We start from the raw sequence: 131,479 nt of genomic DNA, 5'->3' as shown, positions 1-131,479 counted from the left end.
TTAATATATATAGGTGAAAGAAATATGTGAAATATATTTTTGAGATGATTTACAAATGTGATTACAGTCTCTATTTATAGACGGTTTATAACTTAATTAAGAAAAAAAATAATAGGTAATGAAAGTTAGAAATAATGGATGATTAAAACTATACAAATTAAATCAAATTACTAACAAATTTGTCCTAATAAATTGAGAATGAAATCTGTACTTAATTACGGAATAATTTCTCTGATTCTGCAACACTCCCCCTCAAGCTGGTGCATGTATATTATCATTCCCAACTTGCAAGTAAGATCTTCAAAATGTTTTGTGGGAAGTCCCTTAGTAAATATATCTGTCAATTGGAGTCTTGAAGGGATGTACTCAGTGGCTATAAGACCATTATCCAATTTCTCCTTAATAAAGTGTCGGTCTATCTCCACATGCTTTATTCGATCAGGTTAAACTGGATTGTGTGCAATATTGCAGACTTATTATCACACACCAAACCCATAGGAGCTTCATATTTTATTTTGAGGTCATCAAGTATGATCTGTAAGTCAAAACATGAATAAACGTAAATTGAACACATACAATTTATGTTCACAAATAGATCTTATCATATCATGATTCTCACACAATCATATAATCAAGAAGGAATAGGCACTTACCTTGATCCATGAGTGATCCTAATTGAGCAGTTACTTTATCTCCTTTATCCCAATCTATCTCTTGCAATTCCGTTCTTGTCTCACACTTTCGTGATGGTTAACAGTGAGACAACTATTATTTGCAGAGACAGAACCTTATAGCCTTTAGTACCCAATCTCCATCAGATGTAGGTTTTCATTAGGTATATCATCATATTTGGGCCCAAAACCCAAACTCTAAGTCATGTGAGTCACTTTATAGAAATTAATTTACATAATTTCTTACATTCTCCCACTTGACTCATATGAGTTATAATACTTTCATGATTTAATAATTACATAAATACGCATTTAAAAGGCCTTACATAAATTGGTTCTATCATTATTCATAATCAAGAATACAGAAATAATAAGAGTCATGGCGGTTACATGTCATTTGAATCAACACATTTCCTTCCATGTACTACTATATCATTCTTTCTCCTTAATATGACTTTATAGTGAGAAATCTATAATAGGTTCAAACATAATGTCATTGTCATCAATAACGACATAATTTGTTTTCCACACCATAATAACATAATTTGCATGCATATTCATAAAGTAGAAAACAACATAAATTTCAGAAACTTTATTTATCAATGAGCTCAGAGTGTCAAATAAACATTAACAACATTCATAATTCACTAGTAAACATAATGCCCATATTTACAACATGACCAGTAAATGTTTTGGGCGGTAACCTTTTTGTTAAAGGGTCAGCAATCATAAGATCAGTGCTAATATGTTCTATTGACACTTTATGTTTCTGAACTTCTTCTTTAACGACAAAATATTTCAATTCCATATGTTTAGCACTTTTGGAATACTTGTCGTTTTAGAAAAGAAGACTGCTGCGGAGTTATCACAATAAATTTTCAGCGGCTTAGCAATACTGTCAACAATTCCAAGTCCTGAAATAAAATTCCGCAACCAATTAGCCTGAACTGTGGCCTCAAAGCATGCCACAAACTCAGCCTCCATAGTGGACGCAGCAATGACTGACTGCTTCGCACTTTTCCATGAAATCGCTCCTCCGGCTAAAAGATACACATAACCAAATGTAGACTTTCGTGTATCCACACAGCCAACAAAATCTGAATCTGTATATCCAATCACCTCAAGATGATCATATCTTTTATAAGTAAGCATGTGATCCTTCGTTCCTTGCAAGTATCTTAAAACTTTCTTTGCAGCTTTCCAATGATCCAATCCTGGATTACTCTGGTATCTACCAAGCATACCAACTGCAAAACTAATATCTGGTCGTGTACAAGTTTGAGCATACATTAAACTCCCAACAATAGATGCATAAGGTATATTCTCCATCTGTTTCCGTTCCAAGTCATTCTTTGGACATTGCATGAGACTAAATTTGTCTCCTTTCTGTATTGGAACAGAAGATGTCGAACATTTATCCATTCTGAATCTCTCTAAAACTTTATTAATATATGCTTTCTGAGACAAACCTAACAGTCCTTGTGATCTGTCACGGAATATTTCAATTCCTATTACATAGTATGCCTCACCCATATCTTTCATCTCAAAGTTATTAGAGAGAAACTTCTTAGTCTCACTTAATAGACCAAGATCATTAGTTGTAAGCAAGATATCATCAACATACAGAATCAGGAATATAAACTTGCTCCCACTGATCTTCAGGTATATACACCGATCAACAATGTTTTCCTTAAACCCAAAGGACACAATAGTATTATTAAACTTAAGATACCATTGCCTAGAAGCCTGTTTAAGCCCGTATATTGATTTCTTAAGTTTACACACCATGTGTTCCTTTCCTTTTTCAATAAACCCCACTGGTTGGTCCATATAAACATCCTCTTCTAAATCCCCATTCAGAAAAGCAGTTTTGACATCCATCTGATGCAACTCAAGATCATAATGAGCTACTAATGCCATGATAATTCTAAAGGAATCTTTCTTAGAAACAGGTGAAAATGTTTCTTTATAATCAATGCCATCCTTTTGAGTAAAACCTTTGGCAACAAGTCGGGCCTTGTAACGTTCGATATTGCCATGAGAGTCACGTTTAGTCTTAAAGACCCATTACACCCGACTCTTTTGCATCCTTCTGGCAATTCTATAAGGTCCCATACATCATTTTGTGCCATTGATTTAAGCTCATCTTTCATGGCTTCTAACCACTTATCAGAATTATCATCATTGACGGCGTCTGAAAATGAAACTGGATCATTATCAATACTTAAGTCATTTTCTGACTCTTGCAGATAAACCACATAATCATTCGAAACAGCAGACTTTCTTTCTCTTTGAGATCTTCTTAATACTATTTCTTGTGCTTGTTCTACTACAGGTTCATTGTTCTCTTCATGATCATTAACTTGTTGTTCTTCTTCATTGTTGAGTGACTCAACTACATTAGGAACAACAATACTTGAAGTAAAGGTACTAGTTAAAGGAACTTGTACTCTAACTTCCTTAATCTCCACATTTTGTGAAATATTACTCCCACTGATTTCACCATTTTCAATGAACCGTGCATTTCCAGATTCAACAATTCTTGTGCTATGGGTAGGACAGTAAAACATATACCCTTTTGACTTTGCTGGATAACCAATGAAATATCCACTGATTGTTCTTGCATCCAATTTCTTCTCTTGTGGATTGTATATTCTAACTTCTGCCTAACATCCCCAAACATGCAGGTGTCTCAAACTGGGTTTCCTTCCTGTCCACAATTCAAAAGGTGTCTTTTGAACAGCCTTACTAGGAACCCTGTTCAACAGATACATGACAGTTTTTAAAACATACATCCACAATGAAACAGGTACAGTTGACTTACTTAACATGCTCCTAACCATATCCATTAAGGTTCGATTACGCCTTTCTGAAATACCATTTTGTTGTGGTGTACCTGGCATTGTGTATTGAGCACAAATACCACGTCTCTTAAGGAACTTAGCAAACAGACCAGGGTGTTGTCCACTTTCATCATACTTTCCATAATATTCACCACCTCTATCTGACCTGATAATTTTCACCTTTCTATCTAATTGCCTTTCCACTTCATTTATATAAACTTCCAAGGCATTCACCGCTTGCGATTTTTTGTGCAGTAAATAGACATAACCATAACGTGAAAAATCATCAATGAAGGTGATAAAATACCTTTCTTTATTGAAAGAACTTGCATCAAAAGGTCCACATATATCAGTGTGTATAATTTCAAGAAGCTGAGTACTTCTTGTGGCTCCCTTCTTTGTGTGTTTTGTTTGTTTGCCTTTAATACAATCCACACATACATTCAGATCAGTAAAATCCAAACTTGGAAGTATTTCATACTTTACCAATCTCTCCATTCTTTTCTTGGAAATATGTCCCAAACGTTTGTGCCACAAGAAAACAGAACATTCATTCACCAAACTTCGTTTAGTGCCAACATTATGATGCGAGGTCATAAGAGTTTCAGCATATAGTTTATCGAGATTCAATCTATATAATCCATCATAAAGAGTACCAGATCCAATAGGCTTAAGTCTTGCCGCAATATTAGTCATTTCAATGACATGTTCGTGCATAGTACGAGAACCATCAAATTCCATGGTGGTTAATATACTCATTAATGTCCCAACAAGAGACTTATCAGTAGTTTGGGAGCGCTCTTCCACAAATTTCATAAATTCTTTTGCACCATCAGTTTTGGGAAGCGCAAACTTAATATTACTTGCTATGCTCATTCGCATAAAGATACAGGAACAATACTTGATCACACATGCTTAACATTAATACTTTGAGTCATAAATTAAACATATTATACAGATTCAGAAAACATTCTATGTATACTAACGTTCTCCTTTGGGAGATCCATTAATACACAAAACATAATGATGCTAATAGTATTAACTTTATTTGGTAAGATATATGCATTAACTAGAAACACTTGTTATCTTTGGATATACAAGCAAAAACTAATAACACATACTCACTACCAACAATCATATCCATTAATTATAAGGACAACTAATCAATCTTTGGGTGATCCATAATGCCCTATAATAATGAATTTCCATTTACCCATATACTTCATAATTTAGCATCCATTCTATAGGTAATTGGAATAAAATTTATCAGTAATCTGGAATTAAATAAAACTTAAAGATTTGATCACTTTGGTGATTAACAAATCTATCATACAAATAATTCCAGAAATTATATCATTAATTGAAATAAAATTCATCCATAATTTGGAATTAAATAAAACTTAAAGATTTGATCACTTTGGTGATTACAAATCTATCATACAAATAATTCCATAAATAATATCATTAATTGAAATAAAATTTCATCATCCATAATTTGAAATTAAATAAAACTTAAAGATTTGATCACTTTGGTGATTACAAATCCATCATACAAGTAATTCCAAAATTTCAATTTAAAATTAAATACATAAAGCGGAAATATAATTTTTCATTCCTCACTTTCAATCAATTAATTAAACTTTAATTTAAATGCAAATTAAATTACATTATGACATAATAAAATTTCATTAAAACTTTAATTAAACTTTAATTTAATGCAAATAAAATTACATTAAAATATAATAAAATTTCATTAAAACTTTAATTAAACTTTAATTTAATGAACATAATCATTAAAACTTTAATTTAATGCAAATTAAATTACATTAAAAAAAAAAAAAAAAAATACATAAACAGAAAAATTAATTTTTCGCTACTCACTTTTAATTAATTAATTAAACTTTAATTTAAATGTAAATTGCATTACATTATAACATAACGTAAATTTGAATTAAAAACTTTAATTAAACATTAATCAAAATAAAATAAAATTATGACGTAAAGTGAATTAAAAAAAAAAACTGGGATAAAAAAAAACTACCCACATAATTCAGAATCAAAAGACAGCCAATATATTTTATTTCATTCCTAAACTTTAATGTGCACGTAAAGTGCAAATAATTCATTCACGGATTTCATTATATTATATTTCTAATATAATAATAATAAAATTGATAATCTAAGGCACAGTAAATCAAATTTGCTTCTTTTTCATGAAGCAAAATTGCTTAGGTTGCAGGGATGCCGTTAATCACCCCTCTCACAATGAGTCACCATGCCGCAGCAGCAGCCACTCTCTTGCGTTTGGGTTCAAAAGGTTTTTACGCCGTTAATGGCGTTGATCCATAAACCCTAATTTTAAAAATTAGGGTTCTTCAATTGGGATTAATTAAAATTAGGGTTCTTTAATTTGGGATTAATTAAAATTAGGGTTCTTTAATTTTGATGGTTTAAGACAATTAAGGATCTATTATAGAGGAATGAAAACCTTAATCTATAAATCCTGATTTTAAAATTAGAGTTCTTAAATTGAAAATATTTTAAAATTAGGGTTCTTTGATTTTGGAAAAGTATGGAGAATCACAACATGAGCAACAAGGCTCTGATACCACATGTAAGTCAAAACATGAATAAACGTAAATTGAACACATACAATTTATGTTCACAAATAGATCTTATCATATCATGATTCTCACACAATCATATAATCAAGAAGGAATAGGCACTTACCTTGATCCATGAGTGATCCTAATTGAGCAGTTACTTTATCTCCTTTATCCCAATCTATCTCTTGCAATTCCGTTCTTGTCTCACACTTTCGTGATGGTTAACAGTGAGACAACTATTATTTGCAGAGACAGAACCTTATAGCCTTTAGTACCCAATCTCCATCAGATGTAGGTTTTCATTAGGTATATCATCAGATATATATATTTCTCACATTAACCAATGGGCCTTTATTCTATTATTATTATTATTAAATCATATTTGGGCCCAAAGCCCAAACTCTAAGTCATGTGAGTCACTTTATAGAAATTAATTTACATAATTTCTTACATGATCTTCATCCATAATAGTTCACACACCCCCTTGAGCCATGACTCTAAATTCTATTCTGCCTATACACTTGATGTTGCAACTATATTTTTCTTCTTGCTCTTCCATGTCACCAAATTTCCATCCAAGAACATGCAGTAGCCTGTGGTGGATCTCCTATCAACAATCGATCTTGCATAGTCGGCATCATTATATACTTTCAAGGATAAATTTTCCCATTTTTTGAATAGCAAACCTTTTCTTGGAGAGGCTTTTAAGTACTGAATAGTTCTATTTACTGCCTGCAAGTGTCTTTCTCTTGGATCATGCATAAATTGGCTAACCACCACTAACTGCATAGGCTATGTTTGGCCTAGTGTGTGATAGATAAATGAGTTTTCCCACAAGTCCTTGATATTGTGTCTTTTCCACTTTTGGATTTTCCTCATCATTCCCAATCCTATGATTTTGCTCTATTGGCACTCCAATGGTCTTACAACCCAACTTACCAGTCTCTTTGAGGAGATCAAGGATGTATTTCCTTTGAGAAATAAAGATGTCCTGTCTCGAGTAAGCAATCTCTATCCCAAGGAAGTACTTTAGCTTCCCAAGATCCTTAATCTCAAATTGAGCAGTCAGTCTCTCCCTCAATTTTTGTTTTTCAATCTCATCATCACCTGTAATAATCATATAATCTACATAGACCAAAAGTAGAGTGATTTTACCATTATGAGAATGTTTTATAAACAGAGTATGGTCACCTTGGCTTTGTCGGTACCCCAAAGATACCATAGCTTGAGTAAACCTTCCAAACCAAGCACGAGGTGATTGTTTAAGACCATATAGGGTCTTCTTAAGTTTGCATGCCTTATTCCCTTCATTAATAGCACCATAACCAGGTGGAATCTCCATGTATACTTCTTCCTCCAAACTTCCATGCAAGAAGGTCTTTTTAACATCAAATTGATGCATCGTCCAACCAAATTGTGTTGTCAAGGAGAGAATAATCCTGACTGTATTCATTTTTGCCACTGGAGCAAAAGTCTCTTCATAATCGATCTCATAGGTTTGAGTACCCTTTTGCTACCAACCTTACTTTATATCGATCTAGTGTGCCATCAGATTTATAGTTAATTGTGTATATCCACCGACAACCCACTGCCTTCTTACACTAGTGCAAAAAGATTAAAAGAATACTCCTTATTAAGTGCGGGTTCACGTTTAAACGCATTTGTAAAAAACGCGGTGACATTTTTGAAATTAATTTGATTTACAAGTGCGGTTTTACTGTACAGCCGCACTTGTAAATGCTTTTTACCCTAAAAATTTGAAGCGCGCCACTCCAGTTTCACATTTTCACTTTCTTCTCCACTCTGGTCTTCATTTTCACTGTTCTTGCGCTCGCGTTTGAGTTCAGCTCTTCTCTGCATCTTCGTTCCTTTTTGCCATTGTAAGTTTCACGAATCCCTTCTTTGGCATTGGCATGTTTTTCGTTTTCCTTACGAGCGTTTTCGTTGGCATTGACATTTTAGGTTATTGTTCCATTGGAATTGCTCCTTCATATTTGCTCTTCGCTGGTCTGTCGCTGCTCCGCCATCGCTTCCGCCGTCGCCGTTTTCGTTGTAAATGTGATTTACAAGTTCGGTTGTGACCAAAACCGCACTTGTAAATCATTACATGCTAGCACCATTCTGTGATTTACAAGTGCACCTTTAAAAGAAACTATGACATATACAAGTGCGTTTCCAGATAATAACCGCATTTGTAAATCGAATTATAAAGGCGGTTGTATAACCGCACTTGTAAATCATGATTTACAAGTGTGTGCTGATCAAGTGCGGTTGTACATCCGCACTCATAAATTCAAAATAACCGCACTTATTTTGTGTTTCCGCACTAGTGTTATTTTTTGGTCTCTCTACAATCTCCCAAGTCTCATTTCTTTCAAATGCGCTTATTTCTTCATTCATGGCTCGAATCCAGTTCTCATCTTTTAAGGCTTCTTGTACTGATGTAGGGATTTTGATAGAATCAATAGCTGAAAGAAAACTCTGGTGTTGCATAGAAAGTTTTTTTGTAGACACAAATTGGGATATAGGATATTTGGCACAAGATCTTTTTTCTTTTCTCAAGGCAATAGGTAAATCATTTAGGTTAGGTTCAAAAGCAGTATTTAAGGTGTCCTCAAGATTCTCATGGGTATGAGTTCTTACCTCCGGTTCGGATAATTGAAGTTGTTGTTCGACCAAGATGAGTTCTTGTTGTCTTTGCTGATATTGCTTTCCAAAATATGTGTCCTCATTATTATTATCTGGTAATGATGTTGGTGCAGAGTCTCTGCCATCCTCCCTAAGAATGAAATCTTGCAACAAAGGAAAATGTGGCAACTCAAGAACCTCAGTTTCTTGAATACTCTCCCCCTGAAGTTGAGAACTAGGAAGGAAAGACTCTGTTTCATGAAAGGTGACATCATTGGAAACATAGACTTTACGACTTTGAGGGTGATAACATTTGTACCCGTTTTTGTTGGGGGCATAACCAATGAAGACACATTTGATGGCGCGAGGATCTAACTTTACCCCGATAAGGACTATGAACATGGACAAAAGAAAGACAACCAAAGACATGAGTCTGAAGACTAGTCAACATGGGAATAGAAGGATAGAATGTGGTCATAAGGTAAATAAGAGTAACATCCTTTAGAACCTGGGAGGGTAATCTATTAATCAAATAAGTGGCAGTCAGGATCACACAAGTTAATTCATGAACTTTGCATTACATTATGATCCAATTTACTTGAATATTAATCTCTTTAAAATGTTTTGTTTTCTATTTTTTCTTTTTGGTTATGTGAAATCAATCAGTTATTTTGATAAGAGAACCGATTTAAAATCTAATGATTTTTTTTGTTAAAGAAAACAATATGTTATTTTCATAAATCAATTAAATGTTTTTTAACAAAATTTTGTTATGTTAATCAAACTGCTTTTTAATTGGTATAACTGTTTTTATTAAATTATCAAAAAAAAAAAATTACAATGTTATGAGTTTAAATCAATTAGTTGAATTCTCAAAACAACTTATTTATATTTTAATTAAATGTTTTTTTTTGCTTTTTATAATTAGTTGAACAGATAAATCAATTAGTTGATTTTACTGAGTTTTCAATCTGACACCAGTATTTACGAAAATATTTTGAAAACAATTCACCCTCTATTGTTTCGAACCATATATTCTAACAAAATTTTGGGACTAAAAAGGTTTGGGACATCACATAAGTTAGTCCCAAAACTAACGCCCCAAATTACACTATTTTTGGCATATTCTAAGTGATGTGGGACTTCATGCTTCAAGCCTTTTTCTCCCTTCAAGCCTTTTTGGCTGACTTTTCAAGACTAAATCAAGGCCCAACGGAATTCCACTTATTTCTTTATGATATCCTAAAAAGAATACAAAATAAACTACACCTATACAATTTCTACAAGAGTAAGAAAAAAGAAAAAAAATCTAGTATTTTGTAGAGTCTTCTTCCATGAGGATTCATCGTCTTCTATCCTCTTAACCGATGGTTTTGAGGCTGGATGGTTTCCACCATTTCCTTCCTCTTGAGAATGATCTGTCCTTAAATCCTAATGATGTTCAGTGACAATAACCTTTGTTTATTTGTTATTTTCTTCTTGTGTCAAATATTAATCTAAAGAAAGCATCAAACAAAAGTGGAATAAATTCTTTTACTAAAAGAAAACTAAAAATAAATGTTTCTAATGAGTCATTGTTTTAAAAAAAAAAATTCTACTTTGTTTTATTAATTGCTTTGTGCTATGCGACAATAAAATAAAGTGATTTTTTGTACAATTTTGAGAAAATCATGATTTAAGTAAAAAAAAAAAGAGTTCAAAGTATTACAAACCCCCTTTAAGAATTCTTTCTTAATTATGTTTGTAGGAGGTATTATAAGAGACTCTTCTTTTTTTGAAAATTTTTAACATCTCTTCTTCTTCTTTTTCTTTCTTCCTCTTCTTTTATTATAATAAAAGCTTGATTTTTTATTTAAACTCTTTCTCTCTTCTTATAGACCATTTTTCTCTTGCTATAATTTTTCTTCCTTTTTCTACAAGCTCTTTCATTTCTTTTATAAGATTTTTATTCTTCTAATAAGAAGGTAAGACAAAGTTTCTTCTCTTGCACACCTTTAACTCAACCCAATTCAATATCTTTAATTTTTCTTCTAATTGTAACATCATATTGCCTTTGTTTCCACCAAGACATTGCATATTCTTGAAAATTTAAAGTAGTCATGGACATTTTTCTCTCTTCACCTACTTGATGGCGTTTAAAAAGTTTCTCAACCTTCATATATCTAAACATTCTTCAATATTTTATTTCCATATAAGAGAGGAATGTCTACCTTAAGTTCTTTATAATGTTCTTTTCTTCCATATGATCTCTTATCATGTTTGCTCCTATCCTTTTCTCCCTTTTGTTGCATGATTTGAGCAAACATGTCTCTAATCTCATTCATAACTTTATCTCCTTTTTCAAATTTTCTTTTAAGATTTTCTCTCAAGTTTCTAATTTGATCTCTTCAATTCAATTCTTCATTATGATCCCCGTAGCTTCCATGCAAACTATAATGTCTAGAATGAGAATAAACACTCATTTTTTATTAAAATATTTTCTTAAAGTTTGAAAGGTTTTCACATAAATGTATTGATAACTTTTAACAAAAAAACATTCCAATGTGTGTGCATGTACCCCTATTTGGACCAAATGAATGTCAACTAAGGTTTTTTATGAGTCCTAGTTTCGTCACGGATTAAGACTACTAACGAAGACTTAAAAGGAAATAAACTCAAACTAAACTACATGAATTTCTAACATGAAAGTCCAAGTGACACTTGTGAGTCCATTGGAACACTTCCACAAGTCTAAGCGTTTTTATTACAATGTTTAACATGAAAGATGGAATTGTACCCGAGACCTTTTTCAAAGATGCCAAAGAAATGAGAGAAAGTTCAGAAATAATAAAATTACAAAAAAAAAAAAATTGTGACAAAATAAGTTACAACACAAAGGCATGATTCACTATGGATTTAATGACGAATTTAGGTGTTTGTGATGGAAATTTTGTCATTAATATGCTTTATTGCTTCGTTTGTTTTTCTTTATGTGTTTTTGATCCAACTTTCAATTATGATTTTCTCTCAAGTGTTTCGTGGTTCCACTCTTCAATATGTCCTTTTTCCTTTTATAGTGACGATAAAAGTAGCTTCAACTATTCTTCTCCAACACCTAAAATACTACCTTAAGGAGAGGTCAACTCTCAAGAAGAAAAGAAAGAGTTAAGCATTTTTACTTCCACTTAAGAACAAGAAATTAAAATAAATAAATAAATCAATTAAGAATGACCAATTTTCAAATGAAAACATATGGATAACAAAACTCAAAGAAAGAAAAGACAAGCAAAAGTTAAGACATTTTTAGAAGAAGACAGTAAAAAAAAATCTAGGAAATATGTATAGAATATGAGTACTAAAACAAAATAAAAAAAATGCAAGTTGAACCAAGAACATATTAAACACATACCTGCAGTTTCAATATGGAATTAAAAAGAATTGTACACTGAAAGATAACAAGCAAATGCACAAAGGGTGTATTGTGTGGCATCATTTGCTATATTTCTTTACTTTTGTGTTGTATATGGTTCGACATTTCACTTTTATTTTCAGTTTTTAAAATTTTTTATTTTCCTTTTCAAATTATGAGGCTATTTTTTTTTGTACCATACAACATCGAGGACCCTTGAGACGGTATTATTGACTAAACACCCCATGGGTGACGTGGTAGACATGACTTTTATAAATCCAACAAATGTTTTTAACATAATGTGATTAACTTAATCATGGTACGAAATAACACCTATTTTTCAAGGTTAACGCAATAATCTACCATAATCTAGACCCAATGTTAGAGGTTCATCATGACTTCATAAATAGACACACCAACCAAGATAAATGTACACATTAAACAATATTTATTATTCTCATACTGAGTTTTAACTTAGACATTAGAATATTTTTTGCAAATATCTCACCCTTACTGCTCAAATACCGAAGATATAGTGGTGTACCAACTAGAATCAGTAGCAGAAGAAGTAAATAAAAGAAGAATGAGACCTAATGAACTTTTTTTTTAAGAATATTTTTTTTTCTCCACTCAATTTGGCAATCAACTCACAACTTAGACTTAATTTCATTTCCAAATCAACTAGCAAAAGTATAACATGATCAAGACAATGATTCAACTTAAAAACTCAAGAAATGGGACTAATAACCTTGCGGTCTGCACCTGTATTTATGAGGGGAAAAAATTCAGCACTTTGCTCATGAACTAAAAGGAAAAAAGAACTCAAATTAAGAATAACAAAGCACATAATTTGATTTTCATGTTGTAGACTTAGAAAATTATGAACAAATAAATAAACTAAACAAAAATCTAAACAACTTCAAATAAGAAAATTAAACTAACTAAAATATGAAAAACCAAATCAAACTATGACACAGGAACCTAACAAAAAACATGCAGTAAGATTTTCTAGACACATGCAATTAATGCAAAAAAATTAAATCAAGTAATTGAATCAATTAAAAATAAAATTATGCATAAAACATAACAAGAAAATACTAACCTAAACTAAAAAAAAATATGAATAAGATAAAAAAAAAATTAAGAAAAAAAAAACTTATTTCTTAAAGACTTCTAACTTAATTCTAGTGAAAGTGATGGAAAAGCACATTTTCTTCCCCAAAACTTAACTTTCTTTATACAAATTAGTTATAATAAAATATTATAAAAAGTAATAAATTATAAATTTTAATACAAATTAATAAAAAAATATGAAAATTAAAAACATATAATTACTTTATGCATATATTTTATCATTTTAATATGAATTTATTAATATTTTTATTTAACAATTATCATAATAATAATAATAAATTATAATTGCATATGTTTTCTAGTTAAAAAAAGTTAAGATGCATTTATGTGCACGTTTCTACTAATAGAAACTATATATAACTAGATATTACATATAATTAATTATTTTGTTATATTATAAATAAATGTTATATATAATTCGATATTCTGTTTGGTTTATTGTTTAAACTGATTTAATTAGTTATTATTTGTCTTTTCTATATATCATATAACTGTTTATTTGCTTTTAATAAATTTTGAGAAAACAAATTCAACGGTACTGTGTATGGATGGAACACACACAACAAAACACACTAAGACCTAATTAAAAATTAAATAAAATTCCATGGACTTTATTAAAATAATAATTGAAGTATGCATTTAAAATTTAAAAAAAAAGTTAAAGACCTACCAATTAATTACATTTAATAAATTTTCACATATTTCTTAATCATGATTATTTTAATAATCTATATTTTAAATTTCATACTGTTATAAGGGAAGAAACATGAATATGGATGGATCCAGGAAATCGTCCTGTATAAAACGTAGAAAACAAAGAATTACAAACTAAGAAGGAAGCTAGATAGAGGTATGATTCTGAATTATGAACACAACCCTCTGCTTCACCCTCACCATTTTGATCTCCACTTCCTTGCTCTTTGTAACACATATCATGCAATTTTGTGCATTTTAATTTCTCTTCTTCTTCTTCTCTTTCTTTTTCTTCTTCTTATTATTGTTTTGCTTTGATGATTTTATGATGCCCTTTTTTCTTGAACACCCTCTACTGGGAATTTCAGTTTTATCGCTTTTCAATTTGATTTTCAAAACCCAAATAAACCTCTTCCCTTCTTAATTCGCGACTTTTTTTTAATATGTTTTCGTCAATTTTTGCTTCTTGTTGAAGGTTTTATATTTTTCAATATTGAATATTTTTTATTACGGGGTATGTGCAGGCAGGCGAGACCAAGTGAAGTTTGTTGCTGGAAAGAGTTGGAATTTACTGTCTTTGGTGGTCAGAGTTGCTTCAGTGATTGCTTCCCTGATATTCTCTTGTGTCCAATCACAATTCTACCCTTACATGCAAGAATGCCAAGATGTAAAAGTGGAGGCATTTGATTGATGAGCACTTACAATAAGCATTTTTGGTTGAGCAATTACAGGTTAACTGGTTTCTTTCAAAACCTGTAGCATCATAAAATTATGATAAGAAATAAATCTGCTATCAGCTTATGATTAGTTATTTGAATTTTGATCCCTGAGTTGTATGAACATTTTGGTTGTTAGGTAAACTTGATAAATTGCCTTAAAAATGTTTTTTACTGATTAGTCTGTTTGAACTTTGAAGGGTCATCAAAATCTTGGACGTAGTTGGGACTAGGTGGTGAAATAGAGACCCAAGTAATCGGGTTAACTGTGCTGCATTAAAAATCTGATTCTCGTTTAGGGTTTAGATGCTGAATATATGTGATATTATCAAGAAAATGAGATCGGAAAGGACTAAACTGTAAAAGTGTGTTTGTTTCTTGTCTCTAAAAGCATACGTTTAGGAAAAACTCAGTTTTTTGTTAACTTATTTATCAAGACATTCACATCATTAACACACTCAGTCATTGTAGAACATGTATGAAGACAACTACAATTTATTTTTTTGCATCTGCTAGTATGAGTTCAATTTCCTCCCACTACTTTCATTTTCCAGTTTTTAACTTGTAAGCATTCCAGAATGTGATTAAATATTCATTTAAAGTAATATCAATGAATTTTTCTTGTCTGTTTCAACAGAAATCACTTTGTGGCACTTCACTTTCTCTACCTTGGTTAACTGAAGTTATCGAATGCAGCAAAGGATGGAAGGTTCACCGTTATCTCGTATGAGTTCATCTGGTTCAATATATCAAGGAATATTTCCAAATTCAAGGATTGGAAATAGTGCATCCCCCAATGGTGGGGCCTCTCCTTCTTTTACCCTGCCTATTGGAGACATGAATGAAAATGATGACACAGACTTGCTCTCAATAACATGGAATCAGGACTATCGTTGCTTTGCTGCTGGAACAAGTCATGGTTTTCGAATTTATAATTGTAAACCTTGCAAAGAAACTTTCAGACGTGATATGAAAAGTGGTGGTTTTAAAATTGTAGAGATGCTATTCCACTGCAATCTTCTAGCACTTGTTGGTTCCGTAGCTAATTCACACTACCCACCAAATAAAGTCTTGATATGGGATGATTATCAGAGCAGGTGCATGGGTGTATTTACATTTAGATCTGAAGTTCGAGGAGTGAAATTAAGAAGGGATCGAATTGTAATTGTTCTTGAGCACAAGATATATGTTTATAACTTTACAGATTTGAAGCTTCTTCATCAGATTGAAACTCTGGCAAATCCTAGAGGGCTGTGCTGTCTTTCACACCATTCAAATACATTTGTTTTGGCTTGTCCAGGTTTAAACAAAGGACAAGTTCGAGTTGAACACTTTGGACTGAACGTGACAAAATTAATCAGTGCTCATGATTCTCAAATTGCATGTTTAACTCTGACATTGGATGGACTCCTTCTTGCAACTGCTAGTATAACGGGCACTTTAATTAGAATCTTCAATACAATGGACGGAACTCAATTGCAAGAAGTAGGTGTACAGAGTGGATTTATTATTCATAAATATGATTAGGATATACCAGTTTCCTTGGCAGCCTTGGATGTCTAGTTACAATAATAATGTTTTAGCATGGTTTATAGTTAAACCTTTTACTGTCCTTACAAAAAGCTTTAACACATCTTTTTTTGGGTAGGAATTGATTTGATACTTTATTAGCAAATTTCCTCCTTTGTTTTCATACTCGATGATGCATTTACTCTTGCATGTAGGTAAGAAGAGGGGCAGATAGAGCTGAAATCAACAGTATAGCCTTTTCTCCAAATGTTCAGTGGTTGGCAGCATCAAGTGACAAATGCACTGTTCATGTATTCAGTTTGAGAGTGAGAGTGTCTGGGGAGGATAGTTTGAATCAGCCAAATGTTGCTCAAGGGCCTGCACTGTTTCATCAGAATTCTTCTACTTCTATGGATCCCTTGATTTCTCCAAATACTGGCGCCAACCCCAATTCAGCGTTTTCTTTCATGAGAGGTAACATAAATTTTCTTAAGTATAATGCTGTGAGCGGTTGGACTCATCATAATTTAGTGATTCAGTCATTTTATTCAGTTTACCCATTTGAATAGTTATCTAGGGAGTTGCATTGTGTGTTTGATTTTTAAATGGTAATTTGTATAGATTGGAGATCTTGACTGAATTATTCAATTCAGTTCAAATCATCTATCTGAAGTCTACTATTTCTGTAGAAGTGCAGGTATAAAACGTGATCATGATAACACATTGATTAAAAAGAATCATCATTCTCTCTACCCCCAGGAGTTGTGTGTGCATTCTTGCTTTGTTCTGATTGTTTATTCCTATATAAGAAAAAATGCCAATTTCTTTGTCTCCTTTCAATTTTCCTTTGGATTTGTTCAGGGATATATTTTCTGCACACTAAATGTAATCAATGGCTCAGCACATTAGTTGTGCTTTTTTTTATTCATGTATAACCGTTGTTGACGAGGCATTACCCTTTTAAGAATCAAAGTCTTTTCAAATCATTATCGTATTAACATAATCTTTTCTACAGGAACCCATAGATATGGGATCTCGGTTCAGTAAATCTGCTCATGGTTCTGAAACGTTTCTTTTATGTCGGGATATTTTGCACAATATTCATTCTGCATGATTTTTTTGTATGCTTATGATTTTTCCTTCATATGTTGTAGGACTTTTACCAAAATATTTTAGCTCAGAGTGGTCATTTGCGCAGTTCCGCTTGCCCCAAAGCACCAATTTAATTGTGGCATTTGGATCTGAGAACGATGTCATAATTGTTGGCATGAATGGGAGGTATGTGTACTATTATTGTGAGCCTACCAGTTGTGTATGCTCCACCACCGCCCTTTTTTTCTGAAACTGAGTCGTTGATATTTAATTATCATTTTCAAATAAAATTAAGATAAACACAATACCTTAGTGATGTGTGCTGTTGAGATTAATGGCTAATTTAGGTAATATATAGTGGTGATCCAGGTAAGCTATGCAATTTTATCACTGAATAACCTTCTGTAGAAAGCAAACTTATCATGGATCGTCTGAACTTATTATTTTGGTGTTTGTGCATATTAGATGAAAGATAAAGTAGACATTTAAGTTCTACTTTAATAGTTGATATTTACTATTTTGAAAGTATATTGTTTGTTAAAAGGGTGAGCCTTGGCACACAACCTAAGGTTGCTGCCTGGTAACAGGATTGGATCTTAGAAACAAATCTCTTCACTAGGAGGGGTAAGCTTGCATACTTGTTACATCTACCCTTCCTATTGACGCCACCAGGTTGGAAATATCAAGCATGATTATAAAATTCTATGAAATTCTACAATAAAATATTTAATGGAGTTCATGGAGGAAGCTTTATTGTTTATGTATAAATTGTTTCCACATACTGCTCCTTTTCATGCTGAAGTTGATTTCATTTTGCCTCAAAAAGAGAGATATAGATGTATAACTCTATATTCAGTGTATGTCACTTGTCTATCACTCCCTTATAGCTTGGTCAAATCACTTAAAGGAACTTAGTTCTCATCATTGTTGTCAACCTTACAACCCTTGATCCCTCCCTTGTTTTTATTTTATATCAGCTTTATTTAGTTCTCTTAATTCTTGTTGACTTCACTCACAACCTTTTCTCTCTTGTGTTCTTTGATATCAGTTTCTACAGATGCAGCTTTGATATAGTACATGGGGGAGAGATGGTGCAACAGGAGTATGTTCGTTTCCTAAAAATTGAAAATAGGCCATAAACAATTTCCAGTTTGTCAACATCTTTGTCAAACAACAGCTCTCGTCAAGCCCTGTAAATATGTGTTCCAGCACCAGACAATAAACTGTTCCATGTGTAAAAATGTTTTCCCGGTATTGGAGGATCTGGAGATACATTGTTGAATACCTTGTATATTTTGGGGAACAAATTAAACTGAAAAGGAGAAAGCAGCAGCTGCATCACAAATAAATCACTTACTGGATATCTCTTTTATACCACAGTCGCGTGGATGTTTTGTTGAAGTACATTGTCATGTTACATGGGTACATTACATTCATGTCACGTGTATCAGCTCAGTTGTGTTTGGAACTCCTCAATGATATTCCATCAACTTGGACTAGGTCTGAGACTATCATTCCTTTTGTACAGAGTCAAAGTAACATGAATAGGTTAAATTTTTCACTTGGTTCTATAGTTAACATACTTCACTTTTTAGTTTTTATACTTAAAATCATCCAATTTAATTTTCGCATATATATTTCTGATTTCTTGTCGATATAAAGTTTAATCTTTAGGGGACTAAAAGAGATTACAAATAGTTATAGGGATTAAAATGGATAATTTCAGTATAGGGAATAAAAGGTAAAGTTGAACAATATTATACCGGATTAAATGTATAAATTATTTAAATTGATAGTCCTGCTCTCAACATAGAAAATTGAAAATAAAAGAAAGTATGGTGGAGGAAAAAATAGTTGTTTTATTGGTCTTTTGAAAATGAAGTTGTAGAAGAATCAACCAATCGGTAAAACTTGAGAAAACAATTTCATAATCTAGGAGCACCATCCCTAATTATGCAATTCATTAGAGTTATAATTTTATTTGGTTTTCACTGTGGTAGGTTAATTTTTTGAATTCTTTATATAACATATCATCACTAACCAAACAGCTTCTTTCTTGGTTAAAGAACCGCTTGCTTAGTAATTATTTCTTGTATATATAATCTTCAATTCAACTATAACCAAGTAATTTGGTGGGTAAAAGTACAAGGAAGAAAGGAATAGACTGTACGTTTAAATTCCAGCAATAAAAAATTAAGTAACATTTACGGACCAAAAATCTTAAATTGTTTTAGTAAATCAACTTGTTGAAGATGTTCTAAATCAGTTGTCACCATCACTTGTAATCTCTAAAAGGGAATCTTCAGGATTTTGATCAGTTTACTACAGTATTACTGTCACCATGTTATTATATGGTAGATACAAAGTTTACCATGTTAATAGTAGGATATGGCAGCTGTCACAAGATAATGAGAAGCATAAGGAGTGATTACTACACAAATTTTGCAAGACACGCCAGATATAGCATAAAATGAATCCAAGAACAGGTAATACCAAAGTTTCTGTATCGTAAAAGTAAAATTAAATCTCTATTTATCAATAAGTAAACAGTTTTGAAACATGGTACAGAAATGATCATTTAAGCAATGTGAGGGCTTCAAGGGTAACATTTTTTGTGCACAATTTTGGCAATTACTTCTCCCTTTTGTTTGTTTCGGTATACTAGCATCTCTTGGTTGCTTTAAACCTTCAAACCTTGCGTGCCAACAACAAATTATTCAACAATATAGCATAATTTTGGCAAGGTCACAGCTTAGATCTCGAATGTTTCTCATCGAAAACAACCATCACCTTCCCAATAACTTTCCTATCTTTGATGGCAGAAAAGGCAAGGTTGACCTGCAAAGATAAGCAATTGTTTACAAATATTGTATTGAAAATCTATGAAGCACAGAGATGAACGATGAGGAAAATGATACAGATTTCTAAACATATAAACCAATTTCTCATGAAAACATATAACTGATCAATTCAACCAATGTATGAAAATTATTTAATTGTGATGTATGACAGCATAATTTTTATTTTTCATTATCACCCAATTATGAAGTTAATCAAATTTAAACTAAAAAATAGTGAATAATACAGAAAAAGTACCAAACTTAATTACTAGTTATGAAAAATTAAAAAGATTGATAACAAAGCTATCATATTTACAGATGACTATTAATGGCCTTACACCAAGTATATCAGGTAATTTGATAAATGTTTTATCTTCAAGACTATATTGCAGAGACAAACCTTACTTGTTCTCCCACAATTAACAACTCACTAATTTTAACCTCATGAAACAGAACCACGAGAAAATGGCTATCTAATTTTCCAGAATAAAAAAGGAATCTAATTGTCTAGACTTACTTACTTTTCTTTTTTTATTTTCGGTGAATCATTTCCTAAAATCTTTTGTCCATTCTATTGATATCATAAATACTTTTCCAATATTCATTGCATAGATGTGCTGCTGATTTCCTTAAAGAAGGACCTTTGTAATTGTCAATTTGGTCCATAACAGGTAATGAAGAAAAGGTTCGTAACTAAAAAAATTCATATATTCTGAAATCAAACAAATCCTCTATTTCACCTCTTCTCTTGATTTTAGCCTAGCTCAATGCTTTTTATAGACTTAACCTTAAACTAAATGACCCCAGTGACTAAGTCTCTTTTTGAATAATTATACAATAATCTCTGATGGTGTCTTAGTATATCACCGAGGCAAAATGACGATACAACAACTTCAGTGAGAAAGGGTAGAGCATTAAGCCTGCGCTCAAATCACAATAGCGATGGACAGTTGACAACCATTGCCACTCCATGAGGAGGAAGGTTAAACTGAATTCACCTTTGACTAAAAATGGCCAATAAACATGCTGATTTAGGTATGGTAAAAGTGAAATATCTAAAAAAAACACTTCCCTCGTTACAACAGTAGTAAAATCTCTTTCAAAATAAAGTCTCAGAATGTTTATAGAATTAGAGAAAAGAGAGAGACACACACACAAATTAGTAGAAATGTTTTAACAGAAATTCCTGACCTCTGACGGGGGGTATGAGTGAGATATATGGATTGAAATCAAGCCTCTTGCCAACCAAGACAGTAGCTCCTTGACAGAATCTTCAAGAACACCTGGGCGGTGTATTTTATAGCTACCCCAGTAAAGACCATGCACTGTCCAATTCTGGTATAATAATTTTATGTAAAAGCAATCATAACCCAGAAATGATAACCAACAATTTATACCATCTATGGCAAAATTAATGTAAATATGTAATCTAGGAAGCAAAACCCAAGAAATAAGTATAAAAGATCCAAAGTTTGATATGTAGTATTTTCAGGCATAAAGATTGTGGTAGTGATTTAATCAACTTTAGTAAAGTACAACTGTACATTAACTGTGTCTTTATTTATCTTAAAGATATTATAGATTATATTTTAAAAATTACAAAAAACTGTCTTGAAATTACAAGTTCAAACTGGTTTTGGGCCAGTTTAACTGATTATGAAAATTTTCAATCTTTTAGTGTTAACGAACCAGCCACCAGGTCAATTCCTAGTCAAGTCAGAGTGGTCAATCTAGTTAAGTTTCAAAATTATGATAATAGATATATCATATAATATATATCTACAGCACACCTTTTTGTAGGGTTATAGTATAATAGCCAATTTCTTGAATTTCATAGAAATAATTTGCCCCATCAAAAGGGTGGTAGAGAGACTCAATCCGTGCCCAATATTGTGCATCATACAAGCCAGATGAGCATTCTCATTAATATATATATGTACAATTAGGAAAACTAAGATTTCTGTCTACATGATGATAGGTTACAGATCAAGGTATTTGGAAGCTAATTAAAAGATTATTAAATCATAAGGAAGCAGAGAATTGTGAGTAATGCACAAATTGTATTTATGCAATGGCCTGGGTGCATGTAATTGGGGACATTTATTTGAGAACCCAAGTTGGGATGCCTTTGGTTTGCTAAAAACAGAAGCAGCTTTTGTAACAGCAACAAAGAGTGGAAATAAAAGATTGAATTTAAATCAATGTGGCAGCCAATTGTCAGGCACAATGGGAATTTGTGTATTGCACAATGTGAATACAAATTTAAAGTTTATGTGAATAAAGCATGATCAGATCAAGCAACAAAGCATAACACAATTTAGTGATCAAGCAAATTAGGTTAGACAAGATAAATTCATGGTCTGAAACTTAATTTTCACCGTACCTTAACAAGAGCTATGTTAACAGGGATGACAGGAATTTCACCACTGGCAAACCCAATTATGAGAATGTTAGCTCCCCATTTTAAAAGCCGCAAAGATTCTTTAGTGAGTTTACCTCCAACCGGGTCATAAAGGACATCAACCCCCTTAAGCCTTCTAGTCTGAAGGAACTTCTTCACACTCTCAGTAACATTTTCATTACCCAAGTCCACCACATGATCAACTCCGAGAGATTTCAAAAGTTGCACCTTTTCAGCTCCCCTGATACCAGACCACATAACAAAAAAGACTCAACTCACAAGTAGATGGGGATAACTGTTAAATGTTAGAAAATCCAAAATCACAATAAAATATCAGCCAATGTGATTTTAGATAAATGTTAATATGTTTGATCCCTGCATGAAAAAATTGATTCTAAATCCAAAATTGATCTTGATTTTAAGGCTCTTGCTTTGGATAAAGCATTTTTACACTGAATTTACAACTGACATCTTTTTAGATTAGACACATCCAGACATAAACTCCTTTCACCTCAAAATCAATTTTAACCAACTAGTGTGTTTGGATTCCCCATCAAGCATGTTCGGATGTGGTTCACTTCCCATGTATTTGGCTCTGCGCCTTTCCTCTAAACTTGAGTTTTTGACGTAAATTTTGGGACAAATGTGGATCTCCAATGATTAACCCGAAAAGGAACAAAATCAATTTTATTCTGAATTAGTTATGCAAAGATTCATTCAAACACACACTCAAGGTGCATTTTGTAGGTGAGAAGGGGAAAGGTGATTAGAAATAAGCTGGACGATATGGAGGAAGAAAAATAAAGTGAAAATAATTTTAAAAATAATGGAATTCATTGTACAAACTGTCATCTATTTCTACTAACATTTTGTCTCTCTTCATCTCTTCTTTGTTTTTCTTTAACTAAATACCTTTTGTTGAGAAGAGAGAAACCAAGAACAGAGCTATTCAATTTACTCCATAGTTCAATATTCTGCCTATGTACTCGACCTTACTACAACATTTTACTTCTTTCTTTTCCCAAGAAACAAGGTTATCTTTGACAAATATGCAAAAACTAAAGGTTGATCTTCCATCAATAGGGAAGTCCCCCAATCTTCATTAGAATACTCCACAACTCAAGTGTATCCTTTGTCTTCATAAAAAAGACAGAGCTCATTAGAGTCACCACATATATGAGAGAGGCATAGGTTGTGAGAAAGAGGCATAAGTTGATCCCTTGTGTATATATAGAACATAGGGTTTATGCATTTATAAATAAGAAAATACAAAGATATGGGCCTAAGCCGTTACCTTTAACACTCCCCTTCAAGCTGGTGCATATAAATCATATGTACCAAGATTGTTACAAATATAATTAAATTTAGGTCCCATAAAGCTTTAGTGAAAATATCATTCGAATTAACAAACTCAGTCTTGATATCTCCAGAAACAATCTTTTCTCAGATAAATTGGCAATCAATTTCAATGTTTGGTCCTTTCATGAAAGACGAGATTTGAGTTAATATGAAGAGCAACCTAATTGTCAAATATAAGTGTCATTTGAGTGATTTCTCTAAATTGCAATTCTTTAAGTGACTGTTTAACCCAAATAATCCCCAAGATCTGAGTTTGCCAAGGTCTTTGATTTGAAAGTGGTGACAAAGGTGTTGCTTTACCTATGAGATGCCATGGATCACTACCTGTAAGTACAATATCATCAACATATACTACAAGATAGATACACTCAGCACTCGAGTGACAATAAAAAACTAAATGATTTGCCTCATTGCGAGACATACCAAATTGTTAAACAAGAGTGCTAACTTTTCCAAACCAAGCCCTAAGGTCATATAAAGATTTATGAGACGACATATCAATCCAAAAGACTCCCCCTAAGCAACAAAACCTGGAGGTTGCTCCATATAAATTTCTTCTTGCAAATCCCCATTAAGAAAAGCATTTTTTACACCCTTTGTCTGGCTTGCAAGGGCGATTGTGATCATCACTGAGTTACCAAAGCAGAAGAGTCATCAGAGGTAATGGAAGCAAGTATTTCAGTGTTTGACTTACCCGACAAACACAAAAGGGTGGAACAAGTGGAAGTAAAGGTAGGCATAACTGGGGATTCCAAAATCTGATCATGAACATGTGAGGAATCATCGGAAAGTCCATGTAAGGCTAACAACATGAACAACTTTGATCGTTACTCTAGTTCTTGAGGAGTGGAGGCAAGAAGCAATAATTCATTGAAGTCGTGAATAGCATGAACTTTACCCAAATATTCAGTCATTGTACTATTAAGACGTTTGGGAGAAACAATATTGAGGAGATTTTAACAAACACCGTAAAGACGTTGAGTATAATTGGTGTACAATAGTTTGGCATGTTCCCAAACTGCTGAACATGGCTCATAGGCACGAAATATTTGTTTCAATGATGAGTGAATAGTAGACTTGAGTACAATGCATAATTGAGCGTCAATTTTCAACCAACGAGAAATCTCATTTTCAGTAATAGTGACCACACTCTGAGTAAGATGATCAACGTAACTCTGACTCTTAAGCCAAAGTTTAATGTTTGATGTCCGAGTATCATTAGTTCCATCTAATTTGTCAATGAATACATGCACATTGACATAATTGGTATAGATAGAAGGATAGACATAATGGCAGTAGAAGAGGTCATAGACGAAGAAGAGAAAAAAAAACCCTAAAAATTGATAAACAAACCAACAAACTCCAAACAAGACGAAAGTGATAGATCTTGAAAGAGGATGACAAGGCGATTATGACACCGGTGGTCACCAGAGAGGAGGTAGGACGCGCTGCCATGCGGCGGAAAGCAACGGTAGTGGCGAGGTTGGAGCGCCGCGTGCAAGCGCATCAGAGCTCTAATCGCTGCGATTGTTGCAGCGTGGTGATCACATGGCTAGATGATCTCAACCATGGTGTTGCTGAACCAAACAATGACAGCAGGGCAGCGGCTGCAGAGTGGTAACAGAAGAAACTTAACAACAAATGTTCTGCCTACGTACTCACCTTACTACAGCAGTTTGCTTCTTTATTTTCCAAGAAACAAGGTTATCTTTGACAAATATGCAAAAACCAAAGGTGGATCTTCCATCAATGGGGAAGTACCCTAAATCTTCACTAGAATACCCCACCACTCAAGTGTATCCTTTTGTTTTCATACTCATTAGATGTATCGAACAATAAGAGTCACCACGTTATAATGTTCCTTAAATGGAGGGTTAAGGAACTCACTACACTAACGAATTAAATGAGATATCTATATGGATAACAGTAAGGGAGCTCAAATTCTCTACTTACCTTTCAGATAGATGCAAAGTGCTTAGAAGTAGTGAACCCACAAGCACGGCTTAGGGTCCCTTCTCTATAGGATATACCATGTTAAGAAAAAGAAAGGGAGAAGACATATGATGAATTTGGTGTTCAGACAATGGCAAAGCTATTCAATTTATTGGGGAGAAAACATAATTACAAAATATTCAGTATCCTATTTTAGGTTAATAACTCAAATTATGTGATCCTATATCACCATTTACTATATCTATAGAATTCTAACACGCTTAATTTCCACTTCATTTCTTGCGAACTTTTACTCGCCCTTTCTATTTCTTTCCACCCTAATTCTCTCCTCGATGTTAATAAGGACCTGCCCATTATGTTATACTACCATGTGTGTAATCCATGTATCAAAATGTAGAAAACAAAACTCACTACCTAGCAACAGCAATGACAGTGGCCCCACAAACTTTTCCAATTTGCACAGCAGCAAGGCCCACACCTCCAGCTGCACCCAAAACCAACAACACCTGCAACACAGTCCCACAACTCATTTAACCACACAGGACTGAAAAATAAGCATTATACATACCCGACAAAAAGTGAATCAGATTCAAAGCACAGCATACATACTTGACCAGAGGTTAATTGGGCCCTGTGGACGAGTGCTACATGAGAAGTGCCAAACGCCACAGCAAGTGCTCCAGCAGCAACAAGATCACAACCTGGGGGCACCCGAAACCTTCAAAGCCAACAACTTTACACTAAGAAACTCCAAAACCCAACATTAAAAGTTAGCAGGCGCGGAATCTCACAATTGGGACTCGTCAACGACTATGAACTGAGCGAATGAGCCGAGGCCGGCGAAGGAACAAACGCAGTCCCCGACTCGGAAGTTCGAAACTTTGGGGCCAACAGCGTCGACGTAGCCGGAAAAATCGGAGCCTGGTATGAAGGGCAAAGAGGGTTTCTCTTGATACGTGCCCAATATCTGCAAGTAATTGGCGAAGTTCAAGCTTGTGGCTTTGATTCTGACTCTTACAGCGGTGGGAGAATCGAGTTGGGGAATTGGGTGATTCTTTGACAAAACTATTGGGCTATCGTTGTCTTCCAAACACACCGTTGGATCACCCAGTTTTCTGCACAATAGTGCCTCCATTTCTCTCTGTTGTCTTGGATTTGCCGGAGAAATATTTCAGGTAAATGCTACGAACATAAACAAAGGGAAAAAAAATATGTCGAAGAAGTATACAGATACAAACTTTCCCTTTTATTTCATAATTGAAGTAAATAAAAAAAATAGTTTTTTATTATTTTAATTTTATACTATAATTTTAATCAGAGATCAACATTTCAGAAACACATGTAATCAACCCAAAAATCAGAAACCAAGGGGATTGCTATTATAAAAAGCTGATAAAGTTATCACATCTAGCCATTTATTAGTGCAGATATTGACTCCAAAAAAAAGAACTAAATTAGATATGATAAAAAAGTCATATATCTAGAACATTTTCCCTAAAAAAACTGTAATTTAAGAATGTTTGTGGTTAAAACCTTAGTAAGTGTCAGGTTTACGTGGCACTGTTGTTTACTTATTTCAGTGTTGATGGTAGTTGTATTCCATCCGTTTGAAAACGATAAAGCTGAAGCTCGATCGAATTCGAAGAAAGGCTGATAGAAAGTTGAAGATATTGGAGTGAGATGATGAGGGTACGGGTGTTTAGTGGGGAACTGAGATTTCTTACCCCTCCTCCTACTCTCTATTTATCTCATGGCTGCAAAAATTCTACACTTTCATATACACACAAACATCCTTCTTCTCTAATATCTCCAAACTATGCTACTCACAACAAACGATTCGTTGTTTCTGCTTCTTCAGCTCCATCACTGAGCGGTTCAGGAGCTGAATATTCCGGTATAGTTATCTTCAACTTCACCATGTCCTCATTTCTATTTTCCTTTTTTTCTTTTACGTTATTTTATGCTCGTTTGTAGTCCGTGAATTGTTGTTGCTTCCATTTCTTTTCTTTTTATTTGATGGGAGGAAATATCAATGAATTATTGGAGAAAAAACCTACATAAGTTCTCTCGTTTTCTATATTTTCACTCTGGTTTGGTTCCAACGACATACTAGGGGGGAGAGAGAGAGAAGATGAAATTCTTCATTTGGGATTTTTATTTTTTTTAATTGGGGAAAGTCGTTAATTGTTGCTAGGTTACTTACATGTGTGATTAATGTTGAACCCCATATCTGCAGAGCAGTTGGTGGACGTGGGAGCAAACAAGAAAAAGAAAGGGATAGCAGGCATAGATCAGGGGGAATTAGTGGATCCAAAGCTTTTAGCTGATCTAGACAGTTGTTTTTGTGAGTTCAATGGAGTGCATATACACCACAAGATTTGTGATGCTGAATCCCAAACACAAAGCATGTTCCAGAGTCAGACTGTTTCTCATCAAATCAAGAAGCTAGGTTATCCAATGATCCTATTACATGGGTTTGGAGCTTCAGTTTTTTCATGGAAACAAGTTATGAAGCCTTTGGCAGAGGTTGCTGGTTCAAAAGTTCTTGCATTTGATAGGCCAGCCTTTGGATTGACATCAAGGGTAAATTTGTCTAAGCATCCTTCTTCAGAAACGGAAGACACAAAACCTCTGAATGCATACTCAATGGCATTTTCCGTGCTTGCTACCCTGCACTTCATTAAATTGTTAAATGCTGAGAAGGTGATTTTGATGGGGTATGTGAATATTCTTTCTTCTGTTTTACTAAGGGGCTTTGTTTTTCTGAGGCATCAAGCTGTTTCCAGAACGCAAGTAAAACATACTTCCACTCTATTTATAACAGGACACATAAAGGGGTGATTATAGGTTGTATCCCTATGTATGGATATGCATCTGATTATCTTACATTTATGAATTGCTGCATTAATCTAATTTCGTTTTTCAAATCATGTATTTTAAATTGATCTACTTTTCTTTTTCACCATTCTGAAGTAGTGGTCAGAGTGTACAGAGTCAAGAATTAATACATGAATGCCCCCAGTAGGAAAAATAAAATTACATATATTTCTCCTGATGTTTTATTTCCTGTTCTTCATCTTTACCTATCTGTCCGTTTAAGTCATATCTTAATGCTGTATAGCTGGCAATGGATTAATAACAATGTAAAGAAATATATTCTCATATGCATATGCACATTAGTCCTTTCTAGAAGATGAGATGTCTCCAAAATGATGCCAGGCACTCAGCTGGGTCACTTGTAGCAGTTAATACATATTTTGAAGCTCCTGAGCGTGTTGCTGCTCTAATCCTAGTTGCCCCTGCAATTTTTGCCCCACTTACTACACCAAAAACTGTTAAAGAAAATCAATCAAGGCATGATAGCCAAATGAAAGAAGACAGTTCTATCAGAAGAAATCCAATTTTGAGGCTTTACAAGGTGATGTCCAAGATTACCAAGTACATTGCAGAGGCAATAACACAAATGATGAAGTGGACAATAGATATCCTCAACTCGTTGTATAGGAAATTGTTATCAGCTATCCTTCGTTCTTCCCTAGCAATAATGCTGGTAATAAACTTGTTCATTGTAATGCAGTACCAATATTCAATTGTGTCATCTCAACTTTGTCGGTTCAATTATTTTTGGAGTTATATTAACAAGGAATTGTTGGCTCAAATACAACTACACTGAACTAATGAAAAACATTCAATTACATATAATTCCTTTTCTCCAATTTTGATTTTAATAATTCGTAGGTTGAAATGGAAATTTGATGAACAGATACTAAGCTACACAAGGATAATCTGGTTAGATTGTTTCTTGTTTTATGACTCTTTTTGCATATTTTGGCTTCTGTATTTGGTTAGACTGTAATTCTTAAACTGGCATGGTCAATAACTTGTGATGAGTTTTACTTGTTGGACTGATGGTCCTTTTCTTCACATGAATCTCAGGTAAGAATGGCAATTCATAAGTTTGGTACTGCTGCAGTTCGAAATGCATGGTATGACCCGAAGCAGGTCTCTGAGCATGTACTTAGTGGTTATACAAGGGTAATTTCATGTGATTTCTCATTTTCTTATTTTTTTCTTTTTTGTTCTGTCATACTCGAATGGTTAGTTCTCACCTGGTTGTTAGCAATAAATACAGCCTTTAAGGACTAAGGATTGGGATAGGGCACTGGTGGAATACACTGCAGCAATGCTTCTAGATGAGGACTACAAAACAAAGACACCGCTTTCTAAAAGACTTCACGAAATATCATGTCCTGGTAATGTCACTAATCCTACATATACCCACTTTCATTTGCTTTTTTCCTGCACTTGTTAGCTTTTGTCTTTGAATACCTGATTACTAATAGGCAGTAAACAATGAGAGATGGAAGACATCCTAGAATGGCAATATGCAGTATTTTAGTGGCGATGAATAGGATAGCTGGTTTATTATGTGAAGCACAAACACTGCTCTTCAATGATGTGTCCTAGTATTTGACACCGTGTGACACATGTCAGACACTTAGAGGAATTGTCAAATTTAAAGAACATTTTTTTTGGGACTCCCACACAGAGTGTTAATGAGGGCAGACAGAGTGATTTTGTTTTTAGTAAGTTGGAAAGTTAGAAATTTATTGTATAAGTGTTTGTTATAATTATAGAAATAAGGAACAAATCTATAATATTTATATATTATATGAATTATATATTATTAGGAACTTTTTATTTATTCTCATTTCATACCTTCTATTTCACATTATTTTTGTAGTAGGCAACAATGGGGTCATATTGTTATATATGACTAACTTTTTCATGGATGATTTTAAATATATAAATGTTGATTGTAAATTTAAATAATTCATAATGATTTTCAATATAGTGTTGCCAAGTCCTACATTTTGGATATTATAGGTTTAGTCTTTTCATTTACCAACACACCACCTCTTGAGTAAATGTGAACACTTTCTCTAGGTCTACACAAACAACTCTTGGGGTTCATTTGTATGGTGTAATTTTGTTGTGATTGTGAAGCATCTCTTGTGACAATACAATTGTTAACACTAACATAATCTCACCTTATTTATTATCTGTTCAATCCACTGGGCGCGTTTGTGTTAATATCAAATCTTATCACGAAAATGTTAAAATGGCAGAATGTAGCTGCTAAATGTGAATCATTGTCACTAGAGATTTTCAATAAACTGGGAAAATCAATCAGCACATAGTTTTGATTTATTGATTTGTTTTATAGATACTTTTTATTTCCTTAGATTTCTGTGTTCTGTTCCTGAGTTCATGTCAAATGATGCAACTCTTTCCAGTAGCAATTTGAACCTCCTGCATCATGGATTACTTGAATCTTGAGCATAATTGGTGATGGTTGTTTGAATAAACAGTTCTGATTGTAACTGGCGATACTGACCGACTAGTCCCTTCATGGAATGCTGAGAGACTTTCACGAGTCATACCAGGAGCATCATTCAATGTAATTAAGCAATGTGGCCATCTTCCCCATGAAGAAAAAGTAGAGGAATTCATTTCAATTGTTGAAAACTTCGTAAGAAGTTTAGTCAGTGATTCAAACGAACAATGTCTACAACAAGCCGTTTGAAATTCCTACTACTCAAGCATCCCCGTTTTTTTCTGCATAGAAGATTCATATTATATAGGCTGGTGCAAATGCAGTTTGATTAGATGGACAAAGATCCACTGAAGGCGTATGGATGCAAATTCATCATGCTCGATTATCTCTTCCTAGAAGTTGGGAAAATGCTGATAAGCAATAACCTTTAACTCAATGTTATTATCTCACTACTAGATTGCTATAGTGCATTAGTACTTGTACTTGTAGAAATCCTCTCTGTGTTTACCAGCCAGAATAATCTGTCTCTGTTCAAATTATTGGCGATTCAACACATTATAAATGTCTCTGGGATGTATAAAGACTTACCCCTAACTATTGATATTTAAATTATGTATTTGATTTTGAGATGTGGCTAACTTCACGCAGTGCAGTTCATGATCTAGCCGTTAAATTTATTGAATTGCGCTCATTTCTTTTAATTTAATAGTTATTTTTATATACAATAAAATAGGATCTTTCCAAGTTCGTGATCCATGATTTTGATACAAAGATACCATTTTCTTGTGTCAAAAACATTAGCATGAAGTTATTAGAGAGAACAAGTTGTCACTAAAAGAAAATATTGCTAGTTACAAAGTGACAAATAACTTGATCTTTCTGCCCTGTCAATGAAACACGGCATTTCTCTAACAGAAGTACACTTAAGAATGTGAAAGCGGAACACGTATGCAATGACAATAAAGGGTTTACTGGGAGGCTGTGTGCAGCCAAATATAATTTACTTAAAGCTAATCAATGTATGTTGAGAAAGGAGGATCCATTTCTAGGTTGAAACTAGAATCTCCTAGGTCAGGAGGAACATCAAATCCTGACATGAAGTCATCACCGAATATTACAGCACCAGCAGCTAGTGCTCCAGCACCTAACCCCAGTGCACCTCCTGCAGATACCCTCTGACCAGGGGCTGCCCTGGTTGTTGACATGTCTGTGTAGCTTGGAGACAAGCCATTCTTTATTGGGAGAAAGGTGGGAATATAGCCAACATTTGATGGTGGGGCCGGTGGAGGAGGAGTTATTGTTCTTGGCAGTAGATAGCTTGGTCCAGCTGCCTCGTGGTAGCTTGCTTCCCCCACCTCTTGGTAACTTGTTTTTCCTGTCTCATGGTAGCTTGGTTCACCCATCTCATGGTAGCTCGGTTCACCCATCTCATGGCAGCTTGCTTCACCCAAATATGGATTATAATAGTTTGTAGTGGTGAATGGTACTGAATGGTAGTCTGGGACGTTTGTTTGTACATGATCTTCTGGCTGATGGATTGAAGCCTGAGGCTTCCGACGGTATGCTTGCCTTACTCCTCCCTCTATGTTGAATTGGGTACTACCTCCATTATCTAAGAGCAGAATTTCATCCTTGTTTCCTACGGAACAAATTTACAGCACCAGATCATGCCAAGAATTTTAGGCTAGGGATAAACTGAAAAACCACTCTCATCTTCCTCTCAAACTAGGCAACTTTTTGTAAGTAAATTGAAATAAGAGATCGCTGAAGATGTTAAACAAAATAAGATGGTTAATGTAGAAGAGCAGCTACTATGTTAGGTTGTGAAATATGAAATTATCATATACCTGACTGAGGATTTGGCTCTTTCTTTTCGTTAGAAATACAAATTAAAATATCGATGAAGCCTCTTGGTTTGCTAGATTTCTTCTTTCGTAATTGGTATCTTACAACTCCCTGCTGCTTGGGATTGGATACCTCTGAGTTCTTTTCCTGCTTAACAAGAAACTCTCTGAGAAAAACTGTTGCTGAGCCATGAAGCTTTTCCGTGAAGAATATGGGGTCTGTACTGTAAACATCCACGTTCAGTGCCAAATCTAGGAGATTTGGTGCTGAGTCCTCAACAGGAATGGCAAACTTGGTTCTCCATACAGGATTTGCACTCCCTGAATCAACAACCTTGGTGCAATATTTGCTGTCAAGATCAATCCACCCAACAGCAAACCATTGACGCTTCCAAAGTGAGGTTGAATGCTGGAGTCCATGTGCAGATATCAAGCATACCTCCACCCATGTTATCCCCATAGAAAGTCCAGGAATGAAAAGAAGGGATGTTGTCTCCAGTAAGCCTCCTTAGATAAGGGCTTCGCAGGAAAAAGAAGTGAACGTGTTTTGCGGTATTTCAAAGGATGCTTTACTTCGATATCAGAATTTTTTTTATACCAAAACTCTGTTTGGGGGATACCCTCATGCCTAGTTGCTAACATTTCTCCTCATTGTTAAGTATAATACAGGCATACAGGAATCTGCTACAATCAGAGATAGGTTTATGCAAAGGGAAAAGGTAAAACTTAGCACGACAGAAAAATTGGCCATAGAGTACAAACACCTCGACAATAGCTCTCTACGGATTTATTTTATTAATTTAGTCTCTCAAGTTTATCTTTATTTCTCACACCATTTTAGTCTTTTACAAAGATAATTTTGTTATTAAAGAAAAGTTTTAATGGATTGAAGTGAAGACACAGATTTAAATTAGGATAAATTTTTTACAGTTTACTATAAATTAGGATGTGCTCTGTACATAAATGTGTTATTTCCAAAACCCAGAACTTTTCCCACGTTTACACTGAGAAGATAGGGGAGGGAGATTCTTGCAATTACAAATTTGACCTATCTATGAGTTGAATTTGCGTGTACAATGAATGACATAAGGAATGGTAATGTCAAGCTTCTTCTCTAGCTGATCAGACAGCAATCTTTTATTTGCTGACTGTTTTATATACAATGTAGTTTGGCTTTTTATACTATACTTTTTGAAGTGCCATTGGCTCCCTCAAGAAGAGGTGGAATTAACAATAGCTTTCGGCCTGCCTATTCACCTTCCTGGGTTATGGAACAGTTCTTCTGTACATCATGGTAGTAGAGTGCAAAATGTCATCCCCAAATCCACACGCCTTAAAAAATAACCTAAAACAAGTTGAAAGTTCATGTGCTATCCACAGATGAATAACATTACAAACTCTAAAGAACAATGAATAACCTTTCATTCTCTGAGCAAAGGGCTGCTATGTCGTATATGTCTCTATTTGTAAGCAGTCTGCAAAAGGAGGAAGCCATTTTCAGACATTTGATGATTTATGTATCTATCTACATTGAAAAAGAAAAATAGAAAGTACCATTGTGCTACACGTCTATGACCAAGGACAAGGATAACAACTTATGCTTTCACCCCTCTTTTGATCTTTTTTCAATCACAAGCAGAATTTGATCTAATAATAACTTGTGCTAAACAAAATTCTGAATCACAGAATAAATAAAAATATGTTTCTATCTCAGTATTAAAGTAAATGTTGTAAAAAGGTTTTCAAATGATTTAAAAATGATGCAGCACTGTGGAACCTACAAAAATTAAATCAAGACATCTTATGACTTTTTGGAACGAAGATATAGATAAGTTTCAACTAATTCAACCGCGTTAAACGAAATTATTCCAAATATTTCCTTTTAAGTTATTTCAAAGATGAGTACTGTGATACTCTTTTACATAAAATTAAGAAAATTGAATGAAGATAACAACATTAAGTTTGTTTATATTTAATTGTGAATAAACTTAACTAACTAGCAAAATTCTATACTACCAACAACTAAAACATGACAAAAACTTTATGGTCAACTATCAGGTCTCATTCACAAGTGCCTAGCTGCATACCTCGCAATTTTTTTAACTATCATCTGACCAATTCCCATTCTCTGCAGGGAAGGACTAACCTGCAACAGACTGAACCACGTTCATAAACGCACGTCAACCAACTTCACTAACTAAGAACAAGCGTTTATTCACTTTTTTTTATTACCACCACATCGTAAATTGAAGCGGTGAGGCCATAATCGGAAACGGCGCGGCCAAACCCGACCAACTGATCGCGTGAAGGAGAAACCGGCGTGAAGAAATCCGCGACTAAAGACGATGAATTGTCGTGATATGGAACGACGGCGTTTACATGGCGTAGGTTGCAGAAGACGGAGACAACCACGGCGCTGTGAGACAGGGCAATGCGGAGCTTGTGGATGTCCACGGGTTCAGGTCCGGGTCGGGTGGGAAATCTTTGGGTAGAGTAGTTGCAATCGGCGAAGAGGTCTCGGAGACGGTGAGGATCGACGTGGAGTGGGTCGGTGGAAATGTAAATTGGGAAAAGCGGTCTCAACGGCTTCTTCGTCTTCTCAAGATGTGAGCTTTTGCTGATTCTTGGACTCACCCATTTCAATTCCATGGATTTCGAACTGAAACCCTCTGACACGCGCTTCTCTAACTGTAACTGCGTTTGTGCTGCAACTCCCATTGCCGCCATTTTTGTTCTCTGTTTTGCGCAGTGCAAGAAGTTTGGAATGGATAATGAAACTGAATCTGCTACTTCAATTCCCACCACACCAATCTTTAATTTATTCTCTATTTAATTAATTCTTTTATTTTGTTTTAAATCAATTTCTTGTATTAGGCATTTCACACTTGCGTGCTGAGTTTTATGACAAAACATTATATAACTTTTACTTTGTTTTTTTTATAAAAAAAAATTCAACTCAATTTTTATATAGATAACTTCTTGCTTTTTATGTTTAAGTAAAATTGTTTTAAATTGTAATATGATCAAGTTAATATGTTAAAATTTGAAGATAAATTAAGCTGCTAAAAACGTTCATAACATTTTAATGTTAAATATGAGAATATTATATATATTGAGTATATAGGAAATATATAAGATTAAGATGCATGACCTGCATTTATTGGTTTAACTGTTTATGGGAATGGTGAAATACCAATTATTGTTTTATGAAGTGTTTGGATAGTGTAGAAAGGTGGAAATACATGTAAAGGTAGAGGGAAATTGGAAAAATAACTTTATCCAATATATAAGAAAAAAAATAAAAAATAATAAAAATAAATAAATACTTCAGTGACTCTGTGTGTAGTTTTGACATGAAAGTGAAGTTATCATACTTTTACTTATTTATGGAATATGTTATAAGAACTTTCTATATTGTCTTGTTCTTAGATAAATGTAAAGCATTAGCATTTTTTTATGAATTGAAGATCAGAATTCTTATGTTAATTATAAAGAAATTTTGATATCGATGTAAGAGTTAGAGAGTCATTTAAGATATAAATTTAAACAAAATAAATATTTTTTTTAATAATTAAGAGAATATAGGACTATAGTGTATAATTGAAGTTCCAAATTAATATGAATTTAGAAAGTAAAAAATCAAGATCTTAAGATAATCAATATATAAAGAAGAGTTATAACACCCAGAGAAATCGACAAAAAAAAAAACATTCTAGGTTAAGATCTCTATACATATCTTGGTGTTAGTAAACATAATTTATAAATTTAAAAGTTGCTAAGAATTGATTGATTATGAGTATAATTTATCCTGACTAACTCTGATCAAATAACTTTTCAGGTATGAAGTTCAAACTGTGTTTTAAATGTTTTATTTGAGACTTCTTTTGTCTTATGCATGAATGTTATTGTTATAATTTGCTTAGTCAAAAGATATTCAGTACAGGACCCAAAGTTAATTTAAAATTTGAGTTTTATAAAAATATTTATTAATTTAGGTTGATGTACATAAAAAAAATCTGGGTTTTAAATAAGAGTTTAAATCACAAAATAAAACATTTTTTTATGGTACAAAGACTATATTTGAATTAAGGTATAAATAAAAATATTATAAAAGTTTGAGTTTTTTAAGAAGAAAAGCTTGCAAAAGAATCTTAAAAATTATGAGACATAATAGCACAAAATAAAATAAAACATCACACTTGAAATTAGTAACAAATGCATGTTGAGTGATATAATGACAATAGTCCCCGGATAATAGTGTTTTCAATGAAAGATAAATTTCTTAAAATGAAAAAATCATGAGATAAAAGTCAGGGTTAATTTTGGCTCAATTCCCTATCTAGCACCATTTACATCTTTATTTCCCTATCTAGCACCCTTTTGTTTTTATTTCCCTATCTAACACCCTTTTGTTTTTATTTTCCTATCTAGCACTTTTTTATTTTTTATTTCCCTATCTAGCACCATTTTAAAAATAAATAAATAAATAATAATTTTTTTTTATATAATTTTAATTTTGAATGCATTAAAAAATAAATATTTTTAATGTTTAAAATAATTAGAAATATAATTAATGAATAAATAAATGAGTTTTTACAAAATAAAAATAAAAAAGTAATAAATTAAAAAAATTTAGTTTAAATTTTTTTTTTTTTAAATGAAGAAAATAAAAAATTAAACTCTACAACAACATAAAAGTTGAATCTATAAACATAAATTAGTATTTATTTTTATTATTATTGATTATGTAATCATGTTAATTTCAAGTAAAAAATACATAACATATTTATAAAAAAAACCAAAGTCAATTAGTATTAATTAATAGTGGACACATAAATAATATTGAAGTGTTTACCTAAATGCAAAATTCTAAACAAAACTAATATAAACGTTACACTTAATGCTTAAAAATGAGAAGAAAAAAATGCAAAAATAAATAAGTCTAGAAAATAAAAACAACAACAATAAAATAAAAACAAAAACCATAAATAAATAAAGATTGACAGAAAAAATAATAATAACTAAAAACATAAAATGTATAAAATAAAGGAAAAACAAAATAAGATAAAGATAAAAGATATAAAAAAAATTAAATAAATCAAAACAAGATAAATATAAGAGATATAAGGCGATACTAAATAAGTATATGTTGATCATAAAAAGGAAAATAAATTAGAGATGATCATTAATTTAATATGTTCTTCAATGGTACATTAAATAGTTTGTGCGAAATGAAACATAATTAATGACGAAAAGTAGACGGTCCTAGTAATGTTGGGACACGTTCTTTTTGTGTGTCCTGGTGTTTGACAATATTATTATTTTTTCTGCTATTCTTTATTTATTTCTATGTATGTTTTTATTCATTAATTATATTTCTAACTATTTTAAATACTAAAAATATATTTTTTTAATGCATTCAAAATTAAAATTATAAAAAAAATTACTGGATTGTGCAATTCTCGTCATTATTTATGTTTCATTTTGCACAAACTATTTAATGTACCACTGAAGAAAATATCAAATGAATGATCATCTTTTATTTATTTTCCTTTTTATGATCAACATATACTTATTTAATATCGCCTTATATCTCTTATCTTTATCTTGTTTGAATTTTTTTATATCTTTTATCTTTATCTTATTTTGTTTTGCCTTTATTTTATATCTTTTATGTTTTTAGTTGTTATTTTTTTTTCTGTCATTCTTTATTTATATCTATTTTTTGTTTTTATTTTATTGTTGCTGTTTTTATTTTCTATACTTATTTAGTTTTGCATTTTTTTGGTCTCATTTTTAAGTATTAAGTGTAGCATTTGCATTAGCTTTTTTTTAAAATTTTGCATTTAGGGTAGACACTTCAATATTATTTATGTGTTCACTATTAATTAATACTAATTGACTTTGGTTTTTTTATAATTATGTCCTGTATTTTTTACTTGAAATTAACATGATTATATCATCAATAATAATAAAAATAAATGCTAATTTATGTTTATAGATTCAACTTTTATGTTGTTGTATAGTTTAATTTTTTATTTTCTTCATTTTAAAAAAAATAATTTTAAACTAAACATTTGTAATTTATTACTTTTTATTTTTATTTTATAAAAACTCATTTATTTATTCATTAATTATATTTCTAATTATTTTAAACATTAAAAATATTTATTTTTTAATGCATTCAAAATTAAAATTATAAAAAAAATAAATTATTATTTATTTATTTATTTTTAAAATGGTGCTAGATAGGGAAATAAAAAATAAAAGAGTGCTAGATAGGGAAATAAAAAAAAAGGGTGCTAGATAGGGAAATAAAAACAAAAGGGTGCTAGATAGGGAAATAAAGATGTAAATGGTGTTAGATAGGGAATTGAGCCGGTTAATTTTACCACTTTATTTTTCTAATATTTTATTGCGTGTACAATGAAGATGATACAATTTTAAGTATGTAGAGAACAATTATAGTTTGTAAAAATATGGATATTTTTTGCTTGACATTTTTGTATTTTGTAGAAACTTGTAATGTTTTTTTATGAAAAAATTATATTTTGTAGAAGCTTGTGTAATACTTTTTATGAAAAAAATTGTATTTTTTAGAAGGTTGTAATACTTTTTATGAAAATATTTTCCCCAACCAGAATAATTGGATCTCCAGAAGTGTATGCATGATCACAATCCATAACGAAGCAAATGCATTAACATCTAAAAGAGTAGTTTTGTGTCTACAGAAAGCACACTTATGTGAAAAAGAACCACACGTTCAGCAGAGTTGATTTATTGGTGTCATCATCAGCTAGGAGCAAGTCAAATCTTCTCAATGACAATATCAACACCAAATCCAGGTTCCACAATCATTATATATGCTGGAGAATGCTTATAATTAGGAGACAGAGTGAAGTTGAACTTGGAGATGATAAGGGCTAGAACAACCTTCAATTGAACCATTGCAAAGTTCTTTCCCAAGCACAACCGAGTACCCAACCCAAATGGACAATAAGTATGTGGATACTTGCAGGCCTTGGACACTCCCTCACTGAACCTTTCTGGTTTAAACTCATTAGAATCTGGTCCCCAAATATCAGGATCTCTGTGCATGGTAGGGATCAGAGACCACATACAAACACCCTTAGGAACAGTGAGGCTTCCAAATTGCAGATCTTCGTATGCCTCCCTTGACACAAAGGCTGCTGGAGGGTATAAACGTAGCACTTCTTGAATCACCATAGTCAGCTGTTAACAGCCATCAACCACAAAGAAAATGGTTCATAAATTGTCAAAATATTGTGAACTCAAATGGGATTTGAGGTAAGGTCACTCCTTCCTTTAAGGATAGAGTATGCATACAGGGAAGAAGAAAATGGTTATTTTTATTTCACCAAATGGGCAATGGAAGTTCAAAACTTTAACATATCATAAAGGTTATGTTCAAATGTTGTGTTGTTTTTATCGATTTCTTGTTAGACAATAAATAGGTGCATAGCAAAAAATCAGGTAACAACTTGACTTAACTTTTGTCAATGGTCTTTGTCTGATAGAAGTTAAAACTATCTGTATAAAATATCACCAACACAAGAAAACTAATAACCAATTTAGTGAAAACTATTCAATCCTTGATGATATAGAGATAAGTATAAAATTTTAGCATGACATGTATATGAAAAAGCTCAATCTCGTAGCAGAGTAATATAAGTGCATATATGAGATGGTGTAGTTGATAGACAATCATGCCTCTTAAATATGTGATTAAGATTTTGACCCTGGTTTATGTAAAAGAACAGACATCTAATGAGACAAAATCAACCCCTTATAGTTTCAATACTTCTTAAAGTTAATCTTTGATTTTTAGATAAAATATACCCCATGTTCACTCAACTCAAAGAAATTACAAGTATGTACAAATAAGGAGAGTAGTTTCAAAAGATAATGGCATGCAAGACTGATTATATGATTTCTGAAAACCAAACACAGCATACCGTTTTCATCAGAGCGACAGAATCTGTATCTGGTATACCATTGGGGCAAAGTTCAGCCACCTCAGCCCTTATACGAGTCTGCCATTCTGGGTGCAAACCAAGAAGCATCAAACACCAGGAAGCAGCTACAGCAGTGGTTTCATGACCAGCAAAGTAAATGTTTTTGCAGTTATCCACAATGAACCGCTTGGAAAAGTCCTTCCCCAGACTCTGATCATTCATGGCTGCTTCCAACAGTAACTGCATCAGGTCCTTCTCTGATGAGGATCCCTCTGAGAATTCCCTCTTGCGTTTCTCCACTAAATCCCATATCAGTGTCTCTACCTCTTTCTCCAATCTAGCTGTATCGTTTTGCTTCTTTGATGAGAAATTCAGTTTGTCACTGCCATGAATTAATAATCAATAAGCTTTTAGGCCACAATTATACTCACGATTCATAGTTACTTTGTGATGTGCATGTATAAGGCTTTTAAGACACACTCAAGGTTATGTATAGATTTTAGATAAAAATAATTAGCAATTTAATATTTGTATCCAACATTATACTATGCTTTTTGAATCACACTTACAATTCTGCAGATATACGTGTAAGAAGAGTTGTACTTGTACTATAAGATAGTAGAATTTTAAAGGGTAAATGCATTTTAGTTCTCAAGTTTTTGGTTAAAATTGATTTTCGTTCTAACATTATAAAAATAGTGGTTTTGGTAGATTTCCTATGTTAGAAATGTGTAACCTTGTATACTTCCTTTTGACATGACAAAAGAACAATATCTGCCACATTTTAGAAGTACAAGAACCAAAGTCACTGTTTTTAAAAGTAAGAACTAGAACTAGTTTCCACCAAAACATTGAGTGACTTAAAACAGCTTTTATCCATTTTAGAATAATACAAGATTGACATACCGAAAACTGCTGAGGCCAAAAAGGAAGCCACCATCCTTGGACATGGCCTTCTGTATGCTTCTTATCTTGGAGAAGACCTCCTTTCCCTTGGAATAAGAATGGCCAAAACAAACCCTTGAAATAACATCAGCTGATAAACCTCTCAAATCTACATCCACTTTGACTTCAGCTCTGCCACCTCCTTGGCTCTCAATAGTTTGCTCCCACTTCAGTAGTAATGGCTGCGTTGACTCTACCATTAAGTCCACCAAAACCTGCAATGCATAGTCATGAATTTCACTGTCTTTACCAAGAATCATTTACTAAACTATAAATATAAGAAGTGTTACATGCTCTCTCTTGTTCATTCATCATTTCACTATTAAAGCTAACATAATCTCTAGGGCGTTTCAGGTGGAGAACTTTCCTATAAAGCAAACAGGTAGGGAGGGACATCACTTTCATTTCCCTCAAAACATTGAATTAAGAATTAATTTCATCTTCTATGTGGGGCAGGCACTACATATGAATGGAAGTTACTGCACAATGCAGATGTGATTGTGCATAGTGCAAATAATGTATCACCAAATGATAAAAAATAATAATGTATTAATGTATCCTTCTAAACATGTTTCAAAGCAGGGTAGCTACTACTATATATAGGCCAAATTACCTAAAGAAAGACTGCATGATAAAAGAAAACAAGATAATTCGTCTTAAAGGGGTTGAAAAGTTTATCTTTATTTTAGACTAGTGCTAACTAGAGAAATGTACTTGAGAAAATATGGACAACATGAATATATATATATATATATCAAATTTTAAAAAATATAAGACACAGAATGAATATAAAACCAATACAAAATAAAATCTTAAATTAAAAGATAACATTAATATTTAAATAAAAATTGATATATAATAAAAGCAAATCTATTCAATTATTGTGGCATTGTTCTAAAACAATTTATATAGTTGGAAGTATTTAACGTGTTCTTAAAATGTATAATACAAATAAATATACATATACAGATCCGAGACAAATAAAACTGTCAGTTGCTAGAATCTCCTCTGACTTGGTTTAAAAAATGCAGCAGACACTTAATTTCCAAGAGAAAAAAGTTAATTCATTTTGCAGGAATTGATATATCATATTTTTATAAGGACCAAGTTGGACATTTATTATATCTTTTAAAAATATAAACTGAAAATGGGTTGTGCAAGGTATTGACAGATAGTTACAAATTTATATATACCTTAACTTTGTCCATGAAGAATTCAGCTGCAACAAGTTTCCTCTGCTGTGCCCAACTGACACCGTTGGATCTCAGAATGCCATTGCCAAGCAAAGGTGCAAGTTTGCTTGTTAAGTAAGTAGGCTTACCTAAATCCAAAGTCATGCACTTATTGATTTCTTTTACTATATCCGGTTGGTTCACATACAGGTGATGCTTCAACCCTGTGGAGTAAGTGTAAAGTAGACCTGCAAGACCAATATTCATGTCTCTTAATCATAACTGTTAGATTAGATGCATAATGCAAACCATTTTATACAAACTTTGATCATATATACTATAATAAGGATAGAGACTTTATGTTATGGTCCCCATTTAGTTAATATCACATTTTTTAGTGTATCATTATTTAAATTTGTTGGAAACTATATAACTATCTGAGTTATACCTTTTATAAAAATCTAACCTATTATAGATAATATATTGAAAAGAAATATGATAAAGGATGTGATGCCAAAACTAAGCATATATGTTAGTATAACTTTTTGTTAAATAAAAAAAAAGGAAGAGAAGAGGAAAATATGAGATAAAATAATCCATAGGATACATTAATCTTAGAGTTGCTATGCTATATAGCCTACAGCATAGGCCCATGAGTACCCAAAGTGAAACACAACAGTTGTAAAGTTGATAACTCCAAATGTATTTGTCACAGTGGTTTGCACTAGATGCTATATGAAATTTAACATTTAGTAGTACAGTTAAGACATTATATGAATCCCTTTTCATCAAAAAAAAAATAATGATATGGCATGAATCCATAGAGGGTGACAGTGCTTGACTTTTGCCTGGAGTGGACAACTTGTTGGCTATATCATGCATGATTTAGATAATAAGAATTTTGCAGAACAGTCTTAGTTTTCGGTAGAAGATAAGATACCCATGTATCTTGTAGAGCCCACCCTGATCAAACTTTTTATATATGTTTAGTTGTTAAGTCCTTTATTATCCTTTTTCTTTTGCATTAATTGCATTTACCTTAGGAATAATTTCAAAGAGAGTAGCTATGTATACAGAGAAATTTAAACTATTGGTACTATTGTTTTTTAAGTCAATAGTTAAACAGAAAGGAGAGAGATTCCCTATAGCAATTCCATAACCTTTTCAAAGTTTTCATGGAATTTTCTTAAATTTCAATTCAATTTTAGTTATGGATCTCTCAACTAACAACAAGTGAAGAAACCTTTTGTTTTCTGCAAGACAATAGTGCAAGTGGTCAAATAAGGAAGAATATATTCTTTTTCTGCTTTATTTCTTCATCTAACAAATCTAACAAACGGTCAAATAACTGAAATCAGTTAAACATTCCAAATGAAAGATTATACTAAAATGATATGTAGATTAATTCAGAACAATTGTAATCATAAAACTTAAAAGAAGATTGCAAAGGATATGTTCCTTCTTTTCGTGCCATCATGTATTGTTAACTTTTTAAAGTGTCAAGATCATGCTTGTTTACAAAAATATCTGCTTTTTTCTATCCAATCCCACCTCAATCCCAATTTGCTAAGTATCAACACAATAAAGACGAAAGAAGAATGTTCAAAAAGACTGATGTCATGTCAAAAACTCATCCAACTCAGAACCATCAAATGTATAAACACAGGGCTTTTGGCCCTCTAGGACCTTGGTTCACCACTAATGAAGATAACATGGCAAAAACTACAGAAACGTGGTACCACCAAATCGTCATAAAATTAGTGCTCCAGCAGAAGTGCACAGCTAGGGGCCAAAGCACTTAGCTAGACTTTCGGCAAAAAGTTACTGACCTGTCTCTAAATTCATGATTGCAAAATGTTGAAACTACTGGCAGGCAATAGTTCTATACAAACCCTTTTAGAATATTAAAACAGTGAATACATTTGTTTTTGAATACTTGTTACAAGAAAGAGTAAGAAGATAAAATGAATTGAGAGAAAGTGTAACAGTTTTTAAAGAAGTTAGATGAAAAAAACTCCATGAAAGTGCAAATCCATAAGCTAGTATAAGGAAAAAAAACACAATTACGTTTTTCTTTTATTTTCTCTTTTAATGAATACATTTTTTGAAAGGGGTCTAAATCTAACACCATGCAGAAATTAGAAGAAGATTTGCAACCAACCAACATCCTCAGCAGCAGCAGATTTGTTTACATATTTCTTAGGAAAAATGGTTAAGACTAATGAGACCAAAAGTAGGAGAAGCAGAAGAGAAGAGTACCATATTGTTTCCTCCAGTGTTCAAAATAGGGGAAGAGGGTTGCAGTGCAGTCATGAGCCAGAAACTGCTCAGAATGGTTGGAGTTGGAAATGGAAGCTTTGGCTAGGCTAGCCGCCTGAGCTTGAATTCTCTGCATATCAGACAGATTCCCACGTAGAAAAGAAGGTGGAGGCCCTTTTATTCCTTGCATTTGTATCCTCTTTCTCACCCTTTGAGACTCAAGCCACAAACTACCATACGCATAGAGTATCCAGCTTAGAACCCCCACAACAGCAACTGGAAAAGCCAGTTTAATTGCAAGAAGAACCTCCATCTCTACCACCCTCTCTGCTACTTCTTCCTTTCACTCTTGTGATTTAAATAGTACACAGCAAAGCTTGCTCAGCACCTAAAAAACTCTATATTATATAGTAGTATGTCAGTAGCAAAAGCTGGTTATTTTGGTCTATTGTGGAGTGTTGTTATATATATTTAAGCATGAAGAGGAGGGTGGGAAAGAAGAGAGAGAAGTGGTTTCCGTTCAGTAAAGGGTGATGACAGATTCTACAACTGTGATTGGGGGTTATGCACCACTAGGAAAGTATACAGAAGCAGAAAGAAGGACTAGGATTGGAGGAGCCTGTGACATATGCAAAAGATTTTTATAAGCAAAATACTTATATATATAATATATGCATGAATGAATGTAATATGATGATATAATATTATATGTTCACATGCTTTCTGAGTGGAAAATTCTGTGTTAATGGACCACAAGTCATATGATTAAAAAGGATAAGCATTTGTTTGTTTATTAAATTATTAGTGTGTAACAAGGAGGACTTGCAACTTCTGTCATTTTGTAGAGTGATCAATACTTATCAAACAATACAAAATTATAGTTTACATAACTTTCAAAAATAACAATTGCAAATCATCAAGCTTATTATGATAACTATTTATGAATGATTGCTAGGATTATTATGGTATACTAAGAAGACCAATAGTTTATAATCTCTTTTCACTTAACTCCAAATGCATGATTGAGCAATTAATTATAGTATATGTGGTGAGCTTCTTCTTTCTTCTTTTTTAATAAGAAGTTTGAAAGGAGATGCATAACAAATGATAGTTTAAAGTTGTACTATGTTACATACATTTTATGGTATGTTAATTTTAATAGCTTTTATCTGCCATATAACACTGAGGTAGCATATTCCTTTCAGCTTTAAAGCTAAAGTGAAAGTGACGTAGCTGATGTAGAGAGATCATTCCAATTCACCTTTATCAAATCTAATTTTTTTTTCTCTATTATGAGGTTTTGTACATTATTTTGGTGAAGAATAAAGAATGATGTGCCTTGGAAGAAGGCAAAATTATTTAATGATCTCAACCAGAAAAAATAATTAATGAAGTTGTTGCTGTGCTTGGTGCAGATACCCTGTCATCTGACGATTTTTGGTGTGCCCTGAAAAGGAAGTTCATAGCCCCTACACCTGTGAACTCTTTCTCAATTGGTCACTTTGACTTTCTTCAAATCAATTTATTGTTTAGAGTTCTCCTAGGTATTAATTTTTCTGAGCCTAATATTTTTCAGAGCCCAGTTGTTCAAAGTTTCTGCACCAAAACAATATTCATTTTTTATTTTATTTTTTACAATTATATTTTAAATTCTTACAATATTTTACATCAACTAAAGGCAAATATTTTTTATAATATATAATTGTATGTAAATTTTATTTTATCAACTAGTTTTATAAAAAGGTTAAATTATATTTAAAATTTATTTTTTTAATATAATATTAGAAATATTTATTATCTATTTTAATGGGAATTTTTAAATATATCAAATTATTCACTATTAAATCATTATTAAATTATAAATTATATATAATCTTACTTACAGTTGATAGGTTTTTAATGTTGGAAGAAAGTTTAATTCATAATTTTTTTTATTTTTATTTTTTTGATAATTTTTTTCCCTTGTTTAAAGCAGATTCAATACATAATTTCAGAAGTAGCTTTCATATTAGTTATGGTCCGTGATTTGCATATTGAAAGGTCGTTTTCAGACATAGATTAGTGTAAAATCCTTTGAGCTTTTCAAGGTTTTTAGCTTAAGAATTGGAGTCTTCTGGTAACATTTATAGCCTTTTTCACCCTTTAAATGTTATTGGTCTTAAACTTCTATCTGCATATTAATTGCTTGTAGCATTTCAATGAATTTGCAGTTGAATTAAACATGCATATTTGCATGTTATATGTTTTTTATTATGGTATAAAATTCATGTAGGTCGCAACAATAAGAAGTCAAATTGTCAGCATTTATTGAATCTCTTATCAACTTTACTTAGTAAACAAAGGATAAGAAAGAAAGCCTATTGAAAGAAAGGATGAAAACTTATTCACTTTAAGGTTTTAAGTATATGCAAATTATGTAATAAGTATTTAAGGTGAAAGAAAAATTATATTGTTAAGATTTCAATATGTTTAGCAGAGATGCTTTCAAACTAATAAACGTTCAAAAGTTATGTTTAATATATAAATTAAAATTTTATTTATTCATACTCTTTTATAAAAAAAAATCTTTTTTTCTTTTTCATTCTTTTTTCTTTAAAAATCTTAGATTATTTATTATCCTTTCTGTGATCAGACGACACAATTTGAAAGAAAGTAGAGTTTAGAACAATTTAACTTAATTATATTATATTTTTTAAAATTTTAAGTTTTTTTTCTTTTTAACGTATTTGTATGTATTTTGTGTCTATATATGAGACATGAGTTAAATAAATTAACTTTTACTTTTGCATTGATATATTTTGTTTATGAATCAAAGTTATCTGAACTAACTTTTGTATCATTTCTTAAATAAACATAAAAAGTTTGAGGTATAGAGAATTAACTGATTGTATTTAATCAATTAAGTTTATTAAGATTTATGAACTAAATTGATTTTGAATGTGTTTTCTTTCTTGGATTCTTGTTCCTTGAAGAATTTATGAATTGTAAGAAAGAAACAAAAATGTTTTAATCGAAGCCAATGGTGAAAGTTTGTTTTGTGTGTATATAATGTTTTGCAGTCTTCAAGAGCATTCATCTTGAATACATTGAGTGGTCATTTTCAATGATCCATTACAGAGTTATGAAGATTCCATCACTCACATAACAATGGATACCTCGTTCAGGGTTTTGTATTGATTCTCTACAAAAGTACCAAAAAACTTCAAACTTACGTTTACGAGATAACTTATAATAATCAGTTTAAATATAATCTTCCACTTTTATTCTAATTATGAATTTTAACTTACCATCTAAAGGATAGTTATACAAGTCTTATCCGAATATTATTGAATTCTAATTTTTTTTTTCTCAAAATAACTTATAACTAAATAAATTATTTCCTTCAAATTAAAATTTCTTTCTTTTTAATATAATATAAAATCTCCAAATATACAAATCATTATAACATTTAATCCACACATTTTAGTTTTTTCTTAATCTATATTTCTAGAATTGTTAAATGGAATGCATAATAAATTAAGATTTAAAATTTAGAATTTGTTTTTATAAAGTAAATACAATATGGAATACTACTTTTATACTTAGTTCAACCTTAAATTGAGTCCATCTATATTTTGCTTGAGTTTACAAATTTAAGTTTATATTTATAAAATTCAAAACAAAATTAATTTATTTTAGTTTGCACTTTTTGCATGTACAAAATTTAAACATATTTTACCAACCATATATTCATAAGTCTCTTCATAACACAGAACACATTTTAAAGTTTCAAATTTAATTAAAACTCAAATAGATCATTAGGGTATTTATGTATTAATGTAATGTTTTAAACTTAGATTAGTTAACAATTGCATCAACTTGACATTTTTACACACAACATCATATGTAATTAAATAAACTATTTATTATTTAATTGAAATTTACAACATAACTAGTTTTATTTACTTTAAATTCTTTAATGTAACTATCTTTTCCTCTTTTTTTTCTCTTTTCTCTTTTCCCCTATCTCTTATTTCACTTTTATTTTTCTTCTCTCTAATTTTCTTCTCCCCTACCTTGTCTTTTTATAAATTGATCACATCCTGCATTAGCTAAGAGTCAGAAGTCATTTCTACCCGATCATATTTTTAAATCGATTAAGTTTTTCTACCTTAAAGATTATCTATTATCTTCATTTCCTTGTGATTTTGTCATCAATCTTAGTGGGGTATGTTGATAAAAATCTCAACTTGGTTAACCTCGTACTGAAATTTGGTTATGTTTAGATATATTACTTTAGGTCTCTAAATTTTGAGTATTCTCACTTGAGCTAAAACTCCCCCCAAAATAAGAAATTACAAGTAAATGAAGTTATTATGTTTTTTTTATAGAACCTTAGGATATGTGGCATATGGATGTGAATGTGATGTGATCACAATATTTTGAGTTCTATGAAAGGTCGATGTTTGTCTGAAAACTATTTGAATGGTTAAGATTGAATTGAAATAAGTAATAAATGATGTTTAAACAAATCTTTATATGGATTAATAATTCTGAAATGTTTATAAGTTGTATTATTATAATATTTTAAAATAGATATTTGAAAATTATTTTGATTATGTTGTTGACCTAGTTTTCACTCAAGTGATTTTTCTTTCTCAAGTGAAAAATGCACTGAAAATCAACCATCTTTGTTTATACTTGATTATACTTCTTGGATTGTTGGTACATGTACTTTTATTAATTTATGAAATGATAAATGGTGTTCTACTACTTCTTTAGCAAATATTGTTGGGTTATTTGATGGTGCTAGCATTCTGGATACAATCTCTTAGTTTTGGACTGGTTGTGATTGGAATATTCTTTTGTCTTTACAATAGATATCTCATATTTTTAATCATATCATGGTTAAGGAGGAACAAGATATTCCTAATTGGATTCTATACGAGTCTGGTCGTTTCACTCTTAAATCGGCTAGGACTTTTTTCTTGGAACCAGGAGTTCCTTGTGATTGAGGTAAATTCATTTGGTCTTCATATATTTTGCCTTCCAAAACTCTAGTACTCTGGAAATTTTTTCATGGGCGGTTTCCTACAAATCAGCATATTCAGAATAAAGGTTTGCATATATGTTCTATGTGTACGCTTTGTGAAAAGCACAAGGAATTTATTCAACATTTTTTTTTAATGTTTTGATGCTTTGCATATTTGGAGTTGGGTTTGACAGATTTTTCTTACTTCTCATTTTTCTAATAAGGATGATTTTCTTTCTTTTCTTAAAAGTGATGACAGTCCTTTGGATAAATTGATTAATCTTGTTGTGATAACTTTTTCTATTTGGATTATATGACGTATGAGGAGTTATGTTAGATTTTCAAGTTAAGATTGATGTTTCTAGGGTTATTTCGGTAAATAAAAATTTAACTTGTCTAATGGGAAATTCGTCTAAAGCTTCAATAAAGAATGATATGTTGGATTTCAAGATGATTAAGTTTTTTTTGTATTAATACTCTTTCTGATAAATTTTCCATCATCTTCCTGTTAGATGGGAGTTCCCTTCGCCAGACTGGGTTAAAATTAACACTAATGAGATTGTTATGAGATATCCTGGTCTTGTTACTTGTGGAGGTATTTATCGTGGGAGTATGGAAGAGTTTATTGGTGTTTTCTCTGCGTTTCTTAAATTTTAGACAGTTATGCTTCCTGAGTTTTATGAATTTATACATGCTATGGAGGAAGTTCAAAAGATGAGACTTACTAGTGTATGGCTTGAATGTGATTATGCCTTGGTTTGTATTGCGTTTACTGTTAGGACTAATGTTCCATGGTTCTTTCGTAATCGATGAAATATTTGTCTTAATTACTGTGGAAAAATCAAGTTTTGGGTTATTCATATTTTTCGTGAAGGGAATGTATGTGCTGATAAGTTGGCTAGTTTAAGATTTATTCATAGATAATCATTTTATTAGTATAATAGACTTTTATCTAGTATGTTCTTATAATTTGTTATTAATAGGTGTAGTCTACCTATGTATCGTTTTTGTTAATATATGGGTTTTGGTCTAGTTTTCTATATATTTTTTTGTATTTTCTTTCTTTTTTTAATAATATTTTTTTCATGTGATGATAAATGATTATTATTACTTAACCTAGTTGAGATGTTAAGTTGCATAATGATGTCTAACATAAAAAAAAATTTAAAAAAATTATATCAATAAGTTATTTTTGCATTGGTCATTGTAGTAATTATATTATCTACACGAATAGACACAGTACATGTAAACGACTAACATTTGAAAAAGAATAAAAAAAATAAATATATATATATATATATATTATGATATGATATGATGTATTCGTTTAAATTTACAATTTTGAATTACTATATAAGCTTTGTAAAAATTCTCTAATGAGATTATAGTATATTAGATAATTAATTTTTGGATGTCATACTTATACTATATGATATTTATAATTTAAAGAAGATAATGAAACAAAAGTACTAACTACTTTGTTTTCATAACTAGTCAAATCTAGCCATCAACATCAAATGTCAAGTTAAAAAAACTCTAATTTCTTCCACTAATTCCAAAATGCGTGTCATCCTTGCATAAAAAAATAAAAGAAATAGGACAATTTCTTCCTCCTCCACCATATCGATTTTGACCTCCATCTATCATTTTTTTTCAAAATTTCAAAAATTACCCTTATTTTAGATTTAAAAATCCAAAATAGTAAATAAAATTAAAAAAAAATACATTATGGACAAAAAAATCTGGAACACAAAACTAAAAATGCATTCCAAATAAAAATTTCCAGAATTCAAAAATGTGTTATGAAAATCAAAATTCATAATATTTTTGGATAAAAGGTTCTAATTTTTATTTACACCCTCCTTTTGTGTAAAGTTATTTTCATCATTTAAGAAGAATATTTTTGTCATTTTAAATAATAGATTGAGTGCATGTTGAAATTGATATGGTGTAGGGAGAAATTGTCAAAGTAAAGTGTCAATATGTGATGATGTTCACTTTTTCTAACCAGCAGGTGTAAAGAAAATCACAAATGGACTAGGAAGAGAGTTTGAGTGTTTCTTTCTGCACTCCTAATTTTTTCTTCTTGCAGTTCTCTATTATTTGAAATAACCAAATTATTTTTAACAGTTCTGAAATAGAGAATATTCTATAAGCAAAAAGTGTTTTTAATAAGAAATTTAGAAGATAAAAAAGCATTCAAGAATATCTATTTGGTAAAACATTTTTTTTTACTTCCGAATGATAAATATGAAAGTCATAAAATATGTTTCAAAAAGTAAATATTTCGAAAAGAATAATCTGAAAATCATTTAAAAAATAAGTAAAATAGTATTTTTTAAAAATGATGGATGAAGGGAGAAAATTGTTGGAGTCAAGGAAGAAACAACTAGAAAGTTTTGGTTTTTCTTTAAGGCCCTGTTTGGATGAGGAGGTGGCCCTGTAGCGCGGATAGCTTATTGGGTGGCCACTCCGTTTGGTTCTATGAGAGGGTGAGAGTGAGGGTGAGAAAGTGAAAAGAAGAGTGTTTTTTTGGGTCATTTGTAATATGAAGAGAAAGGAGGTGGAAAGGATGGGAAGCCATGTAAAATTAGTTCAATTACCATGTTGCCCTTATTCACATTACACAGAGTAACATCTTTTTGTATTGGAAGCATCGCACCGCACCAGGTCACTCAATAAGTATTTGAATTTTGAATAATATATGTACATAAATTTATGAATGTATACATAGTTATTTTTATTTTTTTTACTTTTAAGTTGTTAATAAAAATAAATTTGATTTAAAATTAAGAAATTTACAAATAGATTATTTTTTTGAAATTATTATTTTTACAGAATAGAAATAGAAATTTTTAATGTTATTTTGTAAAACAAATATTTTAGTAATTAAAAAAACAGAAGAATATTACATAATAAATTAAAATAATATGTGTACATACTTAATATTTTTTGAACATTTAATTCTTTATAAAAAATAGATTTATTATTTTTACAAAAATAAAAAATTTGAATGTTATATTTTATATTTTTTTACATTTTAGATACACATACCATAATGTTATCAAATACGTATTATTTATTTCTCATAATTTACGTAAATTGCTAATGTTATTATTAAAAAATTAAAATATATTGTAGTAATTAAAAAAAAGAGAAAAAAATTACATAATAAATTCAAATTTGTAATAATATGTGCAATTTTTAATAATATGTGTAGATAGTTAATATTGTTTGAATATTTAATACTTTATAAAAAAACTTTTTTTATGTGAAATTATTATTTTTACAGAATGGAAATACAAATTTTTAATGTTATATTCTTTATTTTTTAAATTTTACATAGACATATCATAATGTTATGAGATAGATATAATTAATTTTTCATAATTTACATAAATTATTAATGTTATTATTTAAAAATTAAATCAAATATTGTACTAATTTAAAAAAAAAGATGAAAAAATTACATAATTTCAAAATTACAAACAAATTAACATGTCTTTATATCTCTTTCCGGATAAGATGTAATGACTTTATATTATATATTTTGATAATTACTTAATATTCATGTTATGTTCTAAATATATATTTTTTTTAAATATATTCATTTTGTTATTCATAATAAAAATCATTATTAAAATTAATTATATATATATATATATATATATATAACATAACATAATTTAAAAAATCATATATAATATTAAAATTATGTAAATAAATTAACTTAAGTAAAAAAAATAAATTTAAATTAATAAAATGTTAAATAATAAAATTATACTTAAATTTAAAATTATAATTCATGATTTCTTTCAATTTTACATTTTTTTTATTTATAAATGAAACTTAAAATTATTTTAATTAAGTAAAATATGAAAAAGGATTAGTCATTATTTATTTTTTTATATAAAGGGTAAATTTATAATCTTACAAATTTTACTATTCAAAATAATTTATAATATTCTTACAACTATCACATCACTTACAAATTTTAATAAACTTTTCTCACACATCCACACTAACATACCCAATCCAAACAACTTCAACTTTTTTCACACTTTCACTTTCACTCACCCTCAACTTTTCACTTCCCCACATCCTCTAATCAAACAAAGCCTAAAGTTCGCGAGGAGGAGAAAGAAAAAAGTTGCAGAGGTATAAATAAAAGTGAGGCAATTTCTTTCTGCACCTGTACATTTTTCTTCCTGCACCCACAATATTGTGCAAAGACAAAATCGTCCAATTATAAAAACTGTACATTTAGTTTTTGCATTCTGATTACAAAATCTGGTAAATTTAATTATGTTCAAATTTTGGAAAGAAAGAAGAGCATTTGAATCTTCTATTTGCACCTCCTATATTTCCAAAACCCACTCTATTTTATGTTACTTTATATAGCAAACCCAGTTTGATAACCACATACATCACAAATATCTTAAAATATATAAAGTTTAAACATTATTAAATTTAATTATCCGTTTTTAAATTAATTCACACTTATATTAAAGTACAAAAATAAGTCCTTACAAGTAGTTTTAAGAGGTTAATACATCCATTAATGTGAATCAATATCTCATTTTAAGAGTAAGCAGTTTTATCGATCAAAAAATTGAATACAGAAGAAAGAGTTAAGAAAGTAAAATCTTACTTATTTTTTTCTCTTAAAATAATAATAATCTTATTATGGAGAAAAACACATATTATTAACCTATTATTTATGGTAATCATTGATTTCAACATCATGTTTGAGTTTTTTTTTACTGTATATGATTTTTATAAAATTATTATAATTTACTCGTAGTGTAGGAACATGTGTTTTGAAATTATATGATTTTTCATGTGATTTTTTTTTCAATTTTTTAAGAGCCGTAATTATAAAATTGACTAGTTCATTTTGTTCCACTGTTATTATTAATATTTGAACAATAGATTGATATGTTTAGGTCACATGACTGTTGGTTCCAATTGTGAAGGTTGTTTCAAATTGTGAAGGTGGTTCCAAATCAGAATTAAGGGAGGATGTTGGTTATTAATTCAGATATTATTATTATTAATTTTGATTTTATTATCCTTAAACTATTTTATTGTTATATTGCATTAATGGTCAGTTTACAGGCCTTTTAGTATTCCTATTATTTTATATATAGTTTCCAGTAATTATAATTTTTATTGAGGCGCAATGAGTAGCACATCGTGATCAAGAGGAATAAGGACAATAAGACTTTGTATCTCATCCATCAAGGGATGAATGACGAGAGTTTGAGCAAATTGAAGGAGCAACAACTGCCAGTGAGGCTTGGACAATTTTGTCAATCAATTATAAAGGTGATGACAAGATCAAGAGGGTGCGTCTTCAAACCCTAAGACGTCAATATGAATTGCTGCAGATGGAAACTATTAATGTTTATATAAATAAAGTTCTTGCCTTGACAAATGGTGAAACACATTCGGAGCAAGCAAAGGTGGAGAAGATTTTGAGATCTTTAACTCCCAGATTTGAACATGTTGTTGCCGCAATTGGAGAGGCCAATGACATTTCAAAAATGACAGTAAGGTTATTGTCTGGTTCCCTACGAGTGCATGAGCAACAAATGAATGACAATAATATTGAAAAACCAATTGAACAGGCTTTACAAGCACAACTCAATTGGTAGCTCCTATCATAAACATGGTATTTATTCCAGCAAAGGTCGTGGTGGCCAGAATCATGGAGGTGCTTGGCGCGGGGAACGTGGTCGCGGATCATGTTGCCAATTGTGCTCAAGAAGACAGTAATCACGTACAAGATGAAGAAGATCATACAGTACTAATGACAGTCACATCAAATGAAACCCCAAACAATCAAACTTGGTATTTGGATACAGGTTGCACAAATCACATGTGTGGTAAGAAGATGTTGTTCGCAGATTTGGATGACTCATTTCGCACAAAAGTGAAATTCGATGATGGCAGGTTCGTTCTAGTGACTGGAAAAGGGCGAATTCTTATCACATTGAAGAATGGTGATCACAGGTACATCTATGATGTTTTCTATGTACCTGATATGAAAAGTAATTTGTTGAGTATGGGTCAGCTGACCGAGAAGGGTTATGTGATGCACATAGTTGAAAATAAATTATCAATTTTTGATAAAAAAATGTAGTTTGATTTTTAAATATTTTTTATCAAAAAATCGCATGTTTCCAGTAGATATTCATATGGGTGATTTCAAGTGCTTGAATGCAATAGTGAATAATGAATCGTGGTTATGGCATTTACGCTTTGGGCACTTAAATTTCCAGAGTTTGGAAAATCTCTCCAAACGAAATTTAGTAAATGGTTTACCCCATATTCATCATCCTGATCAATTGTGTGAGGCTTGCATTTTTGGAAAGAATCACAGGATATCATTTGTTAAGGAGTCTTGGCGTGCAAAATTTCCTTTGGAGCTTGTTCATACAGATGTTTGTGGCCCAATGAACATATCATCAATTGAGGTAATAAGTATTAACCTTTATTGATGATTTTTCAAGGAAAACCTGGATTTATGTATTGAAAAGCAAGGATGAGGTATTCCACTACTTTAAAATATTTAAAGCATTTGTTGAAAGAGAGAGTGTCAGACAAATTAAGATGGTGTGTAGTGATGGAGGAGGTGAGTACAAGTCTAATGAATTCAATAGGCACTCTGAAGAACTTGGGTTGCAACATAACATAACTTGTCCCTACACACCTCAACGCAACAGAGAGTTGCCGAGAGAAAGAATAGAACAATCATGGACATGGCGAGGAGCATGCTTAAAGCAAAAGGTATGCCAAATTATTTTTGGGCTGAGGCCGTAACATGTGCAGTATATTTGATAAACATATCACCCACTCGGAGTGTTCCTAACACAACTCCAATTGAGGCATGGAGTGAATTCAAACCCAATGTGCAACACTTGAAGGTATTTGGGTCAATTACTTATGCTCATGTCCCCAAGGCAGCAAGATCGAAGTTGGATGATAAGGCAGTGAAAACCACTTTTGATGGAGGAGGGCCAAGCACAACCTCCCATGAAAGGCTAGACCCCAAGTCAATAGCGTCTAAGACCAAGCTAGGAGCGTCTAAGATCAAGCTAGGAGCGTCTAAGACCAAGCTAGGAGCGTCTAAGACCAAGCTAGGAGCGTCTAGGACAAGAAGACTTGGATCAAGCTATGAATGGGAGAATGACATATTAATACATGTTCCGTGAAGGCCCATCAAGTGTAGCCTAGTTTTAATTGGGGTGTAAATAGCATAGCCATGTGAAAAAATGTTTATTTTTCTGCACATTAGAATTAATGAGGAGTTAACCTTGATTAGCTAAAGGTTTCTAGAAGCCTTCACTAATCAAGTTCGGCCATGTGTAAGTTGGAGGGCCATGTGCACCCATGTGTCATGTGCTCCATGTGCCACTTCTTTACATTTCATTTGGCTTACATTTGTGTAGCATTTAGGTCATCAAATCTGGTCCTCTTTAGCCTATAAAAAGAGGAGCCTACACCTTGTATTTTCAAGATTGAATAGAGTATTGTTATGCTGTCAATTTAGTGCCATACATTACTCCTTGCCTAGCTTCTAGGTTTTAATCTTCATTTCACCACCTTCAAAAGGGCTGGCCGAACCTCCCCATTTCCACACTCTTCATGCACCTTCAAGGTCACCACACCTCTTAGGAGGACCTTGTTCATCTCCTCCATTAAGCTTCCACACCATCTTCCACAAACATCCAAGAAGAGCTCATAGGAAATCCATCAATTTTCATTAGATATAAGCATGGGGAATACAAACTGTACAATCCAATGATAAAGAAAGTGATTATCAATCGTGATGTTACATTTGCCGAAGATGAGGAATAGCAATGGAATGCAACAATTGAAATGGATTCAAAAAAACGATATATTTATGTTTTGAACGATGATGTGGAAGATGAAGTCACTCTTGAAGCACCTGCAGTTCAACCTGAAACACATGCAGTTCAACCTGAAACACATGCAGTTCAACCTGAAGCACTTGCAGTTCAACCCGAAGCTGTAATTCAACATGAAGTTGCAACTCTAATTGCAACTATGATGGAGCGACCAAGAAGGCAGCAACGACAACCTGTACATCTTCAAGTTTGCGAAGTAAAACTTGATGATGAAGTTGATGACAATGGAGATTTGGTTGACTTTGTTTTTCTTGCAGAATCAGAACATGCGAGACTTGTCGATGTCATTCAACACCCCAAATGGCAAAATGCTATGAATGAAGAATTGATGACGATTGAGAAAAACAATATCACGACTCAAATTCGGAAAGTTGTTCCAAATCAGAATTAAGGGAGGATGTTGGTTATTAATTCATATATTATTATTATTAATTCTAATTTTATTATCCTTAAACTATTTTACCGTTATATTGCATTAATTGTCAGTTTACAGGCCTGTTAGTATTACTATTTTATAGCTTTCAGTAATTGTAATTTTATTATATATATGATTGAGTAAATCGAAATGAATAATATTAGTTTTGCAATTTTGTACAATTACGTTCAATCAGTTGCTACAACTTTTTGTCTTCTCTTATTTCCTTCAATTAGTTCCTACAATGACAATCAAGTATATTATTATTTTAAAATTTTATTTATGTTAATTTTTATTAAAAATACATAATTTTATTATTAAAAGGATCGTAAAGACACTACAAGAAAAATTAGTTTTAGTGATATACATATTCATCACTAAATACTATAAATATGTCACTATTAATATCTTGTGACAATAATTAAATTGTCACTAGTACTCTTGTCACTGTTATAATTGTGACAATAATTTTAAATGTCACTAAAACTAAATGTTATTGTGACAAAAATAATTATCACTAGTAATTATATGTAATAGTCACAATAATAATACGATATCACAAATATATAAGACAATAGTGATACATTAATTGTCACTAGTATATGCTACGTGGTAGTAGTGACAATAATATAATATCACAAATATATAAATACATTAATTGTCACTAGTTGTTACTATTATTAATTTACAATAATAATTAGTATATGAGAATTAGTTATTAATTATTAATATTGTATCATTATTGTTAGAAATTATGATAGCGTGTAATTGTCACAAATAAATATCATGTGATAATTAATAGGCAAATTATATTTTAAATTTCAAAATATAATAATTAAAATAAATAAACATAAAATATAAATATAAAATATCCATTACATTCAAAATACCAAAATAAAATATCCAACAATAATTTCAAATACAAGAACTAAAATATCTAACAATAATTACAAATACAATAACTAAAATATCTAACAATAATCTTTAATAGGAACCCATTCTACTGGACAATATTTTAACTACATGTATTTAAAAAAAATAACAATAAATTATATGTAGTATCTTCAAGCATTTTGATCCTGCAAAATAAATAAAATAAATCATTAATATCAATAAAAATATTAATTATATTTTAGAAATATAAAGATAAAATTATGGACATAATGAAAAATTTAAATAAGAACCAAATCTATTGTATTTGGTAGACATTTAAAGTTTGATCTCTCATTTTTAATAGTGTAGAGTTTTCATAGCAAATGGTAACTTTCACTTTGAATTACAAGAGTTTTCCACTTTTTTTTTATCTACAGTGAAATTTTTTAATTTAATCGGGACACAAATAATATAGGTAACAACCAAAATTTTAAACATGAATATCATGTAAATTTGAGATGTAGCTATTGCTGCAAAATTATGCAACAAACCTTCAAGAGAATGGCACCTGACTACCCTATACTAAATCCTAAATCATCAATTCTACATCTCCATTTCCATTATATTCCTTTGACCAGTGATTACATGTATTCCTTACACAATTTGGGCTTCAAAAGCTACTGCCATATCTACAAATAATCCAGCATCCAACATTTAACACCAGCTTCCACACCAAACCAACATCTACACCAAACCATCATATTAGACGATGCTGGTATATCTCCAGCAAACTATCCTGAACCAATGTTTATGATCTCAGATTCAAGCAGACCATAATTCTAAAACAAATTTGTTGGAGATCCCACATCGACTAGAGATTAGAGTCTTTCATTGTATATAAGTGGGTGCAAACCTCAACTCTATGAGCTGGTTTTATGGGGTTGAGTTAGGCTTAAAGTCCACTTCGTAACAAAATTCTCCAACAAGAGGGTCATCAGAAATCAGTCAGGATTGAGAAATTAGAGACTTGCACATTGTCTTCCTTGTATCATTTGTCCTTGTCCACCATTTCATCCTCATCGTCATCTCAATCATGCATGATTAAATCTCATCAAAAGAAAAAGTGCAAAGAAAAGAATGATACAAAGTAGTGGCATGTAACTACATAGTCCTAGCTAATATCAAGGTTTAAGGGTTAAAAATTGCAACCAAAACATTAGTCTCATTTGTATGTATGTAATGTTTTTACTGCAGTAAGAGTTTAAAAGATTCCATGATTTATATATCAGTTGGAGTGACCCTTTATAAACTATATAGGGAGACCAATTGGGAGGATTAGAGAGGTGTTTTAGGACTTCTTGGGGTCATCACGACTAAAAGTTTTTTCTACTCATAGGATATTTCCAAAGCAATAAAAAAATAATTAATAATATTTTAGAAATATAAAATGTAATTATAGACATAGTAATGGAACAACATAACAAAACTTACAGTATTTGAAGGAACATTTGAATTGTTAAATGATAAAGCTCCTAGTAGAGTAGCCATTTGACGTTTCATCTCCCTTTCAATTTCTTGCTTCATTTGATCATGTTGAGTTTTCATTGAAAGATTTTGATCTTCAATTAATTGACGTTGAGATTGTAGTTCACTTTGAAGTTGATTGTTAGCCTCTTCCTACTGTTGGATTATGCTAGTCAAATTTTGTACTTCTAACTCTAAATCATTTGCTCTTTTTTGTTCATTCTCCATTTGACTTTAAATAAGCTGTCTTTGTGCATGTCTTTTTGCCATTGATACACTTCCTATACCTTGTGAGTGATTTGGTTTTGTTCCTAGTACATATGAAAAATGTTGAATCAATGGCATAGGTGCTTTTGAAATTTCTTCTCCATACACTTCACTCACATTTTTCAAATTTTCCTACACAATGTTAACAAAAAATAATTAACATTGGCAACTAGCATTGAATTAAATCATTACACTACTTTTTTTTACTTACCATAATTTCTTCTCCATTAGGAATACACCAAGTGCCATCAGATCTCATACGTGTAGCCTTCCATACTTCCATTGCATTCGGCCATTCCTCACTTTTTAATTCTTCTTTCTATTCAAAACAAATAAATAAGGTAATATAATGATACATTAAATAAAAGAACAAAACAAACTTTTATATGTGAAACATAAAGAAATCATATAAAACAACATTACCATTTCAAATGCCTTTTGGACAATTGATTTAGTGCCAATAATTGATTTAATTCCTTGTTTACTTTGACTAGCTTTATTTAATAACTTTTATATTAACTATATTTTTATTTTAAGAAAAATAATTTTATTATATCACTTTTTAGTAATTATTTATGTGTTCTTTGTAACACCTCGGAAAATAACATCTAACTATTACAATACAAGTTCTACATATTTCTATACAAGCATAAAATTTTTCAAAACATTTCTAATAAATGATTATGACATATAGAAATACAAATATTTACAATATAAGTTTCAAAATCAACACCCTAAAGCTCTTCAGATCCTTAAACACTTGTAAAATCATCTGCTCGTGTACGTAGTACAATCATCGCAGTTCAAACACAACAAGAAAAGCAAGGGTAAGCTAGTGAAAATAGAATTTTATAATATACACAATTAAATCAAAAGAGAAAATCAAGTTACATAATCAATTTCTCAAATTATTCAATCTTCTTCAAATCTCAACAATAAAATAATCACATAGATCTCACATGGATCTACGCATCCAGAATATTCAACAAACAACGTCTTTCAGAAGACCCGTATTAAGTAAGTCCTACTAGAGACTAACACCTGATCCAAAGATTACCAGCGAATCCAACAGAAAGGATCAGGGTAAGTTCAATACAACCCAAGCCGTGCATCTCATATGTCACGGTGTGCATGAACTCTCCCATCAACTTCTCACCACTTGATATCTTAGTCTATGTGACTTAGATCATCAGTGAAGCTCGGAGATCTCTGTTACCACATAGACATCAATACTTAATACACAACAAACATCAGTCCATACATTATCTCAAATGTATGAATTCAATTCCACACCATTTCATCATACAATATCATTCCAAACACGATCCACAACATTCAAAAGCGTAATTAACATAAAAAACAACACCTTAAATATTAAACCATTAAAATCTAATATTTTTACAAATTTAAATAATATATAAACAAACAACATCCTGCAAGAGAAATTGAATATTGGGACTATGTCCCTTCCGCATTCAGATCTTCTATCGTAGGGTGTTATTAAAAATTAAACTTCTCAACTGACCCCACCAAGATTGATGACTAAATCCTAAGGAAAAATAGAGAACAAAGGAACTTTAAAGCAAAAATGAACTTACTCTGTTTAAAAATTTGATCGGGTAGAAATGTTCCTTAACTTGCCAGCTACAACGTGGTCCGATCAGATTCTAAAATAGATGAAGTATGGAGTGAGAAATCAAGAGAGAAGATAAAAGGGAGAGATGGAGAGACAAAGAAATGGAAGTTCTGTGCGTGAGGGATTCTGTCATTATTATAAACAATATTAGTGATAAAAAAACAATAATCATAAATAATATATTAATAATTACAATTTTTATATTTATCATTAGTCTTTTGTAATTAAAACTTTTAATTTTTCTTGTAGTGAGAAAAAAAATATAAAAAATATATCAATATTTCTGCATTGCAAATAAGGAGAAGTGATTTGTTTGGAATTATTAAAGTTGTATCCTCAAATAATTGGAATTAAAAAGTTCCCACTGCACGTCATCATTTATTGGACTATGAAAAGTTCTTTTTGAAGTGTATTATATATATATATATATATATATATATATATATATATATATATATATATATATATATATAAAAGAATCACAATGCACTGAGTAGGTTTGTTTAAGTATGTTATTTAAGTAAATAAGGGAAAAGTCTGTACATGCTTTTGGATTCCAAATTTCAAAGTTAAATATTTTCTCTATTTTGCGAAGAGTAGAGCAATTGAAAGTTGAAATATGAAGTTTTATTATTATTAATTTATTGTTTAAGTGATTAAATTCATAAAACAAATAATCTGAACTGTTTATGTCCTGGAATACAATTAAAGAAAATGATATGCAAGTATCTGCAGGTGCTGTATTTGTTATTTCTCTAGTAAAATAGTTTGTGTTTATTTTAGTATGTATACTTTTCTTTTTTTAAAACATTTTCTTAAACTTTTGATTCGTTAAAGTTGTATATTTATTTAAGTATTTTGATGAGTCTTTAATATCATATTCTAGTATTTTCTAAATTTTGTAATAATTCTTAGCTATTTTATAAATTTTATAAGAGTTACTTAGTTTAAGTTTACTTCCTTACATGGTTAAGAAGTTTGCACACTACAAGATAATAAGATAATTATTAAATGAAAAATAATTTAAAAAATCAAAATAATTAGTTATTATTTTAGTAAAATAAAAATTATTTTATAAACTAAAACACTATTAATAAATAAATTAATTTTTATTATTAATAAAATTTTTATAAAATAGTTTCTAAATTGATATCTAATCCTTAGTTAACAAGGTTTTAGCTACTTACTACTTTATATTATAAATTAGTCTCTATTAGTATTTTAGAGACCAATTTAAAATTTAAAATATTAATAACTAAAATCTAAGTAGCTAATTTAGATATCAATTTATAAACTATTTTATAATTTTTTATTAATAAAAATCACTTTAGATACTAATAATTTTTTCGTCTCTAAATTAGTATCTAATTTAGTTAATATAGTGACTAATTATTTTTTGTTTCTAAATTTGATTACTATTTATTGATTTTTTGTAGTGATTTTTTTTTTATAAAATGTATTTCATGAGCATATAATGTTTAAAATAAGTATATTATTTATCATTATTTTTGTATTTCTATCTTTAATTATGACTCCTGATTTAATTTACATAATTTTGTTATGTTATTTAAGATTTCCATGTTGTTGGATTCTCAAGTACTCTATTTTAAAGTTTTGAAGTTCTTCGGTAATATTTAAAATGTACTAAACAATTCATCAAGAGTTTTAGTCATTTCTCGTCTTAAACATTTCATATATATTATTTTGTTATCTTATTTAAGATTTCCATGTTGTTGGATTCTCAAGTACTCTATTTTAAAGTTTTGAAGTTCTTCGGTAATATTTAAAATGTACTAAACAATTCATCAAGAGTTTTAGTCATTTCTCGTCTTAAACATTTCATATATATTATCTCTCCACGAGTGTTTTCGAATGACATCTTAAGACTTTTTTTTATAGTTTTGTACTTACAATATTTATTATATTTAAATTTTAGATAAATATATAGTTGATGATGTACCTTGCTTTTATATTTTATTTTTCTCGAATGTACTATGATTCTAACTTTATAATCATGATATTTTCTTTTAGAATGATTTACCTCATACTTATTGATAAACTTAGCATATATTTTCATCTTTTTCTTCAAGTAGATATAGTAGTTTATTACGAAGTGGACTTTAAGCCTAACTCAACCCTTGTTATAGTGATCAACCCCTTTAAAAATTTAGCTCTAATACCAAAGTGTTAGTGTAAAAGTAACACAAAAGTGGGTTGAGTTGTGTTTCTAAATTTTTTTCCACTCACAAACTTTTTATTTTACTTTTCAAAGAAAAAAAATTATTTGTAAGATTAGTTTTAGATTAAAGAAGGAAAGAGTAAAAAATTGAAATAAAGGTTTGTATACTAATTCATTTCAATACACCAATAATATGTTATGTTATTGGAAAAACTTACAATTTCACCAAAAAACTAAGGATTATGTAGTGTTGTTATTCAACACTAAGTTGATGATGTACCTTGCTTTTATATTTTATTTTTCTTGATGTACTATGATTCTAAATTTATAATCATGATATCTTCTTTTGGAATGATTTATCTATTCATAAACTTTACATATATTTCTTCAAGTAGTTATAGTAATTTCCATTAAAAATAGAAAAATCACTAAGAAATGTCCATTCAGTCATACATTATTTACATCTAGAATTTTTTTTATCTAACTTTTGTTATAGTGATAAACCCCTTTACAAATTTAGCTCTAATACCAAAGTGTTAGTGTAAAAGTAACACAAAAGTGGGTTGAGTTGTGTTTCTATTTTTTTTCCACTCACAAACTTTTTATTTTACTTTTCAAAGAAAAAAAAAATTATTTGTAAGATTAGTTTTAGATTAAAGAAAAAAAGAGAAACAACATGTACTAAGATACTAGTTCGTTTCAATACACCAATAATATGTTAACTTATTGGAAAAACTTACGATTTAAAAAAAAAACTAAGAATTATATAGTGTTTTATTCGACCATTTTTGCATGTTTTTCAAATAACTAGTGCAAGTATTCTTGTGCATGCTAGTTTTTTTTAATACTTTATTCTCCAAATAGTGATAATAGGTGTTAGGACCTAAACTCTCCAAGATAAATAAATATGAAATATTCGTATTTTACCCATGTGAAACTGTTTTTTATCACTTATTTTTTATAAAAAATTTGTGGATAGATAAATAATCTTGTTCTTTGAAAGTTTCTATTCTCTTCATGTTTGTGAGAGTTTTCAAAAAAGAACTCTTGTGAGATGTTGAGACTCATCTTGAAATGTTTCAAGGACACATCTCCACCACTTTTTATCTCAAATCATATAATTAATCTTAGTGAGAAATAAAACTTCATCCATATGCACAACAATACAACATGTGACACTATTTTCAACCTAGCATTCATTATATTATAATCATTGATCTTTCTCAAAAGTTTGATTACAAGATCTCTAATAAATGAGTATCTCACTTTCAATTCCATAACTCCCAAAAATCTCAAACTATTTACAAATATCTTACTCATTCTTTATACCAAGAGATACATCTTTTATTGAGATAAACTTTGTTTTCTTACAAAACCCTTTCGTAAAACTAACTATTTTCTTCATGATATCTCATTCCTTCTTTATTTAGAATTTTTTTTTTCTCTGTGAAGTAAAAATCACAACTTGATATTACGTTGACTAGAAAACATTCTTCCATAAATGTCTAAATTCAAATATGTAAAATCTCATGATACAACAATGAAATTAATAGATACATAGAAAAATAATAAAATATTAATAAACACATATAAGAGAATGAGAGAGGATATAATGAGTATTAAAAAAGCATATAAGACATTGAATGGACATCTCTGTATTTTAATTCTCTCACATATATAAGCGTTGGAAAGCGGTGAGAGTGAAGAGAAAAAGAGAATCCAAATTCGGATTTTTGAAACGGGATCGACGCCCGTTGAACACCTTGACTCCGTTTCTATTCTTCTTCACTCAGACATTCATCATACAACACACACCTCTCCATCGTTGCTTCCCACCGATTCACGAAACCCTAATTTTGGTGGTCCCTGTTACGGGGAGCGAAGAGTTAGGGTTGCATTCAGCTGAGGTAGCCGATGCGGCAGCTTCCCCTCTGAGGAAATGGAAGGTGGCAGGAGAATTACTGTGAGCCCACGACCTTGCTGCGGTCGAAGGATCGTTGCTGCCAAGAAGAGGCCGCGTGCAGCGGATGGTTTCGTCAACAGCGTCAAGAAACTTCAGAGACGCGAAATCAGCTCCAAGCGTGATCGCGCGTTCACCATGAGCGATGCTCAGGAGAGATTCCGGAATATCCGCTTACAGGTCCCATTTCCCTAACATTTGTTATTTTATTCACTTTTTAAAAGTTGCTGTCCGAATCCTACTGCTGCGAATGGAATATTTGGTTAGGGCTGTGGCGTGTAAATTTTTTTGCTGGATCCGATTTTAAATTCGTGTAATAGTGTTGTTTAGTGCTTGTACCATAATTTTATAGCACAAAAATTAAGCAGAATCTTGTTTTGTTGTCTGTAATTTGTAAGATTTCAAGGCCAGTAAGCTACTGGTGGATTGAAGGTTTGTTTGTTGGATACAGAATGACTCGGTTGACTGTGGATAACATAGTTTTTGTTTTGTTTTTGTTTTTCAGTAACTCTTTTGGTGTGTATTTGGTGGTTTAACAGATGGTAAGGACTAGACCACTAGTCTTACACTGCTGCTTGATTGCATTCTCGATACTTTAGCTTGAAACATGAGATAATTGGAATAGAAAAGTGGTGTGGCGTTTTTGTTTGTCATTCCTCATGCTCGGGTGTGGTAGGTTTTAAATCATTGATGTCGAAGAGTCTTCCGTTCCTCCTGTTTTAATAGTTAGATGTGTACTTTACTTACGCATGCCCATTTTCCCCGCTATTGGTGTTATATGTCCGATTTTTTGTTTACAGGAGGAATATGATACACATGATCCAAAGGGTCCTTCAACCATGGTGTTACCGTTTCTGAGAAAAAGATCAAAGATTATTGAGATTGTAGCAGCACGAGATATTGTTTTTGCTCTTGCACAATCAGGTGTTTGCGCAGCATTCAGCAGAGGTAGTATTAATATCTGTCATATGTTCGTTTTTCAATTAGTTTTGCAACTTTAAAATGGATATATGTATATGTGACGTGTATCTCTTGTTTGATGCAGAGACCAATCAAAGGATATGCTTTTTGAATGTCAGTCCCGATGAAGTTATAAGAAGTCTGTTTTATAACAAAAATAACGATTCACTTATCACAGTTTCTGTATATGCTTCAGATGGTTACAGTTCTTTGAAATGCAGGAGCACAAGGATTGAGTACGTATTTTTCTTTGTTTTTTGTAGCGTCTTATAGCTGTTGGCCCCCAAAACACTAAAGCGGGATAGAGACTATTCTGAAATCTTTTATATAGTTAATATAATGGTAGGTTGTCAATAGTGGTGCTACGGTGCCAAAGTGCCCCCTAGTCACTACAATGAGACTGCAATGTCTAGGTTTAGTGGTGAGCCATCACAGCTGCTATCTCAATGTGGAATAATGATTACAATCATGATGTTGAAGTAGAAAACTCCCAAGATTTGAATGAAATCTTTAAAATGTTATTGTTTTAATATTGTGAACGGGGGTATTTTCGGGGTTGCAGTTGTGCATCAACCTTCAGAGGGGAAGATACCCTCGTAAGTTATTTTTTCCTTCTAGTCTCCTGTGTGCAAATCTAGCATGTTTCTGGTGACGCATTTTGTTTCCCGCAACCATCAACCATCTCCATTTTCCAGCAACACTTTCTGTTTTCCTCCTCCATCTTCTCTCTGCTTTTCTTTTTCTAGACAGGAATCATCAATCATGATCTTCTAAATCCAAGTCTTTTTCTTTATCATTTTACTGCTATTACACAATGTCGATTTCTTTTTGCAAATCAAAGTCCCAAAAGTATTTTCCCAAAGCCCTAACCTCTGTTTAGAGGGCTTTTTGGAATCAACACATAGTGCGGGTAATCTTCGCAATGTCTGGCATTCAGTCTGCTACAGCTGGTACACTAAACTGCTCTACTACAGCAGCCAGGGTCCACTTTGAATGCTTAAAACCCTGCTCCCCACTATCAAAAGAGAAAGATAGAGATCAAACCTGCTCAAGTTGGCCAATAACTAAAAGAAAGGCAGTTACTAGCTCTAGTTGGATGTCCAAGTTTGAATTCTGATCTTTGCTAAGATTTTGTGTCCTTCGCAGATACATAAGGAGGGGTAAACCAGATGCTGGCTTTGCTCTTTTCGAATCCGAGTCTCTTAAGTGGCCAGGTTTTGTAGAGTTTGATGATGTAAATGGGAAGGTATTAACATACTCTGCTCAAGATAGGTAAGTGTTTTGCTGATCTGATACTTCTGTGTGGGGATATAATCATGTAATATGTCAAGGCTTTTTTGATGGTGATAATTGTCTTTCTTTTCAATACTGTAGTATATACAAGGTATTTGACCTCAAAAACTACACGATGCTGTACTCAATTTCTGATAAAAATGTCCAAGAGATTAAGATCAGGTAATTTTTCTTGATGTGCTTGTATTTACTTTCACTTTTACTAAACATTTCCATAGATGTAGTGGTCTATGACCATGCACAAGTTTCTGAAATTCTATCACATTAGGTATTAAACTTGTAAGATATATTATTTTTTTCTTCATTTTATAGTTTCTTTGGGTGGTCCTGCTTTATTAACGCTCCTTTTGTTCTGTTTGATGATTATTTTAGTCCGGGAATCATGTTGTTGATTTTTGCTAAAGCAAGTAGCCATGTTCCACTTAAAATCCTTTCAATAGAAGATGGTACTGTTTTGAAGTCATTCACCCATCTCCTTTATCGTAATAAGAAGGTAGATTTTATTGAACAGTTCAATGAAAAGCTACTTGTCAAGCAAGAAAATGAGAACCTCCAGATTCTTGATGTAAGTAATTTTCTCCTTTACCTGCATTGTGTGAACATTCTACATCCAACTGTGACTTTTAAATAATTTTAGGTGCGGACTTTTGAGCTGACAGAGGTTTGCAGAAGTGAATTTATGACACCATCTGCATTTATCTTTTTATACGAAAATCAATTATTCCTGACGTTTCGAAATCGAACTGTGGCCGTGTGGAACTTCCGTGGAGAGCTTGTAACTTCGTTTGAGGATCACCTCTTGTGGCATCCCGACTGCAATACAAACAATATATACATAACCAGTGACCAGGATCTTATCATATCCTATTGTAAAGCTGATTCTGATGATTCACTGTCCGAAGGAAATGGTACTTCTTTTTCATGTCTGTCCACTTAGCAAATTTCCTTTTGTAATCCATCTTATGATGGGAGGGTACGAAGGGGGAGATTTTTATAGTTGAAGCTTGGTCATCAGACAGACCTAAGGGTTGATTTAGCTAAATGCTTTTACATTTTTAACTTGATATCTCAAAAAGTTACACGTAATAGCAAATTACGTTTTGAACAAATAGTTTGCGATGTCTCTGACCAATGTGTATATTTTACCAAGGCCTGCATAACTTCAAAGGTACAATAGTGACTGACTGGGCTTGTTTCTTTTATGCAGCAGGTTCCATCAACGTCAGCAACATTTTAACTGGCAAGTGTCTTGCCAAAATAAGAGCAAGCAACAGCTTTCCAGTGGATAACAATTGCAGTTGCTGTGGCAATCCTTCAGGAAGTGGTTGTTGTAATTCAAGGAAGCGAAAACATGGCTCCAAGATGAGGAGCACAGTTGCAGAAGCCTTGGAAGACATTACTGCTCTGTTCTACGATGAAGAGCGTAATGAGATATATACTGGCAATAGGCATGGGCTAGTTCATGTTTGGTCTAACTGATGTGCTATTGAATTTACTGCTGCCCTCTGTTTTCCTGTTGGATTTTCTTTGTGGGTAAATTGGTTGTTCTTATCTGCTATGAGAACTTTCGGGGGATGTAACTATAAGTGGCTTTGAATCATTAATTTTTTTATCCTTGTCATTCACGCCTTAGGCGAGTTTGTTCTGTAGTTGTAAGAGATGCATGAAAGTGCTGGTAACTCACCGGATGTTGCTTCTTCTGTAATCTATATCTTACATTAATGGAGCGGCTTCTATGGAATATAGCATGTGAATTATGGTAACTCTATTCTCTACTCGTCACTTTTTCTTTTTCTCCTTTTGCCCCTTTGTGGCGTATAGTGGATTCATTATTCATTTGCACATCACATGGATTGTAAGGGCCGCGATGCCAAACAAGAGGTAAAGGTCCAAAAGCAATCAATAATCAGTAGAGTGGTAGCTTTACGATTTGCCAACCTTTCCTTCTCAAGATTCTGGTACTCCAATCAATTCACTTTAGTGTTCTATTCTATCCTACTTTTTCCTATGTTTTCTTTTCTGCCAGCTACCAGTACCATCTAGCTAGTACACTACTACACTACTAGGAAAAGCTGACACACAAACTTTGCCTTCCACTTCCACTGAATGGCCGGTTAGGAATGAAATGGAACACCACTTGATATGAAGTGACATACGAAATTCTCACCAACAGCAGTATTCAATTTTTATATCAGAAAATTATCAGCAGTATTCTATTTTGTAAATCACTGGAGTAAAAGTACAATTAGATCCGTAAAATTAATTACTTGCCCAGGTTATAAACTTCTCACGGAATTTTTTGTACACTTATCATTTTTAAAAATGTACCTGTATTCAAGTTGGTATAATTTTGTTTTCTTTTGCTAAAATTAATCAATGTACTTTTTTGTTGTAAGAATCACTGCATTTCTCTCTCTTAAGAAAAGTTTATATGATTCAGATCTTGGATCTGGTCCCTGCGCTTCATGCAGTCTTTTATCATCTGAGCGGATCCTAGACCGACTTTCATTTACTATATTTTGTATTATGAGAAACATGAACATACGAAAAATAGGTTATGATTTCATAATTTTAATCGACCTCTTACTTTTTTCTCAATTTTAAAAAAATAACATGAAAGGTTTTGAAAATGATATATACTCGCACTTTCTCAAAACGAGATAAGAAAAAAACCGAGTGATTATCTACATTAATAAATCACAACTTGTTGTCGTAGGTCCCTGTCGCACACGTAATACAAAAAATTCAATAATAAAAGTAAGTATCTTTAACAAACGTAAAATGTATACGTTTGTAATCTGAAAGAATAATTTAGGAACTTGTACAGAAACTAAATTAAATTAGGTGATCTTCTAAAGAGTGAATTAACCAATTAGGCGTTTACTCCAAGATAAAATACGCGAAAAAAAAACCTTGGGTATTTTGTCGTCTACTTGATGGCGCATACCTTTTTTTTTCCCAACTTAGACGACGTGTAGAGGGACAGGATATATAGAGGAATTGGTATATGTTGTCCCTATTTATTATTTATCCGTATCTTAAAGAATTTTATTTGACTATTTGTACGAAAACAAGTAGAGGGTTTTATTTAGTTGAATTTTGAGTAAATTACCGACAATGGACAAAGTTATCTTATGAGAGTAGATACAAATTTCAAATTTCACCAGAAACGTCTCTATGTGTGGATCTGGAAACCCCAACGCACGCACGCGTCTTCTCAATTTGGTTTCTCACAATTCTCCTTTTTTCTCATTTCTCCACCTACCCTTTCAAAAACATAACGCATTTAAATTAAAAGGTAAAATAAAACTCAGTGTTGTGCTTACTCGTAAAATTAATAAAACATTACACACGTCCATCAATGCAACAACATAATCCCAAACCCCCACAACACAATACTATTAATTAAGTAAAAAAGAAATCACTAATTTAGTTTATTGTTTTTGGAAGAAGGAAAAGGAAAAGGCGAGAGAAGAAAAGAGGTAGAGGGAGCGTGAGAGGCACGCGTGGAAAAGAAGCATATTTGATTTAGAGTAGCGTGTTAAGAATTAGTAGTTTTGTTTCCTTCGCGGACCACACCACACTGCAGTGTACACACACCACTTTGTCTTTCTTCTTACATTCTTCGCTCATCACTCATTGCTCATCTCGCAGATTCAAATTGAACGCAACTAAGCTTCACTCACTCTCGCACTCACTCTCGCTCGCTCGCTCACACTTCATTTTTCCTTTTCCAATTTCTCTTTCTCCAACTATCTCTCCCTGTCTCTCATATAAACAGCAAAACGCGTTTTCAGATCTCGAAAGTTAGTTAGACGAGACGAGAGGTGAGTGTTCCAGAACGAGTTTCTCTGCCGCAGTCTTCTTCTTCTATTGCCATTGGTTTTTAGCTTCCTCGCTTTCTTTATTTTTGAAGATTCCAAGATTCGCCTGTGTATCTGCTTCGCTGCAGTTTGCGTTTTCCGAGATTCATCTTATCCTTTTGTTTTGTTTCTCATTGAGATTGTAGGTGGCGTGCTAGATCTGACTCCAATGCACGTATATTTAGCTCTTTCGTTTTTCTCGCTCGATCTGGATGTTACTTTTTGATTTAACCGCGCGTCTTTTTACAATGCTTCTGAACCTTTTTTTTCTTTTTTTGTTTCTTTGTGCAGTTTATTATTCTTTTCCGTTTTCAGAAACGAGAATTTGCGTTTTGTTTGTTTTTTTTTTGCTCTCGGTGACGATGTGAAACAGTTGAGCTTCATGATAATCAGAATGCCATATTTGAAAATAAGACGTTTCATTAGATTTTTTAAGCAATTTTCATTTACATTGTGTCTTTATCAACCTTTGTGCTGTATTATATTTAATTGTTGCGTTTTTTTTTTCAGTGTTTCTGTTGCGGATAGTTTAAAATTTTACAATTTAATATAGTGAAGTGTGTGATGTGGATATGATGATGGCTGCTGATTTTTTTTCTCTAACACTGGTTCCATTTGTTTAGTTGTGAGAGTATTGAATAAGTTCTGAGTGAATTTGAGCATGTATTTTGTCTACTTGATATTTTCCTTTCAGGTTTGCGTTCCTGTGTTTTCATCTCTGATTTTTGAAATGGAGGATACGATAGATGCTACTGCAACTTTGGATTATGCTTCAATTCAGATTTCTCCTCACCAAAACAGGTGCGCTTTGATGCCTTTTGGAGTTAGAATTGGGCTTCACACGATGTTTTATTTTTGTAATAACTTCTCACCTAAACTTATTTTAGTATTTATTTTGAAGTTGTTTAAAAGGATTTCCTATCCTTCTTTTAGGTGTTCTTGTCCTCCTATCTGCTCTCTGTTATAGTTTTTATCTTATATCCTTAGGGGAAAAACCCTTATCAATTTAAAGTAGAAACCCTTCTCGGTAGTTGGACTTTAATTGCACAATGTGACTGATGAATTAAAAACTTTGAAAATTTTTAGATCTTTAAGGAAATAGTATTAATCTATATATGTATTTCTATTGTTGAATATATAATTTCTATTGTTAAATACATAAAAATGACGAGTAGAAAACAGAAATAAAGGATCAAAGCCCTCCAATCCAATAAAAAAGGCGATGGTTCTGATGTCTTTCTTTGGAGAATTACAAATTGAATCCTAACCAGAAAATGAAATAAAATATCACGAGAATTCCTAATTTCAGTCCTACCTCTAACGGTACCCCATCATCCAAAAGTTTTCTTTTTCATCTTTTCTCACTTCAAAGAGATGTACTTTTAAAATCTGAATAATTTATGATACCAATAGTTATCATGCATCATTTTGTACTGTTTTTTTCTTAAATTTCTAATGCATTTTCCACCTATAAAAGGTTATGAAATCTTATCAATGAATATAATGCTTTTAGAGTTGTCTTAATACTAGTGTAGTTGTTATCTGACACATGTACTCACAACTTTGAAGCAGGATTGTTCTAATATGTCATAGACTCACCATTGTATTCATGTATATTTAGATCATCATGGTTTCCTTTGATAGGCAGTTCTTCCTTCAGTACATTCAGTTGTGCATTTGAGTAGTTTATATTGAATTTGATCACCTGCAAATGTTTTACATTTTTTTACTGGATTCACTTAATTCACTGTGGTGGTGGTATAGGTACGAGGCATTTGTGTGTAAGGGGAAACAATCTGATAAAGTGGCAGCTGGACATTTGGAACATTTGTTGCCTCATTTACCTGCAATAAATGATTTGTATGCTGAAGGATTTGATGCAAACTTTGATCTTGAATTACCAGAAAATCTGCATGATGCTGAATGGTTTTCAAAAGCAACACTTAAAAGGTTTTCTATCAAAGAATGATTTTTTTTTAATTTTATATTTATTTATTTATAGGAATACCTTACTAGCTCTAATATTAATTTGCTCCTCAGGTTCCTTCATGTTGTTAGTTCACCAGATTTGATAAATGTCATCAGTAGTATCCTGGATGAGATGTCTCAGTTGGAGGATTCAAAGAAATTTCATGTTTCTTTATATGGGAAGGTGGTACTCTGTCTTTCAATAAATTAGTACTGGAATTTGATTTATGTAGTTTCTGATTATTTGTCTTCTGAAACCAGGGCCATCAGGATCTTGAAACGGAAAGAGGTAATTTTAACTAACTTCTATGTTGCTTGGTTCAGTTTCTTTACTGTTATTACCAAACAATGGAGCTTTTCTTTTTCTCTATATTGCAATTGAGGAGGTCTTACTGAGATTGGCTTCTGGGTAAATAATTGATACTGTGAGATTTGCAATCCCAGTATTATCCATCAGGGCTGAAAACAAGTGTGTATGAGGCCTTGGTTTAAGGTGTTATATATAATTCAATTTATTGAATAATGCATATGCTATATTTTAGTCCTCTAAGGTATTTTGGATATTTATACCATCATGGAAGCTGGGTAAACTGTTATCTTGATCTTCCAGTTCAAAGGACGTAAAGGCTGTTTTTCCTTGATGCTTGGTTTTTTTCTTATTATATAACTGAAAGTATCTTTTGTAAGGACTAAATCACAAGCCATTGATAACTGTTATGATCACGTTTTTTTTTTCTAAAAAAAAAATTTCAACAGAAAACTGGATTACCATTGGAATGCCTTATTAACTGTTTTTTGATGTCATGCCTAACAATTTCTAGTTGCATATAGTGGTAGTCCCTACAATCTCTTATATTTGTTGTAAGCATTGATTTGTTATGTGCTGATGGTGAATGCCGGTTTTTGGGAGCATATGATAAGTAAATCATTTGGTACTAAGATCATCTAGCAACTATGATTCAAATTGATTTTGATAATTTCTCTCGTAGGATGAAATATCTCTGGTAACACTGCTTAAAGGCTTTAGAAAGAAATATTGTTGTTTATTAAATAGGAGAACAAACAAAACACTCTTATCCCAAATTGTGGAGGCAGGTAGGGGGGGTGAACTAAGAGGAATTCCCAGTGATCAAACATTTGGTCAAGCCAACTGAGGACTTCGTTAGATGGCTCATTATTATCTACTTTACCCCTTCAGTCCTACCAAAATGCCTTAAGTTGATAAAAAAAATTATCTCTAAATTTAAGTGGTCACACCTAGTATTCTCTAAATACATCAAACAGCATTCTCCATTTAATGTTGCTGAATACATGGAAGAGTTGGTACTAAGTGTTTGTCAGGTTTCTGATGTCTTTTAGATGATACCTAGATTTTTTGTCATAAATGGCTATCTTGACTCTTACGTTAGTACCATTGTTCTAAAATTCTGTTGATTTTAATTCTATTTCCCACTTTTGACAGATGGTAACCATAGCTCTTATGGTGAGGCACCAACTTCCAAAGTAATTCCTTTATCTCCAATGCTTTAGAGTGGGTTCATTCTGCAAATTCATTCACAAAAAAGCAACTTTTCCAATTATCTTGTTCTTCATTATGGCCCATTATATTTCTACTAACAATTTATTGCATATGAACAGCCAGAAGTTAACATTGTGTCACCCGATGCTTCAAAGTATGTTCTTGTAACTGTTGCATTACATTTAACAGATATAGATTGGCTGCACCCACTATTAAGCTTTCTGAAAATATACTGCCAGGAATGAATTGTTACGAGCAATGGATCTAAGACTAACAGCTTTGATTGACAAGTTGGCCAAAACTTTTAACAAGGCCGCTGGTGCTACATGCTCCCCTGAAGATCTGACCTGTTTAGCAAAATTTTCTCAACATTTTGGAGCCACTAACATAGGGTGAGTTTTCAGATAGATTTATGTAATTATTTGTCATATGCACTCTAAATGCATGATTGCATGTTTTAGATTGCGCTTATATTTCTTTTATACATTGCTAAGCTGTTTAGCACATTTTCTATGCATTGTGTTCTTGTTCTCAGGCATTCTTTATGCAAGTTTATGGAACTAAACCACAAGAACCAGCATGTTGGGTCCCCGAGCAATGAAACGATCTTGCACTCATGTGATGTGACAAAAGAGGATGCAAACGAAACTGTCAAAAACCTGCAGAGTTCCAAACCATTACATTCTGATACACCAGTTAAGTATGGTGTTTCACCAGCAAAAGCTGCCCAGGTTGAGAGACACGGTTCAACAGAAAGTGAGGAATCTTCTAAGTCCAGTGATGAGGATCAAACATCTGCTGAGAGAAGTCGTTCTCTTGTAAGATCTGCAACACCCAGAAGATCAGCATCCCCGATGCGTAGGGTCCAAATAGGAAGAGCTGGACCCCGCAGAGCTGCTGCATTAACTATCAAGAGTCTCAATTATTTTTCTGGCAGAGAGAGGCCAAATTCGTTTAGAGATGCTTCTGAAAATGACTGTGAAGGGGAAGTATCTGAACAATCCTATAAGAAGTCAGAAATTGATGTAAGGAGGATAACTGTACAAGATGCCATCAGTCTTTTTGAAAGCAAACAGCGTGATCAAACTACTGATATTCAGAAGAGGAAGTCATTAGCAGATGTTTCTCTTAGTACAAATAAATCTGTCTTGAGAAGATGGAGTGCTGGTATGGGGGAAACCTCTGTGCAAGACCAGCCTGAACATGTTCCTGAAGATCCTGTTCCACTGACTTCTAATGATATGGTGTATGACAAGATTCCAAAAAATTCAGAAGCAGAAATGGTATCTGATTTTGTTTCTGAAATTGTCAGTAGTAATGAGATTACTGATTGCGATGTAAAACCAGAAAGACATGAAAATATAAGTTCTTGTACCGAAGTTAATCCAGATGAAACCAACCCAACAGTAAAAGATGAAACTGTAAAAAAGTTTGCAGCATCAGCAGAGTGGAATCAACGAAAGCAAGAAGAGTTCAATCAAATTCTTAAAAAAATGGTTGAAAGCAAGCCTGTTTTATTTGGGAAGTCCCAGCCCAGCAGAAGCCAGAATATTTCATTTGAGCAGAGAGGAGGCTCTTATGATAACTATAAGGAGAAACGTGATGCGAAACTTCGAGTAGCAAAGACTGGAAAACAAGTAGAAAAAGAAGCACAATTCCGACAAATGCAGCAACTACTTGATAAGAGGAAGGTTGAAATGTCCAAAAGTGTGAGTGCAAGTAAAAAAAGTTCTTCAAGATTGCCCCAAAATTCTCAAAGAAATTCAACTCAACCTGCAAATTCCCCGAAGGAAACATCTAAGCCTTCAGCTACGAAAAGGATATCATCTAGAACGTCAGCTATGCCTGCTACACGTAAGTCTTGGTCAGCAACACCTTCACCAAGAACAGCTGGTACATCCCCAACTAAAGCACGTGGTGGAATTTCATCTGCTAACACCACCCCAACACGTCGGAAGCCTGTGTCAACTACATCTGTTCCCCAACCTAGCCCCCAAAAGGAAAGATCTCAACCCCAGAAGAGAAACGACAAAGAAACTCAGACCAACAGTAATTCCAAGAGCCTAAAAAGTATGAATGAGAAGCGGAAGCCAGCTGTCCCAAACAAGAGCAAGGCAGTCAAAGCAAAAGTGCCTACAGCTTCTGAAGAAGCCTCTGTTCCTTCAAAGACTAGCTTTAGTAATAAGGGAACCAAGAAAAGCAGTGTGGTGCCCTTGGAATCAAAACCATTTTTACGCAAGGGTTCTCGGATGGGGCATGGAACTGCCGATCTTACCAAGAAAAAAGGTCCTCCTAAGATGGAGAAATCTCAGAGAGAGAGTGCAGATCTTATTGAAGATCAAGAAAGTGAGTTGGTTGTCAATGCTTCTGACTTGGTCAGTCACCATTCAGATGGGGATACAATGACACCTGTTCATCAGAATGCCGCCACAGAACCAGACCCTCAGATAAATAACCAATCCCAATGTAGTGAGCCAGAGAAGTTAGACCAAAATCCTATCGATGGTGATGTCGTAACATACTTAGAAGAGTCTTCCTTAAGTATAAGGAATGAAGAAGAATCAACCATATCACCTTCTGCCTGGGTGGACGCAGAAGAGGATCTGTTAATGCCCAAGCCATGTGAGGATGACACATTTCAATCAGAATCTCTGGCCAATGCCGTCCCTGTGGGTTCATCTAGTCCTCGTGTTCGTCATTCTCTGTCACAGATGCTACTGGAAGAAAGTAGTGAACCTGACACTTGTGAGTGGGGAAATGCCGAGAATCCCCCTGCCATGATATACCAAAAAGATGCACCCAAAGGTTTGAAAAGACTGTTGAAATTTGCTCGAAAGAGCAAGGGTGATACAGGTTCCACTGGCTGGTCTAGCCCATCTGTTTTTTCTGAAGGAGAGGATGATGCAGAGGAACTAAAAAATTCTAATAAAAGGAATGCTGACAATCTACTGAGGAAGGCCGCACTCAATGTGAAAAGCTATGGACAACCAAAAAATTCAGTACATGATGGATATGAAAGAAATTTAGGTACGAGTATACTTGTCTAATACATTTCCCCTTTAGAATCTGTCGATGTTTTCCCACCTTTCTCTTAATGCTATATTTTCTCCAAACATAAACATTAGATGCTTTCCTTATGCCCATCTTTATTTGTCTTGTGGTGAAATTCTTGCCTACATACTCACATAGTTGCAACGTGGTAAATTAGCTACTTATTTGGTGCTTAATAATAACTGGAATTCTCTGGTTAGGAAATATGGAAGAACACGTTGGTCAAACTTTTCAAAGTGAACTAACCACCCATAGGAACAAGGAACTTAAAACAGGGAGCGCAAGTAAACTCAAAAAGATAATACTATCATAATTTTATGCAAGTTTGTTCATGCTGTTGTTTATGTAACTCTTGAGTAATGGAAAATTAGTAAGCTGTGTTTTCTAATTCCTCATGTCTTATTCATAGTTTTTTGCCATGCAGCAGGCAGAGGTGATGGCAAGGGTTCTCACAAGATGCAAGATGGTGCTGGTCCAACCACTAGAGGTCAGTAATCTTAGTGCTCCTTTATACCATAGAATTGTACATTTTGCTTTTTCACTAATAGTCATCCTTATTAATTCCTTCTGTTTTGTTTTGCATGTTCATGTTCCAGCGTCAAGATCATTCTTTTCTCTTTCAGCTTTTAGGGGAAGCAAGCCCTCTGAGTCAAAGTTCCATTAGTGCCATTGGGAACTACCATTAACTTTGTCATCATCCTCCGGCATGCTTTTGTCCGCATCAACTAAAGCTAAATCACAAATAATTTCAGCGCGCAATGTTATAAAATATTTTGCGAAGTGGGGGTTTGGTGAAATGCTGTAAATTCATTAAATTGTGTTCGCTCTACTCAATACATTACCGAAAATCATAATTCATATTATCAGGCCTTCCCTAGGAAATTTTTCCCATAGCTGGATTCTTTGTTGTAGTGTCCCAAACATTCATTTCATCGTATGTTGTTACTTTGGAAATATTAATCACTGTAGATAACTCAATTATACTTATCATTCGCTCTTTCCCTCTCTTCATAATAATCAGTCATCCTTGTAAGGGTAAGATTAAATTCTTTTGTCAGCTCAAACTAATACCTCACTCAGTTTTTTTTTTAAATGAATTTATGAATCAAGCTTAATTGGTCTAATGTCTGATCATAGAGTCATCATCTATATTTTAAATAAAACTATTTTGAATGGCTTTTATTTTTGTAGATTCATGATCTATATAAAATTATTTTTAATAGTTTTTATTTTTTGACATCTTAAACATAGATACACCAAACTAAACATGCACTAAGTTATACTTTAGCGTGTCACTAAAATAATTTTCAAAACTATATCTTTGTAAATTCATAAGCTGTTAACAAGCATTAATTTTTTAAAATGAGTATTTTAACCTAAATAGAAGTGTTAATCTTATCTATAAAGTTACATGTGGATCTTAAGATTATTTAAATTAATTTTAATGTTAGTTATTCATTTAGATTATATGGTTGAGAATCACTCTATTTACAGTCTAGTCTTCTGCATGCGTATCATTATACATTGAAAAAAAATTCAAACTACACCGATAGACCTTCTGCAAAATATTTCACCATCCAATAATTTTCAATTAGATAATGTTTTCTCAAAACATACCATTAAGATTAAAATTTCTTTTATATAAATCATACATCCAATTTTATATTCATAAGAAATCATTACATTTCATTCATATAATAGAAATCAAATGTAATATTTCAAAAATATATTAAAAATATTCAATTAATCCTTTTACTGTCGACAAAATTTAACACAAAGTAATAATGACACCACTCCCTTAGTCAGAGATTCATTAAGCAGTTTTGCTGAAAGCTTGGACCTACCTGAGGCATCCCAGCTACGTCCCAAATGCCGAGAGCATACCTAAAACAAAGCACTGGCAACAACGATCTGCGTCTTCAGGTCTACTTTTAGTACATATAATATAACATGAAGGAGAGGCCTTGTTTTTACCCGGCATGGCCAAAAACACGACTTGTCGATATTAGTCAAAAAAGATCTATACCACAGAATTTTTTCAATGTCCGTTCCTTTGAAAGGTGCCATTACCCATTGCCTGCATTGCATTAAGGGGAAACAATAAAAATACGGAATGGAAATGTTTACAGACAAATACAGAATGGAACAGAAATACAATAATAAAAGATCAAACAAGTGAATAAATAACAAACCAATCAGGAAATTAAAAAAGTAATAATACACGTGAAACTCAAAAATCATTACCAAGAAGAATCATTGAGATCAAATTCTAAAAGGAAACGGGTCATTCAACATGTCGCCTCTCATCCCAAGATTCTAGGGATAAAATATTATAATTATGCATATTAGAATAGTTGATTTTGTAGGGTTGTATCGCAGAACTATAAGAACCTAACAGTATAACTCTAGGAACATTATAGCATAATTATAAATATCTTCTTTTATATATTTATGATCTTTTAAATTAATTACAATACAAGACAAAATTCCTTTTATTTCCTTTCTTTACATGGTATCAAGAGTGGTAATGATCCTCAGCTCAATCATAGATTTTTCAGATTGAGAGAGAGACATTGCTTGCTTGGCTCAAGATAAAGTATTACACAGTTAAAAAAATTAAGGGATAATTTATGCTCATATAGTAATGGGATCTGCACTTGTGGAGCAGATAATAAAGATGCAAACTAACGCAGTTTCTTATGCAAACTTATTTGTGGCCAACTCCTTTTAATGAATCCATTTCTTGATGTTCCACAAGCTTATTCTTCCCTTATTCAAGAAGAAAAACAACAACATCAGGGCACTAGGGGTGGTCATGGATTGGATTTTTCAAAATCCAATCTAGATCCAATCAAAATCCAAATAAATGGATTGGATAAAATCCATATCCATTTTAACTAGATCAAATTTATTTGGATTTTTTTTAAATCCATTTAAAGTGGTTTAAATCTAGATTAAATCCACTTTGTTAACTAGATTAAATCCACTTTCTCAAATACATTAAATCTATTTTGATATGGACACATACTAACTTGCTCGAACTGGGCCTAACCCGACTCAACTTAGATGCGGACCAACTTAGCTCAACATCGGCCCGGGCTCGAACGACTCGACAACAGCCCGATCCCAGACGACCCAAAATCGGCCTAAGCCCGAACGACTAGACATCGACCCGGGCCCGCTCGACTCGACATTGGCCTCAAACTGCTGGTCTCGACATAGGCCCGGGTCCGGAAAGCTCGACATCAGCCCGGGCGGCTAGACATAGGTCTGGGCGCGGATGACTCAACATCAACTTGGGCCCAGATGACACAACATCGGCCCGGGCCCGAACGAGTCAACATCGGCTCAGGCCCGGACGACTCAACATCGGCCCAAGCCTGCTCGACTTGATATTGGCCCGGGCCTGGACGAATCGACATCGACCCAGGCCTGCTCTGCTCAACATCGGCCCGGGCTTGCTAGGCTCGACATCGACCTGGGCCCGCTCGGCTCAATATCAGCCTTGGCCTGCTCAGCTCGACATTGGCCTGGGCCTGCTCGGCTCGACATCAGCCTTGGCCTGGTCGTCTGGATATCGATTCGGGCCCGCTCGACTCTATATCGGACCCGAAAGACTCAACTTGACATGGGCATGGACCGACTCGAGTAGACATTGGCCTGGGCCAACTCGGCTCGATATTGGCCCCGACCGACTCGGGTCAACTCAATATCGGCCACTCAGCTCGACTTGGCCTAGGGTGGACTCGGCTTGACTTTGGCCCGGAACGACTTGGTCGACTTTGGCCCATACTGACTCAATTCGACTTAGGCCCGGACAACTCGGCTTAATGTGGACTTAGGCCGACTTTGCTCAACTTGGGATCCAACCCAAAATGCAATTTGGATAATCCAAAAATGTATCTAATCTATATCTAATCCATATCCAATTAAATGGATTGGGTTTAAAATCCAAAAATATGGATTTGGATTTGAGATAAATCCATTTAAATGGATTAAAAATAATATGGATTTGGATAATTATGGATTGGATTTTGTAATTTGGATTTTTTGTCCACCCTTACTAGGCACAACACGTGAAACAAAAGAAGTTTCAGCCATGGTTGTTCATAAAAATGAACCAGCAGCCCTTGTTCAACACAAACAAGGTCTGCTTGTCCTAATTCATCTAATCACAAGTTTTGAGTAAGTTTTTCTTTTCCCCTTAGATCTTTGATTCTTGTTTTCTTGTTGCATGCATGGATAGGCCTTTGTGATTGCATGTAAGATATGAGTCAAAAAGATCAATATTTGCTAGTCTAGGTAGGTAGTGATATGTTTAGTTTGTGAATCAGGTCTCTTAGGAGCAAGTTAAGGCTTCCCTAGTTTTTTTGAGTCTTTGGAACAAATCCTTGAAGAGCACAAGAGTTAAGATAAGAGAAGTTGACTTGATTCACTGTTTTGGAAATATTTGGTACTGTCAGAAATAGAACTTTGATGAGACCAAACCTTAGGATACTTGTGGATTAAATTGTAGTTATGGTTGTTGAATAGAGATTTGATTCATTGGATCACTTATTTTTAGTATTGAGGACTTTGATAACGAAGAGATTGTTGGCAAGGATTTTTACGGTAATACTCTACTGTAACAGGTGTATGTGATTAAGTGCCTTTGAAGTTGTGAAATGCATTAGTTTGAATAAAATTCTTTTAATATTGATTTGAATAAATACTTAAGTTAGTACTTGAGTATTATGTTGTTTAACCCGTTGCTTTCTTTTGCAGTGTTGTCAAAATCTTGAGTTAACTTGCAAACTCCCTCGATCCCACGAATATTGAGGAGATCGCAAGGTGAAGCAGATGTCAGATCGAGGGAGGTGCAGATCGCTGTGAGGTTGCGATGTTGCTCACTGAATCGAGGGATCCTGTGTAGTATTGATCCTTCTCATCTTGAGAAGCTAGGGTTTGATGATGGCACACGCCAAATTAAGGGGTCACAAAACAGTGCATGCACCTCTTGATGCTGACGCTGTGGTCGCTGCTGTCAAACAACCATCACTAGAGTCGCCAACAACCATCATAGCACTTACGAAGCTCCTGTTGCCACTAGCTTCATTGTTGTTGACATCACAACACTCACGCATCGTCACTAGTGTTGCCTTCACATTGGTTGATGCTCGCTCTCTGTTCCAATCATTTTAGAGTTCTACTCTCTCTTGGTGCTGCAATTATGCTTACTCCGTTTTTCCTTCAAATTCTATAGAGAACAAGAGGACCTATTTAAGACTCGCTATGAGCTATTTTTATCATCTATATTTTTTTAATGCATGCAGGTTTATGAATATAATTTTTCGTACATTCATAACTCAACTTATGAGTTGAGTTATAATTTTTTATCCCCTTTCACATCCTCGAGTTTGACAACATTTGTCCTTTGAATCTAATTGAAATAAAACAAGTGTAGTTTGCATAATATACAGAGGAGAAATGGTTTTAGAATGAAATAACTTGTTTTAGTTCAATTAGAATAAAAGACTTCATTTTGTGAACTTTGTTTACCTCGCTCAAGAAACCATATGTTGCTCAACTGAGGAGCTTTATCGCTCAAGCTACGGATGGTAGTTTGAGCTAGAGAGAGAGCCTAGAACAATTCTCTTCTCTGGAGTTTTGGCCACTCAAGCGACAAGAGAAACACCATAACAATTCTCTCTCATCTAAGATTCTAGTCACTCAAACATTCTGATGATGCTAAGTGACAATATAGTGACACTGGGACATTTGAGCAAGAGGTCGAGACAATTCTCTCTTTTGTGAAGGGATGACACTTAAGCGATCACCCCTATATAAGAGATATTTACTTTTTTTCTTGATTTCTTGGTATTATAGAGTATGGGACTGCTTTAGATTGTTACATGTGGCTGGCGTTTGGTGGCAATACTTTATGAAGAGTGAGAATTAAATGTTGTCTAAATGAAATATTATGAATTATGAAAATTGAGTATATGTCAAGATAAATTGTGATGTTTGATATTAGGTGTGGTATTTATGTATGAAGTATGATCTATGAGAAAGAGAACTTTAAGGAATCATAGGTGGGTGATTTTTGGCTATTACCATGCAGGTAAAACTATGTTTAGTAATATGGTATAAGCATTTAGGCATAGTGAGATTTCAAACTATATTGATAACCCTAATCACAAAATGAAGGTAAAGTAGTAAGGAGTCAATGAATGTTTATATTAACTAAGTGAGTTTGAGAGAAGACTCATCTCATGGAGGTTTTCAGAAACTTTGTTGGTAATCTAGGTTTGTCAATAGGTATCAGAGTAAGAAGACACCCAATAGCCTAACATGCTAGTAGATCAGACAAGTGTTAGCCTCTAGTGCTAATACTAAATGCAGTCTTCTGGAAGTCATTAATAATTGTACTTGGTATGAGAGCATATAATACATGTCTAACTTCTAAGAGAGCATATCAAAACCGGTTAGAAGACGGAGTAGAAGAAGTTCATTGCTAAGCTGCACAATCTGTCAAGTAACCATTCCTACAACTTTTCACACCTATAGCTTTGCACCATATCCTCTTAAATTCAGCGCATAAAATATAATCATACAAATTACACAATCTCCTATGTTTACTGCTCCCCATTTCCTTGAAACCATTAATTAAGAAAGAAATAAATTCCTTGATTTGATTTTAGCAGTAGAAGGTATAACTTACTGCAAGAAACAATTTTCTTTGGGAACTAAAGCTATAACTTGAAAAGTAATTGTTGATACCCATGTAACTAATTGAGGTTTCATCCACTGAGATCTCAAGACAATCTTTAAAATATATCTCCACCCCTATAAATTTGGATGAATCTATATTAATAAAGCACATGTTCGGAAAGAGAGAGTAGTTAGAGAACAAACTTGACTGACCTTAGTTCAAAGTCTCGTTCATATTTATGCAGAATATGCCTAGACTATCAAACAGCTTGGATGAGCTTTGAGTAATCTTCTTGAGGTCGTTGACTATTGTATATCTTTCATATTATATGAAAAGTCATTTAAGCTGTGATTGACAATTATACCTGACATTCTATAGCTCATTTTGTCGTAAAATCATTTTATTGGATGGCCTTCACTGAAAATTTCTCAATTTCTTTCCTGAGATATTGAAGATCAGGGAACACCAAGTCTGCATGAAGTCCATAATAACGTGAGAAGATATCATCAATTCGATTTATGCTTTCCGCAGCAGTAGAATCATCCAAGGAAAGTAGGATGGAAGAAAGCTTCACCAGTTCGTAAGCAATAACAATATCATCAGTATCATATAGCTTTTCCAGAATCTGCAACACAAAAAGCAACAAAACGCTTTAGACCTATTACTGAGAAAGACATAATTTTGGTAACAATACCATATTGGAAATGCATTCATTAACATGTAGTGGAAGTTATATTTCAACTTATGGAAGAACCGAGTCTCTTTTGCAAGAAGGAAATGACATTTCAATACCCTTGAAAGGTGAAAAGTAACCAATATGCATTAACTATTAAGTCCTGTGAAGTGTTGAGGCACTCAAGTCAGAGAGAAATGAACTAATGTGGGTAGTCACTTGTAGTAGTCAAAATGTCTCTTGTGAGCGTGTTTTACCATTCGGTTTAAATCTTAAATGGGATTCCTGAGTTTGTAGGGAGATACACTTCTAGGTGAGTGCTTTTCATGTTTCCACAAAACTTGTAATCTTTATTGATCTAAGTGAACATTGTTTAAGTGTTTCCGTGGATGTAGGAAAAAGGTGTCATCACAAATTCTATCTTCTGCTATTTTATTTGTGGTGTTATGTGTGATATAGACTTGGCTATTATGAGGTGCCTAAAGCTTCATCGAGTAGGATGAAGTGTTTGGTAGAGTAGTTAAGTATTTGGTTCTTCTTTCTTAACAACTATTCCATCCGTCTCTAAATATAAGGTACTGATACCAAATTCAAAATTACTAAAAAAGTTAGTCAATTTAATTAGAAAAATTAATTTTTTTTGCATTGTAATATTTTTTTTAAATTATCCCTAAATAAATTCATGTATGGAGACAGAATAATAGTAACGGAATTTTAATTATAAAACTAAAGTCTTCAATTCTCCATATTTATAATGGAGAAAAAGACAATTCATATTATTTATTATTTTTGAGCTAAAATAATTATGTGTATTTTTGGTCAAAAATTAATTAATGCAAGGTTCAATACAAAAAAGTCCAATAGAAAGGGCAAAAAAATATCAATGGGAGTAGCTTTTAAGGGCAGGTTTTCCTCCCAAAACAATATATAAGCACCCAGGCACTTGGGAAATCATCCTTAAACGTTAGAGTTGTTGAGGCGAAGAACAAAACACTTCTGTACTTCATTCAGCATCATACACCAATCGTTGTGGGACTTAAGCACTACCTAAGTTTGTATCATGGTGGATTTGGTTCATGAATAGCAAGGAGATTCTAGATATATCTCAATTAAAAAAGTTCAGGATTTGAATTGATGTTCTTTCGTCAAATCCCCCTAAACTGCATCAATTTATTCAAACGATTTCACTTCAATTGGAATTTGGTTGTTAAGGATTCTCACTATCCATGGCAGAATGGTTAAAATGCCTAAATCGTAATTGTCAAATTCATAAGTCCAGTTCCTGTAAGATGTACACCAATGAGTTCTCATTTTCAATTGCTTGGTGCGGGTGAAATTTTCACCAACATCAATAAACAATAACATAATCAATAGAAAACATTTCAGCAAGCATACATTTATATCCAGAAGAAGGCTACAGTGGGAGAGGAACATGTGTCACTAACCATGATAAAGTAAATACGCACTGTTAGATATAACAGTTTTTAAATTAATGGCTGAAATGTTTATTGTTTTTCTTTTCTTTCTGTCTGATTTTACAGTGCTACACCACACAATTTAACAGGGAAGTTTTCTGAGTTCCATTCAAAAAATATTTATATTTCTGCCACTGGAAAAAATTCTGGATAGTTGATAGGTTCTAGGTATACGCGATCATCGCGATGGGATAATAGTAAACAGATGTCAAAAAAAAAATTCTCCCTCCCCACCCCTTTTATACTAGTAAGCTTGTTAATAAAAGTTTTACCTGGATAGAAGCTTTGCAATGATCAACAGATAATTGTAATTCTCCCACTAAACAGAAAGCCTGAGCAATGCTGTCTTCTGCCTGCATGCATCATATCATGTTGAAGGATATAAAAGTTAAACAAACCATCATATTGAAAACGTGAGACATTATTTGTCTACCAGTCCATGACATTCAATAGTTGTTACCACACACACTTTTGGAGTCTAAGAAATCCAGTCATTGAGTGCATGTTTGGATTAGCTTATTTTTTGTTTAAAAAGATTACGTATTTACATAAGTTCTCAAATAGATATTATATATATATATCACACAAAATTAATGCTTCCACACCCCATTAGTATACATCCTTGGGGGAAGAGAAAGAACGAAAAGAGAGAAAGAACGAAAAGAGAGAAAGATATGTGAAGGGAAAGGAATAAAGAGATAGAGCTGATGGAAGTAAAAATGACATTTGACAAATCAGGGTTGTATATTAAAATGGAGTAATTACTGTAATATCAATATGGTTTTTTAAGACTTTTATAGGCTTGATCTTATCTATCTAATGATTACTTTAATTTCGCATTGGTTAAATTCAATGCTTATGAAGTAATTGAACAGTATGGGTATTCCAAGACTACCCAACACGCAACACCTATTAGCATAAACGAATAAAACTATAACTAACATGGAGGAGTTTAAGTGCAGGAAGCTCAAACTCACCTCTGCAATAAGCTTGTTGTAAGCATGCAAATTTAATCTTAGCGATTGAAGAGATATCAAAGCATCAGAAATAGTAATACTTGAAATTTCTTTCAACAATATTGCATCCTGCAACCTGTCATTTTCGTATTTTGGGATGTAAAATACTCAAAAATAAGCAGCCATATACTATTTACAATGAGATCATGCAGGATTTTAAATGGGGGATTTATCAAGGTAGCCTAAAATTGGGAACTATTCAAGATTTGCTATGATTATATTCAGAGTAAAAGGAAATATGTACTTTAGGATGGGGTTATTAGGAGCCAAATTGAACAGTGCAAACCTTTTGATACATATTAAAGCTTCACTGACTGCTGCTTGTGAAGACTCTAAATCACAGTAAGAACCACATTTCAAACAGTATCCAGGTTGACCATGAATATAGGCCCCGTTTTGTTTGAAGACATTAAGACATACACTAATGTCATCATTCTTGTCAACCTGAAAGAGTGGAGGGTTTTTGTAGTGAAAAAATATTGCAAAATTGAAATGGCGAAAACATGCATCATAATGTCATCTATCCAAGTTTCCTGTCCCTTAGCAACTTACGTAACAGAAGGAAAATGCTTAGTTGCTCAATACTAGTGATTTGTCATTTATTATAAAAAATGGTATCTGACAGAATTGCCAATCCATATTAAATTTCTAGTAACAGCTCCATAAATAAGGATGAATCAGAAGACTTGGATTATACCAAAATTTTACTGCATTACCTGAATTTAACTCATGGTCAGGTAGCCATTTTTAGAACACTGGATAGAATGAATAGAAGGTGGTAGGCTGCTTGATATTCAGATACAAAAAAGAATTGTTGGTATGCATGAATAATTTGCTTAGCACACGATTTGTTTCTGTATTTACATAGATTTCTACCCTTACTTATATATTGAATATTCCCTCCATATAATTAGAATTTGTATTCCTTGTTCCCTTTATTTGAAGCCTAAAAATACTAGGATAGCATTTATTATTAGGTCTATGTATGTTGCATTTAGCTTATACAGATCATCACTAATAGTATTTTCACTTTTTCCATATAATGTAATGCATCCCAACCACAAGAATGGCTTCCATATTGTTTTGTTGAGGCAATTTCTTGAAAATCAAGACACTGTCTGAGGTAAAGCACACAATTTAAACTTAACCTAGATTTATAATCCAAAGAACAATAGTAATTCAGTATCAACAAGTGTCCTCTAAATGGCTTACACGGTCAGTAATAGTGAAGTGCTTGATTTTCTGCTGTTCACAGTCAAGTACTCTGCTTTCTAACACTGCGCCAGAACAATTTGGATTGACACAATGGAAGGCATTGAGGACTACGTCAGATACATTAACTTCTGAACAACCAATACACTGACAATGAAATGCATATTCGTCTTTGAGAAAGTTAAGGCGATCTTTACAATCCCACAACCCAACCTGCAAAACAGAACTGTATATTGAACATTGGAACAGAAGCATTTTTACAACAGACTTGACATTTGAAAGTCTGAGTAAATCACTTTGTGTTTTGTTGCTTTCCTTTTGTAGAAGCGAAGGAGGAGTAGGACCCACATGTCAAACAAATACAATTCCAGACCCAGTAACCAGGGAGGTATGTTAAGGCCTAACTGTTGTACATAGGGGATTGTTGGAATAAAAATATCCTAAAATCTCCATAGTAATTAAGAAAACTATCCCTGGAATTTACATATTCATTTTGGTAGATTTTTTTTTTTTTTTCTAAGAGAATGTGATTGAGGAGTTGAGACTGTACTCACCATGATTGTAATTAATATGATATTTATTTTCTCCCTCTCATTATTCAAGTCTAACAAACTGTTATTAAAATCACCTAAAACTGGTTAGCCCCCATGTTTGGCGTAATACTAATCAAGTAAGTCTAGAACTTCAAGTTCTCCACTATGAGAGGATCTGTGATTACAAGTATCTTCTACTTGCAGGCTTCTGCTTGTACTAGCAGTTATAATAATACTAATTATTGACCAACTTCTTAATTTATTAGTACAAAATAGTTTATTGGTATAATAAAACATGCCTCTATTATTTTTAATTATCAAATAAATGTTTCGTTATTGTAACACATGATGATTCAAACCAAATATTGTATTATTCCAAGCCTCAGTTCTGCTTATATGAGCAAAAGTTTCCTCTCAAATTCATAGGAAAATTCATGTCCTCTTCTCTCTCACTTTTGGAATTGGTTTCTCAACTAGGCAACAGAGCCTCTTAAATTAAGTTGTCAATAGCTCGACCCATGCAACCCTTATTCTAATTAAACTAATATTTCAGTACAAAGTTTGGTGGGCCCTTGTCCTCTCCGGCTCAACCACAAAGGGAATTTGTGTGAGGAGGAATGTTAAAGATGAAAATAAAACTACTCTGTAACAGCTTAAGCTTTAAGGATGTTTGATCACTGAAAATCTTTATAAGAAAAAAGAATATAGACACACTTCAAAAGTTTCAAACAAAACTAACTAGCAATGTCAGTACAGCTTTAAATTTCCAATACCTGTGGACCATAAGACAGTTCTAGCTGACAACCAGCTGCAACACCATGTGTGGTTCGTAGGTAAAGAGTGCGTGAAAGAAAATATGCATGAACATTCGGTTGGCAAGAATGGTTAAATAAACTGCCAGCTTTATAGATGGCTTTACCCACTCTGACCTACGATAAATAACATAATATGACTTAGAATACCAAGGATATAATAGTCACTAAGAAAATATTACCATCACCAGCAATGTCACAGTCATAATTGTTTGGCTTGCAAAATATTCACAAGTAAATACAGCAAAAGCAAAAAAGTGTATTAAACAAGAAAATAATACAATAAAAGTCAAGAGTTTAGTTTCTATGTATTGTAAGTGTATATATCATATGATAATCTCAAGCACAACTTTTAGGGCTCTTTTGGTGGATATGATATGATAGGATAAAAATATATGATATGATAAGACAAAAAACATAATAGGATAATAACATAATATTGTAGAATAATATACAGTATTGATGCACACAAGATAACAAATTAAATAATGTTAGGATATAACATAAATTATATTCAAATTACATATAATTATCTAAAATTTTACTTTTAATTTAAAAAAAATTCTAACTTAGGATTTTTTAAAAAAAGATTAACTAAATTATACAAAATTATATTTTATTTCTATAACTATTTCTTATATTATAAAAAAATTATATAAGATTTTAAAATTATAATTAACATCTTAAAAGTATTTAAGTTATTATTATTTAATTTAATATTCTAACAAATAATATAAGTTAAGTTTCTGTGCCACAGTAATTACAAAATAAATACATGTAAGATAATATTATGATGTACATTATTGTACAAATTAATATTAACAAAATTATACCTTTTCTTCAAGTTATAAATAAATTATATAAGTTTTGTAAAATTAATATTATGACATAAATATTTTCTTTAAAATATATTTTAATAATAAAAAATTATTTTTTATATTTAATTACCATTTTAATTTAAATGTATGGGTGAATATCATATAAAGAGAGGTAGGAGAGTGTTTATCCTACTCTATTAAACTTATCATATCATGTTGATACAAGATAGAATAAGTGACTAAATAACATTATCATATCATGTTGATAAAACAAACATCATTACAATAGGATTAGTATAGTTATCATATCCTATTTTCTCACATCCTGTCTACCAAACGGACCTTAAAGGTATTAATAGTTATTAACTTATTATAGAAATCAACAAACTCATCAAATGTAGCAATTTGTAATTGAAAGACAATGTAAGTTACGCCATCAATGCATTAATCTAATTAAATTTTAAAAGACATGTGTCAAAATATGTACCTGTTCCACATTACTGGTTGAATGTGCACCGTATTGAAATGGAAATTCTCCAAAATGACCTCCATGAGCATCTATTGATTTTAAACGAACAATGGTCATACAATTCACTTTAATTTGAGAAATAATTATGACAACCTGCATTTACAAAGAATTTTGGAACCTGAATATGATTATTTTAATGATTCAAATACAATAAAGCAACAAAATAAATTACATTTTTCAACGAATGCTTCAACATATTGAAAAAAATGTTGCCCAGCACATGGCATATGATGGTTTTGTAACTTTTGTTACGAATCAAAGAACAAATAGACACATCCACATGCACATGCATGTACACAGAGGAGTAACAAAACAACCTGCGATATGGAGACTCCGTCTATGGAAAACATAGTTTCACAAGAGTGCTGAAGACAATATAACAATACAGTGGCATATATATGTGAATCCAATTTGCTTTCGGATGACATGTGTTTGTAACAATGAGAAAGCTCCTGCATGAGAAGAAGCCATAAGCATGCAGCTACTCATAATCAAATGACAACAAAATTAACTGAACTAAAAAACTGCATGCATTTAAAATATACCAGTCTTTCCACAAAGTTTACAATATTTTCAGATGTGCTATTCAGCAAAAACCCTGCTAGTATTCGGCCAGTCAAAACAATCTCAGATGGCAGTACCACAGGCCAATGTACACCTCCACATTCATGTTTATGTTCAGTAATATCCTCAATTTCTTGTTCAGAATCATCGCTTTGGATAACTTCAGAAGCATATTCTCCAAGATCACTGGGCATTTTTTTAAAAGTGTCATTATTTTCTGGATAAATCCTGAACATTTGCCCACCTGCTCGTATCTGGCATTGGTGGGAGCAATACAATGGTATTGAACATGATATACAAGGAACTCTATCAGCAGGTAGATCATTCAAACAATAATGGCAATGGGTTTCCCGACATTGCTTTAAAATTATCTGCAGTATAAGAAAATATCAAGTTAATTTCCTAGAATAAGTCTGTTTTCCTAAAGAAATACAAATATAAAAAGAACTGGAAGATAATTTATTTGTTAATCTCAAGAAGCCTGAGGATTCATGTTTATAAGTTAAAGCTACTGACAACAAATATCATGCATGTCATTAACCCAATTATCCCAAAAGCTTAAGCTGTTGGGTGAAAACACATGAATCGTTTCATATTAGTATTTACATTTTAAACACATCCCTTCACGCAAGAGTCCTTTAACTTGAAACTTAAATAGTGCACAGGCCCATCCATATATATTGAAATTCAACTTTTATTAGAAGAATAGGGGCAACAAGGATCAAACTGTGGATCATTTGATCATAAAGGCTTTGATACCATCTCAAGAATAAAGCTTAAGTTGTTAGGTGAAGCCACATGGATGGTCTTATACTATATTTTTATTATTTTAACAATATACTTATTTTCACAAAAAATAGTGAATACAATATACATGATATAGACGGCAAGCAATAATTTATTTTAATAAAACAGGTGTAAATCAATTTTGAAATCTGAACAGTTGATTGCATTGCAGCCAAACGTCTCCAGTTCTCTGAAAAGGAAATCATGTACTTAAAGATGACAACAAAGAAGTTAAAGCCCATTTCATCTGCAATTTAGCCCCTTGAGTGTATTACTCAGTCAGTATAATGTGACATCTGTTAAGAGACAGCTGTAACTAGTTAGTTAGAGTTATTTACAGGTTCTCCTGTATAAAGTTTATTTCTGTAACAGCATGTAGAAATTGATTTTATTCAATAGAACTCAGTTTTTTGTTTATTTTCACAAATCTCTCTGAATTCTATGACCCCTTGTGCTTCCAATTGAAGCAACCAACACCCAAAACTTGTATGGTTGTGTAAATCACGCCTAGCTTACTAATGTGACACACACAACTTTCACAATAAACATAAATAAAGCAGAAAGAAAAGTTTCTAAAGAATCTATTTAGTTTGATATCTTACACTTTCTTTCTCAATCACATGCACACTCATCTAAACTCCCTCCGTCTTAGCAACTGGAAACAGAAAAACAATTTTTTCCAGTAAAATTTCTTCCATTACATCAATTCTATTTGAACATCATGTTGGAACAATGTTGTGAAACTCAAGAATCGTATGAGGATCAAAAGGGAGATAAAAGATCATAACTTGACTTGTATGAGTATATGAATAAACTATATTTATAAACCTGTACATGCATTAAAAATAATACGGACAGGAAAATAATTCATAATACGTCATAAATAGTAAGATCCAAAAGAAAAATTATAGAACAGAGCAGTCCACAATGAAGGAAGGACGACAACAATAAAGACAATGCCGACAATGTTGATGCGAGTATCTGAGATGGTGACATGATGATCATGAGCATTGTGATGCCCAACAAGGTTAAGCAAACTTCGGTGACAGCAACATCAATGTTGTGATGGCTGAAGATGTCGGTGATGAAAGTGCCATCGTCAATGAACAGCGCCAATGAGAGTTGTTTGGTTCTATTCTGATATGCACATGGGAACCGTAGTGGAAAAGGGTCATCTTTACAAGTTGGGCTTTTTTTCAGGTTGGGTTATTAGCAAACTAAAGGGATTTTTTAAACATGAACCCTAGCTGCTCAAGTGGATCGACACAGTGCACGATCTGCCAATTTTACGAGCAATCACGCAATCCCGTTACAATCTGCACGTCTCCCCATCTACTGTGCAAGTCATCTCACTGTCTTCATTACTTGCAGGATCATGTGTGTATACACGCAATCTTGACAACATTGATTAAGAATTTATAACTATTTAAACAGAATAGTAAACAATGATATAGGTTTAGAATGTTGATTGCTTCAACTGAAAGCCAATAGGATAAATTACACATGAACCTAAGTTGAAGAATGTCATGTCTATTTTAGCCAAAAAAATTAATTAAAATAACTAATTGAATACTATCCAAGAAAAATGACACCATTAACATCACTAAAATTGGACTTAAAAATAAATTTATAATTAATGATAATACAGAGAATATAGTTGTTTGTTACCATAGCATAAGGTTCTTCGGAATGAACCAAAGAACCTGGTGAAATGACACATGATGAGACCATGCCTCTTCCTTTATCAGGCATGGAGACACACTGTAGCTTCATTTGAGGCATCTCACCTGCCACAATGCACTTTACCATCTTAGTATCTTAGGAAGAGTGAAAAACAAGGTCCTTTCAGTGTATACAAGGATAGCTGACAGGACCCATGAACATGACAGAAAGGAAAGAAGTTAAAATATTGGTTACAGAATTTGTCATATAGTTAGCTTTAAAAGCTAGAGTAGAAGGTCATTCATTTTATTTAGTTAGCATTGAGAACTATGAATTAATTCTGTCCTAAGAAAGGAGAAGACCTTGTAAGGAGAATTATCTTCTTAAGTTACCATATGAGAACTGTGAATTAACTATGTTTAACTTCTAATTTAGTTGTTATTCATGTTTTAATTCTAATTTTGTTGCACAAGGGTGCTTCCCCTGATTTGGTTATACATGCATGTATTTTTTGTTAACATATGTAAGTCTAGGCTAGAGGATACTAGAATCTTCCTACAAAAGTTATTTACACAGTTATACAACAAAGCCTGTGCTTATAATCTAAAAATTTAGAAAGCAAGATGTCACTTTAAACATACTTCAATGATATAAGCATAATGAAACTACACTCAACAATGCTTGACCAACTAGATAGTTCTTTGCATCTACAGCTCAAGTTCTATGCAAGGAAACCTTCTTACCCACAGTATTGCAGCTGTTATCCTTATGTTGTATCTGTACTGCCGCACTTGTGCTTTTGCATTGGTCTAAAAGAATTTTCAGTTCAACTTCTATTTGTCTCTTCCCACCTAATGAAGGTTCCACAATCTTGGCCACATTTAGGTCGCAAATTGCATTTCTGTAATTTCCCAATGAAGCATTTGCCTTACCTCTCCTGTACCATGCCTATAGCCAAAATAATAAATTAATAAAAGAATAACTGAAACTATAATATATGTTCGCATCCATATTCTTTGCCACAGCAACCTACATCAACACATTCCAAAAAGATCATTTGCACCACAACAAATATTGATTAATTAGGATGAAGAAACAAAACTTGTAAAAATACACATTACTTTGGATTATCACGTTAATAACAGAAATTCTAAGACAACCCCAATAAGTTTTCAGATACTGCACTGAGGCAAATTGCAAAGAAAGTGTTTTTTTTCCATTACTAAACTATTTATGTACACTTCCACTACAAAGTACAGAGTAAAAAGATATTGAAATTTCTTTTTAACCACTCATGAATACTTAATCTGCAAACATTGTTGCACACATTACAACAAACCTAGTACAAATACAAGAACTCAACCCATTCAATAAAGGTGCATAACTACATAAGAAAAAAGGTAAACTCAGCAAAAACAAGTAAATACTGAAGCTGACATTCACCTTTGCGTAGCTTGGACAAATTTTAAGAGCTCGAGTGCAATCTCGCAAGCATTCTACTAAAAGACTCATTTTCTGCAGGAAACGTACATGCATGAATACTCTATTATATTATCAAGCCCTTCAATTTTAGAAATAATGTGAGTGTGGTTAAGGACTAAGAGCTAACTTTAAAATGGAACTTACATGCAATACAGTAGCCCGATTGATATATAATGTTGCAACAAGATTACTTTTCCTATCACCAGTATCTAATGGAGCCTTGCGCAATGCCTATCCATCATATTAGAAGAAGAGCAAGTAAGGAACACTTATAAAGAATGAGACAATATGTTCAAACAAACTTGAAAAAAGAAGAAAGCTATAAATCTGCTCTATTGTATTTATCCATTATTTTTCTTTTGATAGAGCATGATTAATAAGTTTTCTTCCCTTAAACACGTAATAAAACAAGAATAAAAAATTGCTTCCCAATGTCAGATAATAGATGTACACTTTGGCCGATTTAAAAATGTTTTATATTAGGATAAAATAGTAAGAAAAAAAGTGTGAACTATTTTAAGACATGTTTTGTTGGATGAACAGTCTGGGGGGACAGAAATTTGATCAGAAGAATGATGGAATTCCATTTCATTCCAAGACAACCCAAAAATATTGTTTCCTACTATTTCAGGCCTAGCCAAGCCTACTTAACCAAAAATTTCATAAATTAACTTTTCATGTCTTTTTAATCAATCATAACATGAAGAATGCTATCAACACATTTTTTCAAACCCTTTCTAACACACTCTAACATCAAGTAAATTTCTTGTGGATCTTACTAATATAGCGAGTGGACATACATTATTAAACAGATCCTATATTAACTTCACGAACTGAACAAAGTATCAAAGACATCTTCACGGTTTCACCCACTTTTCCTAATGTATATATACATAGATGAATGCTAGAGCCTAGAACAGAAAGCTTATCATTCCCAATCTCCATTTACATTTCTAAAGTTCAACATGTCTCGTTAGGACAGAAAGCAATGGGTTGAACTCTTCTTTGATGTCAATTTAATAACTATGAATAGTCATTAACTCCCATGAAAGAGAAGAGTACAACCTATTATGGGGCATGCAATGCATTCCACCATATGATCATTACCCTTAGATTGAGTTATTCTATTTTACCTCTTAGAAAGAAAAGAAGTTACAAAAAAATACCTATTAGTATGGCAATACATTTATACAAAACCTCTACTCCAAATACACACAAGACAGTCAAGTAAAATCCAATCCACAATTTGATCTATGTACAACCATGTTGAAGTACTTGAACGTTGGAGCTTGGAAGCAAATAGCTTACTAAGTGTAAAGTGTCTAAACCTCATTTGTCATGTTATTAAATTTGCTACCCCCACTTTGAACGTACCACTCTCTCACTTTCTAGGTGGTCATTTTTTCTTTTATTTTAAATTTATGACCTTTGTTCTTGATGTTTCATTTTCTCTATAATTTATATGGCTTCGGGACAATAACTTGCTTTCCATTATCATCTGACAATGCTATTTGACATGCTGCAATGAACAATGTGTTGTACCAAAAACTCCTATAGTTGCCCGATTCCGGTTTGTATGTATGTTGTCATGTTCAGATGTATTTTATGAAAAGAAAAAGTAAAGACGACAGCATAATGCACTTCAGAACCGGATTTTACAAACAAACAAAAAAGTCGAAACTAGTCCGGAAGTGGTTCGATTCCGAACCGGTTCTGAACTTGTTTATTAAAGCGGATAAGTAAAGAACCGATTCATTAAAGCGGTCCAGTTCATTAAAGATGTTTAACTATGAAAGAACGGCACGTTCCAATCACCTATACGACAGAGAAGAGTTCAAGAAAAATATAAATTTCAAAAGAAGAAGAAACCTGGGTATAGCAGTCCAAGGCCTTGGCATAATCTGCGTTGGAGAAGCATTCATTCCCAAGCTGCTTGGATTTCAAGGCATCTTCCTCACTCTTACCGCACAGACCATACTTTGGATCCGCCAGTTGAGTGATAATCTGGAACCACAGCAATGCGCATAAACAAGAAATTAGGGATTATTTATTGGTTAGGAATAGAGAAGGTTCGGTTGGTTTACCTGGTGAAATGGATCGAAGTGGAGAAAGAAGCGGTGAAGAGAAGAACAAGTGCTTTGAAGATCATCGACATTGCTATCCGCTATCGCTCGCTTCAGGCTTTCTGGAATAGCTGCTTTCAGAGTCTCCATCTTCTGCTACTCAACACAAACAACCTCTTTTTCCGCTTCTGTTTTCTTTCTTTCCCTCCCCTCTCATATATCAAGCGCAGTCGTTTTGGAAGCACATACTAAGTGTGACGTTACCAACCAGACTTCAACGGTTTTTACTTGCTCGGACCAGTTTTTCTTCCACTTTTATATCAAAAAGAAGTTGAAATGCCAGTTAACTTAATTTCAGATAATTTTTCTGGGTATTTATTTAGTTTGGTTAAAAAAATATTTTCAGTATAAAAGTTTCACATAACTTTTATGACAAATAAAAAATTATGGGTTAAATATTTTTTTTCTTATATTAAAAATTAAATTGATTTTTATCTTACTTTAAATTTTATTGGAATGATTTTATTTTTTTTACATTTGTTACGATTTTTCTCTTACAGTTGTTATGATTTTTGACTGTTGAGTGTATTAGAAGTATATTAACATGAAATATTTTTTGATATCATAATTACATCCGTTCCTCATTTAAATTGACAAGATTTATTTTAATAATTTTTTAATTATAAGTACATAAAAATTTTAAAGTTTGGATTAGAAACAAAATCAATTATATATATATATATATATATATATATTAAATTTTAAGTTAATGATAAAAACACTCTTAATAACTTACATAATTCCAAAATTTTAATCAAAATAAATTTTATCTACACTTATTTAAAGACGCACTTGGATCTTGACACGTTTGCATCAATTCTCACTGCAAAAAAATATATCTTTAATTAGTAACACAATTCTTTAAGGGTTGTCCTGCACTTATCATTTATAAAGTTCGGACACTCCTCTTAAATGAAATTTAAATGTCAGACACACGAATTGGATACAACACTCATAGGACAATTATCAGTTAAGTGTCTAATTTAAAAAATATTTATTTGATTTTTGACCATTTTAACATGGATTTAACACAATTTTAAAAATGAAAAATACATTAATCTTTTAAAAACTTAAACTTATTGTATAAATTTGTATTATGATTATAAAAATAAAGAACAAATCTTTTCGAACCAGCCATAAAATACATCATTTTGCTAAAAAAAACTGAAACATACTTAATGCACATAAATCTTTATTGTCAATTTATATAATTCATAGTTATGTAATATATAGATTTGTATCTCATATCCTACATTTTAGATATTATATATATTTCCGTGTCGGTGTCGTATTAGTATTCGTGTCAGTGTCTATGCTACATAACTTATAATTGAGGTCGAAATTTTGTTAGTTATATTTTCTTTTATTATTTGGTATACATAGTAATTAAGTTTTAGGGGCATTTGATATATTTTCAATATTTGATCGTTATGAAATTATATTTTGGATATATTTTGTTCTTACTGTTCATGAAAATTGTATTTATTAATAATTAATAATAAAGCATGTTCATGATGACTTGGAATTATGTGGATAATTTTCTTTATAATTATTTTAAACAAAGAGAAAATCAAAATAAAAAATATGGTAAACTTTTCTACCTAGAAAGCTGGATTGTATAATTATCTTAAATTCTTAATTTTAGTTTATATAAATTAAAATTAACTTCTAGAAATATTTAATTCAATTTTTATATTTATCTATAATAATAATAACAATAATATCAATAATAATAATAATAATGTTAATATGTTTGGATGAATCGCCAATTAAATAAGTATCACATCTTATACCATCTAAAGTCAATCAACTTCAATAATGAGTAGTTTCCAAATTCAGCAAACTCAAACAAAATTAATAATATTTTATTATATTAATTATCATTGTAGTATAGTTACACATTTTGAAGGTACCACTTAAACTAAGAATTAAACTAAATTAAGTTAGATTATAATATGTAGGTGGAGCAAAACCATCCTTTAGTTCATAAAATTTATGCAGATTAAGTTACACATAAATTTATTTATTAAGATGTAATATGCTATAAGAAGAGTTATTTATAGTCTATTCTAATTAAGTTAATTAGAATTATTATGTTATTTTATAAATAAATTGATATATTTATTTTTCGATGGAAGGAGATGTCAAGATTGAATTAAGTATAAATGAGTTACTAAAAATATCTTAGTTGAAGACTATTTAAAAAAATTTGATTTAAAGGAAAATGAAGAAAAAAATGTTGAAATGATTACGCCTCAATTGATTTATTTAATTGTTAAGCTAGTATATTTTAATTAATTAAAATTAAAACATAAGAAGGCTTGATAATTAAAAGAAAAATCAAAGCAATAGTACAAGTTGAAGTAATTATTGATATTACATACAGGCTGTAGTACGTAAGTAATTTGGAACCATGATCAGGGTTTGGATAGAAGTAGATTCACTTTTTTGAATTTGAGAACGAAAGGTGCTGAAAAGTGGGAACAAAATCGTAAATGTGTTAGAAATTTGTAGGGATGGCAAAGTGAGGCGGCCGTGCAGGCCGACCCGCAGCCCGCTGGTAAAAAATGTGGGTGGACTGACCTTTTCATCCGCTAACCCGCATTAGTCCGCCCCGTATTAGTCCGCAACCCGTGCGGGTCAGCAGCGGGGCGGGGCGAGCTGACCCACTAACCCACAAGAAAAAAGAATTGACACTTAGCAGCAAGGTAACGCAATTAGGTTTTCACAAAATTTTAAAGAAAGAAACACAAAACAATCGCGTCAATAATGTTTATGTTTAATGTTTTTGAATTAATGTTTATGTTTATGTTTAATGTTTATGCTTAATGTTTTGGAATTAGGTATTTTTAATGTTTTGGAAGTGGAAGAATAGTGATATTTGATATTTATCTTAATGTTTTGATGTTTGATTAGGTTTGAAAAGGAAGAAAAAGAATTTAGGTTTGATAGTACAAATATATAGGTTTAATTTGACAATTTTTTAAAAACAAAATGTAAAAAAAAATAAAAATATTTAATTTAAAAATAAAAAAGAAAAAAAGAACGTGGGCTGGCCCACAAACCCGCGGGCCAACTCTTATGCGGGGCGGGTTGAGAATTCTAGCCCGCAATAACTTTGCGGGGCGAGCTAACCCAACCCGCATTTTTGCGGGCCAAGCACGGGGCGGGCCAATGCGGGGTGGGCTGGCCCGCTTTACCACCCCTAGAAATTTGAATATGAAAAAGTGTTGGGAATGCGTTTCACTTACTTTTTTTTCAATTCTTTTTAATTTTATCCATGAATTAAATAATATTACCATGCATCTTATTTTCCTATTCTTATATTTGTAGGCAAGAGTTATTTTTCAGCAAGCTTTTTCACATTCTCCTTTCTCTAATTAATTAATAATAAACGAAGTATTAAAGTTGATTAAAATTATAAACCATTATTAAACTATTTTTTTCATAACCATTCCACAAACGAAGTACTCATTCTCAGTTTTTTTAAACAACTTTTTAGCTACTCTTCTGAAAAAATAAAAAATCCAAAAAGAAAGTGTTTTCCTTGACGTGTTAACAAAGAATCCAAGAAAACAAGAAAAAATGAGAAGGTTGCTTTGAACTCTAACATGCTATACCACATATTTTCAACATCCTTATTGGGCTAGAAGCAGAAACAGCAGCAGCAGGAGGAGCCTTTAAATACAAGCTTCAATAAGACATCCACGCTGGTTCCATTCTTGTTGTGTCTGAGAAGGGCATGGCAAGAACATTACCAGATTCCGAGCCACTGATTTTCTCTAGGAGATCCTTAACTAGATCACCTGCTATGTAAGAGATTCCCGAGGTTGCAAGTGCCAAGCTAACATAATGCAGCACTGTTCTGAAATAGGATTTGGGTGGTCTACTGGTGTAAGCTTTTCCCATAGCAAGAAGAATGATGCACACAACAGAAGTGGCTGTCACAGCTGCAATATTACCTTCACCATAGTAGTTCTTAGAAATAAAGAAGCCGTAGACACCAAGTGGGACAGAACCAAAAATTAAGAATGATAAAACAGCTAGAAAAGCATGAAGTGTGAAGTTTTCTCTACGGCCAAGTAGTTCTTGATATCGATCTTGTTGTGTATTCATTTGTAGTGGATTCCCTCCAGAATGACCATTTTTCAAATCAATGAGCTGGGAAAAGAAGAAAAGAGTTATGACATTAACATCATGCAGCCATGCACTGTCATATAAACAATACTATGCAGTACACATCAAATATAGAAAAGAAAGAAGTGAGCTTTAACCAATAGAACTGTAAATAAGCAACAAATGGAAGGCCACTCACATTATGGCCAATGACAAAAAGTCCACCGATGATATTCGCCAAACCCAATGCTATAATATTCACTACAATAGCCATAAAAGAAAAACAAAAGTTACACATTCTTACCAATCTAAATATCAATTTTAAAATATAAAATAACAATTCTAGAATTTCAGATCCCCATCTCATAAAACCTGGAAAACAGCAGAGTCCCTCTTAAATAAACTTGCTTCATTTACCATGAGCAAATCTAAGGACATAAGATGCATCTAGTTTATTTAAACATAAAACATGAATATTAATTTATTTGTAAGCACTTTAGCATCACCACACAACTCAAAATAAGATTAAGAAGGAAAGAATTCACACATATAGAGATAACTATATTATGTAATGAATTGACCATCAACCCTCCCCCAGTAAGAGAGAGATGGAAGCACTTACATGGAGCAGCACCAGAAGAAGCAGCAGATGACACAACCCCAAGACTAGTGATTGATTCAACTAAACCACCGTACACAATGCTTTTAAGCATTTCCCACTCTTGGTGCTCACCAATTTCAGCCCCTGGTTGCTCTCCAATATCGATTTCAGTATGTGTTTCTGACACAATAGCTCCTTCAGTTGGAACGTATGCTGCCTGGAACGTTGAGGTTTCAAATGCTTCTGCCTCAACAAAAACTTCACATTACTAACAACATCATAATCATAGTTATGGTTATTTACACACACACAAAATCCTAACATTTCTTATGAGAAGAACGAACTGAAAGAAAAGATAAGGGAGTCAGAATTATTGTTTAATGATTATTAACTTGAGTTCATTCGTCTTCATACCTTCCTTTTCTTTTGCAACATAAGGTTTTATTCCCCCTTCAATACCCGTATGCACTTCCTTAAAATCTTGAATTGATGGAATCGAGCCATTTACTCTGAAATTGTGTTTGTCTCTAGCTACATCATTTGCAACTACTTCACTGCCAAATGATTGATCTGGTGATTGTGTTTCTTTCATCAAAGAGGAATAACTATCCTGAGCCATCTCCAGTGGATTTTCTACGTCTTTCTGTGTCTTGTCAAAGATTGGAGACCCTTCATATGGTTTTAGAATGGCATCTTTTGCAGGTTTCTCAGCATTAAAAAGCTCTTTAGTGGTAGCAACAGTTGCTACTAAAACACTATCAGGCTTGGATATATCTGCAATAACATCTACACGCACAATTCAACATGCAACCAAAAGACAATTTTGCAGGTTTGGAATTTTATAATGTTTCATAACTATACTGCTTCATTTATAACAGGCCTTCAAAGATTGAGCCTGTGACTTTAGAAACTGTATCACTAAGGAATTACCTCTCCAAACAGATAGCTTTACTTATGTTGTCAATTTCATCAGGAATAGATAGACAACATAATTCTTTGTTAAAAAGACAAAAAAAATCATAACAAAACCAAGGAATTGTCATCTTAAATTTTAAATATACCTATCTTTATCACATCCACCGGATCACGACTTTTCTCTCTCACATTTTCAGTAGTAGCAACAGTTGCTAATAAAACACTATCACGCTTGGCAATATCAGCATCAGTATCTGCACGCATAACATAATTGAATAGGATAATTTGCAGGTTTTGGAATTTATAATATTCCACCAAAATAGAGAAAAATTACTCATATATATCATAATCATAATGCTTCATTTATGACTAATGGTCTTCAAAGATTGACCATATGACAGTGAAACCTGTGTATGACTAAGGAAATACCTCTCCAAAAAGCTTTGTTATGTGCCAAATTCATCACGCAGAGTTGGACAATACTATTTTAAGTTGAAAATTATAAGAAAGGTGAAATGAATTTCTCTATAAGATAAAATTGACTAATTCACAAGTTAAAAAATATCCTTTGAAAAAGCTAATTTGAAAGAGCTTCAAACAAATTAGTTTATTCATAACTTAATTTTAATCTATAGAGAAATTTATTTAATTTTTAAAGTGTTAATGAAAAATTCTATCCTCACAAGCTACAAGGTGAAAACAAAATCAAGGAATAGTGTCATCACTAAATTTGAAGCATACCTGTCTTTATCGCAACCACTGAATCACGACTTTTGTCTTCCACATCACTAGAACTTTGTGTGCGGGAATCACTCTGTTCAACCAATGGCTTATTCTGCAGTGCCGCATTGGATTTCTTGCCTTTTTCTATCCACGATTCAATCTTTACAACTGACTTCACTATTGAGGGAATCGAAGAATTTACTCCTCCATGGCTTATAGGTGTATTAGCAAGTGGAATTTCTGGATTATCAATTCTAGAATCTTCAATTGAAGCGGGATCTGTTCTAGATTCTTCAATAGAAGCATCACCTACACCAAGATGTCAAGAAAACAGGCTTTCAATTGAAAGCAGAAAGATCTCATTACTACAAATTTGTCAGTTCACGTATCTTCCACTGGAGAAAAAGGGAAAGTTGGCCCAGGGAATGTAGAGGAATAAGAAATTGCAGGTTTTATATTTTTGCTTCCTGAAAATAACTATTGCAAGCATGATTATCACGTTTAAACAAACAACAAATTAAAATTAAATCAAGATTGTGTCAAAGAATTTTCCCAATGTTCCATTGTAAAAATACCTTAAAAAATGACAACGATAATAAATAATACCTGGGCGGGTCCTATGTTTGTGAAAGCATCACTGTGAAAGTGACTCCAACTAGTAGTAATTGTTTATTACTATTATTATTAATTACCTTGGGCACTAGTTCTCCTTCCCTTAATTGAAGTAACCAGAGTGAAGAACCAATTTAAATTGGAAGCTGCAACAATTGAAGGATTCTCCACATTGGATGCAGGTATAACTGGAAGTTTTTGTGAAGTTTCAGGCTTACCACCAAAACTTGGGAACAGTTTGAATCTGTTTCCTGCCAAAGTAACTAGATTTTTTTAGCACAAATAGATGATCATTACATAAGCACCATAAGTATTAGGATGATAACCTTTAATCCTTAACCATCTCCCAAAACATGTGAATGCTATGTTACAATATTCCTAACTAGATATCTAGCAATGGAATATTTAAACCAGAAAATCAATAAAATAAATAAAACTGAAAATCTAAGACCATATTGTTATATTTTGCACAGGAAATGTGTTCAACTTACTCATAGGAATAAAGAAGCTGAAGCATGATAAACATCTGAATACTTCTGGTTCTCTTTCGGGCTCATAATTATCAGCAGGTGGCTCTACTCTACCTACATCATCAGGTGTTACAATTGCATGATCACCTTGGTTGCTTTGATCTACAGAACTATCAACCACCTCAATGGCTGACTTGTCACGTTTTGCTTTAGTGTCTAAGTTAGGAATATGAGTAGTCCTTTTTCTCTTTCTGAGAATCACTCTTTTAGTAATACAAGACTTACAATTAGGACAAAACAAATCATGTGTCTCTTGTTTTGCCAACACTGCCTCAACATCAAATTCTTTCAGTTGCTGGTCAATTTCTTCTGTCAAGTTAGGATATGTTTTTGCACTGCTTTCATCACCAAAAATCTCTACAGTTGCAGCAGCCTGTATTTCAGATGAATTCGGTAAAGGTAACTCTGCTCCGGAGGAAGGTACTTTTTCATCAACAATTTCCATGTTGTTGACTCCATTGCATGGACTACACTGAATGTCGGAATTTCCGACCAGTATACCAGAGTCTTCCTCTCCAAGAATTTTTGGAAGAGCAGATTTTGCACCATCAAAATTGTTGCCTGCATGCATGCCACAAACAATCATTTCAATACCAAATTGCCACACATGTTACTTTCTTAGCATTATATAACTAGGAGAAATGTTACTGTCTTAGCATTATATAACTAGGAGAAATGTTACTGTCTTAGCATTATATAACTAGGAGAAATGTTGAGTACTTATTCCTTAACACACTATTTATCATTAGCTGAAGTTTATTAAAAACTATAAAATTTTGTAACCTAACTTGTTTGCAATGAATTCCACTCATGCTTTTGTAACTCCTAAAGTGTATTAGAACATAACTATAGAGATCATAAATGAGTTCAAGTATGGGATACCTCATGATAGATTGAGCCGATTTTCTATATATTTCTACTAAACTTTTAACCCAAAAGAGGAATACACAAATAACTGGATAAATGTCCAAAGTTACGATGATTAACAAGCACCACTGAGTGCATTGACCCAAAGAATAGCAATAACAAACTTGTTCCATTATCAGGTGAAGTTACTATATAGATCACGCATGCCATTTGGCCAGGTTTAAGACTATATCACCGAGCATTAGATAAGCTATGAAAAGCCTATCACAATCCTCCTCCTTTACCCAAACTTAGTACAGACTATGAAACCATGGTTGGAGTTGTATTGACCAAGAGAATACTTTTGAAAGAATCTTTCTAACCATAAGTTTAAGCAAACTCCAAAACCAAGTCAAAACTTGCACTTAGAGAACATCTGAACAAAGATGGGGCATGGTTCATGTAGACATTCCAACAACTATACAAGCCCTTTAAACCCAACTAGTCAAAAATTAAGTGGCGTAACTAGCAAAATTTCACGAGAAAAATTTGCTGCTGCAAGGTAAAGTCCATAGTCTCTCCAAGTCAATAAGGAGAGTCCATGCCATTGGAATTGGAGAAGACTATAAAGTAACAAGGATCAGAGCTAACTGCTAATATGTGCCTTAGAAATCTTGGCACCTACTGACCTTTAGTTTCACACACAAAACATGGTCCATGTTGAATCATAGTTTTAACATTCATGAGCAAGTCAGAGTAGCCATTAAGATTCCCACGCCGCAAATTCCAAGGACTGTCAAATTGCTTGGTCCATGCGCAGTGGTGACATTTCCACATTCCTTCACGCATAGAAAATGATGATATGCTTACTATTACCAAAATCGGAATGGCAAAAATTAATTCCAGAAATTAGAGAAAAGGAAGATTATTTAAGTCCAAGGTGTGCCCCCCAGGAGTATAACATTCTTCATATTATTTGGTAAAATATAGTTAACTCTCCTATAGTGAAGAATGCCCTAGCTAAAAAGTTTTTATTTTTGAGACAAGTTATAGAAAGTAAACGGGATACATTGAGGTCCACAAACCTTGCTGTTGTGGAATAAAAAGAAGCACAAGAAAGATAACACGTTACCTTGTTGTTTGTCAAAATAAACACTATTCTTATGCTGTGATGCATCAACATTTATGGTACCACTGCTTATAGCCTCCCCATTTATGGCTTTTTCTACAATCTCAGGTATGATTCCAATCCCAACTCTTTCACTATCATCGTTAAAGTTATTGCCATTTTCAGCAACAACATTATTTGTTTCTTCAACCTTTTGAGCAGGTTGCTCTTTGTGTTCTTTGTGAGTATCAAGCACTTCCTCCTTCTGAGGAAGAGGTTGTTCTCCCACTAAAGAAAAAAAGGAAGGTGCTTCAGCAGTGGTAATACTACCATTTTTTACATGTTGCAGGGATTGTCTTCCTCTCAAAACTGCATCATCTTGCAGTTCTTCTTCTTCTTCTTCCTCTTCATCCTCCCTCCCTGCACAGTGATAGTACACTTGCTCCATTGAAGCTGGCTTGTTCAGAAGGAGCAGAAGAAAAAAAAAAGGAAGAGAAAACAAGACAGTTTTTACTTTTTTGAAAGATGTGAAGGTTGTATTTAACATGCTCAACAACTATCACGTCGCTGTAGATAAAAGCAGTCCACTCATTAGCACACACTAATCTTATGCATATGCACAAGCAAATTGGCTATTTTCAAATTTTGGTATATAAACAGTTAAATTCCTGTCAAAATTCATATGACCATTTTAAAGATTTTTTCTTTGCAATAAACCTATATAAAAAAAATCTGTAAATAACCTGTCTCAATATTATTTACCAGATATTCCCGTTGAAATTTTGGTTCTTTGGTAACTAGATTTGCAATGTGAAATAATTAAGGTTGTCTATACTGAAGAGGTATCTTGAGGAACCAAATTCTTGTCGGATTTTTTCTGAATTTCTTTATTAAATTATTTATCTCCTTTTCATCAAATTTTTAAAAACAACTAGAAAACCTTATCAGAATTTTTAAAAACTATAATTTTTTTATGGTGTGTTCTTACGAAGAAAGAAGAATGAGATGCACGCGTAACAAATCCAAAATAGTTGATGAAATTTTGTTTTTGTCTTTTGTGCTGCTATGGCTGACAGCGATTAGGATGCACCAGCGAAACAGACCAAAGAGACTTTAAGAGGTAGGAAAACTGAATTCTAACATGATTTTCTTTTTTTTTTAAAACAAAAAATATTTAATTAATAGTGAATAAAAATAATAATAGTAATTTTTTTTATTATTGTGTTTTCAATAATGAATTAAATTAAAAATTATATATGAAATTAATTACTATAAATTAAAATTAAAATTATTACATTAAAATCGTAATTTTAAAATAATACAAGTGAAATTATTAAATATTGAAATATATTTTTCCGAGTAGTTTAAAAAATATGAAAATATATTAATAAAAATAATAATGTATTAGAAGAAACAAGAGCTATATAAATTTATATGATAAAAATAAAAAAGCGTGAAAAAAATTAATAAATGAATATTAATTTTAAATTGATTAATGTATGTTTTATCATGATAATATTTTTTTCCCATATTTTATGGTGGTAACTTGAAGAATGTACCGTAACAATATTTATTGTAAATAAGATAAACTCTTGGTACAAGGTACTATTTAATTTATTATAATGGTTTTTAAAAAAATTAATTTAGTCTTAAGGTTTTTTAAAATGTATGTAATTTGGTCCATTTTATTAAATTTTTATCAAGGTTGATGATGTGGTAAATGTGAATGACACTGTTATGCACACGTGTCTTTGCTTCCGTTAGAGTCTTTTCATCTTCCTTCCACAACCACTTTCTCAACAATGATTGCTTCTTCATTATTTATCATATCTTGTATAAGAGTCAAAAACAATTATGATCTTCATTTTTTAAAAACTCTTCCCTCATATTCACCTTTTCATTTTCTTCTTTCTTATATCCTCCTTTTTGGTTTTTGGTTGCAATTTGAATTCACAATCTCCACAATTCCTCCCTTTCCAGTTGCAAGATCGTCATTGAGAGGTTGCTGAAGGAGCTTCTGGAAATATTGAGGGTATTTAATAACATTATGAGATTGATTTTGAGGGTATCATAAAACATTCAATAGAAGGAAAGATTAAAAAAGATAGTTATCAATAAAGTTTTGAGTGGCAGTCGTTCATCTCGTGGCAGCAGCAAGGGGATATCCCGTATCAAAGAGGTTGGACAAAGTATATGCGTGCGACAGAGGATGCGAAGACCGAGGCAACGGAGGTTGATGTCAACGACAAGGGTTGCATCGACGACACGACGACGAGGGCTACATCAACGGTGTAGAGGGGTAGGGTTGTTACAATGAGGGTGATGCAAATGGAGTGAGGCTTAGGGTTCTTATGTAATAACACATGGAGCTATGCACTGCTGTTCCACATTGTGTGGTACATCTTCAAAAGTTAACTTTGTTGGTGAAAATTTAATAGAAGAGACTAAATTGTATATTTTAAAAAAATATATACCAAATTGATTTTTTTAAAACCATTAGTAAATTGAATATTAATCAATATAAGAATAAAAAATATAATTATACCTAAACTTTTGTATGTCAGTTGATATAAGTTTAACTTAGAAAGCTACTTTTTAATGGGTTGTGACATCAACTAACATAAAAAATGATTTTAAGTTGAGTTTAGGACAATTTATAGAGTTTTATTGTAAGAAAATGTGAAGTGATACTTTTGTAAATAAGTTGAACTTCTCTACGTTGGTTGCCTTCTCCCTTAATAAAAAAAAAGACATTTTGTAGCTGTTTTATAAAGAAGTTGAAGAGAGTCAAATAGCAAAGTTGCAATATTTAGAAAGAGAATTAATGCAAAAGATACCAAATGTATAGTTGTTAATCCATATAATATCAATATTTCTCATTACAAATATGGTAAAAAAAAAAAGAGGGTATAAGAAGAACACATTTCTGATACTAGAGAGGTGGAAAAAAAATTTCACACCATACTGATGAAGTTTGAACATGTGGTGAGCATGATAATCGAGTCTTATATTATAGACTCCGTAAATATAGAAAAATTGAAATGAAGCATGAAAAGTCACGTGAGCTTAATTTTAGAAAAGACAACAAAGTAAATGAATAAGAAGCATGAAAAGTCACATCAGCTTAATTTTAGAAAAAACAACAAAGTAAATGAATAAGCGAAAATTTCAACAATATTTATAAAACTAGCCAAGATGCAGAAGAAGGTTATGATAATTTCAATAATGGTGAGAGTTTTTTTTATCATGATAGGGTTATTTTATTTTATTTTGCTTTTTATTAAAATGGGGTTTGTTTAAAAAAAATTATAAATTTAAGCAAGTTGTGTCAATTAGATACGATTTCATATGCACAAATTGTCTCAATCAAATAATCAAGTTATTGTATTACATTACCGTCAAACATGATTCATTCACGATTATCCAATTTTTTGTTCCTTAAAACTAACATTTTAAAAAAATTATGTATCAAATTAATTTTTAACATTACATAACTTACTACCCAATATATAAACAATGAAATTAAAAAAATTATGACGTGGCAATTTCAGTATGACATGACAGAAGTCGTGTCTAATTGGGACGATTTGTGCATATGAAGTCGTGCCGAATTAAAACGACTTGTCTAAATTTGTAACTTTTTTTAAATAGACCCCATTTTGATAAAAAGAAAAAAAAAATAACTCCATCCTTATAAAAAAACCCTAATTGAAAAAAAATGTATAGAAGACGAGGTTAAGGAGTTTTCATATAGGACAAGAATGAGAAATTAAAAAAAAGGAAGAGTTAATAATTTGAAATCACTCATTCAGAGATACAGTGTAAATGATTATAAACGTCAATAGAAAAAGATGATGGTTACAATTACCAAGGTAAAATAAATAGTAACTTTTATACGAAAAAAGTTCAGTAGAATTGCAAATTGTATATACAAACAACATGATAGCGCAGAAGAAAGTCATATCAATAACCAATATATTGGTAAGAGTTATAATAACCTACAAATTTATTTATTTATAGTCCATAATGCATTTTCTTGGATGAAAATACCAAACATTTAGATATTGAGTGTAACAATTACATGTACGGGAAAAAGTTATTTTCTTTTTTAGATAAAACTGTGAAATATTCAATAAAATTTGGAAACAACAGTAACATTCTTATCTGTGGTGTTTTCTATGTTTTTTTTTCATCACAATAAGTACGAGACAACTATCCAAGAAATATTAGAACATGCATATTTCTCATGGTTATTTCATGTTGATTGATAAAAATAACTCCAATAGCTCATCCCTTTGAAAATTAATCTTGAAAAGCTTTCTTCTTGGATATTTGTTAGCATATCCATTTTTGACAGTTTTACTTTTCTGGATTAAATTATCTATTAAGAAAAGAATGACTTACCAATTTAATGAAATATGTGAGATTGAAAAAAAAACATAGAGAAACCTAAAGTGAAAGGAGACCGTCAATTAAATGCCTCATAATTTTTAGATGCATAACATATGCACATGTTTAGACCAACTTAAAAAAATTGGACAATAAAGGTGATATATATATATATATATATATATATATATATTTCAGAAGCATAAAAGTTTATAGTATATGTATCTGAGTGGAGAGATGGTCCAGGCACGGTCGGTTGATGTAGTATAGTTGCTGACGTGTCGGTCTTCTTCTCTTTCGGTCGGTCACTTCTTCTTGGTGTCTCCTTTGGTCGGTCCGACGCTCAAGTAAGTATGAGATTCTAAGTGTGGTTTAGTAAGTGAATGAAAAACGTACCTTTCTCTGGCTTGAGCACAGTATTTATAGGATTGCCTAATGGGCTTTCTATCCCTTGGGCTCGGGGTGGTTATGGATAGGTCTTGTCAATCGTGCTCCGGAATACCCGGGAAACATATCTTCTTTCAACGCGTATTCCTTATTTTTCGGAGGTGTATCTTAACTGCTTTAGCTTGTCACAGGTGCACTTACATTTATTATGCGTTCGGTCAGTCGGCCACGTGTGTTCGTCCGGTGCCTACCGGTACAATATATATATATAATTTAGTTACATCTCAAATTCAGAAGTATAAAAGTTTCACAACCCAAAAACACAAAAGGTAATCATCAACCAATATGCTACATTTAATGAGGATTGATTCTCAAAATCATAAAAGGAACGGCAAGAAAATGAATGAGAATCAAATCCAAGTTTTGATATACCAAAATGATTTAGGATGATACAAAAGAATGATTAATTATTAACTAGATATCAAGATTGTGTTATAAATAATGATAATAACCCATTATGTGAAGATTATTATTTTTGCTTTATTTATATATTGTGAAAAAAAAAACACTTTAAGTGATGAAAATTAAAAATAAAGCAATACAAGAAAAAAGTATTTTTAGTGAATAATTCACTACTAAATGTTATAAATATATCATTATTAATATCTTATAACAATAATTAAATTGTCACTAATACTCATCTCACTATGTCCATGTAACAATAATTTTAAATGTCACTAAAACTAAGTTTTATATTGTAACAAATGTAATTAAATGTAATATTAATAGTTTAGTTGTCACTAGTATATTTCATGGTGATAATAATGAGTTATCACAAATATATAAGATAATAATTCTAATATTAAACTTTATGTAACAATTATTTTATCATCATTTTTAGAATTTATGAGTGTTTTTTTTATTAATAACAAAAAATATATTAAATAAAAAAAAATATTGAATATAGAAACATTAAGGATGTTTCAACCTTTGTACAAGGTAAAAAAACAAAAATAGGAAAAGAAATATGATTACAAATAAAACCCCACCTACTAAAAACTCAAAAACTTATCACAACACCCACAAAAAACATGTGATACCATTTATACACACAGACAAAACTTTATCCAAAAAAGTGTTGCAAAAACCCAAAACAACAAGGACCTTTAGAAATGCAGTGGATGTTCCTTCAACTTCCTTGCACCCTTTTGTCCTTAAGAAATTTGAATTGTGCATCAAAATGTGCATAGAAGATGTCCTCCAAAACTAGTTGTTTAGCACATCTAGGAACATATTCATTGTTAAACTGGCTAAATCAACTAACCCCAAACTTTTTACATAATAAATCAATAGCAGACAAACAAATAATCACATACACAATAATAAAACACTAACTAGATAAGGTTTTGATAGACAACAATTTTGATACATATTTGACAACAATGTAAAACTAAATTCATGGTGTATACAAAAATCCTATTAGAGTGGTGTGGGTGTAGAAAAAAGGCACAATCCCAAAAGGAGAAATTTATTTTAAAAAACAAATTTAGTTACAAAATAATATAAGCAAAAAATTAACATTTTTTTTAAGAACATATCTACAATTATATTGAATAAAGATCATGCTTTTCACCCATGGTCAAAGCTTATTGAAATATGATTCCACAATATAAAAAAATGATAATTGAAAAGAAAAATGAATTAGTGTAAAGAAGTTACAAATATTTTTATAAAAACATTTATAGAGTATTCTACGTATTAAAGAAAGTACTTGAAATTATAAAAAACTTGATTTAAAATAAAAAAAAAGTAACAACTAATACAAGAAACAAGAAGATGTCATTAAAAAAAAATCTACTAGCAACGTTATCAATGCATAGCGGAGGCACTAGCTTAACTTAGCTATCAAGACGAAGATTTAAGTATTATGGGCACCACCATTTCTTAGACTTTAAGTTTTCAATATTTTATTGGTTTCCAAAGCCTATTAAAAGAGTGTATTAAAAGAGTGTATTAAAAGAGTGATGATGATATCTTAATACCACAATAATTAACATACACTTCACAAACAAATAAAATAATATTTTAATTATATTTAATTTTTTTAATTAAAAATATTATTATATTGTTATAATGTGTCGTCAAATATATGTTTTCACGGTATATGGTGTAAAAAAGTATTTTTCCCATTCCTATAAAAAGGGTCAATGACAACACTTATGGATGTATCATAATTTAGAGAAAATTTGTAAAAAATAGTATTAATTTGTGTATATTTTCTTCCTTATCTTTTTCGGTACTTAATTTGATCTTTGTTTAATTTAATTTTTATAATAATATATGTTATTTTTACTAAATAAAATTATACTGATAAGAACTGAATGAGTCACGTCACTCGATATTATTGACAAATCGATCCGATGATCAACCACATTAACAAATAAATTGACAATAAATGATAAATAAGAAAACATCTTATAAATCAGGTAACCTCCCTGTAAATCTGAGTCATACCCTACCAAATCTGGAAAACTTTCTGCAAGTTCACTCCCGACAAAATGTTAAGGAGTTGAGAAATTGAAGGGTTGAAATCTAAAAAAATTGAAGAGTTTAAAGAGAGGAAGTTCAAGAGAAGGCGATCGAAGACGAGATTACTAGAGGACGACGATAACAACACCAATTATTATCGTCAATCTAAAATAAGAGAGATTAATAAGTATAAATATTACTTAGACAAAAATAATAATATGTTATAATATAAATGCAAATTTCATTAGATTTTATAATGTTTAAAGTAAGGATCATTTAAGACTTCTCAAGAAAAAATTATTAGATCTTCTGTTAAAATCTATAAATAATAAGAGAAATGTATGAAATAGACATAATATCCATTTTTAATAGCAAGTAAAGGTTAAATACGGTGTCAAGCATTCTCTTTTTCGTAATTATTACCACCATTCTTAATAACTTACCAACTTTTCTTATTTCTGTGACCTATTCTAACATAACTAATGAGATAGATATTATTCAATTCATAAATTATTTTCCGTACAATTATTTTCCGTATTAAAGAGAGTCACATTATTAATTAACAATTCATGCATGGTTAAAATTATTAAATAATTCATAAATTTTACTAATATCACATCAACTAACTAACTGGTAACATAATAAATGCATCATACCTAAATTCACAACAAACTATACAACTTATCATTGTATTGTATGAAGTGTTGATTTGACAGATAAATTAATATTACAATAAATATTAGTGAATATAAGATGAGAAATATAGTTTGGTAATATAGTAAATATATAATTTGTTAAAATAATAAATATATAATATTACAAATATTATTGTTTCAATTCTTAATGAATGGATTTTTTTTTATATATGGAGTGCTCTGAAGAATAAGTTAAATCAGAAGTCAATGTATAATATTTAATAAAAAAATGTTACTTTTAGAACAGTTTACAACCTTTAACATAACCACAGATCATTTTAAGTGTCTTTCTATATATTTTATTATTTTATCCTTATAAACATAATGAACACTGATTATGATTTTATGATGTATAACAAATTACTCATAATAGTTCTCTTCATGAAAGATTACACATGTTTTTATTATATAATTATAATATTAAAGAACTAATAAAATATTTTTATTGTTGTTTAATATTTAAATATTTTTATAATTTCAATATAATTTTTTAGTAATCATTTTCATTTTAATGATTAGTTTTTTAATTATAATTTTTATCTTTTATTTATCATTGAAAAAGGAGTGAACACTCAACGATATCTATGTTTCCATTAATAGAATACAAATAAAACATTTCACAATTTGAATCAACAATTAAACATGGAAGATGAAATTTGTGTTTTGAATTAACAAGTAAATAAGGGAAGGTGATTGTTAAACAAAATCTTTGGGTAAAAGTTAGTTTTAATATTTTTAAATTTTTTTAGATAACTTTAAATATAATATAATTTCATATTTTTAAATAATCTTAAGTGTACTTTTATACCTTCTTTTTACTATAGTACTCTCATTTTTGTCTAGTTGCAGTGTTTGAGATAACAGTTTCATCACTTCAACGTGTATGTAAAGATTGATGAGAAAATTCTTTATATTCAACATTTTCTATTTTGAAGATAATCTTTTTTAGTTTTAAACTTCATTTTTCATCTTGATGATTTTTTTCTTCTGAGTTTTGTAACTTCTAAATAATGACTAAATTTTAAAAAAATAAAATGTTGTTTTCACTCAAACTAATAATAAAAGTAAACATATTTTTTAAATATCTTTCAATTTTTTCTAATTGAGTTTTTTTATTATTCTAAAAAAAATTTAATCATTGTTAACTTATATTTATATGATACAAATTAGCTCAAATAACTTAATACTTTTATTTAGTTTTTATTAGCATTTAAAATAAACAATATTAAACATATTTTTTTTTAAATTAAAAGGAATCAAATTAAACGTGATATTCTACTAATTATGATTTTTATAGAAAATTTTATTTAAGACATATTGAATTTTTAGTCTCTTTTTTATTTATATATATTTTTATTAAAAATTTTAAATTAAACGTTTTGTTAATTTTGGTTTATACTTCCATTAAAATGTGTTATTAAAATTAAAAAGAAAAATATAGGGATGCACGATATAGAGGTTCATGTAGAATTTTCTTAAAGTATTAGTTATTGATGATAAAAAAATGAAATTTATGTGTTTTTTTTAATATGTCTTTCTCTCTCTCTTAAATAGCGTTGAATATTGTTTTAGGTGTTTTAAAAGTATGTTGATTCTAAATTATTATTTTTTGCCTTGATTGTTACAATAAACATTAAATGATCTAACAAATTTTTAATTTATAAAATAATTTTTAATTTAGTTAACATAATAACTAATTATTTTGATATAAAAAATTATTATATATTTAATGATATTTTTTTGTATATTTAGTTTATAAAATTTCAAAAAATTAAAAGTTAATTAATACTCTACACAACTTCACTCTATCTTAATCCATTAGCATGCCATTTAAAATATATACACAATACATGTAAAAACTATCATTCGACTGTACAAATATTTAAATATCATGTAAAAAAACTATGTTGAAGACTATCACAATAATATATCACTTAATTAAAAAGTTGAATAAACATAACATTTTTTATTATTTTTCTTAATTATCTTACTGTTATTTGATAATACGTTAACACGTCTCCATCTACAGGGTGAAGTGTATTTTACCTTTTCCAGAAAAAAACTAAGTGAATATCCTAGACATCTTCGAATGTACATTAATAAGTTTCTTAGTTTAGATTTCATCCTATGAAGCATAAGCATTCATGAATGAACAAAGATATGTCTGAAAAGTGCGATTACAAAAGGAAAGAAACAATAAATGAAAGAAATAAAGAAAGAGAAACGAGAGAGAAGAGTTTGATGAATCACTTTACCTCATAACTTAATTAACAGAAGAGTTTGAATAAGAAAACAATTGTAGGCACATCGCTATGGTGACTTTGTGCATGTCGCTTTGTGTCCAACATATATCAAATCGTCAGCACCTTTGTGAACATCGAATGTAACAACTACAACATGATATTGCTGTTTTTCATACAAGTTCAGAGTGACCTCACTGAGGCATATTCTATATCCATATCCGTATCTTGCATATATAATTGAATAAAGAGAATGGTGCACACATGCAAGTTAAATAAGTAAGAGTTCATGCACTACTACTGGTGTTTCCATTGATGGCTCCCAAGGTTGTGCAAATGGTGGACTCTGGTGGTGATGATGAGCCTGAGAAGAAGAAGGAGGAGGTTGTTGAGACTTTGTCATTCTTCAAACTCTTGAGCTATGCTGACTTGGTAGATTGGATTCTGATGGGTTTGGGAAGTGTTGGTTCCATTGTGCATGGCATGGCACTTCCTGTGGGCTATCTCTTGTTGGGGAAAGCTCTTGATGGTTATGGAAACAATATCCAAGACCTAGATGCCATGGTTAAGGCTCTTAAAAAGGTTTGTATTTGCATATATCATCTTCACAAATAAACTTTCAGTTTAACTTAATATTGTAAAACCGACTTATAATTTGAGGTGTTTCTAACAATTTAAAACCGACTTGTGTTTCTAATAATTTTTTTTTATTAGAATAAACTCTAACTGACTCTAATAACAAATATAAGTGATGTTTTTACACTGAAAGAAAATCATGAAATAGAAATCAATTTTAGAGACAAAAAATAATTAGTTGTTATAGTGTGTAAATTAGAGACCATTCTACAAAAAATTAGTTGGTTTCTAAATTAGTTTCTATTAAGGTTAAATAGTTTCTAAATTGATATCTAATTAGCTACCAAAGTTTTTGTTACCAAATTTAGAAAGTAAATAAACTAAATAATTGGTAGTTAAAACCTTGGTAACTAATTAAATACAAATTTAGAAACCATTTATAACAACCATAGAAACTAATAATTTTTGTAGGGTCTAAAATGATCTCTAATTTAGTCACTATAACAACTAATTATTTTTTGTTTATATAATTAGTTTTTATTTCATGATTTTCTTGTAGTGTTATTTATAGTTGATGTAATTTCTAATATAAAAAAAAACTAATGTTAGAAAATATTGTTATGGGAGTGGAATAAACTAATAGTGGTTGTTCTTATTTTGTTCAGGTTGTTCCATTTGTGTGGTATATGGCCATCGCCACATTTCCTGCTGGGGTACTTGGTAAATTTTATCTTTCATGCCACTCATACTGTTAATCTAGGGTTTGTATAACAGAAAATTCTATGTTTACTTTTTTTTAATCCTTTAAATTCAGTAATTTATTTTAAAGAGTACCTCATAATTCTTATTTTTGGTGGAAATTAAAAATTTAAGCTAAATCTGACTGTGTTTTTTATTAATTTTACAAACTCTTTCATGAAACACTTTTCAAAAGTTAAAGCCAATTAAAAAAATTCATTTTATTCTATGAAATACATCTGAATTTATTAACCAGATTTTAGGACATATCTTAACAGTTATGATTTGAATAAAGTATACCATAGAACTAACTCGATATAAACGTGAAAATGTCTCTTAAAAGAAATATATTTTTCACATGAAGTTGTAAACTATCAAACCAGATATGGTCTACCTAATAAATTTAGATTGGTCTGATTTAGCTTATTTTTTAAATATAATACAAATTTGATCTGATCTTATATGTTAAACCACAAGACACTTTGACCTCTTTTAAGATTTTTTTTTTTTTTTGAATTTATGTCATTTTCAAATTAATTTTATTTTTAGTTACTATAATATATATATATATATATATATAATTACTATTTTATAAAATGGATTGATGCATAAGCCCATGGGATGGGTCCACTTATATCTATTTAGATTATTGTCTAAATGAGTAAGGACAAAAATGACCATGTTCTATCTAAATCACAAGTTTATTGGTCTACTAAACTTTTTGGATTGGTCTATGAGGATAAACTCATTTTGAAAATTTTGGTGCATTATGTATTTAATTTATAATTATTTATATATCTCCATTTTTAATATTATTACTTCATTTAAATTTTAATTAATTCAGTTTTTAAAATTTGGAATACAACATTAAATCAAATATGTCTTTCTTTTTTTTAAAATAAAATAATTTTTTTAAGATTAGTCTATGGGAAATTAATTTCTTAATTTTTTTTATTAAGCATATATTGGATTTTTTTTGGTCATTTTTTAATTTAAAATTTTATCCTTTAGCAATAAAATTAATTCATCTATTTAATAAAATACGTAATTAAATAATTTATTTTTCTTTAAAAAATAATTAGATAATTTCTCTTTTAAAAATAATTGTTGTATAATTCTTACTATTTTTACAAAATTATATATTTATATTTTATTATTTTAATAAATTTTTAATATTAGTTTTTATAATATATATATTTTTAAAATTATAGGATTTTAATATAATAAAAATGTGAATACACATAAATTGATGAGTTTTTATGTTTTGAAATTGATGAGGTTGATATGTGCTAGTCCACCCACTTACTGCATCAAGCTCGCACTTTAAACATACTCCCTTGGATTTTTTCGATCTAGCCTGCATGTTGATAACAAATTAAACTAAAAATATCACTTTAGAATATAAAATTTGATTCATTTTAAAATCTAACTATAAACAATCAAATTTAAAAAAAAAAATCGTCCAAAATGGTAATATATGACTCTGATAACATCACCTAAGGTTGAATCAGGAGATTGTGTCTATATTTGATAACTTGCATGAAATACAAGTCAAGTCTGCAACAACAATAGTACTACTTTGAAGACTTAACATGTATTTTGTGGAGATTTACATTGGATTACTATAAGATTTACAAGTACAAAATTTAATTATATTTTCACCTGTTTCATTCAGCTTAAATAAACTTAAAATTGGAAGTATGACTTCATAAATCTAAAGCAAAATCAACCTCATTTAGTAGACTTATGAAACCAATGCAAAGGCATATGTTGACCAGAATGCATCACATGCATGGTGCTTTTCAATCTCATAAGCAAACATAATGAATCATAATATTATTCAGCCAGCAGCATTAATCTTCCTGACAAGTTTGAAACATGCGCAGAAATTGGTTGCTGGATGTATGCAAGTGAAAGACAGTTATTGCGGCTAAGATTAGCATATCTAAGAGCAGTTCTGAACCAAGATATAGGAGCTTTTGATACAGAGTTAACAAGTGGGAAAGTCATCAGTGGAATAAGCAAGCACATGAGTGTCATACAAGATGCCATTGGTGAGAAGGTCAGAAAATCAATATTGGTCACAAGTTTCACCTTGCTCCCTCTTTCTTCATTCACAGTATATTTGAATCCCAATTGACTTTCTTTCTCACAGTTGGGTCACTTCACCTCTAGCTGTGCAACTTTCTTTGCTGGAATTGTGATTGCTGCCATATGCTGTTGGGAAGTGACGCTTCTCTGTTTAGTGGTTGTCCCACTTATCCTTATAATTGGGGCAACTTACACCAAGAAAATGAACACCATATCAACCTCCAAAATGCTTTTCCATTCTGAAGCTACATCTATGATAGAGCAGGTATATGCACACATAGTTACATTTACATAAATAAATACAAGTCTTCAACAACAATAGTACTTCTAGTGTCACATAAATGTGCAGTATGAGACCTAGCTCATTCCACTTGAATCCAATTTTTGTTTTAACAAGCTCTGATGTGGCTATTGCAGACAATATCACAAATAAAAACAGTTTACGCTTTTGTTGGAGAGAGCTCTGCAATCAAATCCTTTACAGAGAACATGGATAATCAATATATTATAAGCAAAGTGGAGGCAGCTGTGAAAGGAGTTGGGACAGGGATGTTGCAAACAGTGAGTTTCTGTTCTTGGGCGCTCATTGTATGGGTTGGAGCTGTTGTGGTCAGAGCAGGAAGAGCAACAGCAGGAGACATAATAGCTGCAGTGATGAGTATTCTCTTTGGTGCCATGTAAGGAAGAAACTACCTTGAGGCTTGTATAGAATGGAGAAAATGATTAGTAACTATTGATCAAGTGACAAAACTCTCATTGTGCATTGCAGATCACTCACTTATGCAGCACCAGACATGCAAGTATTCAATCAGGCAAAAGCTGCAGGATATGAAGTTTTCCAGGTGATCCAAAGAAAGCCTCTGATAAGTAATGATTCAGAAGGGAAGATGCCTAGCAAAATCAAAGGTGATATTGACTTTCAATATGTTCACTTTTCCTACCCATCACGGCCAGACAAACCTATCCTTCAAGGACTGTCCTTGTCAATTCCAGCTGGAAAGACAGTAGCACTAGTTGGTACCAGTGGCTGTGGAAAGAGCACTGTTATTTCCCTTGTTAATAGATTTTACGATCCCTCAAGAGGTTAGTTTAAATAATGTTCCATCATCTCTTTTATTTCTCTATTTTATCACATGTTTAATGTTGACGTGTGTTTATCTCTCTGGGGGGCTCCAATCCACAGAGGGATGCTTGATATTCCCCTTTGCTGTTACTCACTCATTGCGTTGTAATAGCCCCAAATTGCAAATATAGCGTTGTGTACATTACTCAATTGTTAGGATTATAACTTTAATAGTTATTTTTTTACAAGTAATATCTGTATGTGGGAAAACTACTATGTACATAAAAGTAATCAACAATATTTAGTTTTTTGTTTTAATTTCAAGTTGGTACTAAAACTTCCAATCTCAGAGACTCTACTTCCACAAGCAATTCAACCTGAGGCTGTCTTCATTGCAGCTGTTGAACAATCAGCTTCATTGGAGCTGTCCTTTATATTCGTTGTGCCTTCCTTAAACACAAACTTCTTAACATTCCAGCTCCCACCATGGCCACGGACTCACTTAATGGCTGCCCTTTAAAAGGGGCCTACCAAGAATCCAGAATTTGAATAGTTGGATAATGGGAGCATCATTGTCACAAGGATAGTTTGATTATGTGAGAACTTGTGAGTTGGAGTAGCTTTTGTTTGGGGCACATAGTGGCTAGAGCTAGATCCGTTGGCGCACGAAAGCTGAACGGCAGGGTGTGGATGTTACACAAGACATAAGAAGGCGCATGAGTTTGACATCTCAAGTAATTGCTAAAATAGCAATCATATTAAATGAGATACAAACTTAGATAAAAGAATTGATGGACTTTACGCCGACAATAAATTGGTTTGTAGGAATTGAATGTGAGATCTTGTATGATCTCAATGTTGCCAAGGCTGACATTGTTTAGCATATTTCAGGAGTTATCTTTATTGATCATCACAATATCAAGGATCTTAATCTGAAGTTCCTTCGACGAAACATAGGGGTCGTTTCCCAAGAGCCATCACTCTTTGCAGGCACCATCAAGGATAACTTGAAAGTGGGGAAAATGGAGGCAGATGATCAAGAGATTCAGAAGGCAGCAGTAATGTCAAATGCACACTCTTTCATATCTCAGCTGCCTAATCAGTACCTAACAGAGGTAAGCTATTTAATCTAGTATGTTACTTTTATAGCTTTACTATGTGTTTGATCTTCCTTTTATTGTATTAATTTTTTTTTACATTATTTGCATACATTAAACATGTTCTGATCCTTTTTTCTATTTAACGCCATATGACTAGTAATAAGGAAAAATAGAGACAATAAAGTAGTAAAAGGGATACAAACCCAAAGCTCAAACTCCTTGATTTGGATCTAAATTCCTTCAATTATGGTGCTTGGCAAATGAGACTATATCTTCAATTTTGGTCGTTGTTTTAATTGTGGATGCTTCTACACAATATTTTATCTAGGGAAAATTTAGTAATCTCCCATAAAGATTTGATTTGACTTAATGAGCCTATTGTTCTAAAAGCTACACTCACCTCTTTTTATGGGACGTCAGTATAATTTTAATCAATCCCCTTTGAAGGGAACGTGAGTGTAATAATAATAGAAACGCAAGGAAGTAGTGTTTTTTTTTTATCAGCACGCAAGGAAGTAGTGTAACTTTTAAAATAAGAGGAGTGCCAAGTACAATGGAGTTAAGCCCTCAGGGAAGGTCAATATAATTTAACTTTAACTTTAAAAATTAATAACAAAAATGCTTTCAATAATGATCAAATTGTCATCAATTCTACTCCATAGAATTAATTTAGGGATAAAAAAAAGGTTTAGATTTCACGGTGAATGGATTGATTACGATTGGCATAAGACCCAATGAATTTTTAAAAACATGTATTACAGTACTTCAAAAGTGATTCTACTTCAAAGTCCAAACACAACCCATTCTGCAATCCACATTTAACATATCATTATCAAATACAAATTAACCAATTTAACTTCAATCTTCATAAATCGACTCTTTCAAAATTAATTTTACTATCTAATCAAAGCTTCACAAGAGAATCGCCATAAAACATGATTTTTCTGTATTCCATTCATATTAACAGAAGTTTGAATGAGATGATCTTCTAACCTTCTAACCCACCATAAAATAAGTTGCATAGTCTTTCCAAGCTGCCCCGTTTTCAGCTGACCTCTTGCAGATGGAGATAAATAGATAGATGCCATTTAAAACATGTCTTCTGGCAACATATATTCCTTCCCCTCATAACATTTATGGTCTCATATGTCAGCTATGATGGTTGTCAGGTTGGAGAAAGGGGAGTCCAATTATCAGGAGGCCAAAAACAGAGAATTGCAATAGCCAGAGCCATTCTGAAAAATCCTCCCATCCTTTTGCTTGATGAAGCCACTAGCGCCCTAGATTCAGAGTCTGAAAAGCTGGTTCAAGAAGCACTTGAGACAGCTACGCAGGGAAGGACTGTCATCCTGATTGCACACAGGCTCTCAACAGTTGTAAATGCAGATATGATTGCTGTAGTCGAGAATGGACAAGTTGCGGAGACAGGAACACACCAGAGTTTGTTAGACACAAGCACATTCTATAGTACATTATTTAGCATGCAGAACCTTGAACCAGTTCCTGAACCCAGGTAATTGACAATATAAAGTACATTTTTTACATATACTATGAACCAAAGAGTAAGGAAGAAACACTCTAACCAGCTCTAAATGTTAAATGGATAGAGCTACGATTTCAAAGAATAAAAGTGCCCGCCAAGAAGATTTTCCTATTGAAACTAGACCACCAGTAGAGGTGCAGGGAGAGGTTCAAAGAAATATTACTGAGCACTCTGTGCTAAAGGAACAAAACAAAATGAGCAGCGGAAAAAGAAATATATTTTTCAGAATTTGGTTTGGTTTGAAAAAGAGGGAGCTGGTGAAGATTTCTATTGGCTCATTTGCAGCAGCTTTCTCTGGCATCTCAAAGCCATTTTTTGGGTTCTTCATCATAACCATAGGAGTAGCATACTTTAAGGAAGATGCAAAAACGAAAGTTGGACTTTATTCAGCCATCTTCACTGCAGTAGGAATGCTTTCATTATTCAGCAACACCATCCAGCACTACTTCTTTGGAGTGGTTGGAGAAAAGGCCATGGCAAATCTCAGACGTGCTCTGTATTCAGGTATCAGATATCCCCTATTAGAATTTCCATAAATGAATCTTATTTCTCCTTCCTGGGGAAAAAAAACTGAGGCATGAACTCAAAAGCCTAAATGATACATCACATGCATAAAATTCCAGAATGATTTAACAAACATCATCAGTCAATAATTGTTTTAACTTTTACAGGTCTGCTACGTAATGAAGTAGGTTGGTTTGACAAATCAGAGAATACTGTTGGTTCATTGACTTCGCGCATTATCAGTGACACTGCTATGGTCAAAGTCATCATTGCTGATCGAATGTCTATGATCCTGCAATGTGTTTCCTCCATACTGATAGCAACAGTTGTCAGCATGGCTGTCAACTGGAGAATGAGTTTGGTAGCTTGGTCTGTGATGCCCTGCCACTTCATAGGTGGTCTTATTCAAGCCAAGTCTGCCAAAGGATTTTCTGGTGACTACTCCGCTGCACATTCTGAGCTTGTTACTCTTGCATCCGAGTCCACAACCAACATAAGGACTATTGCCTCATTTTGTCAAGAAGAACAAGTAATGAGGAAAGCCAAAATATCCCTGGAAATTCCAAAGAAAAAGTATAGAAAAGAAAGTATCAAATATGGGATCATTCAAGGCTTCTCCCTTTGCTTATGGAACATTGCACATGCTGTTGCTCTGTGGTACACAACAATTCTGGTTGACAGACGTCAAGCCAGCTTTGAAAATGGAATAAGATCATACCAAATTTTTTCTCTCACAGTTCCTTCTATCACAGAATTATACACACTGATCCCAGCTGTCGTCTCTGCTATCAATATACTGACCCCAGCATTCAAAACCCTTGATCGTAAAACTCAAATTGAACCAGACACACCAGATGATTCACAACCAGAGAGGATCCAAGGAAATGTAGAGTTTGAAAATGTAAAATTCAACTACCCTTCAAGACCCGAAGTCACTGTTCTTGATAATTTCAGTTTGCAAATTGAAGCTGGATTGAAGGTGGCTTTCGTAGGACCAAGTGGAGCTGGAAAATCCTCTGTTTTGGCCCTTTTACTAAGATTTCATGATCCACAGGGAGGAAAAGTATTAATTGATAAGAAAGACATACGGAAATATAATCTAAGATGGTTAAGGACACAAATAGGACTAGTACAACAAGAACCACTGCTCTTTAATTGCTCAATTAGAGACAACATTTGCTATGGCAATAATGGGGCTTCTGAAAGTGAAATGGTAGAGGTTGCTAAAGAAGCAAACATACATGAATTTGTAAGTAATCTACCAAATGGATATAGCACTGTTGTTGGAGAGAAAGGCTGCCAGCTTTCCGGAGGTCAAAAGCAAAGAATAGCCATTGCCAGAACAATACTAAAGAAGCCTGCAATTTTACTCCTTGATGAAGCAACAAGTGCTCTTGATGCTGAGTCAGAAGGAATTATAGTAAATGCTTTAAACGCAATACATCTGAAGGAAGACAGTGGCTTGCGTTCAAAAACCACCCGGATAACAGTAGCTCATAGGCTTTCCACAGTGATAAACTCAGATACTATAATTGCCATGGACAAAGGTAAACTTGTACAGATGGGTTCCCACTCTACCCTAATAGCAGCAGAGTCAAGACTTTATTCAAGGATGTTCAGGTTACAGAGCTTCGAGGAAACTTCATAGGTTTACACTTGACAGTTTTATACAGATCCTTAATCTGTAACTATGCAAAGTGCCTGTTGTATCAATTCATAAAATCAAGTTTTTCTTGAATTTCTTCTCCAGTGCAATAAAATTATAGTCAGAATAAGTGCCAAGAAAAATAGTCTAATTACATGAACTGGAAGACAGGGCCGGGATGTAGCAAGTGCTTTATATGCTTGTTTAAAATTCAAGGAAGATGCTATCAATTGTTTTCAGTTTTTCCACCTCCCCCTCACTAGCGATTCCAGGATCAACATAACACAACTGAAATATAAAAAAGACCATCAATCCTAATCATTTATGGTGCAATGCAATTATAATTTGTTGTTTTAAAATAAGTAAGACCTGGTACTGACTTTCATGCATTGGTTTGGATGGTAACCAGTTGGAAGACTGATTCCTCCCAAACCGTGTTCGAATGCTGGTAAATGAGAAAAAAAAAAGTAAGACCTGGTACTGTGGCTTCTTCAGTGTATGCATTCCCCTTTTTATGAGTTCCTCCCACCCAACTTTCTGCCTGAGGGATCTTTCAAGAGCGGCTGTACTCTATAATGGTAAATTACAACTTAAAACTAGAAATCGAGAATAATCATTAAACAACATACATCTTCCAAAAATCCATTTTAATGTACGTGAGCGTGTGTTAAACAGAGAGCAAGACAAATACTTCCAACTTGTTAATAAAGAAATGAATTGTCTTATACAGCTCATATTGTTCGAGATAATACAACCAGACAATGCATAGATAAAAGTGAGGATTATCATATGCGTGTCCTAATAATGCTGATATACTTTGCTATGTAATTTGGCCCTAGTGTCAATATAAATAATGTACTATTTTCTTTCAACAAGTTAGAGAATGCTTGATAAGAAAACAGTACCAATGGAGGGAAAAACTCTTGACTAGTTTAGTTGGATTCAGTAATAGTAATAATAAACATATTAAGAGAAGAAGCCAATGTAGCAAAGAATGAAAGTGCTAGGGAACAATTTCTTCCATTATTTATGGACTCTAACTGACTTTATACAATATAAGATAAGAACAACAACTCTATTCAAGTAACATATTTGTATTTCACAACTTTCTCTGTCTTGGATCTTTTCTGTTGTTCTTGACTTTCTTATCCCTCATTTTCCATGACGAAAAAAATGAAAATAAATTACCTGAGCAGGGTCCAAAACGAGGAGATTATATTGCAGATGTCTTTTTTGTTGATGGTTGACTTGAATTCCAACTATTGTTCTTGAGTGACCGTCATGCTGAAAGTATAAAGGCCTATCCAAGAAAGAATTCAAAAACTAAAAACACTTGTGAAACAAAATTATTTGTGTGATTTAAAAATTGTATCTAAAATACGCCCTCACTCACGTTTTCTCACTGATCACAACATGCTTCTGGCCAAATTGGATTGAGATTTTATCCAAAAAGTAATTCCACACAAAATCCATGAGAACGTGATAACCCTTGCCCTCTTTATCTTTCTCTTTTACCAAATTAGGAATACTTGTTTCATTTCTGGCATTGTCAGCGCTTGAACCTGGAATGGATTGGGATTCCTTAGGACCAAAATCCACTACTCTTGCCCGAAGAGCAAAGGAACGCAACAGAGCTGCACACTCAGTAGTTCCTATCCATTTTTTAGAACCAAAAATAACATGATTGAATTGAGCTGATCCAGGCAGATCAAAACCCTTCTCCCAAGCAATCTCGAGCCACCTTTGCAGAGACAAGATATCAGGAACAAATCCCGAACCACCAAACAAAGCTTTCCTTGCTTCAGGTCTTTGCACTAGCAAATGAGAACTAAGCATTTGAATGTTACGCCACCCACAACCCCATCCTGCATCCTCAGATTCAAGGCACTCAAAATGATCAACATAACCCGACAAAATGCTAATTGAATTTCCAATTTCAGACTCTAAACAATTTTTCAACAATGCCATCAAACCCGCTTCAACTTTGTAAAATTCACTCCTTGTCTGAGAAACAATCAAGCAAGAGATTTTGTCATTCGCTTTGCACTCCCCATTATCGCTACTAGTCTCACCACCACGCCAATACTTTGCTCCAGACAGTGAAACATAGGCAGCTTGCTCTCTCTGCAAAACATGATATAGCACAATGTACAGCACATAATGAATAGCTAATACATCTCTCATCTGGACTAGCATAAAAACTCCTCTACTTTAGACCATACATTATTTACAGGTCAAAACTTGTACTGTAACGAAAGGAGTAAAAAAAACACTTTCTCTTAGATCTCGTTCTACCTCATTTTATTCCTCATTCTACCACTTTTTCTACATC

At 32.1% G+C, this 131,479-nt stretch overlaps 12 protein-coding genes, 2 long non-coding RNA genes and 1 pseudogene across 48 annotated transcripts in view; 7 read left to right on the top strand and 8 right to left on the bottom strand.

Annotated features, from left to right (window-relative positions):
- Window positions 1-14,007: 14,007 nt before the first annotated feature.
- Window positions 14,008-18,874, top strand: LOC137823117 (autophagy-related protein 18c). Of its 2 annotated transcripts, none has more exons than XM_068628243.2 (6): window positions 14,008-14,120; window positions 14,488-14,694; window positions 15,317-16,164; window positions 16,404-16,662; window positions 17,343-17,466; window positions 18,329-18,874. In XM_068628243.2, exons 3-6 carry the CDS (start codon window positions 15,370-15,372, stop codon window positions 18,417-18,419), a joined length of 1,269 nt encoding a protein of 422 aa, XP_068484344.2. In that variant the 5' UTR covers window positions 14,008-14,120; window positions 14,488-14,694; window positions 15,317-15,369; the 3' UTR covers window positions 18,420-18,874. The 2 variants fall into 2 exon arrangements, with proteins under 2 accessions (XP_068484344.2, XP_068484345.2); XM_068628244.2 differs by having other exon boundaries at window positions 14,120-14,192.
- An 846-nt stretch (window positions 18,875-19,720) lies between these two features.
- LOC137823047 (GroES-like zinc-binding alcohol dehydrogenase family protein) lies at window positions 19,721-26,968 on the bottom strand. The gene is made up of 6 exons (XM_068628151.2): window positions 26,625-26,968; window positions 26,443-26,551; window positions 26,248-26,339; window positions 22,504-22,762; window positions 21,312-21,455; window positions 19,721-20,118 (listed from the first exon to the last, which is right to left on the bottom strand). The coding sequence occupies exons 1-6, from the start codon at window positions 26,966-26,968 to the stop codon at window positions 20,026-20,028; spliced, it is 1,041 nt and encodes a 346-aa protein (XP_068484252.1). The 3' UTR covers window positions 19,721-20,025.
- LOC137823046 (alpha/beta-Hydrolases superfamily protein) lies at window positions 26,867-31,809 on the top strand. Of its 6 annotated transcripts, none has more exons than XR_016515371.1 (8): window positions 26,867-27,008; window positions 27,414-27,727; window positions 28,070-28,550; window positions 29,053-29,383; window positions 29,572-29,622; window positions 29,770-29,868; window positions 29,966-30,086; window positions 31,206-31,809. XR_016515371.1 is itself a non-coding variant. In XM_068628148.2 (7 exons), exons 2-7 carry the CDS (start codon window positions 27,514-27,516, stop codon window positions 31,418-31,420), a joined length of 1,461 nt encoding a protein of 486 aa, XP_068484249.1. In that variant the 5' UTR covers window positions 26,867-27,008; window positions 27,414-27,513; the 3' UTR covers window positions 31,421-31,809. The 6 variants fall into 6 exon arrangements, 4 of the variants coding, with proteins under 4 accessions (XP_068484249.1, XP_090150942.1, XP_068484251.1 ...); XR_016515372.1 differs by having other exon boundaries at window positions 26,868-27,008; window positions 27,426-27,727; XM_068628148.2 differs by lacking the exon at window positions 29,572-29,622.
- Window positions 31,810-31,936: 127 nt separating this feature from the next.
- On the bottom strand, window positions 31,937-33,605 carry LOC137823043 (uncharacterized). Its single transcript, XM_068628146.2, has 2 exons — window positions 33,019-33,605; window positions 31,937-32,810 (listed from the first exon to the last, which is right to left on the bottom strand). The coding sequence occupies exons 1-2, from the start codon at window positions 33,473-33,475 to the stop codon at window positions 32,182-32,184; spliced, it is 1,086 nt and encodes a 361-aa protein (XP_068484247.1). The 5' UTR covers window positions 33,476-33,605; the 3' UTR covers window positions 31,937-32,181.
- A 314-nt stretch (window positions 33,606-33,919) lies between these two features.
- Window positions 33,920-35,820, bottom strand: LOC137823044 (Acyl-CoA N-acyltransferases (NAT) superfamily protein). 3 transcript variants are annotated; one of them, XM_068628147.2, is made up of 4 exons: window positions 35,248-35,820; window positions 35,103-35,161; window positions 34,434-34,490; window positions 33,920-34,360 (listed from the first exon to the last, which is right to left on the bottom strand). In XM_068628147.2, the coding sequence occupies exons 1-4, from the start codon at window positions 35,740-35,742 to the stop codon at window positions 34,282-34,284; spliced, it is 690 nt and encodes a 229-aa protein (XP_068484248.1). In that variant the 5' UTR covers window positions 35,743-35,820; the 3' UTR covers window positions 33,920-34,281. The 3 variants fall into 3 exon arrangements, 2 of the variants coding, with proteins under 2 accessions (XP_068484248.1, XP_090150943.1); XM_090294817.1 differs by having other exon boundaries at window positions 35,103-35,171; window positions 35,248-35,808; XR_016515373.1 differs by lacking the exons at window positions 33,920-34,360; window positions 35,103-35,161 and having other exon boundaries at window positions 34,364-34,490; window positions 35,162-35,817.
- A 3,877-nt stretch (window positions 35,821-39,697) lies between these two features.
- On the bottom strand, window positions 39,698-46,048 carry LOC137821334 (cytochrome P450 714A1). The gene is made up of 5 exons (XM_068625881.2): window positions 45,368-46,048; window positions 43,130-43,356; window positions 41,898-42,151; window positions 40,992-41,373; window positions 39,698-40,248 (listed from the first exon to the last, which is right to left on the bottom strand). Exons 1-5 carry the CDS (start codon window positions 45,678-45,680, stop codon window positions 39,823-39,825), a joined length of 1,602 nt encoding a protein of 533 aa, XP_068481982.1. The 5' UTR covers window positions 45,681-46,048; the 3' UTR covers window positions 39,698-39,822.
- Window positions 46,049-59,791: 13,743 nt separating this feature from the next.
- On the bottom strand, window positions 59,792-61,999 carry LOC150025152 (uncharacterized; annotated as a pseudogene).
- Window positions 62,000-66,805: 4,806 nt separating this feature from the next.
- Window positions 66,806-71,182, top strand: LOC137820457 (uncharacterized). 2 transcript variants are annotated; one of them, XM_090295058.1, is made up of 9 exons: window positions 67,460-67,598; window positions 67,706-67,838; window positions 67,967-68,114; window positions 68,212-68,362; window positions 69,273-69,398; window positions 69,501-69,581; window positions 69,792-69,984; window positions 70,057-70,327; window positions 70,627-71,182. In XM_090295058.1, exons 3-9 carry the CDS (start codon window positions 68,006-68,008, stop codon window positions 70,896-70,898), a joined length of 1,203 nt encoding a protein of 400 aa, XP_090151184.1. In that variant the 5' UTR covers window positions 67,460-67,598; window positions 67,706-67,838; window positions 67,967-68,005; the 3' UTR covers window positions 70,899-71,182. The 2 variants fall into 2 exon arrangements, with proteins under 2 accessions (XP_068480665.1, XP_090151184.1); XM_068624564.1 differs by lacking the exons at window positions 67,460-67,598; window positions 67,706-67,838 and adding an exon at window positions 66,806-67,346.
- A 1,704-nt stretch (window positions 71,183-72,886) lies between these two features.
- LOC137823210 (uncharacterized) lies at window positions 72,887-80,810 on the top strand. 4 transcript variants are annotated; one of them, XM_068628383.2, is made up of 11 exons: window positions 72,887-73,246; window positions 73,977-74,083; window positions 75,047-75,232; window positions 75,323-75,434; window positions 75,512-75,539; window positions 76,713-76,753; window positions 76,889-76,923; window positions 77,009-77,161; window positions 77,305-79,796; window positions 80,248-80,307; window positions 80,417-80,810. In XM_068628383.2, exons 2-11 carry the CDS (start codon window positions 74,013-74,015, stop codon window positions 80,482-80,484), a joined length of 3,246 nt encoding a protein of 1,081 aa, XP_068484484.2. In that variant the 5' UTR covers window positions 72,887-73,246; window positions 73,977-74,012; the 3' UTR covers window positions 80,485-80,810. The 4 variants fall into 4 exon arrangements, with proteins under 4 accessions (XP_068484484.2, XP_068484483.2, XP_068484482.2 ...); XM_068628382.2 differs by having other exon boundaries at window positions 72,922-73,246; window positions 80,245-80,307; XM_068628381.2 differs by having other exon boundaries at window positions 72,922-73,246; window positions 80,230-80,307.
- Window positions 80,811-81,411: 601 nt separating this feature from the next.
- On the bottom strand, window positions 81,412-100,426 carry TPR9 (Tetratricopeptide repeat (TPR)-like superfamily protein). Of its 16 annotated transcripts, XR_016515685.1 has the most exons (19): window positions 100,158-100,325; window positions 99,943-100,077; window positions 98,218-98,304; window positions 98,035-98,106; window positions 97,335-97,539; window positions 96,598-96,716; window positions 95,532-95,584; window positions 94,125-94,514; window positions 93,897-94,031; window positions 93,538-93,672; window positions 92,194-92,349; window positions 90,888-91,100; window positions 89,962-90,119; window positions 89,637-89,751; window positions 88,932-89,012; window positions 87,086-87,136; window positions 86,724-86,982; window positions 86,521-86,645; window positions 81,412-81,897 (listed from the first exon to the last, which is right to left on the bottom strand). XR_016515685.1 is itself a non-coding variant. In XM_068626227.2 (16 exons), the coding sequence occupies exons 1-15, from the start codon at window positions 100,284-100,286 to the stop codon at window positions 86,912-86,914; spliced, it is 2,355 nt and encodes a 784-aa protein (XP_068482328.1). In that variant the 5' UTR covers window positions 100,287-100,426; the 3' UTR covers window positions 81,412-81,897; window positions 86,876-86,911. The 16 variants fall into 16 exon arrangements, 5 of the variants coding, with proteins under 5 accessions (XP_068482328.1, XP_090151649.1, XP_090151645.1 ...); XR_016515683.1 differs by lacking the exon at window positions 95,532-95,584 and having other exon boundaries at window positions 100,158-100,426; XR_011082834.2 differs by lacking the exon at window positions 95,532-95,584 and having other exon boundaries at window positions 86,580-86,645; window positions 86,724-87,136; window positions 100,158-100,426.
- On the top strand, window positions 84,264-87,104 carry LOC137821572 (uncharacterized). The gene is made up of 3 exons (XR_011082841.2): window positions 84,264-84,431; window positions 84,585-84,968; window positions 86,966-87,104. It is a non-coding gene; the product is annotated as an uncharacterized LOC137821572 (long non-coding RNA).
- A 3,178-nt stretch (window positions 100,427-103,604) lies between the features above and the next one.
- Window positions 103,605-110,194, bottom strand: LOC137822189 (membrane protein of ER body-like protein). 4 transcript variants are annotated; one of them, XM_090295809.1, is made up of 10 exons: window positions 109,672-110,095; window positions 109,229-109,378; window positions 107,655-108,254; window positions 107,244-107,414; window positions 106,570-106,860; window positions 105,975-106,082; window positions 105,328-105,699; window positions 104,935-105,156; window positions 104,512-104,573; window positions 103,605-104,357 (listed from the first exon to the last, which is right to left on the bottom strand). In XM_090295809.1, the coding sequence occupies exons 1-10, from the start codon at window positions 110,093-110,095 to the stop codon at window positions 103,890-103,892; spliced, it is 2,868 nt and encodes a 955-aa protein (XP_090151935.1). In that variant the 3' UTR covers window positions 103,605-103,889. The 4 variants fall into 4 exon arrangements, with proteins under 4 accessions (XP_090151935.1, XP_090151936.1, XP_090151937.1 ...); XM_090295810.1 differs by having other exon boundaries at window positions 105,328-105,687; XM_090295811.1 differs by lacking the exon at window positions 109,229-109,378 and having other exon boundaries at window positions 109,672-110,194.
- LOC150025151 (uncharacterized) lies at window positions 106,856-110,343 on the top strand. Its single transcript, XR_016515802.1, has 2 exons — window positions 106,856-107,000; window positions 107,637-110,343. It is a non-coding gene; the product is annotated as an uncharacterized LOC150025151 (long non-coding RNA).
- Window positions 110,344-120,202: 9,859 nt separating this feature from the next.
- LOC137821235 (ABC transporter B family member 19) lies at window positions 120,203-129,500 on the top strand. Its single transcript, XM_068625735.2, has 10 exons — window positions 120,203-120,469; window positions 121,129-121,183; window positions 123,088-123,263; window positions 123,357-123,557; window positions 123,710-123,969; window positions 124,062-124,375; window positions 125,247-125,470; window positions 126,625-126,968; window positions 127,063-127,502; window positions 127,670-129,500. The coding sequence occupies exons 1-10, from the start codon at window positions 120,203-120,205 to the stop codon at window positions 129,148-129,150; spliced, it is 3,762 nt and encodes a 1,253-aa protein (XP_068481836.2). The 3' UTR covers window positions 129,151-129,500.
- LOC137821234 (ubiquitin carboxyl-terminal hydrolase mug105) overlaps window positions 126,320-131,479 on the bottom strand; it is a 5,931-nt gene continuing 771 nt past the window's right edge. The window contains exons 3-7 of one of the 5 annotated variants that reach the window (XR_016515699.1): window positions 130,541-131,271; window positions 130,336-130,447; window positions 129,528-129,717; window positions 129,303-129,435; window positions 126,320-129,203 (exon numbers count right to left, since the gene is read on the bottom strand). Coding sequence is in view for 4 of the 5 variants with exons in the window: in XM_090295554.1 (XP_090151680.1) it covers window positions 129,466-129,717; window positions 130,336-130,447; window positions 130,541-131,271 (1,095 nt within the window). In the remaining variant the exon portion in view is untranslated. The other 4 variants (XM_068625733.2, XM_090295555.1, XM_068625732.2 and 1 more) reach the window with 4 other exon arrangements.

Source organism: Phaseolus vulgaris, chromosome 9 (genome assembly GCF_051622355.1).
Source record: "Phaseolus vulgaris cultivar YP4 chromosome 9, ASM5162235v1, whole genome shotgun sequence".
In the NCBI taxonomy this organism is placed as follows: Eukaryota; Viridiplantae; Streptophyta; class Magnoliopsida; order Fabales; family Fabaceae; genus Phaseolus; species Phaseolus vulgaris.
Note: the sequence above shows the minus strand (reverse complement) of the source record. Positions and strands in the feature narration are given on the sequence as shown.

Bases quoted from the DNA above. Each gene is read 5' to 3' on its own strand.
- LOC137823117 (XM_068628243.2), top strand. From the start codon at position 15,370: ATGCAGCAAAGGATGGAAGGTTCACCGTTATCTCGTATGAGTTCATCT. The intron at 16,663-17,342 runs GTAACATAAATT...CATATGTTGTAG, and splicing joins AGCGTTTTCTTTCATGAGAG to GACTTTTACCAAAATATTTT. The intron at 17,467-18,328 runs GTATGTGTACTA...CTTTGATATCAG, and splicing joins ATTGTTGGCATGAATGGGAG to TTTCTACAGATGCAGCTTTG.
- LOC137823047 (XM_068628151.2), bottom strand. From the start codon at position 26,968: ATGGAGGCACTATTGTGCAGAAAACTGGGTGATCCAACGGTGTGTTTG. The intron at 26,552-26,624 runs GTGAGATTCCGC...TTGGCTTTGAAG, and splicing joins GTCGTTGACGAGTCCCAATT to GTTTCGGGTGCCCCCAGGTT. The intron at 21,456-22,503 runs GTACGGTGAAAA...TTATTATACCAG, and splicing joins TTAACATAGCTCTTGTTAAG to AATTGGACAGTGCATGGTCT.
- LOC137823046 (XM_068628148.2), top strand. From the start codon at position 27,514: ATGATGAGGGTACGGGTGTTTAGTGGGGAACTGAGATTTCTTACCCCT. The intron at 28,551-29,052 runs GTATGTGAATAT...AAATGATGCCAG, and splicing joins GAGAAGGTGATTTTGATGGG to GCACTCAGCTGGGTCACTTG. The intron at 29,869-29,965 runs GTAATTTCATGT...CAATAAATACAG, and splicing joins TACTTAGTGGTTATACAAGG to CCTTTAAGGACTAAGGATTG.
- LOC137823043 (XM_068628146.2), bottom strand. From the start codon at position 33,475: ATGGGGATAACATGGGTGGAGGTATGCTTGATATCTGCACATGGACTC. The intron at 32,811-33,018 runs GTATATGATAAT...TTTGTTCCGTAG, and splicing joins AGAGCCAAATCCTCAGTCAG to GAAACAAGGATGAAATTCTG.
- LOC137823044 (XM_068628147.2), bottom strand. From the start codon at position 35,742: ATGGCGGCAATGGGAGTTGCAGCACAAACGCAGTTACAGTTAGAGAAG. The intron at 35,162-35,247 runs GTAATAAAAAAA...AGTCTGTTGCAG, and splicing joins CTTCAATTTACGATGTGGTG to GTTAGTCCTTCCCTGCAGAG. The intron at 34,361-34,433 runs GTTATTCATTGT...AACTTGTTTTAG, and splicing joins CTTTGCTCAGAGAATGAAAG to GTTATTTTTTAAGGCGTGTG.
- LOC137821334 (XM_068625881.2), bottom strand. From the start codon at position 45,680: ATGGAGGTTCTTCTTGCAATTAAACTGGCTTTTCCAGTTGCTGTTGTG. The intron at 42,152-43,129 runs GTATATATAAAT...TATGCATTGCAG, and splicing joins TCTTCATGGACAAAGTTAAG to GTTTTGGTGGACTTAATGGT. The intron at 41,374-41,897 runs GTATGTCAATCT...AATTCATGGCAG, and splicing joins TTTGGCCTCAGCAGTTTTCG to TGACAAACTGAATTTCTCAT.
- LOC137820457 (XM_068624564.1), top strand. From the start codon at position 67,146: ATGGAAGGTGGCAGGAGAATTACTGTGAGCCCACGACCTTGCTGCGGT. The intron at 68,363-69,272 runs GTACGTATTTTT...TGTCCTTCGCAG, and splicing joins TGCAGGAGCACAAGGATTGA to ATACATAAGGAGGGGTAAAC. The intron at 69,985-70,056 runs GTAAGTAATTTT...AAATAATTTTAG, and splicing joins AGAACCTCCAGATTCTTGAT to GTGCGGACTTTTGAGCTGAC.
- LOC137823210 (XM_068628381.2), top strand. From the start codon at position 74,013: ATGGAGGATACGATAGATGCTACTGCAACTTTGGATTATGCTTCAATT. The intron at 75,233-75,322 runs GTTTTCTATCAA...TTTGCTCCTCAG, and splicing joins TCAAAAGCAACACTTAAAAG to GTTCCTTCATGTTGTTAGTT. The intron at 77,162-77,304 runs GTGAGTTTTCAG...TCTTGTTCTCAG, and splicing joins TTTGGAGCCACTAACATAGG to GCATTCTTTATGCAAGTTTA.
- TPR9 (XM_068626227.2), bottom strand. From the start codon at position 100,286: ATGGAGACTCTGAAAGCAGCTATTCCAGAAAGCCTGAAGCGAGCGATA. The intron at 98,305-99,942 runs GTTTCTTCTTCT...TATGATGGATAG, and splicing joins CCTTGGACTGCTATACCCAG to GCATTGCGCAAGGCTCCATT. The intron at 89,013-89,636 runs GTGAGTTTGAGC...TGATGCATGCAG, and splicing joins ACAACAAGCTTATTGCAGAG to GCAGAAGACAGCATTGCTCA.
- LOC137822189 (XM_090295809.1), bottom strand. From the start codon at position 110,095: ATGGAGCAAGTGTACTATCACTGTGCAGGGAGGGAGGATGAAGAGGAA. The intron at 109,379-109,671 runs GTAACGTGTTAT...CTATGCGTGAAG, and splicing joins TTATTTTGACAAACAACAAG to GAATGTGGAAATGTCACCAC. The intron at 108,255-109,228 runs GTCAGTAGGTGC...GCATGCATGCAG, and splicing joins TTTTGTGTGTGAAACTAAAG to GCAACAATTTTGATGGTGCA.
- LOC137821235 (XM_068625735.2), top strand. From the start codon at position 120,203: ATGGCTCCCAAGGTTGTGCAAATGGTGGACTCTGGTGGTGATGATGAG. The intron at 120,470-121,128 runs GTTTGTATTTGC...TATTTTGTTCAG, and splicing joins TGGTTAAGGCTCTTAAAAAG to GTTGTTCCATTTGTGTGGTA. The intron at 127,503-127,669 runs GTATCAGATATC...TAACTTTTACAG, and splicing joins CAGACGTGCTCTGTATTCAG to GTCTGCTACGTAATGAAGTA.